Source organism: Dreissena polymorpha, chromosome 2 (genome assembly GCF_020536995.1).
Source record: "Dreissena polymorpha isolate Duluth1 chromosome 2, UMN_Dpol_1.0, whole genome shotgun sequence".
Taxonomy (NCBI): Eukaryota; Metazoa; Mollusca; class Bivalvia; order Myida; family Dreissenidae; genus Dreissena; species Dreissena polymorpha.
Window position 1 is genome coordinate 57,118,602 of NC_068356.1, and position 144,179 is coordinate 57,262,780.

General features: G+C 36.8%; 6 protein-coding genes and 3 long non-coding RNA genes across 27 annotated transcripts in view; 2 read left to right on the plus strand and 7 right to left on the minus strand.

The window, feature by feature from the left end:
• Nucleotides 1-408: 408 nt before the first annotated feature.
• Nucleotides 409-23,944, minus strand: LOC127867147 (zinc finger protein 675-like). Of its 6 annotated transcripts, none has more exons than XM_052408195.1 (4): nucleotides 9,165-9,259; nucleotides 7,036-7,145; nucleotides 1,537-4,380; nucleotides 409-752 (listed from the first exon to the last, which is right to left on the minus strand). In XM_052408195.1, the coding sequence occupies exons 2-3, from the start codon at nucleotides 7,114-7,116 to the stop codon at nucleotides 3,511-3,513; spliced, it is 951 nt and encodes a 316-aa protein (XP_052264155.1). In that variant the 5' UTR covers nucleotides 7,117-7,145; nucleotides 9,165-9,259; the 3' UTR covers nucleotides 409-752; nucleotides 1,537-3,510. The 6 variants fall into 6 exon arrangements, 4 of the variants coding, with proteins under 4 accessions (XP_052264155.1, XP_052264154.1, XP_052264151.1 ...); XM_052408194.1 differs by having other exon boundaries at nucleotides 1,455-4,380; XM_052408191.1 differs by having other exon boundaries at nucleotides 409-794; nucleotides 1,455-4,380.
• Nucleotides 409-24,034, minus strand: LOC127867154 (uncharacterized). Its single transcript, XR_008043333.1, has 2 exons — nucleotides 23,944-24,034; nucleotides 409-1,164 (listed from the first exon to the last, which is right to left on the minus strand). It is a non-coding gene; the product is annotated as an uncharacterized LOC127867154 (long non-coding RNA).
• A 2,788-nt stretch (nucleotides 24,035-26,822) lies between these two features.
• On the minus strand, nucleotides 26,823-53,322 carry LOC127867160 (uncharacterized). Its single transcript, XR_008043340.1, has 2 exons — nucleotides 52,614-53,322; nucleotides 26,823-29,955 (listed from the first exon to the last, which is right to left on the minus strand). It is a non-coding gene; the product is annotated as an uncharacterized LOC127867160 (long non-coding RNA).
• On the minus strand, nucleotides 33,936-55,238 carry LOC127867145 (zinc finger protein 93-like). 4 transcript variants are annotated; one of them, XM_052408190.1, is made up of 4 exons: nucleotides 54,898-55,238; nucleotides 42,441-42,622; nucleotides 34,910-35,119; nucleotides 33,936-34,657 (listed from the first exon to the last, which is right to left on the minus strand). In XM_052408190.1, the coding sequence occupies exons 2-4, from the start codon at nucleotides 42,513-42,515 to the stop codon at nucleotides 33,995-33,997; spliced, it is 948 nt and encodes a 315-aa protein (XP_052264150.1). In that variant the 5' UTR covers nucleotides 42,516-42,622; nucleotides 54,898-55,238; the 3' UTR covers nucleotides 33,936-33,994. The 4 variants fall into 4 exon arrangements, 3 of the variants coding, with proteins under 3 accessions (XP_052264150.1, XP_052264149.1, XP_052264148.1); XM_052408189.1 differs by having other exon boundaries at nucleotides 33,936-35,119; nucleotides 42,479-42,622; XM_052408188.1 differs by having other exon boundaries at nucleotides 33,936-35,119; nucleotides 54,898-55,237.
• On the minus strand, nucleotides 37,194-42,431 carry LOC127867141 (E3 SUMO-protein ligase KIAA1586-like). The gene is given in 6 exon segments (XM_052408183.1): nucleotides 37,194-37,661; nucleotides 38,432-38,577; nucleotides 38,799-38,935; nucleotides 39,110-39,507; nucleotides 39,699-39,984; nucleotides 40,219-42,431. Coding segments are annotated over 6 exon segments (2,526 nt in total). The 5' UTR covers nucleotides 41,471-42,431; the 3' UTR covers nucleotides 37,194-37,354.
• A 6,261-nt stretch (nucleotides 55,239-61,499) lies between the features above and the next one.
• Nucleotides 61,500-63,606, minus strand: LOC127870286 (uncharacterized). The gene is made up of 2 exons (XR_008044739.1): nucleotides 63,141-63,606; nucleotides 61,500-62,194 (listed from the first exon to the last, which is right to left on the minus strand). It is a non-coding gene; the product is annotated as an uncharacterized LOC127870286 (long non-coding RNA).
• Nucleotides 63,607-64,758: 1,152 nt separating this feature from the next.
• On the plus strand, nucleotides 64,759-93,116 carry LOC127867165 (meiosis-specific nuclear structural protein 1-like). 3 transcript variants are annotated; one of them, XM_052408207.1, is made up of 10 exons: nucleotides 64,759-64,905; nucleotides 75,107-75,331; nucleotides 76,869-76,996; nucleotides 79,754-79,856; nucleotides 81,579-81,808; nucleotides 85,039-85,255; nucleotides 87,429-87,536; nucleotides 87,906-88,028; nucleotides 89,642-89,902; nucleotides 90,983-93,116. In XM_052408207.1, exons 1-10 carry the CDS (start codon nucleotides 64,774-64,776, stop codon nucleotides 91,091-91,093), a joined length of 1,638 nt encoding a protein of 545 aa, XP_052264167.1. In that variant the 5' UTR covers nucleotides 64,759-64,773; the 3' UTR covers nucleotides 91,094-93,116. The 3 variants fall into 3 exon arrangements, with proteins under 3 accessions (XP_052264167.1, XP_052264169.1, XP_052264168.1); XM_052408209.1 differs by lacking the exon at nucleotides 64,759-64,905 and adding an exon at nucleotides 68,936-69,091; XM_052408208.1 differs by lacking the exon at nucleotides 64,759-64,905 and adding an exon at nucleotides 72,257-72,334.
• Nucleotides 93,117-97,585: 4,469 nt separating this feature from the next.
• Nucleotides 97,586-110,415, minus strand: LOC127867185 (protein NATD1-like). 5 transcript variants are annotated; one of them, XR_008043345.1, is made up of 5 exons: nucleotides 106,497-106,521; nucleotides 100,498-100,686; nucleotides 99,681-99,805; nucleotides 98,229-98,896; nucleotides 97,586-98,150 (listed from the first exon to the last, which is right to left on the minus strand). XR_008043345.1 is itself a non-coding variant. In XM_052408239.1 (4 exons), the coding sequence occupies exons 2-4, from the start codon at nucleotides 100,661-100,663 to the stop codon at nucleotides 98,780-98,782; spliced, it is 408 nt and encodes a 135-aa protein (XP_052264199.1). In that variant the 5' UTR covers nucleotides 100,664-100,686; nucleotides 110,343-110,415; the 3' UTR covers nucleotides 97,586-98,779. The 5 variants fall into 5 exon arrangements, 4 of the variants coding, with proteins under 4 accessions (XP_052264199.1, XP_052264197.1, XP_052264196.1 ...); XM_052408239.1 differs by lacking the exon at nucleotides 106,497-106,521 and adding an exon at nucleotides 110,343-110,415 and having other exon boundaries at nucleotides 97,586-98,896; XM_052408237.1 differs by lacking the exon at nucleotides 106,497-106,521 and adding an exon at nucleotides 110,255-110,399 and having other exon boundaries at nucleotides 97,586-98,896.
• Nucleotides 110,416-111,525: 1,110 nt separating this feature from the next.
• The window catches only part of LOC127867166 (uncharacterized), a 68,376-nt gene continuing 35,722 nt past the window's right edge, over nucleotides 111,526-144,179 (plus strand). For 2 of the 5 annotated variants that reach the window (XM_052408212.1, XM_052408213.1), the window contains exons 1-2: nucleotides 111,526-111,672; nucleotides 141,713-141,936. In XM_052408212.1, coding sequence (XP_052264172.1) covers nucleotides 111,643-111,672; nucleotides 141,713-141,936 — 254 coding nt within the window. In that variant the 5' untranslated portion in view covers nucleotides 111,526-111,642. Of the gene's footprint in view, nucleotides 111,673-119,425; nucleotides 119,532-137,283; nucleotides 137,623-137,941; nucleotides 139,303-141,712; nucleotides 141,937-144,179 lie in introns of those variants that run through there. The other 3 variants (XM_052408214.1, XM_052408211.1, XM_052408210.1) reach the window with 3 other exon arrangements.

Here is a 144,179-nt window from a genome sequence, read left to right on the forward strand (position 1 = left end):
CTCAAGCGCCGTATATATTTGACGAGCATGGCGAGCTAGTTCGTCTACTTATTATGATTACAAAATTCTCTCGTAAGTTAAAATTGCCGTACGATCGTTTATGAAACGACCCCCTGATAATTAAGATTCATGAAAATTAGGCAATAACTCTGTGATCTAAGAGTGGTCACATCCGTTTTCTTTAGTTTGACCTTGTCTTTGAACCCATAATAATCAGTTTCCAATTTGTCACAGATATGATTCCGACAAAAGATGAAAATTCGGAACAATATGTGGCGTCTTCAGTGTTCACACGGCAAATGTTGATGATGAATAATGGCTGATAAATAAAACACGATTACAAAGGCAAACCATGCGTTGTTGTGCTTAATAGCAAAAATAATACAACAATGTAAGTAAACAATGAAATGGTTTTACTAAGCTTTTATTAAGCTTTAAGAACATTTTTCATTTTAGGAACAAACAACAATAACATAGGAAAAAATAAAATAACAAACATTATACCAATACTAAAACATTTTACCTAGTTCAAGATGATAACATTTCTTACTAACAGTCAGAACTTGAACATTTTTAAAACACTCCTAACACACGTGCAACACTAAAAGCACCTAGTAGATTACATTTACAGCTAATTGAACGCATTTTCTAAATAAAATGAACGGCGTCATGGGAAAACGGGTCTTAAGCTAAATGTGGTCAGCGTAGCTCCAGACAAGCCTTCTCATATGCCCAGTTTAGTCAGGAGCTACCTTGACAAGCCTTCTCACAGGCCCAGTTTAGTCAGGAGCTACCTTGACAATCCTTCTCACAGGCCCAGTTTAGTCAGGAGCTACCCTGTCAGCTAAAGTTAAGCTATATGTGGCCAGCGTAGCTCCAGACAAGCCTTCTCATAGGCCCAGTTTAGTCAGGAACTACCCTGTCAGCTAAAGTTAAGCTTTGTGAGGCCAGTGTAGCTCCAGACAAGCCTTCTCATAGGCCCAGTTTAGTCAGAAGCTACACTGTCAGCTAAAGTTAAGCTATGTGTGGCCAGTGTAGCTCCAGACAAGCCTTCTCATAGGCCCAGTTTAGTCAGGAGCTACCCTGTCAGCTAAAGTTAAGCTATATGTGGCCAGCGTAGCTCCAGACAAGCCTTCTCATAGGCCCAGTTAAGTCAGGAGCTACCTTGACAAGCCTTCTCATAGGCCCAGTTTAGTCAGGAACTACCCTGTTAGCTAAAGTTAAGCTATGTGTGGCTAGCGTAGCTCCAGACAAGCCTTCTCACACGCCCAGTTTAGTCAGGAGCTACCATGTCAGCTAAAGTTAAGCTATGTGTGGCCAGCATAGCTTCAGACAAGCCTTCTCACAGGCCCAGTTTAGTCATGAGCTACCATGACAAGCCTTCTCACAGGCCCAGTTTAGTCAGGAGCTACCATGACAAGCCTTCTCATAGGCCCAGTTGAGTCAGGAGCTACCCTGTCAGCTAAAGTTAAGCTATATGTGGCCAGCGTAGCTCCAGACAAGCCTTCTCACAGGCCCAGTTTAGTCAGTAGCTACCCTGTCAGCTAAAGTTAAGCTATATGTGGCCAGCGTAGCTCCAGACAAGCCTTCTCATAGGCCCAGTTTAGTCAGTAGCTACCATGACAAGCCTTCTCACAGGCCCAGTTTAGTCAGGAGCTACCCTTCAGCTAAAGTTAAGCTATATGTGGCCAGCGTAGCTCCAGACAAGCCTTCTCATAGGCCCAGTTTAGTCAGTAGCTACCATGACAAGCCTTCTCACAGGCCCAGTTTAGTCAGGAGCTACCCTTCAGCTAAAGTTAAGCTATATGTGGCCAGCGTAGCTCCAGACAAGCCTTCTCATAGGCCCAGTTTAGTCAGTAGTGACCCTGTCATTAAAGAGACCACGATACCTTGCCTGACTGGGTAGATCCTGGTCTGGAGCCACATGTATGCTGGTGGAAAATGGCATTAGACCCATTTTCGCATGACAATGCTCAATTTATTAGGTAAACATTGTTTGGTTCCTCTATAAAATTGGAGAAAATGGAGCTTAAATACAATACAACATTTTGATGCATAATAAGCAATACATGAAATTTATGAAACACCCATTGATGAAATCACTTTATATATATATATATATATATATGTTTTCCTTATATACAAACATAACACTTATTTTAAACAAGAGGGCCATAGGCACTTAGGTGATCAACTGAGATGCAAATGACCTTAACTATTTTGAGGTGGAGTTAAAAAAGTACGTTATGAATCCAGTATTTTTTATTTTGTGAATAAGCTACATTTTGATAAAAAATTGGAAATGGAGTTGGAATTGATTGTGTTTTTAAGAAAACAAGAGTTTGTAATTATAAACATTATTTACGAGATGGTTGAACTCATAATTAAAGCTGGATATTGGGATAAACTGAATGTTTCAATTAAAAATAATTTTGAAACCTTCAAATTGAAATTCAAGGCAGTTATTTGGGGAAATTGTATACTTTTTACGGTCTGGAAGGGGTCATATTGCAGCCCCCAAATTTGACTGAAACAACACTGGAAATATAAATATTTAATCTATAGGCACAATATTATATTTGAACTCAGCTGATATATAATTAAAACAAATGCTTTAAATAAGTTTCAGGAAGACTGTACAAAACAATTGACCTCTATAGGTTAAACAAGATTTTTTTTTTAATTTGACTAAGTGAACTTGTTTTTAATCTACATGACACAGGCTCTAACTCAGCCGAAACTCGGAAAGTTAATTGGGACAAATGTTCTAACAAAGTTTCATGAAGATTGGACAGTCCTTTTCCAGCCATATCTACTCGTCCGTCTCATTCTCCTTTTCAACACATCTGAACTATTTTCGAACTTAGCTGAGATATCATTCGAAAACACATTCAAATTAAGTTTCATAAACTTAGAATATTTGACTTAAAATGTGAGTTTTTCTACAGTAATATAAGGAAAACTGCTCTGCCCCTTGGCGGCCATGTTTTTTTAAATGAATAGGAACCATTTTGGGACTCAGATATGATGACTTGACTATAAATGTGACTTCTAGAGTGTGAACATAAACAAGCTTTTTCTTTAATTTGACCTGGTGACTTTTGTTTTTGACCCCAAACGTGACCCAGTTACAAACTCCACCACGATATCATTGAAACTAATCAGCGGCGCAAGTTTCAAGACATTTGGAAAACAAATGTAGCCTGTAGAGTGTTAACAAGGTAAATTTTAACGACAGACGTGAAACAACTTCAGAAAACAGCGATCTTAAAAGCTCACCATGAGAATTGTGTGATATAACAGAGTTTTAATTCACATTAGCTTAAATTTATACTTAAACATACTGATTAAACAATTTACCATGAAGTGCCACTCCGGTTAAATGCTTTACCACATTACTATAATACACGTCACACTTGTACAGTCTTTATTCTGTGTCACACTAGTGTGTTTCTTCATGTGACCAATCCAGTTACATGCATAAACACACACCTCACCTTGTACAGTCTTTTACAGTCTCTCTCCTGTATGTATCCTCATGTGTGTCTTCAAGTTACCACTATGGTTAAATGCATAATCACACACCTCACACTTGTACGGTCTCTCTCCATTATGAATCTTCATGTGTTTCTTCAAGGTGCCACTCTCAATACATGCATAACCACACACCTCACACTTGTACGGTCTTTCTCCTGTATGTATCATAATGTGTCTCTTCAAGTTACTATTCTGGTTGCAGACAAAACTACACATCTCACACTTGAAATGTCTCTCTCCTGTATGTATCCTCATGTGTGTCTTCAAGGTACCACTATTTTTAAATGCATAACCACACACCTCACACTTGTACGGTCTCTCTCCTGTATGTATCCTTATGTGTTGTTTCAAGTTACGACTTTCGTTACATGCATAACCACACACCTCACACTTGTACGGTCTTTCTCCTGTATGTATCCTCATGTGTGTCTTCAAAGAACCACTCTGGTTACATGCATAACCACACACCTCACACTTGTATGGTCTCTCTCCTGTATGTATCCTCAGGTGTATCGTAAATATACTGCTATGGTAACATGCATAACCACACTCCTCACACTTGTATGGTCTCTCTCTTGTATGTATCATCATGTGTGTCTTCAAGTCACTACTACGGATACATGCATAACCACACACATCACATATGTTCAGTTTCTCGTTATGTATCTTCATGTGCTTCTTCAAATAACCAATCTTGTAAAATGCTTTACCACACGCCTCACACTTGTACGGTCTTTCTCCTGTATGTATCAGCATGTGTTTCTTCAAGGAACTATTCTCGTTACATGCATAACCACACACCTCACAATTGTACTGTCTTGCAGAACAATCATTAGAACATTTCTGAAAAAGAAAATTATTAACATGCTATTCAAGACACATTTTAACATACACATAATAATACTAACAAGGGCTGTTTGTAAAACATGCATGCCTCGCCATATGGGCTGTCAGTTGTAGTGGCAGCCATTGAGTGAATACGTTTTTTGTCACTATGACCTTGACCTTTGACCTAGTGACCTGAAAATCTGTAGGGTTCATCTGCCAGTCATGATCAATGTACCTATGAAGTTGTATGATCCTAGGTGTAAGCATTCTTGAATTATCATCCGAAAAGCATTTTACTGTTTAGATATGAAGTTTCATAATACTAGGCGTAAGCATTCTTGAGTTATCATCCTGAAACCATTTAACTGTTACGAGTCACTGTGACCTTGACCTTTGACCTAGTGACCTTACAATCAATAGGGGTCATCTGCCAGTCATGGTCAATTTTCCTTTGAAGTTTCATGATCCTAGGAATAGGCATTCTTGAGTTATCATCCGGAAACCATTTTACTGTTTCGAGTCACTGTGACCTTGACCTTTGACCTAGTGACCTGAAAATCAATAGGGGTCATCTGCCAGTCATGTTCAATGTACCTATGAAGTTTCATGATCCTAGGCATAAGCATTCTTGAGTTATCATCCGGAAACCATTATACTGTATTGAGTCACTGTGACCTTGACCTTTGACCTAGTGACCTGAAAATCAATAGGTGTCATTTGCCAGTCACGATCAATGTACCTATGAAGTTTCATGATCCTAGGCGTAAGCATTCTTGAGTTATCATCCGGAAACCATTTTACTATTTCGAGTCACTGTGACCTTGACCTTTAACATAGTGACCTGAAAATCAATAGGAGTCATCTGCCAGTCATGATTAATGTACCTATGAAATTTCATGATCCTAGGCCTAAGCATTCTTGAGTTATCATCCGGAAACCAATTTACTATTTTGAGTTACTGTGACCTTGACCTTTGACATAGTGACCTGAAAATCAATAGGGGGCATCTGCTAGTAATGATCAATGTACCTATGAAGTTTCATGATCCAAGGCCTAAGCATTTTTGAGTTATCATCGGAAACCATTTTACTATTTTGAGTCACTGTGACCTTGACCTTTGACCTAGTGACCTGAAAATCAATAGGGGTCATCTGCCAGTCATGATCAATGTACCTATGAATTTTCATGATCCTAGGCCTAAGCGTTCTTGAGTAATCATCAGGAAACCGTCTGGTGGATGGACCGACCCACGGACGGACCAACCGACATGTGAAAAACAATATACCCCCACTTCTTCAAAGGGGGGCATAAAAATCATTATGTATGAAATTTGAACCCCTTATTTAGTTTTTGTATCTATTCACAATATAAAACTTATGATCATCTGAAAGGGGCTTGTTCACAGATATTTGTATTTTTTTAAATGTCATAGAACATGTTTACTAACAAATCTAGAATGTAATTAATAGTCTAAACTAAATATAATAGCCTTAAACAAGAAAAAAAGTAAAATAACAAACATTCCTTCCCTGGGAATATACCCCAGGACATCTGAAAGCGAAAGCAAACTCGCTACAAATGAGCCAAACAGCCTTTCGTAATTGTGAGCCAAAGAAAACTAAATTTGCCATGCTTTGTGAAAAGGGGGTTTAATGCATGTGTGTAAAGTGCCGTCACAGATTAGCCTGTGTAGTTCACACAGGCTTATCAGGGACAACACTTTCCGCTTGTATGATATTTTTTGTTTAAAGGAAGTCTCTTCTTAGTGAAACTCAAATTTTTGCAGAAAGTGTCTTTTCTGATTAGCCTGTGCGGACAGCAATGCTTATCTGGGACGACACTTTACGCACATGCATTTAATCCCTTTTTCACAGAGCATGGCTCATTAATTTTGCTTGTCTTACAGGATGCAGGATCACGTGAATAAGTTGGGTTCCAAATTCAACATTAATGGATGTAAGCACACCAGTAAGTGGTGCTTTTTTTTCAAATAACTTTTTAAACAATTTTTCTTAAGAATTTCAACTAATGCATAACAGACTTATTTTTATGCTGCTTATGGCATTGTGAAATATATCAGAATTACTTTATATAATAAGCCTGTGTTCTTATTAAAAAATTGTCGTGTACTGCATGGTTATGCTGCACGCAACGTTAAATTTTGTCACAGATTTCAGACCTTTTCAAGGATTTATTCCTGAAGACATTGGCATAAACTGCAAGAAATACTGTCTTATATGCATGAAAGATTTTTGAAAATGTATTTCAATAACATGAGATATTTAAAAAATAAAGTTTTTAGCAGTTTGTTTTCATTCTGTCAAGCCTGTGTGTAACCACCTGTTAATTCTGCATCCTGTTAAACACATGCATACATTCTTTTTTGAATATATGACAGTTATTTTTAAAATTGTGAACAAGTCCCTTAAAAACACTTGACTGAAAGAACCCAACACAGAAAAGAAGATTTTCGTTCACTTAAAACAGATTTACAACGTAGATAACCTGGACAAATTGAAAGACAAGATGCTTATAACAAATATGTGAACACCACTTATAATGATTAATATGAGCAATAAACAAAAATGAAGAACAACAAAACGTGTCCCTTTAAAGAGCGAGCTATCATTTGTTTAACGTCATGATAACCAGTCAAAACAGACAACAGACCTTCTCCATTGATATATTTAGGTCTGAAGAGCAAGTTTTTGTCTCTGACAAGGCGAAGTTCTCTGGCGTAGTCATCTCCATACCAGACTTGCAGTTCCTCTGCTGTAGCTCTGGGAATATGTACAAGTTATTTATAATAAATGAGCAAATGTTCAACTTTTTTTAAGTAACATGAAACTAGACCTTTGTCACAAATTTAACTAAAACCTTAGAGTTATTTCTAAACAAATATGCATATGTGTTATTAACTTAATTTTGTTACTTAGACTTATTAGCAAGTCTTTATTTTTCTTCTTATTATCCCCACGCTTTTTGAAAAAAAGGTGGGGATATTGTGGTTATCTCCGCCGTCCGTCCGTCCGTCTGTCTGTCTGTCCGTCCTGGCCACTATCTCCTCCTACACTAAAAGCACTAGAACCTTGAAACTTACACACATGGTAGCTATGAGCATATGTGCGACCCTGCACTATTTGGAATTTTGATCTGACCCCTGGGTCAAAAGTTATAGCGGTTGGGGTGGGGCCGCGTCAGAAATTATCACTCATTTTTTTAGGTTATTTTACATTTACTTCTTTATTTCTACACCGATTCACTTCAAATTGATACTGGACCTCTCTTATGACAATACGGTCAATCTCAACCATGCATGGCCCCATTCCCAACCCTGGGGCGCCCCGCCCACATAGGCCACACCCACCAAAAATTTCCATTTACTATAATTTTTTCATTTCTACACGGATTCACTTCAAATTGATACTGAACTTTTGTTATGACATTAGGGTCAATCTCAACTATGCATGGCCCCAATCCCAACCCTGGGGCGCCCGCCCACATAGGCCACACCCACCAAAAAATTCCATTTACTTTAACTTTTTCATTTCTACACGGATTCACTTCAAATTGATACTGAACTTCTCTTATGACATTAGGGTCAATCTCAACTATGCATGGCCCCATAACTAACCCTGGGGCCCCGCCCACATAGACCACACCCACCCAAAATTGCCTTTACTATAATTTCTTCATTTCTACACCGATTCACTTCAAATTGATATTGAACTTCTCTTATGACAATACAGTCAATCTCAACTATGCATGGCCCCATTACCAACCCTGGGGCGCCCCGCCCACATAGACCACACCCACCCAAAATTGCCTTTTACTATAATTTCTTCATTTCTACACCGATTCACTTCAAATTGATACTGAACCTCTCTTATGACAATACGGTCAATCTCAACTATGCATGGCCCCATTACCAACCCTGGGGCCCCGCCCACATAGACCACACCCGCCCAAAATGGCCTTTTACTATAATTTCTTCATTTCTACACCGATTCACTTCAAATTGATACTGAACTTCTCTTATGACAATACGGTCAATCTCAACTATGCATGGCACAATTACCAACCCTGGGGCGCCCTGCCCACATGTCACACCCACCCAAAATTGCCTTTTACTATAACTTCTTCATTTCTACACCAATTCACTTCTAATTGATGATGAACTTCTCTTATGACAATATGGTCAATCTCAGCTATGCATGGCCCCATTACCAACCCTGGGGCACACCTAGGTCAAACATTCGGCGTGGGGATACGCGTCGGCCTCTGCCGCGCCATTTCTAGTTATCTATGTTTTGATTTTAAAACTGAAACCTAGAATATGTTTTAAATGCCTTAAAAGTTTGCAGTCAATATGTTGTTAAAGACAAGCTCCATTCAGAAATTGGCCATGTGATTGTCAACGCGTTCAATCCATAACACAACTTCTATGCGTTAGATGGGTAAATTCTCTTTACTTGGCAAAACAATCAATCACAATGTCTTACAATCTACATGATTGAGAATACTATTTTACTGCAATCTATAAACAATATAGAGAAGTGAAACTCCAGTACTGTTTTCGGTATCTAGTCAAACCGCATACTGACATAGAAGAATAAAGCTGAAGTCACCGCCTTAGAACGGTCAATTCCAAGAATTGGGGGTTTAACCCGGTTTTTGAGCGCCCAGCCTCACACTTGACCCAGCATTATTCATGATACATATAAAATTTAACCTCATAACATTGCAACTCAAATTAAACAATAATAAAATAGAAAAGTTTTACACACAAGTTTTATTACCGTCTCGTATCAGCGGAGATTGGTTCCCCGATTAAACATGGTATCTAAATTTCAGGGCCAAGCTTTTTCGGCCCCGTCCTAAAATTCAGGTCGATTCGGTCCCAATCATATTCGGCCCCGGTATGACTAGATACCACAAACAGAACTGTTTTCGCAAAAACAGTAAAATTTAACCGAAAACAGTGTTAATATATATGAAAACATAGAATATGAAGACCAAATCATCGCTTTATCCTATGTTTGGTTCTGGATCTGGATATACGTTGCAGGACCTTTCGACGTAGGCGCAACGGGAGAGAGGGTGGTTAGTCCCACTGTAGGACAGTTGACCTGAACGTGTCAACTGTGTCTGCGCGAACAACACTTTTATCAAGATTGTTCCATTCAATTAATGTCTTAGGGAAAAATGAGTTTCTATATAGTTGAGTTTTGCACTGGATTGGTGTGAAACACTTAAAGAGTTTTTAACTGAGTATTGTTCAACGATATTGTTTGCTTTGAAGTCTTTGAAATGTTTAGGGGTAATTCTACGCTTGGATTGCCGGACTGGGGTTAGGAAATCTTGGCTAGGCATTGCTGGCACCAGCCCCTCAACCACCTTGAAGAAGAAGATCAATCTGTTTGCCTTCCTTCTTTCCTGGAGAGGTGGGATTTTCATACTCTTCAGCATATCTGTCACGCAGCCTGGTGTTTTGGTAGTCGCCAGTTATGAACCTCGCCGATTGTTTTTGGATCTTTTCAATTTTATCAATGTCTTTTTGAAGGAGTGGATCCCAGAAAATGGAGCTATATTCTAGAGTAGTTCTAATTAAGGCAAAGTATGCTGTTTTACGGCAGAAATCGGGGCAGTGTTTCAGGTAGCGTCTTAGGAAGCCAAGTGTAGAATTTGCTTTTTTGGTGATCTTATTTATGTGTGAGCTCCAAGTTAGGTCTTCTGATATTGTCACTCCGAGGTATGGGTTTTCTGGGACTTGTTGAAGGATGTGGTTTTCGAGTTGGTAAAATTTTGAGGTTTTCAGGTTTATGGTCAGGATGTAGCATTTTTTGGCGTTGAATCGCATGCCCCATGTGTTGGCCCAGGTTTCAAGTTTGTTCAGATCTTGTTGTAAAATTTCATGGTCATGGCGACCTCTGATGGGTCGGTAAAGTAAACAGTCATCTGCAAATAGGCGGACCGAGGACTTAACTGAATCGGGTAGGTCATTAATGTGGCAGAGGAATAGCAGAGGGCCAAGGACTGTGCCCTGTGGAACGCCGGAGTCGACTGTTACCGGGTTTGATTCTCTCCCTGCACAACAACATTCATGCTCCTGTCTGTAAGGAAGTCCTCGAGCCAGTGGTTTATGCTACCAGTGACGTCATACTGCTTCAGTGTATGCAGGAGCTTTTTATGCGGGACCGTATCGAAGGCCATGCTGAAATCCAGGATAGCCATATCTATCTGCGTGCCAGAGTCATAGTTGGAGAGAAGGTCATGGGCAGTGGTCAGTAGTTGTGTTTCACATGAGAATCCGGTTCGGAAACAATGGTTAAGTTTAGTTAAGATGTTGTTATTTTCCAGATGGTTTAGGATATGTTTGCAAATGATATGTTCTAGAAGCTTGCATGTTACACAGGTTAGGGAGACGGGTCTATAATTTTCGGCTAAGTGGGCGTCGCCTTTCTTGAAAACAGGTGAAACGAAAGCGTCTTTCCAATCTCGAGGGAGTTTACCAGAGTCTATGGATATTTGGAATATTTTTGATAAAGCAGGTGCTAACTGGCAAGCGCAGGTCTTCAATACTGGTATCATGTCTGGTCCTTGAGCTTTGGCAGGGTTGATGTTACGGAGGAGCTTCTCAACGCCTATTGTGGTGATACTGAGTGGGGGTATTTGTGAACGACATCTCTTTGTTGTGTCTGGAAGATGTGCATCCCCTGTATCCTTGGTGAACGCAGATTTAAACTGGTCAATTAGCAGCTGGGCTTTCTTCTTACTGTCGCTCACAAGTCCATCCATCTTTCAGGGGAGCAACGCCGGAGCCATCTTGTCTGCGGGATTTTACGTAACTCCAGAAGGGTTTGGTGTTCTTTACATTGAGGCCTTTTTGTATTGTGTTGTTGATGTGGTCGATTTCGGCCTTCTTAAATGCCTTTTTACATTCTTTTTGGAAGGAATTGAAGGTGTTCCATTGTTTACTCTTTTTAGCGTGTTTGTAGAGTCTTGATTTATGTCTGATCATCCTTTTCAGGTTTTTGTTAAGCCATTGTAGAGACTTATGCTTCTTGCTCATTTTAGATGGTACGTGTTTATTGACTTTTCAATGCCTGCTTTTAGAGTGCCCCATAGTGACTGAATGGTTGAATCTTGGCTTTCTGCTTCAGTAACGACTGTGGCTGAGAGATGTTTCGTGTCCTCGTTGATTCTACCCCAGTTTGCTTTGGAGAAGATAAAAATCTTTCTAGGCTTTTGTTTAATCTTCTGGGGGATGATATCTATGTCAGTAACCACCATGGCATGGTCGCTTATACCTGGGACTGATGATGATGTTTTAACTAGAGATGATTTATTAGTGAATACGAGGTCGAGAATGTTGTTGTTCCTAGTAGGTTGGTCGTGGACTTGGGTGAGGCGATGTTCTTTGGATAGGTCTACCAAGGCTTGTTGGATATTTCTATCAAAGGCTCCTTTTTTACAATCAGGTTGGGCCAGTCAATATCTGGTCAGTTAAAGTCGTCGGCTAAGATGATGTACTTTTCTTTAGCAGTTGATGTTAGTTGGCGGATAGATTCGTCTAGTTTATGGATGATGTTGATTTGCGACGAGGCATGGAGAAGGAACATAAGTATTAGTCCTTTCCCTTCCAGGTTTGTACTTTGGACCAGACTATTTCACAATCAGTGGTGAGATATGGTTGGGCGTCCATCATGATGTTGGCACTCGCAGCAGTAAATACTCCTCCTCCCACGGTTGATGTTCTGTCGTTCTGGTGTACAGTCAGGTTTGGCGGGAACACTTCGCTCGACAGGATAGCATTTTTATCCGGATCAGCACCTGGTTTTACTCCGCGCAGTCAGGACTATGTGCCACATATTAGGTCTGGCTTGATAAAGGCTAGTGCTGCTATGAATTATGATCTGTTGGTACGTAGTCCGCAACAATGAACGGTCAGTAAACGTAGGTTTGTCTTGTTACGATCAGTTGCATGTTTGGTGGTATGCTGTTGGCTGGAGTAACCATGTGACCTGTTTGTGAACGAGGTTCTGTTTTTTGAAAAACTTTTTTCCTGTTGTGTGTGGATGAGGGCGGCTGGAGTGTAATGTACTGAAGCAGGATGACGTAACTAAGACAAAGGAGGTATCTGTATCGAGTAAGGGTGTAAAGACGTTAGAGGTATAAAGTTTAAAGCTATTGAAGGTGAAACTATCGATGTTGATGCTGTTGCATCTGTAAACAATTGCATACAACACTAGATTTGTTTAGGTGGGACATGTTTCCCGATGGTATCTCTTCGCAGGATTTGTGAAACCATACGCCGCAGTTATCGCAGCAAACGCCTAATTGTGACCAGGTGACAGGGTAATCGCAGAGACCACATGGGCAGATTGATGCTTTCCTGGGCCAGGGTTACTTTCAACATCACCAGCGAGGAGCAGCAGTAGGATGAATAGACATCTACCTTGCCTGAAGTGCCATATCCGGTCTCGTCTCGACGGTAAATTTCGGCGTTCGGCAAAGGTAAAACCTTTCACATGTGAGATATTAAGTGAGGCTGCCGTCATGGAGGTGAAGCACTCAATTAGTGGTTGTTTCGCTGATAATGTAAATATAAGAAGTTCGAGGAAAAATGTGTTTCCGGTTTTCGTCATGGTGGCTGCCATCTTGGATGACACGTCGACAATGAGGTGGGGTATGAAGAAAGTGGTGGTTGAGGGCGGTAACCAGCTTTGGGGCCGTTTAGTCAAACATATTGTAACGTAATTACACGTTGTTCGTTGATAACACACAGTAACAACTAAAGTTCATTTCTGTTTTCATCGAGATTTATTTCTGTTGAATATTTTCTAACACAACGCTTACTAATGTTTATGAAATGCAATTTTACAGCGCGGCGGCCAACATGGCCACCACGTCAAGAAGACGTGACAAATCTCTAACCGCCGACTCCCCGAATGGTCTCCACTCTGCATATTTTGACGAGGTATTTATACCAAATTCGTTACGTACTCGCCTAATTCGTGACCCACGCCTGTCATCAAGTAATGGGCGTCAAACGTGTGCATCTTGGCGTTCATGGACAGATGACATATCGTCCCACCGGACTTTACGCTTCTGTACTCGCGGGTCTCCATTTAATTTGACATCTCCAATTTGTATTCACACCTGGAAAACGCATCGGAATGTCGCTTCTTCCCGCTTAATGTACCTACTAATTGTTTATATGCATTTTGCGAGTCACGATTCTTATATTTTTCTGTTTGTTACATATTACTGAAATATACCTATTATCCTTTCATAAAATAAACTCATAATAATAAAATACATTGCATATACATTTTACGGAAATATCCCCATTATAACCCGTAACATTACAATATTTAGTGCAATGTGCATAGAGAAGTAACCCAATACCAATCCTTTATTAAATTAAAAGCTTATTGAGTTATCATCCGAAAATCATTTTACTATTTCGGGTCACTGTGACCTTGACCTTTGACCTTGTGACCTCAAAATCAATAGGGGTCATCTGCAAGTCCTGATCAATCTACCTATAAAGTTTCATGATCCTAGGAATAAGCGTTCTTCATTTATCATCCTGAAACCATTTTACTATTTCGAGTCACCGTGAACTTGACCTTTTACCTAGTGACCTCAAAATCAATAGGGGTCATCTGCGAGTCATGATCAATCTACCCATGAAGTTTCATGATCCTAGGCGTATGCGTTCTTGAGTTATCATCCGGAAACCATTTTACTATTTCGAGTCACCGTGACCTTGACCTTTGACATAGTGACCTCAAAATCAATAGGGGTCATCTGCAAGTAATGATCAATCTATCCATGAAGTTTCATGATCCTAGGCGTATGCGTTCTTGAGTTATCATTAAAAAACATTTTACTATTTCTGGTCACCGTGACCTTGACATTTGACCTAGTGACCTCAAAATCGATAGGGGTCATCAGCGAGTCATGATCAATGTACCTATGAAGTTTCATGATCCTAGGCCCAAGCGTTCTTGAGTTATCGTCTGACAACCACCTGGTGGACGGACCGACATGTGCAAAGCAATATACCCCCTCTTCTTCAAAGGGGGGCATAACAAGAGATGTGTTCGTCAGAAACACAATGCTCCCTACTGCGCCGGTTTGAAATAAAATTTCTATTCATAATTTGGTAGGTATATAAATCATCTCCCTTTAAAGCTTATAACTTCCCTTGGATTTTGTCCAATCCAACCGGGGGGGGGGGGGTCTGTACAGTCAAAAATAACCAAGTCAAACATCACTGACAACCAAGGCCTGTGGTTTATCAAAGAGATCATAGCCAGAGTTCATCATGTATATATGGACATAAGTACACAGGTATGTAATGAACCCTACCATTCACAAATTAGTTCAGGAAACAAATGATAAATATATCATTTAAAAAAAAACTTTGAAAAATCAATCAGTTGAGTTATAAATAATTAAAAAAAAATATGTACAGTAACTGTGAAAAGAACTTAAATTCTTGGTAAGGAAATATATAATCTGAGATTTATAATTACATAAATTACATCCCTTGAAAATAATTATCTCTAACAAATCTCTATTTTGATTAGCAAATATTTAAAAGCCACTACCTTGACTGTAGATTCACCACTCAAAATGTGCATCACCATGATATACACGTGCATGCCAAATATCAAGTTGCTATGTTCAATATTGAATAATTATCTCCCTTTAAAGCCTATTACTTCCTTTGGATTTGTATTTTTGACCTTAGACCTTAAAAGATGACCTTGACCTTTTACCACATGTGTTTGTCAGAAACACAATGCCGCCTACTGCGCCGCTTTGATTTATTTAATAAAAATATATAATTAGGCAGGTGAGATAATTATGTCCATTTATAGCTTATTACTTCCCTTGGATTTGTTTTTTCGACCCCGTGACCTAGTTTTTGACCCGACATAAATCATATTCGAACTTGACCTAGATATTGTCTAGATACAACTTCTGAACAAGTTTCGTAAAGATCGGATGAAAACTATTTGAATTAGAGAGCGGACACGTAAAGTGTGACAGTAAAAAGTACACCCGAAAACAGTGAACAAATAAACGAAAGCAGTGTGTATTCAATATATTAGTAAAATATAGATATCGATAATACATAACCAATTTTAAGTGTTGTACTCGAAAAGACATAAATAACAATAATATAAAACTGTAATAAACAATATCCCCTAGTCATGAATATCGACCAAATGTTTGCACCGATCTATTCAAATTAAAAATGGGGCCGAAAAAGTCTGGGATTGGGGCCGAATGAGCCAGATTTAACCATCCGAAAATTCCTAGAGGAATACTTCTTAGGTTCTTCCATCATTCAGTGTGATCGCCAAGATTGATTAATGTCGAGAGAAATAGCTGGCACCAGGCTTTTGTTGCTTTTTTTTTCGATTTTGTGTGCGATGAATCGTTTTTAAACAGCAAGCCGATAAGCTCAGCGCGCATGTGCTTACTTCATTCTTGTATATGACTTGGGATTCCGCCCATACTGAATACTCGTAGCAATAACGGTCAGATAAGAGGAACCCAATGTGTCCATACCGGAAAGGTGGGGATTCCTCCGTGTTCTCTTCCCCCCACCCTAAAAAAAAACAACAACAAATCAACAACGCAAGACCACACCAAAATTGAAAATCTTTCAGTGACGACGAAAAATATTGAAATTGCAGCTATAATTTAAAATTTGTTCCAACTTTGGTAAGTAGCTAAATTTTTTAGGAGTGCTGGGACACGCCCCAGATCCATACATAATGCAGACTCTAACGCAGATACACCTTATAAAGTAGAAATACACACACGCAGACGTTGGTGTAGGCTAAACTTTTTTAATTAGGGGCACCACACACGTTTTAATACAGCACCGACCTCTATAGATACCCTCCTCAGATAAAGATATAGATACCCCGGTCTCCTTTAGAACGATCCCAGTCCAGAAGCGGACGATGAAAGGCCGTCCGTACCTAAGGCAGAGGAGGCAGTGCGCAGTCGAAAGGCAGACAAATCTTCTGGAGCTGACAATGTTCCTTTTATGCTGATCAAGCACGGAGGAAAGGCAATGAATGTAGTTTATCAGAAGATCTAGGAGTAGAAGAATCGCACAAGGAGTGGACCCAGTCTCTGGTCACCCCCATACCAAAAAACGGGAAACATAAACCCATGCGATAATTACCGCACAATCCCTCTCATTAGCCATACCAGCAAAATCATGCTTCTTATCATCCTCAACCGATCGGAAAGTAGGAGTTTGAGGAACTTATGGCAGAAGAACAGGCATTTCAAAGCTTGGAGGGCACAGTGGAACATATCTTCAATTTCCGAGTCATCACTAAGAAACACCTGCACCATCAAAGCTTTTCCACAACTTCATTGCCTTCAGGAAAGTTTTCGACTTCTTTCCATTCCATTCTGAGAGAATTTAACCGTGACGAAGGGCTGGTTCAAGTCACACACGAACTCTTCGGAAACGCCAGCAAAGCAGTACTTCTCAATAGACAGAAGGATATTTTTTAAGTTCATCAGTTGGCCTAAGTCAGGTATGTCGGCTTTCTCTCGTCGTGTTTAATCTTTTCAACGAGTATGCAAGATACCCCTCATGATCACCACAGCTCTATCTGCATTGGTGGCTGAATGTTCTCCCATTGAGTATGCAGTATACCCCTCATGACCACCACAGCTCTATCTGCATTGGTGGCAGAACGATCTCCCATTTGACATTCGCTGATGACATTTACACATATTTGGCACCATCAGTGAACTCCAAGACCTCACCAACAAACTCTATGAAAGAGCATAAAAATACGGGATGAAGATCAGCACATAGATCGAAAAACATCGTGACCAGCACAAACAACACCAGTGAAGACATCATCATGAAAAGCGATAAGCTGGAAGAGGTGAACAGCTTCAACTTCATTCAAGTACTTTGGAGCAACCCTGTCCACGGATGTTACCAGTATCGTTTAGGTCCATCAGCTTCCCCACCAAGTATAGGCTCTACAAGTCACTCGTGGTTTCCATTTTACTCTACGACTGCAAGACTTGGACGCTTCATGCGGACACAAGTGTCTCCGAAGACTGCTCCGCATCTCCTTCACGGAGCACAAGACCATCAAGCGTCTGAAACGTGACAGCAACTCTAGTTACCCACATAAGCCCCTACTGGCGACCGTCAAACGACGAAAGGTGCCAATGTTTGAACACTTTACCAGACACGAGTCTTTGTGCAACATTGTTCTCTACGGTACGCTCGAGGTAGGTAGCCGTCGAGGCCGTCAGAAGAATAGCAGAATGGACAATTTGAAAGAGTGACCGTCCCTACCCGTGGATGAATTACTCTCTTCAGCCCACAACAGAATTGAGTACCAGATGATGAAATGTGCAATCCTTACTAGTAATTTGTGCGTTACATTTTCTTGTCATCGATGTTCGGTGGCCACCGAAAAGGATTCATTAGTTAAATTGTTTCATGTAAAGACGAACCAAAACCACGGCCGTTAATCACCTCGTTTTTGAGATGCACACATAAATAAGCCAATCCAACTTTCGAGGAGGCGTTCAGGCCCGTATGTATTGAACTTTAATGGACAATTTACAGGGTAAGTAGGTTTTACATCAAAACATCCGGGCCTGAGCGCAACCTCGGAAGTATAATTGGCTCAAAAAGTATCTCAAAAAAGAGGTGGCGCCCGTAATTAACGGCCATGCAAAAGTATTCAAGGCAACAAAAAATATTCAAGCTTGCAAAAAGACTGAGGCTTGAACACATTCATGCACGTATTAGCCTCGCTCTGTGAAAAGGAGGATTAATGCATTTGCGTCAAGTGTCGTGTCAGATTGGCCTGTGCAGTCCGGTGACCACAGCGTTTTGTATTGTGCTGTTTTGTACTGTTTAGGCAATCGGTACCTTGCCTTAAATAAAGGACCAACTAATTGTATATACTGTGAAACCATTATTAATCGTCAGGCATTAATTTTCATAAATTTCGTCAGTTGACCGATCGGCGAATTTAAGATCCTAACGAACAATTATGCTCTATGTTTGAACAAAAACAAACACTAAGTTGAACAATATTTTAAAACTTTACCGTAGACATGAGGCATTAAATTCCAACATAATCCATGCACACATTCACTGCTGTTTCGTAATCAAGATTAATCCGGTTTTGACACAAAGGGATGTTGATTACACAAGGTACTTAACTGACACGTTACACTTCTTAAAACGCGTGTGCAGTACAGCTGTATCGAATGCGTTGACTTCGTTTATGTTGAATGGTAATGAATTAGCGCTAATTGTTTATAACTTTATTACCCATTAGGTGCATTGTGTTTTTCAGGGGTGTTGCATATGGGCCATTAGCAGCTGGAGTTTCACTTCTTTATATTTATTGCTTATATTTTTATAGTTATTATTTTAGAAAATGACCTCAGCAGTGCATCATTTTGTTTTTTTCACCTTAAATAACAGATGCGGATTAAACTTGTATCATATAATGCCTCAATCCTATGAAAACTTTCTTCAGAATCATTAAGTTTTCATGTAAATAAAACATTACAAAAGCTTTTTCATTTCAACATCAGCTACTTAAGCGAGATTTCCTCCCAAAATCAATAGGCCAGGGCATATTCCCAAAGAGAAGAGAAACCTCTTTGTGATTGGATTTAATATATTAACTGTTTCTGGATGTTTCTGGAAATGTATCTGCTTCACACACTTTTCCTCATCATAAACTGGCCAGTTTGTACAGCATTTACAGCTTTTACATGATGAAAATCCAATAACAATAAAATCATAAAATCATATTAAAAAATATCTAGCAAAAAGTAGAAATATTTCGAGGTTTAATAGCAAAAATAGAATAAAGTATGAAGGAAATAAATAGGTAGGAAATGTAGAAAAAGTAGGGATAAAAAAGGAACAATTGAAGGCCAAAAGTAGCGTGTCCTCGTGTGTGTCTGAAAAGTATACGTAAACAAGATATGTGTTTGTCAGAAACACGATGTCCCCCTTTGCGCCGCTTTGAAGCTATATATTTGACTTTTGACATTGAAGGATGACCTTGACCTTTCACCACTCAAAATGTGCAGCTCCAGGAGATACACATGCATGCCAAATATCAAGTTGCTATCTTCAATATTGCAAAAGTTATTGCAAATGTTAAAGTTGGGGCAAACAAACAAACAAACGCACAAAGCAACAAACCAACAGACAGGACAAAAACAATATGTCCCCCACTATAGTGGTGGGGGACATAAAAATAAGATCCCATTTAACCGCATTTCAGTCAAAGGGAAACGACTCAAAAAAGTCATTGAGTATCTGACTGATTTTGAAACGCTGAGTTGAATTTGAGGGTTTACAGGCATTTAGGTGAGGTAAGTTGGAACCTACATCTAAAATGGAGTCGTTTTAGTGTTTTTCATGAAGGAGTAGAGAATATTTTCACTCGGTAGGCTACTTTATATTTATGTTTCTTTTTAATGAATACGCCCTTTCGGTTCTACAGTGTTTCCGCTTCCCTCTGAATTTTGTTTCAAGATCGTAGACGTCGGAGTAAAAAAGTTATTGAAGGAACACCTTCTACAAATCTTGTGTCTACTTGTGATGTTCGAAGAAATGGATATACAAATATCATGTCAGTCCCAAAAAGGGTGGTTAAACTTTTTTGCAATTAGTTATCAGATTTCAAACGGTGTTTGGAAAATGAAATAATCATTATTTAAGTTATATTTTACTGAACACATGCGTAAAAACTGTGCATTATAACAGAAAATGATATGCGTACATCCAATTTTTCGAACGCCTCATTAGAAGGCACCATATTTGTTTAAGGTTTTCCTTCAATAACTCGTCTACAATCTTGAAACAAGAGGGCCTGAAAGGCTCAAAGTCGCTTACCTAAGATAACAAGATATTATTGGGACAAATCTTCAGACCAAGTTTCATGAAGATCGGAAAATAAATGTGGCCTTTAGAGTGTAAACAAAGTCTTACTATAGCCATATAAGGAAAAATGCCCCACACCCAGGCAGCCATGTTTTTCAACCTACAGGCATCATTTTATAACTCGTCCAAGATATTATCAGGATGAATCTTCGGACCAAATTTCATGAAGATCGGACAGTAAATGTGGCCTCAAGAGTGTTAACAGGATTTTACTATAGCCATATTCGGAAAAATGCCCCGCCCCTTGGAAGCCATTTTATTCAAGCAAACATAATTATTTTCGAACTCATCCAAGATATCATTAAGACAAATCTTCTGACCATATTTCATGAAGATTGGACAGTTAATGTGGCCTCTAGAGTGTTAACAAGATTTTACTATAGCCATATAAGGAAAAATGCCCCGCCCTATGGCGGCCATGTTTTTCAAGCAAACGTAACCATTTTCGAACTGATCCAAGATATCATTAAGACAAATCTTCTGACCATATTTCATCAAGATTGGACAATAAATGTGGCCTCTAGAGTGTTAGCAAGGTTTGACTATATTCATAAAAGGACAAGATGTGTTTGTGAAACACGATGTCCCCCTATATGACGTTTCACCTTGAAGGATGACCTTGACCCTTCACCACTCAAAATGTGCAGCTCCTTGAGATACACACGCATTTCAAATATAAAATTGCTAGCTTCAATATTGCAGAAGTGACATTACATGAGCAATTTTGACCCATTTATTTGACCTTGAAGGATGACCTTGACCTTTCACCACTCAAAATGTGCAGCTCCATGAGATACACATGCATGCCAAATATCAAGTTGCTATCTTCAATATTGCAAAAGTATTAATAAAATAAGCGATTTGGGCCACATATATTTGACCTCTGACCTTGACCTTTCACCACTCAAAATGTGCAGCTCCATGAGATACACATGCATGCCAAATATCAAGTTGCTATCTTCAATATTGCAAAAGTATTAATAAAATAAGCGATTTGGGCCACATATATTTGACCTCTGACCTTGACCTTTCACCACTCAAAATGTGCAGCTCCATGAGATACACATGCATGCCAAATATCAAGTTGCTATCTTCAATATTGCAAAAGTTTTCATACAATAAGCGATTTGGGACACATATATTTGACCTCTGACCTTGAAGGATGACCTTGACCTTTCACCACTCAAAATGTGCAGCTTCATGAGATACACATGCATGCCAAATATGAAGTTGCTATCTTCAATATAGCAAAAGTTATTGCAAAATGTTAAAGTTGGCGCAAACCAACCAACCAAACAGACCAACCAACAGACAGGGCAAAAACAATATGTCCCCCACTACTATAGTGGGGGACATAAAAATGCACTGCCCCCTGTCGGCCATGTTTTTCAACCAATTGGCATCATTTCCGAACTCGTCCAAGATATTATTGGGATGAATCTTCTGACCAAGTTCATGAAGATTGGACAATAAATGTGGCCTCTAGTGTTAACAAGATTTTACTATAGCCATATATAGCCATAAAAGGGAAAATGCCCCGCCCCTTGGCAGCCTATTTTTTCAAGCAAAGGTTACCATTTTTGAACTCATCCAAGATATCAGTGGGACAAATATTCTGAGCAAGTTTTATGAAGATCAGAAAATAGGCCGTTGCCTCTAGAGTGTTAACCAGGTTTTACTATAGCCATATAAGGAAAAATGCCCCGCCCCCTGGCGGCAATGTTTTTCAACAAAACGGAATCATTTTCGAACTCGTCCAAGATATTGGGATGAATCTTCTGACCAAGTTTTATGAAGATCAGACAATAATTGTGGCCTCTAGAGTGTTAACATGATTTTACTATAGCCATATAAGGAAAAATGCCCAGCCCCTTGGCAGCCATGTTTTTCAAGCAAACGTAACCATTTTCGAACTCATCCAAGATATCATTGAAACCAAAATTCTGACCAAATTTCATGAAGATTGGAAATAAATGTGGCCTCTAGAGAGTTAACAAGGCAAATGTTGACAACGCACAACGGACAAAAAGCGATAACAAAAGCTCATCATGAGCCCGTTGTGCTCAGGTGAGCTAACAAAAAACGAGTACTTAAAGACCATACTAAGTTGTGTGGTCGAGCCAGGGACTGTGTGATGCTTGGCTTAACCCCTTAAACTAAATTGTTCTGTTTCAAACTCGGCTGAGTCACTGAGAGACTGAGATATCATTAGGACTTACGCTTTGAGAGTGTGTCAATAAAATTGGGCAATAAATGTGGCATCAAGTGTTCACACACATTTTAATCCATTTTAATTACTGACCTAGTTTTTTGATACCACGTGACACAAATTTGAACACTAACAAGAAGGCTCCCACAAATGTTCAGATAATTGAGATTCATGAAAATTGGGCAATAACGTTGTGCTCTAAGAGTGGCAACACCCGTTTTCTTAAGTTTTACCTTGTCTTTGAACCCATAATAACCAGTTTCCAATTTGTCACATTGATGATTCCGACAAAAGTTGAAGATTAGGAACAATATGTGGTGTGTTCAGTGTTCACAAGGCAAATGTTGACCATTAATAATGGTTGATGGATAAAACACCATTACAAAAGCACACCATGAGGTGTTGTGCTGAATAGCAAAAAAACAACAACAATGTAAATAAACCAATTAATGGTTTTACTAAGCTTTTATTAAGCTTTAAAAACGTATTTCATTTCAGGAATATACAGCATATGAAAAAAACAACATTTATCAACATAATTCTAATAATAAAACATTTACCTAGTTCAAGATGATATCATTTCTTACAAACAGTCAGAACTTGAACAATTTTAAAACACTTAAAACACATGTGCAACACTAAAAGCACGTAGTAGATTACATTTACAGCTAATTGAGCGCATTTTCTAAATCAAATGAACGGCGTCATGAGAAAACAGGTCTTAAGCTAAATGTTGCAAGCGTAGCTCCAAACAAGCCTTCTCATAGGCCCAGTTAAGTGAGGAGCTACCTTGACAAGCCTTCTCACAGGCCCATTAATCAGGAGCTACCATGACAAGCCTTCTCACAGGCCCAGTTTAGTCAGGAGCTACCATGACAAGTCTTCTCACAGGCCCAGTTTAGTCAGGAGCTACCATGACAAGCCTTCTCACAGGCCCAGTTTAGTCAGGAGCTACCATGACAAGCCTTCTCACAGGCCCAGTTTAGTCAGGAGCTACCCTGACAAGCCTTCTCACAAGCCCAGTTTAGTCAGTAGCTACCCTGTCAGCTAAAGTTAAGCTATGTGTGGCCAGCCTAGCTCCAGACAAGCCTTCTCACAGGCCCAGTTTATTCAGGAGCTACGGTACCCTGTCAGCTAAAGTTAAGCTATGTGTGGCCAGCGTAGCTCCAGACAAGCCTTCTCATAGGCCCAGTATAGTCAGGAACTACCCTGTCAGCTAAAGTTAAGCTATGTGTGGCCAGCGTAGCTCCAGACAAGCCTTCTCATAGGCACAGTTTAGTCAGTAGCTACCCTGTCAGCTAAAGTTAAGCTATGTGTGGCCAGCGTAGCTCCAGACAAGCCTTCTCACAGGCCCAGTTTAGTTAGGAGCTACCCTGTCAGCTAAAGTTAAGCTATGTGTGGCCAGTGTAGCTCCAGACAAGCCTTCTCATAGGCCCAGTTTAGTCAGGAGCTACCATGACAAGCCTTCTCATAGGCCCAGTTTAGTTAGGAGCTACCCTGTCAGCTAAAGTAGAGCTATGTGTGGCCAGCGTAGCTCCAGACAAGCCTTCTCATAGGCCCAGTTTAGTCAGGAACTACCCTGTCAGCTAAAGTTAAGCTATGTGTGGCGAGCGAAGCTCCAGACAAGCCTTCTCATAGGCCCAGTTTAGTCAAGAGCTACCCTGTCAGCCATGATACCTTGCCTGACTTGGTAGATCCTGGTCTGGAGCTACATGTATGCTGGACGACAATGACATTAGACCCATTATCGCATGAAAAGGCTCAATTTCAAAGTACATGAGCTGTTATTTAATGCGATCTTCATTGTAATTCTAAATACATGCAGTGAAATATTAAAATTAACCCCCTAAACGCTTGTTTTTATAAGCTCCTAGGTAATATGTTAACGATTTATAATTGCTGATTGAGAAAAGGTAATCACAAAAGCCAACCAAGACCATGTCCTTCTAAAGCCATCTCATAAGTGCAATCCAGTCATGAGCTACCCTGTCAGCTAATGAGACCATAGAACCTTGCTTGACTTGAAAGTGGACAGGGTAGATCCTGGTCTGGAGCCATACTGGCCAATAATGGCATAAGACCTATTTTTGCATGACAAGGCTCAATTTTTAAGTACCATTATTAAGCATTCTAAATTGTAATTCAAGTAAATGTAGTGAAATACTAAATGACACAAATAAACACCAGTTTCTATAAGCTCCTAGTTATCATTTAAGGTTTATGCTTCGTGTACCTCTTTAAAATTGGAAAAAATGAGAGCTTAAATACTATAAAATATTTGATGCATAATAAGCAATACAAGAATTTTATGAAACACCCACTTACTTGATGAAAGCACTTAGAGACATACATACGATTTCCTTTTATACACATGTACAAACATAACACTTATTTTAAACAAGATATTAAGAAACATCTGTATTAATATATCTGTTTTCCAATTAACATCTCCTGTACTCGTTCATTTAAAATTATAAATTTCATTTCCAGCTAGATATTTTGCTTTTTGCTTGAAAGCAAATTTTGAATAAGGATCCCTTGGACTGTATTTTTTTAACTTTTGACCTTGAAGGATGACCTTGACTTTCACCACTCAAAATGTGCAGCTCCATGAGATACATGTGCATGCCAAATATCAAGTTGCTATCTTCAATATTGCAAAAGTTATGGCCAATGTTAAAGTTTTCGGACAGACTGATGGATGGACAGACAGACAGACAGTTCAAATGCTATATGCCATAAAAACACTGAAGTTTTGGACTAAACCAGACACTTTTTAATAAAAGACAAGGGCTGTTTGTAAAACATGCATGCCCCCAATATGGGCTGTCAGTTGTAGTGGAAGCCATTGTGTGAATACGTTTTGTCACTATGACCTTGACCTTTGACCTAATGTAAGATATCATCCGGAAACCATTGTACTCTTTCGAGTCACTGTGACCTTGACCTTTGACCTAGTGACCTGAAAATCAATAGGAGTCATCTGCCAGTCATGATCAATGTACCTATGAAGTTTCATGATCCTAGGCGTAAGCATTCTCGAGTTATCCGGAAACCATTTCGAGTCACTGTGACCTTGACCTTTGATCTTGCGACCTAACAAGCGCTGTCAGAGAACAGCCCGCACGACTATTTGAGTGCTTGACAGTATAACATAATCCATCATGGGGAAATTGTTCATATTCAATAATTTATTAGACGATCTTTCAAAAATAAAAAAAGGAAAAAAAAAATATAATTGGGGGGAGGGGGGGGTAGGGGGTGAGAGGGGGGTATAATGTGGGGTGTGGTAATTTATTTATTGTTTAAAAAAAATGGGGGGGGGAGTGGGGGGGTAGGGGGGGAGTGAGAGAGAGGTATAATGTGGGGTGTGGTAATTAATAAGATGTTTAAAAAAAAAATGGGGGGGGGAAAGGGGGGGGGGGGAGTGAGAGGGGGTTATAATGTGGGGTGTTGGTAATTCATTAGATGTTTGAAAAAAAAATTGAGGGGTGGGGGGTTAGGGGGTTGAGAGGGGGGTATAACTGTGGGGTGTGGTAATTTATTAGATGTTTTAAAAAACTTGTTTTTTTTTTTTTTTGGGGGGGGGGGGGTTAGGGGGGAGTGAGGGGGTTTAATGTGGGTGGGGTAATTTATTAGATGTTTTAAAAAAAATTGGGGGGGGGGGTAGGGGGGACTGAGAGGGGGGAGTATAATGTGGGGGTGGTAATTTATTAGATGTTTAAAAAATTATGGGGGGGTGGGGGGATAGGGTGGTGAGAGGGGGTATAATGTGGGGTGTGGTAATTTATTAGATGTTAGAAAAAAAAATTGGGGGGGGGGCGGTGGTAGGGGGGTAGGGGGGAGTGAGAGGGGTGTAATGTGGGGTGTGTGGTAATTTATTGGATGTTAAAAAAATTATTTGGGGGGGGGGTAGGGGGGGTGGGGGGTGAGAGGGGGTTATAATGTGGGGTGTGGTAATTTATTAGATGTTTTAAAATAAAAATTTGGGGGGGGGGGGGTGAGGTTTGGGGGGAATATAGGGGTTGGGGGTGATGTTGGTAAACAAGTATGCAAAATATAAAAGCAATATGTCAAGGGACAATGAAAAAAATAACAAATGATCACACAATGACATGAACAAATATCCTCTATTTATTAAACATGAAGTTTAAACTTATTGCATCCGTTTCCCCTTTATATAAGAAAGATATAATAGTGTTTTACCTCCCCTGTCCTGCTTATATTTATATTAATCAACAAAATTAAACATTAACACAATATTTAATATACAAAATATACAAAAAAATCTCATATTCTGATAATATTTTTACTGATCCACTTTATTTTACTCAAATGATGATGTTTCATTGATCTGATAATTATAGATTTCAGATTACAGACCAGTTGCTTCAGTTATATTGTTCAGAGTTCGCCCTGTTGGCAGCATATGCGTGCAGTTCTTAAGTAATTATCCAAACACTCAGGGTTTTTTTTCCACTTTTTGGGAAGATAGCCCATGACTTTGGAATTGGGAATTTTATCGGCATTTTCATGAAATTGGGAAAATAAATTAATTAGCCTTTTTTTCCACACGAAAAGTCCACTGATTAGGGAAATACTAAATTTGATATAACTTTTTATAATCATTCAAATTAAAAGAACAAAATCATATAATACTTTGTCAGATGTAATTGAATTAAAATTGAGATAAAATACACATTAGACTTCTTTCTAAAAAAAAAATAAAAATAAAAAATAATAATTTTTTTTGAAATTGGGAATTTTTTGCCACATTTTGGGAAAAAAGTATACTTTTTTTGGGATTGGGAACATAGCCGAATTTCGGCTATAAAATTGGGCCAAAAAAAACCCTGACACCATTTTACTATTTCGGGTCACCGTGACCTTGACCTTTGACCTAGTGACCTCAAAATCAATAGGGGCATCTGCGAGTCATGATCAATGTACCTATGAAGTTTCATGATCCTAGGCCCAAGCGTTCTTGAGTTATCATCCAGAAACCACCTGGTGGACGGACTGACCGACAGACCGACATGTGCAAAGCAATATACCCCCTCTTCTTTGAAGGGGGGCATACAAATTGAGCATCTACCCAAATTCATACTTCGTACTGAGTTCGCTTGTAATATTTCCAGACCAGTTTTAGTTAAAATCACAAACTTGATTCCAGATATAGATTTTTGCATTACCTTTAAAGACGAGATTTAAAAAAAACAAACAGATATTCATAACAAAATGTTACGAAAAAAAGATATGTAAAGGTATGTACAATTCATGAATATAGTCTGAATCTTATAAAATCTTATTGAATCTTATTACAAATTTAATGTGCATCTCCATAATAAGTTTTTATACAAAAAATTTACACAAAGGCAGACATCTGATGTTCAATTATACAAATGTATTGTGTAACTCAGAAATAAGTCTTTCAAAGATTCGCTAAATAATATCCCCAAAACTATTTACGCTAAAAATCACAAAGTTTACTTCAGAATTTAGTTACTGATATAACCTTTAAAATAATAGTTGAATATAGAGAATAATAGGTTAGTGTTGATTATAGATCAGGTTTATCATGCGAGGCTTAGAAAACAAAAAGCACGAGCCTTATTCTATTTATCCCACTTTTTATTTTGTAAACCTTTTTGTCTAAACAAAATTAGTTTGACTGGATAATTTCGCTGGATTTATGACGTCATTTCGTCCAAATATTGACGTCATTTCCTGCTATTGATTATAGATATAAATATACAAAAAAATCTCATATTCTGATAATATTTTTACTGATCCACTTTATTTTACTGAAATGATGATGTTTAATTGGACTGATAATTATAGATTTCAGATTACAGACCAGTTGCTTCAGTTATATTGTTCAGAGTTCGCCCTGTTGGCAGCATATGCGTGCAGTTCTTAAGTTATCATCCACACACTAGGTTTTTTTTCCACTTTTTGGGAAGATAGCCCATGGCTTTGGAATTGGGAATTTTATCGGCATTTTCATGAAATTGGGAAAATAAATTAATTAGCCTTTTTTCCACACGAAAAGTCCACTGATTAGGGAAATACTAAATTTGATATAACTTTTTATATTCATTCAAATTAAAAGAACAAAATCATATAATACTTTGTCAGATGTAATTGAATTAAAATTGAGATAAAATACACATAAGACTTCTTTCTAAAAAAAAAAAAAAAAAAAAATTTTTTTTTTTTGAAATTGGGAATTTTTTGCCACATTTTGGGAAAAAAGTATACTTTTTGGGATTGGGAACATAGCCGAATTTCGGCTATAAAATTGGGCCAAAAAAAAACCTGAACACCATTTTACTATTTCAGGTCACCATGACCTTGACCTTTGACCTAGTGACCTCAAAATCAATAGGGGTCATCTGCGAGTCATGATCAATGTACCTATGAAGTTTCATGATCCTAGGCCCAAGCGTTCTTGAGTAATCATCCGGAAACCACCTGGTGGACGGACTGACCGACATGTGCAAAGCAATATACCACCTCTTTTTCGAAGGGGGGCATACAAATTGAGCATCTACCCAAATTCATACTTCCTACTGAGTTCGCTTGTAATATTTCAAGACCAATTTTATTTAAAATCACAAACTTGATTCCAGATATAGATTTTTGCATTACCTTTAAAGACAAGATTAAAAACAAGAGTTCCGCGGTCGGAGATGACCGCATTGAAGCCGGATTTTTGATTTAAATGACAGGAAAGTACCTTTCGTGTTTTTGTCAATGCAATACTTAAATTACTGAAATATTGTTCAAAGGTCAAAATGAAATGTAAGTACTTTTCAAGGCATGAGCAAAGTTTGAGATTCTAGGTCCAAGCATACCAAAGTTACAACAATTTTAACATTTTAACATTTAAGTTCACAGTGACCTTGACCTTCAAATGAATGACATTGAAATGAATGACCTTGAAATGACCAGTGGTCATCTAAGTGTGCTTGCAAACCTGTACGTCAAGTTTGAGATTCTAGGTCCAAGCATACCAAAGTTATAACAATTTTAACATTTTAACATTGAAGGTCACAGTGACCTTGACCTTCAAATGAATGACATTGAAATGACCAGTGGTCATCTTCTAGTACTGGCCAATCTTTATTTCAAGTTTGAAGACTCTAGGTACAAGCATACCAAAGTTATAACATGAAATAAGAACTTTAACATTTTTACATTCAAGGTCACAGTGACCTTGACCTTCAAATGAATGACCTTGAAATGTCCAGTGGTTACTTACTAGTTCTGGCCAACCTTCATGTCAAGTTTCAAGACTCTAGGTCCAAGCATACCAAAGTTATAACAACTTTAACATTTTTACATTCAAGGTCACAGTGACCTTGACCTTAAAATGAATGACCTTGAAATGTCCAGTGGTTACTTACTAGTTCTGGCCAACCTTCATGTCAAGTTTCAAGACTCTAGGTCCAAGCATACCAAAGTTATAACAACTTTAACATTTTTATATTGAAGGTCACAGTGACCTTCACCTTCAAATGAATGACCTTGAAATGACCAGTGGTCATCTGTTAATCCTGGCCAACCTTCATGTCAAGTTTGAAGACTCTAGGTCCAAGCATACCAAAGTTATACCATGAAATAAGAACTTTAACATTTTTACATTCAAGGTCACAGTGACCTTGACCTTCAAATGAATGACCTTGAAATGACCAGTGGTTACTAACTAGTTATGGCCAACCTTCATGTCAAGTTTCAAGACTCTAGGTCCAAGCATACCAAAGTTATAAGAACTTTAACATTTTTTATATTGAAGGTCACAGTGACCTTGACCTTCAAATGAATGACCTTGAAATGACCAGTGGTCATCTGTTAATCCTGGCCAACCTTCATGTCAAGTTTGAAGACTCTAGGTCCAAGCATACCAAAGTTATACCATGAAATAAGAACTTTAACATTTTCGAGCACGCCGCCACCCCGCCCGCCCGCCCGCCCGACAACATCAATCTATAAGCCGAGATTTTTTCGAAAAAAATCCGGCTAAAAAAACCCAGATATTCATAACAAAATGTTACGAAAAAAAGATATGTAAAGGTATGTACAATTCATGAAAATAGTCTGAATCTTATAAAATCTTATTGAATCTTATTACAAATTTAATGTGCATCTCCATAATAAGTTTTTATACAAAAAAATTACACAAAGGCAGACATCTGATGTTCAATTACATTGTGTAACTCAGAAATAAGTCTTTCAAAGATTCACTAAATAATATCCCCAGAACTATTTACGCTAAAAATCACAAAGTTTACTTCAGAATTTAGTTACTGATATAACCTTTAAAATAATAGTTGAATATAGAGAATAATAGGTTAGTGTTGATTATAGATCAGGTTTATCTATAATCAACACTAATCTATTATTCTATTTATCCCACTTTTTATTTTGTAAACCTTTTTGTTTAAACAAAATTAGTTTGACTGGATAATTTCGCGGATTTATGACGTCATTTCGTCCAAATATTGACGTCATTTTCTGCTGTTGATTATAGATGATATTTAATCAACGGGGCTTTAATCAACCGAATTCGCTGTAAAAGTGGGATAAAATTGTATTCATAACTGAAAGGTCAGGAGTACTTAAAAACCCAGTGTATCTGCCTGAAACATATTGTCACTTAATATTGTTGTAGAGACACAAGATATCATTGGAACTAATGACCAAGTTACAAACTCCGCCAAGATATCATTGGAACTAATGACCCAGTTACAAACTCCGCCCAAAAGATCATGAGAACTAATGACCCAGTTACAAACACTGCCAAGATATTAGAACTAATGAACCAGTTAAAAACACCGCCAAGGTATCATTGGAACCAATGAAATCATTGTAATTAATAACCAAGTTACAAACTCCGCCAAGACATAATTCAAACTAATGACCCAGTTACAAACTCTGCCACGGTATCATTGGAACCAATGGTCCAGTTACAAACTCTGCCAATATATCATTGGAACTAATGACCCAGTTACAAACACAGCAAAGATATCATTGGAACTAATGACCCAGCTACAAACACCGCCATGAAATCATTGTAACTAATGACCAAGTTACAAACTCCGCCAATATATCATTCAAACTAATGACCCAGTTACAAACTCTGCCAAGGTATCATTGGAACCAATGGTCCAGTTACAAACTCTGCCAATATATCATTGGAACTAATGACCCAGTTACAAACACAGCAAAGATATCATTGGAACTAATGACCTAGCTACAAACACCGCCATGAAATCATTGTAATTAATGACCAAGTTACAAACTCCGCCAAGACATCATTCAAACTAATGACCCAGTTACAAACTCTGCCATGGTATCATTGGAACCAATGGTCCAGTTACAAACTCTGCCAATATATCATTGGAATGAATGACCCAGCTACAAACTCCACCGAGATATCATTGGAACTAATGATCCAGTTACAAACTCTGCCAAGATGTCATTGGAACTTATGACACAGTTACAATCTCCTTTAAGATATCATTTGAACTTATGACCCAGTTACAATCTTCTTCAAGATAGTATTTGAACTAATGACCCAGTTACAAACTCCACCAAAATATCATTAGAACTACTAAGTAATGACCCAGTTATAAACACCACAAAGATAGCATTAGAACTAATGACCCAGTTACAAACTCTTCTATGATATCATTGTAACTAATCATCAGAGCAAGTTTCAAGACTTTCGGAAAACAAATGTGACTTTGAAGAGTGTTAACAAGGTAAATATATACGACGGACGTAGACAACAAACTACAGAAAACAGCACAAAAGCTCATCATGTGCATTTCGAGATATAAAATATTTTAAATTCAAATGAGCTTAACTTAATATTGAGCTTTAACTAGAGCTTTGTCACAGACGTGACGAATACCCCCACATGCCGCATTGACACATAATATTTTGCATGTCGTCTTCACAAAAAACAGCGGACACCATGCTCAATTTTTAAAATGCACTTAGTGAACCCTTGACCTAGTTTTTGACACAGAAAGGCCCAGGTTCTAACTTGGCCTTAAGATCAACTCCATAAAACTTCTGACCAATTTTGGTGAAGATCGGATGTAAACTACTTGTATTTGAGAGCGGACACCATGCTGAATGCTAAAAAACGCACTAAGTGACCCCGTAACCTAGTTTTAGGCCCGGAATGGTCCAAGTTCAAACTTGTCCTAGAGATCATATAGATAAAACTTGTGACCAAGTTGGGGGAGGATTGGATGAAAACTACTTGAATTAGAGAGTGGACAACATGGTAAGGTTTAAAACGCACTAAGATACCCTGTGACCTAGTTTTTGACCCGGCATGACCCAGATTCAAACTTGACCTAGACATCATCTCGATACATGAACAACGTCTGACCAAGTTTGGTGAAGATTGGATAAAAACTACTTGAATTAGAGAGCTGACAACATGGTGAGGTTTAAAACTCGCTAAGTGACCCGTGACCTAGTTTTTGACCCGGAATGGCCGATGTTCGAACTTGACCTACACATCATCTAGTTACAACTTCTGACCAAGTGTGGTGAAGATCAGATTTAAACTACTTGAATTAGAGAGCAGACACCATGCTCAATGTGTAAAACGAACTAAGTGACCCTGTGACCTAGTTTTTGATCTGGCATGGCCCATGTTCAAACTTGGCCTTCAGATCATCTAGATAAAACTTCTGACCAAGTTTGGTGAAGATCGGATGAAAACTACTTGAATAAGAGAGAGGACACCATGCTGAATGTTAAAAAAACGCACTAAGTGATCCCATGACCTAGTTTTTGACCCGGCAAGGCCCATGTTCAAATGTGGCCTTAAGATCATTTAGATACAACTTCTGACCAAGTTTGGTGAAGATCGGATGAAAACTACTTGAATTAGAGAGCGGACATCATGCTGAATGTTTAAAACGCACTAAGTGACCCCGTGACCTAGTTTTTGACCCGGCAAGGCCCATATTGGAACTTGGCCTAGACATCATGTAGATACAACTTCTGACCAAGTTTGGTGAAGATCCGATGACAACTACTTGAATTAGAGAGCGGGCAACATGCTGAATGTTTAAAACGCACTAAGTGACCGTGTGACCTAGTTTTTGACCTAGCAAGGCCGTGTTCCAACTTGGCCTAGACATCATGTAGATACAACTTGTGACCAAGTTTGGTGAAGATTGGATGAAAACTACTTGAATTAGAGAGCGGACACTTAATACGGACCGACAGACAGACAGACCGACAAACAAGTTCACTCCTATATACTCCCCTAAACCTCGTTTGTGGGGGTATAATTAATACTAAAAAAAATAACTGATTGAACAATTTACCACGATGAGCCACTCTAGTTTAATGCTTTACCACATTTACACACATCAGACTTATACAGTCTTTTACAGTCTCTCTCCTGTATGTATCTTCATGTGTTTCTTTAAAGAACCACTTTGGCTACATGCATAACCACACACCTCACACTTGTATGGTCTCTCTCCTGTATGTATCCTCATGTGTATCTTAAATAGACTGCTATGGTCACATGCATAACTACACACCTCACACTTGAAATGTCTCTCTCCTGTATGTATCTTCATGTGTGTCTTCAAGTTACCACTACGGTTAAATGCATAACCACACACCTCACACTTATACAGTTTCTCTCCAGAATGTATCATAATGTGTCTCTTCCAGTCACTACTCTGGTTGCAGACAAAACTACACATATCACACTTATAATGTCTCTCTCCTGTATGTATCTTCATGTGATTCTTCAAAGAACCACTCTGGTGCCATGCCTTACCACACACCTCACACTTATATGGTTTCTCTCCAGTATGTATCCTCATGTGTACCTTCAAGTCACTACTCTGGATGCAGACATAACTACACATCTCACACTTGAAATGTCTCTCTCCTGTATGTATCTTCATGTGTCTCTTCAAGCCACCACTATAATTAGATGCGTACCCACACACCTCACACGTGTTCTGTTTCTCTCCATTATGAATCTTCATGTGTTGTTTCAAGGTACCACTCTCAATACATGCATAACCACACACCTCACATGTGTACCGTCTTTCTCCAGTATGTATCATATTGTGGATTTTCAAGGTACTACTCTGGTTGCAGACATAACTACACACCTCACACTTGTAAGGTTTTTCTCCTGTATGTATCCTCATGTGTTGTTTCAAGGTACTATTCTGGTTACATGCATAACCACACACCTCACACTTGTATGGTTTCTCTCCTGTATGTATCCTCATGTGTATTTTCAAGGTACCACTCGCCTTACATGCATAACCACACACCTCACACTTGTATGGTCTTTCTCCTGTGTGTATCAGCATGTGTTTCTTCAAGGAACTATTCTCGTTACATGCATAACCACACACCTCACACTTGTATGGGTTCTCTCCTGTATGTATCCTCATGTGTATCCTGAAGTCACTACTACGGATACATGCATAACCACACACCTCACAATTGTACTGTCTTGCAGAACTATCATTGGAAAATTTCTGAAAAAAAAATTATTAACATGATATTCAGGACACATTTTAACATACAAATAATAATACTAAAAATCAGTATGTATGAAATGTGAACCCCTTATTTATGTTTTGTTACTATTCACAATATAAAACTTGTGATCTTAAAGGGGCTTGTTCACAGATTTTTGTATTTGTCTTTAATGTCATTGAACATGTTTACTAACATATCTAGAATGTAATTAAAAGTCTAAACTAAGTATTATAGCAAGAAAAAAGGTAAAATAAAAAATATACCCCAGGACATCTCACAGGAGAGATTCCTGTATTATTATTATTTTTTAAATATATGCTATAAATGTAATAGAAATGCATGTGCGTAAAGTGTCGTCCCATATAAGCCTTGCAGTCCACACAGGCTAATCAAGGCCAACACTTTTGGCTTGTATCATGTTTTTTGTTTAAAGAAAGTCTCTTCTTAGCATAACTCAAGTTTTTGCGGCAATTGTCTTCCCTGATTAGCCTGTGAGGACTACAAGGCTATTCTGGGACGACACTTTACGCACATGCATTTAACCCCCTTTTCACAGAAAGTGGCTCATTTATTTTGCTTGTCTTACAGGATGCAGGATTGTGTGACTATGTTGGATTCCAAATTCAACGTTAATGCATGTACATGTAAGCACACCAGTAAGTGGTGCTGTTTTTTCAAAATAACTTTTTAAACAATTTTTCTTCAGAATTTCAACTAATGCATAAAAGACTGATTTGTATGCTGCTTATGGAATTGTGAAATATATCAGAATTACTTTAAACAAGAGATTGACAAGCAATATGATCCCCTACTAGTGAAACTCCATCATTTTCAGATTATTTTTTTTATTATCATAGAATTGCCATAGCAACCAGAATTCTTGACGTGCATAATCTCAATATTGCCATCTGTCCATTTTCAAGTTTCATGAAAAAATATCAAGAACTTTTTAAGTTATCTCAGGATCCAAAAAAGTGTGACAGACAGACTGACTGATGCACAGAGCGCAAACCACAAGTCCGCTCTGGAGACAATAATAAGCCTGTGGTCTTATTACAAAATTTGTTCTGTACTGCATGGTTATGCTGCACGCAACGTGAAATTTTGTCACAGATTTCAGACATATTCAAGAATTTATACCTATACCTTAAGATATTGGCCTAAACTGCAAGAAATACTGTCTTTAATGCACAAAAGATTTTTGAAAATCTATTTCAATAACTTGATATATTTAAAAAATAAAGTTTTAGCAGTGTGTTTTCAGTCTGTCAAGCCCATGTGTAACCCCATAACAACCCTGTTGATTCTGCATCCTGTTTAACATAATGCATAACCCGTACATTCTTTTTTGAAAATGGTGAACAAGTCTCTTTAAAACACTTGACTGAATGTACCCAACACAGAAGCGAAGATTTTCATATCACTTAAAACGTACAGATTTACAATGTAGATAACATGTTATACTTTGCATTATAAATGAATATTCATGATAATATGCGAATAAATAAGATACATTGAAAGACAAGATGAGCAAATAAGTGAACACCACTTATAATGTATAATGATTTATATAAGCAAAAAACAACAAGGGCTGTTTGTAAAACATGCATGCCCCCCTATATGGGCTATAAGTTGTAGTAGCAGCCATTGTGTGAATACGTTTTTTGTCACTGTGAATGGTGGTGGTGGTGGTGGTGGTGGTAGTGGTGGTAGTGGTAGTAGTAGAAGTAGTAGTAGTAGTAGTAGTAGTAGTAGTCAGTGATTTTTTTTGTTACAGCCTGTGCCTTTTGAATTGGGAAAAAAAGCGCGATAAAACTTAAAATTGGGAAAAAAGCGCGATAAACCTTAAAATTGGGAAAAATACATATTTCAATACTATTATAGGAATGTATATTCTTTATTTGCTGATATGTTAACAGTTTACAGAGAAATTGGAAATAATTATTTCTGCATAATGTTTAATTAAACTTGAACATGTTAATGTCAAAGAGCACCATTCTTTTAACACTTAGTGTATAATATGATTACACAAGTAATATCACTGTGGAATTGGTCTTGATTATTATTCATTATAAAAATAATGTTTATAATGCATACACATAGTCATTAATTAGTTTTCTAAATTATTTTGTTAACAATTTCCATTATTTTTATAGATTAATTATTTTTTATTATGTGTTCTCATTATCATAACCTATAAATTTGACCTTGGTAATCTTTAAGTATGATTTTTACTTAAAGGCACATTTTTCTCTTCTTTTGAAAATGTCAACAATGTCTTCAAGATCCTGGTCAGAAAGTTCTTTTTTCTGATGAGTAATCCTTATCAGTGCATCCAGTTGTTGCTGTGAAAGACGATTCCTCTTCTTGGTAACAACATTTGACATAAGGGAAAAGCTTCTTTCCACTGGTGCTGTGGAGGGAGGAATTATCAAGCAGAGTTGGACAAGACGCTTAGTACAAGGAAAGCACTCCCCAAGAACTGGATCCCTGTGAAACTCAGCGTGGATTTCCTCAACTGTCGTCTTACCATTGCGTCTGAAAAATATTTTAGTTTATGCAAACCCAATTGACTGATTGATGATTTTATTACCAAGACATGTTATAGAAAAATTAATTATTTTACTTTATGCTCTCTTACCAAATAGTGTCAAATAGGATCTGATAGGATAGGAAATAGTAAATTACAAACAAAGTTATAAATATAATCTAAAATTATTCAGATTATATAATTATCAAATTAATTTATTAGTATGTTATATTTTTATTACTTGCAGATTCTGATAATAAAATTTAAAATATAGTCATTTGTCACACCTGTTTTCTATTTAGTGTCCGTTTGTTTTTACATTAAAATTAGTCTTAGAGATTACATGCATAGCTACATTGTAAATTACAGTAGAGTACCACTTGATACACTTAATAATCAAGTACTGATAATTTAATTCATTTAAGAAGGACTTACTGAATATTAAAGAAAAAAATAAGGAACAATTTCTTCATACTGCTCCTGGGCTGTCATCACAAAGATTTTGTTCAACTTCTGAAATCCAAATGAACATTTTAACTTAACTGAACATAAGGTTTAAAACTAGAACAGACTCACATAGGAACAAGTTAACAAAGTAACAACTGGAACAAGAAACAAGTTTAAAAAAAAGGCAACAACTGGAACAATCTTCAGTTGAGTAAGCTAGATGCATATGATAACTTTCTGGGAAAAAGCTACAACATGCAATGAACAGGATCACTCCATGCATAAACATCGTAATTGTAACATAATTATCACTCCGAAAGCTGCTTTATACCGAAGCATGTAAAGCTGAGGTTTGACAGTCTTCAACTCGCTCTCCAATATCAAAGGATCAAAGATGGCTGGCATCTCGGTTACATGGCCTTCAAAGACATCCCTTCTTGGTGTTGTGTAGAAATCAACTAGCTTCCTGATTGATTCCTTAAATAAACATAACATGTAAAATAATCAAAATTAGGAATTTAGCTTTGTAAAACTTAATATTATGTAAATATTATGTTTATGTAAATACAAATGTATGCTCAAAAATTGTAAAGATCATTGGATAATGTAAAATTAATCAATGATAACTCTTGTAAATAAATAATTTGCAAAACACTTGGAATTAACAAACTCAGGACAACAGAGATAAAGCCATATACCTGTCCATACTGCGGTAAATCTGCAACACTTTCTGGGAGATTCATTGGATTGAAGAACCCAAATGCCGTCAGGACTGGGTCCCCAGTAGAAAAAGCATCCTCGATCTCTTTGATTAGGTCATGTATCAGTGGGATTCCTAAAATGTACAAGGCAATTGTGGTTTACATGTACTTTATGGCTAGTAGCTTAACTTAAACCATGCTGAAATGGGTGTACTGTTTAAAATTATCGTATCATTATCAAATATTGTGTACAATAACTTAAAGAGCAGTTTCTGTTTAAAAGCAGTTTATTCAGATTTCTAGCCTACCAGTTTCTGTCAAGAATGTGTCTGGGGTGATATGTGGCATAGCCCCTCTCCGCATTCTCCTTTGGAGGTCTGTTCGTTCATCTATTTCAAAGAAGAGATGTTCACTCTTCGCAAACTCTGTGTCACTATTCTCCAGGTTTCCTGCAAATGTCGTGTACAGCTCGATGAGTGATGAGAGATGACCGGTTGTGTTACTGACATGGGCAGGTAGCTCAGAGAAGTTGACAGTTGCTTCTTGAAGATACAAGGAGAGCATGTTGACTGGCTTCAGGATGTCACAGAGCAGAAGAATCGTTGCTACAGTTCTCTTCTCTGTGATACAGGCTCTGATACCCTGTATTTCTGGGTCCCGCTTCTCTGCAAACAGTGAATCAAGGGTGTCCAAAATGCAGACATACCTGAAAATATAAGTGGTAAACTATGTAAATAGAATGAAGATTGCATTCTCATGCATAGCCAGAACAAGGAAATCTTCAATTAAAAAACACATCAGTGAATAATTATCAATAAATATATAGATTTTTCATAAGCAATTAATGCATTATTCTCAAATGTTTGTATTAAATATCACAAGTACTGATGAACCAACCTTGACACAAAGCGTGCTGCTGCCTGAAGATGACTTAACCATCTTGTTGTGGCAGCCCGTGTGAGTGTCAAGGGCACCTCCCCATACACTTGTTGAATGTGTTTGAAAACCGCCATTTTTTGCGGAGAAAATTCAAACACCTTCCATAATGCAAGCAGAGCTCCATCAACATCTTGCAATACAGGGTAGCGCTTTATTAGATGACACAAACATAGAGCTAGCCTGTGATTGCGACAGTTTAGATACACAGCAAAAGGGTTTATGTGCTTCAGTCATCTCTACACTCCTGAAATTCAAAAACACTAACATCAAAATATTATAAGTAAAAGAATAATTGGATGTCTTGAAATGCAATGTAATGTCACTTTTATTAAGTCTTAATTATTAAATTATATATCACACCAGACCAGCAAAACTGTACTCAAACCAGTTATCAAGTAACTAATATGAATGACTGACTTATCATGAGTTATTGATAGATTAAGCAGTTTATTAATTTGCACTACTAAGGCAAACACACCTGTTTGTACACCACTCATGGTGTTACAACCATCAAAGCCCATAAACATCATCCTTGCAGTGTCGATATGCTTGGCGATCAAGAATGAATGTAAAGCGCCGGCAATGCACTCAGCTGTTCCTTTTTGCAGATGGACGAAACCAAGAAATTCTGTTTTAACTGTTGGTCCATCACTAAATCTGACCATCACGCTCATCTGACTCCTGTTGGCTATATCAGTACTTTCGTCTGCAAGTATTTCTATGTCACTTTTTCTGACTTTGTCTAGAATCTGACGCTCTAGATAGTCTGACAAACAAAGAACCATGTGTGAAGACGACAAGTACGAAATCTGCTCAGTAGACAGAAAGGCTTTCAACTCTTCTACTCCCAGATCAGCAACAAATCTGACAAATTTTTCAACATTTTCAGTTAATGCCCACTGTTGTTTTATCATGAAATCAATGACCATGAAAACTTTCTTCAGTGCTGACCTATTTTTTTGCTTATTTGTTTCGAGATGACTTGTAAGTTGTCGCATGACATTTACATTGGACTTTGCTTTTGAATATCGTTCAACCGAAAATTTATGGTACTGACTGTTTTCATGAATACGCAATTTTCTTGTGGGATGTGTTCCAAGTTTTACACCACTTTGAACAAACGGTGGGTTAGCATGAGTTGTGGTACCAAAAAGTTCACATACTTTACATATGTAACCCTCCTTTACTACACTGAAGTACAGCCAATGAAAGTCTTTTTCATATTTCAATGGCGCAAAATGCCTGTTGTCAGGAACCATCCTGACCTCAACACAAGTGTCTTTCACAAAGTTTGGACTAGATTTTTTGGACTGTGCAGCTGCTAAGCCACTAATTTCATGACAAATTTCACTTGAACATACCATGTCAAAGGCTTGGTGAGATTGCAACGTACCGGACACTGGTTGACAAGTGACTTGGTTGGTTTGGGGAGCTTGGCCCAGATCTGACAGTTGTTGAGATGGAACTTGGTTGATTTGGGAAGCTTGGTCCATATCTGACGCGGATTTAGGGGGGACCTGGTTGATTTCGGGAGCTTGGCCCGGATTTGCCGTGGGTTTATTTTTATCTCCATCCTGTTTGTTACTTTCAGCGGAAGATGTCGAAGCAGTTATGACATTAATGTCCTCGCTGTGTCTTGGCAAAACTCGTAAAAACGACGTAATTTTGCGGTCGTTTGCGGTTTTTGTTCCAGTTAGTTTTTTTAAGTAATATTTACTATTGTGAGACATTTGTCTTTTTCACATTTTGTTGATCGGTAACAGCTTGGCGAATGCAAACATCGTAAAGAATTCTTTACCTAGCGTTCGTATTGTCGTAAAAAATTGATGTCGCAAAATTAGTGCGCGCGAAAACCGAAATTACGTTACGAACATGATCAATTTCGGCTTCAAAATTGTCAAACGGGATATCGGTGTTTACTCCCACTAAGCATGGAACCTGTTTGTTGCGATCGAAAAAGATCGAAATAATTGTTTGTTATTTCTTTTTTTTGGGAAAAAAGACTTGTATTTTGGGAAAAATTACATGAATTTTGGGAAAAAATGATCATTTTCGGCAATTGGGAAGCAGCCGAATATCGGCTGTAATTTCTACCAAAAAAAATCACTGGTAGTAGTAGTAGTAGTAGTAGTAGTAGTAGTAGTAGTAGTAGTAGTAGAAGTAGTAGTAGTAGAAGTAGCAGTAGCAGCAGCATTTCAATACCAATACTTAAGAATGATCAAATGGGAAAAGGTAACCTAGCACTGGCAGTAAATATGGGGCTCATTTACAGGTCAGATTTGGAATCTCTGCTGTAAAATGAGATTTTAAATGAATTAAAGGGAGGCAAATGATGTAATAAAAAGGACATGCATAAACGGTAGTTGTTTCCCTTGTTTGAACCATGCTATATCCTTATAATGCCTATTTCCAGTAACTGTGACCTTCACCTGTGACCTTGACCTTTGACCTCAAAATCAATAGGGGTCTTCTGCGAGTCATGATAAATGTACCTGTGAAGTTTCATGATCCTAGCCCCAAGCGTTCTTGAGTTATCATCCGGAAACCACCTGGTGGACGGACCGACCGACATGAGCAAAGCAATATACCCCCTCTTCTTCGAAGGGGGGCATAAAAATTAAGATCAACAAACATGTCCGTTTAAAGAGCGAACAATAATTTGTAATACGTCATGATAACCTGTCAAAACAGACAACAGACCTTCTCCATTGATATATTTAGGTCAGAAGAGCAAGTACTTGTCTCTGACGAGACCAAGTTCTCTGGTGTCATCATCTCGATAACAGACCAGCAATCCCTCCTCTGTAGCTGTAGGAATAACAGACCAGCAACCCCTCCTCTGTAGCTGTAGGAATAACAGACCAGCAGTTTCTCCTCTGTAGCTGTAGGAATATTTTTAAGTTATTGATTCTATATGTGCGAATGTTCAACTTTTTTTAAGTATCACACAACTAGACCTTTGTTACAAATTTAACTAATACCTTAGAGTCATTTCTATTCTAAAACAAGAGCACCGCATAACGAGTGCCACGCTCGGCTGCGTTTGCAGTTTTGAACAAGGGCTGTTTGTAAAACATGCATGCCCCCATATGGGCTCTCCGTTGTAGTGACAGCCATTGTGTGAATATGTTTTTTGTCACTGTGACCATGACTTTTGACCTAGTGACCTGAAAATCATCTGCCAGTCATGATCAATGTACCTATGAAGTTTCATGATCCTAGCCATAAGCGTTCTTGAGTTATCATCCGGAAACCATTTTACTATTTTGGGCCACCGTGACCTTGACCTTTGACCTGAAAATCAATAGGGGTCATCTGCGATTCATGATCAATCTACCTGTCAAGTTTCATGATCCTAGGAATAAGCGTTCTTCAGTTATCATCCGGAAACCATTTTACTATTTTGAGTCACCGTGAACTTGACCTTTGACCTAGTGATCTCAAAATCGATAGGGGTCATCTGCGAGTCATGATCAATGTACCTTTGAAGTTTCATGATCCTAGGCATAAGCGCTCTTGAGTTATCATCCGGACACAATTTTAATATTTCAGGTCACCATGACCTTGACCTTTGACCTAGTGACCTCAAAATCAATAGGGGTCATCTGCAAGTCATGATCAATGTACCTATGAAGTTTCATGATCGTAGCCATAAGCGTTCTTGAGTTATCATCCGGAAACCATTTTACTATTTCAGGTCACCGTGACCTTGACCTTTGATATAGTGATCTGAAAATCAAAAGGGGTCAACTGCTAGTCATGATCAATCTACCTATCAAGTTTCATGATCCTAGGCATAAGCGTTCTTGAGTTATCATCCGGAAACCATTTTACTATTTCAAGTCACCGTGATGTTGACCTTTGACCTAGTGACCTGAAAATCAATAGGGGTCATCTGCGAGTCATGATCAATGTACCTATAAAGTTTCATGATCCTAGGCATAAGCATTCTTGAGTTATCATCCGGAAACAATTTTACTATTTCGGGTCACCGTGATCTTGACCTTTGACCTAGTGACCTGAAAATCAATAGGGGTCATCTGCTAGTCATGATCAATCTACCTATCAAGTTTCATGATCCTAGGCATAAGCGTTCTTGAATTATCATCCGGAAACCATTTTACTATTTAGGGTCACCATGACCTTGACCTTTGACCTAGTGACCTGAAAATCAATAGGGGTCATCTGCTAGTCATGATCAATCTACCTATCAAGTTTAATGATCCTACAGGCTTTTTCCGCTCCATTTTGGGAAAACGCCACACTGGAATTTTGGGAATTTCCCGTCGTGAAAACCTCCATTTTGGGAAAAAATTAATCGCAAAATTGGCTCAATTGGGAAAAATTATCGCATGTAAATTATTTAAAACAGTGTTTCTTATATTTCAAAGAAGCCGTTAACTGGTAAATAACGACTATTTTGATAACTTATTATAAAAATTTTACAAAATATTAGGAACATGTGTTTAGTGCAGGTTTTTTAATCTGAATTTGGGGAAAAGGCTTGGCCTTTTTGAGGTGAAAAAAATCGCGGGAAGCGCCGGATTTTGAGGAAAAAAAGTAAAGTCTTAAATAATCATTAACATATTTTACAGTTCTTAAAACAAATTCAAGGCAACAGATAATTTAATTATGCAATACTTTCTATTTTCTACACCAGATCAGGTCAACTTATATATTTAAAGGGTAAAAAAAAAAAAAAAAAATTTTTTTTTTTTTTTTTTTTTAATTGGGAATTTTTTTTTCAATTGGGAAAAAAACAACCAGATTTGCATTGGGAATGGGGCCGAATTTCGGACCCGTGGCATAGGGCGGAAAAAGCCTGTCCTAGGCATAAGCGTTCTTGAATTATCATCCGGAAACCATTTTACTATTTCAGGTCAGTGACCTTGACCTTTGACCTAGTGACCTGAAAATCAATAGGGGTCATCTGCGAGTCATGATCAATGTACCTATGAAGTTTCATGATCCTAGGCCTAAGCGTTCTTGAGTTATCGTCTGACATCCACCTGGTGGACGGACCGACAGACCGACATGAGCAAAGCAATATACCCCCTCTTCTTCGAAGGGGGGCATAAAAAGCTATAGTAATACAGTCATGGATAACAACATTTATTTCATTGCAGAACACTTTTTATCAGGCGTAACAAAAATAACTGTTCGTTTCCGGTGGCCCGACCCTACCTATTTTTTTGCCGCCGGTCCTAATCTTTTTTTAGCCCAAAATTCGAAAAAATGGGACCGCGTATTTTTCGGCAACGCTCAATAAACTTGTCTACATTATCCGCATATCATTTTTATTGTTATTGAAGTGCACATGGTAGCTTGCCAATCAGCAATGAGTTTGCTCACACATAATATTGGGTCATTCATGACAGACACTGTACACTTGGAATACACAGTCAGTTGATCTTGTCGTCTGCCAACAATATAGCGGCCGATGGCAAACGTCCTATTTAAAGATTAACAAATCAAAAGAAGCGTACCAATAAATAAATTATTTCTAAGCTGATTACTTAACACCTTCCTCCCGACTATCGATCTGAACTAAAGGATGATAATTAAATAATAAGTTCTATTTCTACGATGTTACACCTTTTTGCTGATTATCGTTTGAAATTAAAAGTTGATAATTAAGTTGTTTTGTACCCACAAAAATGCTATTGAAAAGCAATATGTCAACCAAATTGTATATTTGCTAGGTTTTGCAATGTCTGCAGTCAAACGATATGCACATTTTATTTAATGTGGCAAACGCGTACAATTTTTCGGACTGTCATTTTCGGATACATTATTTTTCGTCGATTATAATTTATTTTCGAAGTTCTTTATAGAAGAAATAGAATGACGAATGCACATGCGGTGATACGGACGGTGTGGTTTATAATATTTTAAATTGTATTCCCCCGAAAATACAATTGGAAAGACTCTAAAAAAGAACAATTAGTAAGGGCTCTGGATGGGGTGGGGGATCTGCCCTTTATTCCTGTTGATTCCTGCGGCTGCGGTTCCAAGACCCCCGGCCTAATTTTCAGGATTTCAAATTTGGATCAATCGACACCCCTATTAAATGTACTCAATAAAATAACTTATGTTTGTACTTTGACAAGTACCATACAAATTATTTCTATATTGAAAAATGTATGTTACATTATGATATGTGATATGCCTTTGTTGTCATTAAAAGAAATATAAACAAGTTGATAGTAAATGTATATATAATTATTTCAAAACCAGTTTTCGCGCATCGAAAAACAAAAACCTGGTTGGCACAAAGAAATTTTGGGACAGCGCTAACCCTGGTAGATAGACCCCACAACACCAGTACATAATATAATTTGAAAATGTGGTCCTTTGGAAGCATAAACTGCATCCAAAAAATATAATAGCACACCCAGTTCAGAGCTCCAGATAAGGTTTTGTGAAATTCTTAAATTACTACCAGATTTTCAAAAAGAATTCTTAACACTGAAATTTTATTCTTAACGTTACAACTAAGTTTTTGAAAATAATTCTTATTTTTTATAAATGACCTAAAAATAAATAATAATGGTTATTTTCATGCAAAAAAATCAAAATAAATATACTAGCAACTTTATTTATACGAGTTCAACAGTGTCTTTTCAGTATTATACAATTTTATTTTTCAAATACCTTCATATGCCCAAACTGTGCTTAGATTGCATGCCTTAGATGAATTTTTACATATTTCACAATAAAAACGGGTCTCCCCTTCAATCTTTTCAACGATTAGCCACGGGACTTGTCCCTTCCACTCGTTCAATGTTTTTTGTGTGTTTAAGTTTGGACCCGTCGTGTCGCGTTTTTGTTTAGCTTTTCCGACTGTTTCGGAAACTGAACATACAACATCTTATAAGATCATTTCTATAATGTCTTTCTAAACATTTAACTTCAGCTCACTTTGCGTACAATATGTTAAAAGCGTGTTTTTGGACGCTTTGCAGCTTTTTAGGACGCTCTCTGGGCGCCGCCATTGTTTTTTTAACAGATAGACGGTATAAGCTGCTTTTATTGGAAAAAATGCGCTTTGTTAAACAAACCCGATAACCATTCTATATAAGCACCGCAAAGATCTTTAATACGCGAAAAGAACTCAATAAAAATCGATAAGAACCCATGTTAAAATAATATTCCTAACTTGATTTTGTAATTCTTTATGGTACGACAAGATTTTAAAATAATTCGTAATTACGAAAATACGACCCTTATCTGGAGCTCTGCAGTTTGATTGGGTCTTTTCATGGTGATAATGTTACATGCAACACCACTCGCGTCCCCCTAGCATGGCTTTTGGGCTATTTAATATATAATAAATTATAAATAATATAGTATATACTCCATGATCCCAAAGGAACAGAAAGTATAACAACACTGAATCCCTATAGACACTGAGGGTCAAGCTTACTGCGACTTTAGTTATGCCTTTTATTGGTCATAAAATGGACTACTGTGAAATCATTTATTTTCGCCAGCATGAAATTTATTACCAACCAATTGACGAATTCAAGATCCTAACGAACAATTATGTCCCATATTTGAACAAATTAAGACTGATTACCAAAGGCACGAGGCACTAAAATCCAACGTAATCCACGCAAAATGTGCAGCTTCATGAGATACACATGCATGCCAAATATCAAGTTGCTATCTTCAATATTGGAAAAGTTATGGCCAATGTTAAAGTTTTCGGACGGACAGACGCCATATATTTTACATTTGACTACAGTATTAAAGCCGTTGCCAGAAGTCAACAATAAACTCGGAAATAAGGAAAGCAACAAATGCAAAATTAATGAACAGCAAGCTTTTATTTCATTAAAGCATTTAAATGAAGCCATATAGCATTACATTCATCATCAAATTTATTGTACATACAGTTGTACAAGAAAAAATGAGAAGAAGATGCACCATGTATGACATTTTCTAAAACAAAAATATTTTTAAAAATAAAATTATTTGCCTACCTACCTACCCTAATTATTTAATTTAGGCCATGTCAGTGGAAACAAACATATTTTTTTGTTAGGCCTCACGCATAGATACCCATAAACCCAACTGGATCGATTCCCCAATGCATCCGTATCAGCCAATCTCGTATCAATTACCGCATACTTACTTCATTTCGTGTCGCTTTTCATTGCCAGATTATCACATATATTGCATTTTTAATAGTCAACTCAAGAATTTTATAAACATTCGCCTGTTTTCTTAAGTACATGTAGCAAATGAATTTTGGCATATGTGACTATTAAAAGATGTGATTTCATCAAAACAAAAAGTGACACAAGAAAGCCTTTTTCTATTTTCAATGTATGTTGCCTATGTTATGACACTGACACAAAAAGGCTTTCTTGTGTCAATTTCTGTTTTGATGAAATGGATTTGACCGTTTGAGGCCTTTTGGAAATCGAAAATTTGGTCAAAAATATATCCCCTGCCCCTCTTCAGCTACGACAAGCAGGCTTTTTCCACCACTCCATTTTGGGAAAACGCAACACTGGAATTTTGGGAATTTCACGTCGTGAAAACCCCCATTTTGGGAAAAAAAATAATCGCAAAATTGGCTAAATTGGGAAAAATTATCGCATGTAAAAAGTGTTTCTTATATTTCAAAGAAGCCGTTAACTGGTAAATAACGACTATTTTGATAACTTATTATTAAAATTTTACAAAATATTATGAACATGTGTAATAAGTGCAGGTTTTTTAATCTGAATTTGGGGAAAAGGCCTGACCTTTTTTGAGGTGAAAAAAATCGCGCGAAGCGCCAGATTTTGAGGAAAATAAGGAAAGTCTTAAATAATCATTAACATATTTTACAGTTTTTAAAACAAATTCAAGGCAACAAATAATTTAATTATGCAATACTTTCTATTTCTACACTGGATCAGGTTAACTCTTATATTTTAAGGTTAAAAAAAAAAAAAAAAAAAAAATTTTTTCAATTGGGAATATTTTTTTTCAATTGGGAAAAAAACAACCAGATTTGCATTGGGAATGGGGCCGAATTTCGGACCCGTGGCATAGGGCGGAAAAAGCCTGACAAGGCTGGCTTCTTCACTTGTGAATCTACTGCCCTTGATTTCCCCCCCACACCTCATTTTTAACAGGGACCTATACAAACAAAGGGATTAGCAACCTCGCGATATCCCGTTACAGCACGCAAAATAAATCGAGATTTGATAATCTCGATCGATTGGTCCCTGTGTAGCGATAATAAACCCGTGCGCGAGATTTGATAATCTCGATTGATTGGTCCCTGTGTAGCGATAATGCGGCTACACGATATCGATTGCGAGGGATTTCTCCTTATTGAGCGTGTTACGTTTTTTCTGATTCAAATTATATTATGTTAAATACACAAGTACCTATTCGTTCAATTGTTGCGTTGTTTATCTCAAAGTCAATCATTATTAAGTCTAATTATTACGCAGTATGTCGAACGGGGACCCAATTATCGGACCCTTTGATGAATATTAATTGCCGGTTGTTTCGCCAGGGTTAAATTGCCGTTGTTTATCGCACGTATGTGCATGTACAAAAGACCGGTCTTTTAATAGAATTAAAATGTTACAATGTTTTGTTTTAAATAGCAACATAATCAAGACATGTTAAGTGCAAACAACTCAAAATGTATAACTGTTCTTTTAACCTCCGACGCAGCAAAGTTTCGCATGCCATTTTAATATTCACCAACAGAGTCGCTCAGAACCTGTGCAGCCAGACTGACCTTCATGTAGTTGAAGGAAAGCAGATTCATTCGATTGCGAGCGATTTCGCTCATTTATGGTGATAGTTGTTTCGCAATATTCGACTTTCGATGTTTAATAATAAAATTAATATTCGTTCAATTTTGCCTTGTTTGTCTTGTAAATAAATAATTAGTAATATTAACACGCAGTATGCTACACGGAACCCAATTACCGGATGCGTTGACGAGTAACAATACCATTTGTTTCACAGGGTTTCAATTGCCATTGTATATCGCACATATGTGCATGTAGCAAAGACCGGTCTTTTAATTAATTAAAAATGTTACTCTGCTGTGTGAAAAATATCAACATTATTAACGCCTGCCAATTGCTTACAATTTAAAATGTGAAATTGTTCTTTATCATCCGAGACAATGAAGGTTCGCATGCCATTATATTATTCTGTTGGACTCCTTTTGAACATGATATCCATAGTAGTACTGAAAGTCTTTTCGTGATTTCGTGTTCAAGTATTGAACAAAAATCAACAGAATTTGAAGGCAAGGCAATTCATAAAAGTCGTTTATGTTTTATTTCTCAGTATAAATCAGTTAATCACTGAAACATACACATTAGTTCATGCATGATAGGATCTTGGAATTATTTAAGTTTAAGAGTATGTGTAACAATACATTCATGTTACTAAGTGTAATGAGCATTCAGTTAAAGAAAATATTTTAAAAACTCAATAGCATGTAAAAAAAATCACATGTTTGTAAAAGATTTTGCACAAGTAACCATTTGCAATGTGAAATAGAACAACAAAAATTTAATAATAATACTAACAATTTTCTATTTATTATTTCAACAACAAAAGATTGAGATTCCTCCTGACATGGTAATGCAGAAGATTTATTCGAAGCCTACAGCAATACAAAAAGCTTACTAAAATTAAATACCAAATTATCTTGTTTAAACAAGTTTGCAAATTTTATATTTATAATGAGTTTTGGGAACACATTTTTGATTAACATGATCAAAGATCTAACAGTCAATTTTGAGTTAAGCAGAGATATTCACTGCTGGAATGTGTTCATTTATGAAAAAATGCAACAGTTTAATTTAATCAATTGAATATTTAAAACTAATTCATACTGAATTTTATTTTGTCTTCGGCAAGTTTGAAGGTTTGTGAAGTTTGTTGTCGCCACTGCTTTATATAGTAGACATGAATATAGTAACATCATCATAGTGCTGGGATGGTCAAGGTACGTCTCAGGAAAAGAAAGGAATCCAATTTCCCAGTTGAATCAGACAGTATCAGTATCCTTGGCATAGCTGTGAACACACATGTATGTCAGCACTATTTAAAGTCCACAATGTTTTTCAACCATTAAAAGTTCTCAATGTGGAAATGACCTGGGTTTGTACGCCCAAGTTTCGCTGGCGTCATGACATTTGCGGGGTCAAACTTTTCGTCTAAAGAGCAAGAGACCCTCTTGCTTCTTTTCAGCACACTGAAAATATAAAACAATATGAATTTAAACCAACAAGATTAATAAAGGGCTAGTATTGACTGAGCCTTTCCAAGAATGCTGCGACATATGTTGATCAAATAAATAGTGGTTATAAAATTTAAAAAAAATGACTAAAATTGTATTGTTTTTGAGCTTATACAAAATTATGATTTTTCAAATAATGCATATGAAATTTGCACCACACAATTGATTGAGATGCAACGTTTGTAAAGATGCCGTCATGATTATTATAGGGCTAGTATTGACTGAGCCTTTAGAAAAGAGCCACGACATATGTTGATCAAACTGAAATTGTAAAAAAAAATAAAAAATGACTAAAATTGTATTGCTTTTGTGCTCATTCAAAATCATGAATTTGCAAATAATACAAATAAAATTAGCATCACACAATGCGTTGAAATGTAATGTTTGTAAAGATACTCATAAGATTAATATAGGGCTAGTATTGACTGAGCCTTTCGAAAAGAGCCACGACATATGTTGATCAAACTGAGAGTGATTACAAAATAAAAAAATGACTAAAATTGTATAATCTTTGAGCTTATACAAAATTATGCCTCTGCAAATAATGCAAATTAAAGTTGCATCACACAATGCATTGAAATGGAACATTTGTAAAGATACCAACATGATATATATAGGGCAAGTATTGACTGAGCCTTTCAAAAAGAGCCACGACATATGTTGATGAAACTGATCGTGGTAAAAAAATAAAAAAATGACTAAAATTGTATTGCTTTTGTGCTCATTCAAAATCATGAATTTGCAAATAATACAAACAAAATTAGCATCACACAATGCGTTGAAAAGTAATGTTTGTAAAGATACCCATAAGATTAATATAGGGCTAGTATTGACTGAGCCTTTCGAAAAGAGCCACGACATATGTTGATCAAACTGATAGTGATTACAAAATAAAACAAGAGTTCCGCGGTCGGAGATGACCGCATTGAAGCCGGATTTTTGATTTAAATGACAGGAAAGTACCTTTCGTGTTTTTGTCAATGCAATACTTAAATTACTGAAATATTGTTCAATGGTCAAAATGAAAGACTCTAGGTCTAAGCATACCAAAGTATTAACAACTTTAACATATTTACATCCAAGGTCACAGTGACCTCGACCTTCAAATGAATGACCTTGAAATGACCAGTGGTCATCTAAGTGTGCTTGCAAACCTTTACGTCAAGTTTGAGATTCTAGGTCCAAGCATACCAAAGTTACAACAATTTTAACATTTTAACATTTAAGTTCACAGTGACCTTGACCTTCAAATGAATGACATTGAAATGAATGACCTTGAAATGACCAGTGGTCATCTAAGTGTGCTTGCAAACCTTTACGTCAAGTTTGAGATTCTAGGTCCAAGCATACCAAAGTTATAACAATTTTAACATTGAAGGTCACAGTGACCTTGACCTTCAAATGAATGACATTGAAATGAGCAGTGGTGATCTTCTAGTACTGGCCAACCTTTATGTCAAGTTTGAAGACTCTAGGTACAAGCATACCAAAGTTATAACATGGAATAAGAACTTTAACATTTTTACCTACCAAAGTTATAAGAACTTTAACATTTTTACATTCAAGGTCACAGTGACCTTGACCTTCAAATTAATGACCTTGAAATGTCCAGTGGTTACTTACTAGTTCTGGCCAACCTTCATGTCAAGTTTCAAGACTCTAGGTCCAAGCATACCAAAGTTATAACAACTTTAACATTTTTACATTCAAGGTCACAGTGACCTTGACCTTCAAATGAATGACCTTGAAATGTCCAGTGGTTACTTACTAGTTCTGGCCAACCTTCATGTCAAGTTTCAAGACTCTAGGTCCAAGCATACCAAAGTTATAACAACTTTAACATTTTTATATTGAAGGTCACAGTGACCTTCACCTTCAAATGAATGACCTTGAAATGACCAGTGGTCATCTGTTAATCCTGGCCAACCTTCATGTCAAGTTTGAAGACTCTAGGTCCAAGCATACCAAAGTTATACCATCAAATAAGAACTTTAACATTTTTACATTCAAGGTCACAGTGACCTTGACCTTCAAATGAATGACCTTGAAATGACCAGTGGTTACTAACTAGTTATGGCCAACCTTCATGTCAAGTTTCAAGACTCTAGGTCCAAGCATACCAAAGTTATAAGAACTTTAACATTTTTTATATTGAAGGTCACAGTGACCTTGACCTTCAAATGAATGACCTTGAAATGACCAGTGGTCATCTGTTAATCCTGGCCAACCTTCATGTCAAGTTTGAAGACTCTAGGTCCAAGCATACCAAAGTTATACCATGAAATAAGAACTTTAACATTTTCGAGCACGCCGCCACCCCGCCCGCCCGCCCGCCCCCCCCGACAACATCAATCTATAAGCCGAGATTTTTTCGAAAAAAATCCGGCTAAAAATGACTAAAATTGTATAATCTTTGAGCTAATACAAAATTATACCTTTGCAAATAATGCAAATTAAATTTGCACCACACAATGCATTGAAATGTAACGTTTGTAAAGATACCAACATTATATATATAGGGCTAGTATTGACTGAGCCTTTCAAAAAGAGCCACGGCATATGTTGATGAAACTGAAAGTGGTAAAATATAAAAAAAATGACTAAAATTGTATTGCCTTTGTGCTCATTCAAAATCATGAATTTGCTAATAATACAAATAAAATTAGCATCACACAATGCGTTAAATGTAATGTTTGTAAGAATACCAACATGAATAGTATAGAGCTTTATTTGACCAAGCCTTTTGAAAAAAACCACGACACACGTTTCTCGGATTATGGAAGTGTAAACAATGATACGCATGATTTGGTGAAAATCACCCACCGTTGTTTTATAAGTAAATACAAAGCATAGTCGAAAACAAATGAAACAATAAGATGTATCAAACTCAACAAACCTTTGCAATGAATACTTCTGTGTTGGCAACACTTGGTTAATTTGTTATCTTATTCTGTCTCGATTGCTCTGTCACGGTCTCGCTTTGTCAAAATGGCGGCTGTGAAAATTTGCCTTGTTGCGCGAAGTCTCGCTGGGTCGCAAGTCTCGTTTCCCTTTTGCGTAACAAGGCGTTAGCTTGTTCTTCGGTTCAGTGAGTTTCTCATCCCTTTTTTTGTATAGGTCCCTGTTTTTAATGAAAAATTTAGCAATTTTACCCATTTTATAGCATGCACATTACATTCAAACAGAATGCAATCCTAGTTTTGGCTACTGTACCCATTAATTTCATCCCTGTTCTGGGTTTATTTACCTAGAAAAGTGTCTCCCATACGTTTAGATTTTTCACAATTTACCCGGGACCCTACCCCCCTTTCTCGCTACATGTCTGTGTTTTGCTGTCATATTTTGTCGATCGAATGCTGGGTTCTAAAACGCCATATCATTGGCCAACACAATGAGAACAACCAACCAGATGACTCGTTATAAAATTAAAATGGTGTACATGTGTAGATGAAACACCGAGTGACATATAGCGAGAAAGTCAAATTTAATTGAATATTAAAGTTATTAACCAAGCACTGAAAAGTCTGAAGCAGGAGATTGGTTAGTTGTGTTATCACGTTGCTTTAACTGTTTTTTAACGAATCCAGTTGCATTTTGTCGGCAACTGCATGGGAACATGTGTGTTTTCAATAAAAAAGGTCACGTCCAGTGTTACACAATCTTTCAGCAATAGGCATATAGTGCGTTTCATACCTTGTGTATATATAATACCAATACGAGGGTTATTTTTTCAAACTATGAATTTTTGTCAGTATTCGTTGTTGAAAAGTCAAACCATACGCAATAGGTGTACATTTAACAATCTGGAACCCCTGGGGTAAGCTCGGGGGGGAAGGTTTCCGGGGGGGGGCAAATTTATGATACTGCTGCCTGTGAATTTACCTTCAAAGTTCGGTTCTGTTTCTGCAGCGTGAAATATTGACTGCCACCCAAACAATCTCCACGCAGAGTTATCGTTCCTTGCTCTCACATACACGTGATGCTGGTTCCCGTCAAATCACTGCGCGGAGGTTGCCGCCCAAAGTGAAAACTTCCCACTCTGGATCAGCAGACGATTTATTTCATCACTCTGGATCAGCAGACGATTTATTTCATAAATCAATCTCTGGGTTAATGGTCGCCATCTTTCGAACTACTTTCAAAAGTACAACAACAACAATAACAGTAGAAGACAATTTTAATTGCGAAAAGTTGAAAAATTGAGTACATGTGTCACGGTTGTTGAGTGAAATAGTGTTATTTTCAACTGTGTATGAAAGATGTGAACTGGTAGTGGAATAACCGAATTGTTGGTGGAAATGGAATTTAGAAATATATCTAATAATTCATCATCGTGTAGAATAATCATCAGCAGCATTTCTGTGGAACATTGCAATATTAAAAAAACAAGTGTTTCATAGATATGGTGCTTTTGACATAGTTCACTAACCATCAAGACTGAAATGATTCATGCACACAGGTAAAGTAAATAATTGAATTTGTGCAGAATGTTTATTTTTTACAAATTATTATTTAATTTGACCAATTTATTTTAGATTGATTGCACTGAAACTCAAAGTCTAAAGCTTAGTAAGACACTTAAGCCAGTTTTCTGAGAAGAAACAATACTTGTTCAGAGTATAGCAGGCTCATGCGGCCTCTGGTTTATAAATTTGGCCTCGGCCTTTAACCTGGGTCGCTTTGATTTCAGGTGTTTAGCCCCCATATCAACAAGGCTCTCGACCCTATATGTAGTTATTCATATTGTTTAAAGATTTTGAGAACCCTCACTCGGTGCCAGTGGGGATAAAACAGGGACCTTCTTATAGCTACATGAATGCATCAAATATGCCAGCAACACTTTATAATCAATAACTTTATAATTGATGATTCTGTTCTTTTAACTACATTACTAATTTACCAAAACAATGTGAAACACATTTTTATGCCCCCAAAGGAGGGCATATAGTGATCGCACTGTCCGTCTGTCTATCCGTCACACTTTGCATTTAGGTTTCAAAAAATGCTCATAACTTCTATGTCGCTTCAGATGTAACATTCATATTTGGTATGCATGTGTATATGGACAAGGCCTTCCCATACACACACAAATTTTTACCCCTTTGACCTTGAACTTAGGGTCGGCTTTTAGGTTTTGAAAAATGCTCATAACTTCTATTAAAGCCTTTATCGGGGGCGTATGTCATCCTACGGAGACAGCTCTTGTTAACTGTCCTCTGCACAAACCATGATATATCTGCATATATGCATCCAACCAAATCAGTAAAACTATTTGTCACTTAATTACATATATATACATATATATATAATTATATATAACAGATCTTGAAAAAAACTCACATCAAACTTCAAATTGTTTTAGTAAATTATAGGCTTTAATTGGTATTGTGACATTGACACCACTCATGCATGCGACTATACAATTATACAACTATGGAGCACATTATTTATGAGAAATTCCCATACATCAACATATCGTCTCAGATTTAAGGCAGATAATCTAGTGCTTTTTTGCTGCCATTTTTACTATTACACATTTTTTCATTTTATGTTATGATGCATTGATCTTGTTTCTAAATTAACCAAGCAATCATGTTAAACTTTTGAAGAAAGATGTTGTCTGATAAATATAGAAAATATTATCACTACAAAGTGAACAAAATTCAGTTGAATACTGTGACCAACAAAGATTTGCCAAAGAGCAATTCAGATCATGATTTAAATTAAATACAAGTAATATGAAAGTCTGCCTATTGGATCCCAGTTAAGACTTATTTGTCAAATCTGCACATTAATTTTGCCTTAGCCATGTAGAATTGGGGATTAAATACCATCAAGTCATGTAAAAAGGAGCAGGGTATAGCACGCTGCTATTGATTTCTTGAGCTTTCACATGAATTTTACGGGTAATTTTCATACAACAAATGATATTATGTAGTGTAATGATAAAGCATTATGAGCACAAATTATATCTCTTACTAGTGGTGCAAAAATCATTTAAGTGTCACATTTCAAAAGAAAATTTATATAAAAAGGTATTATTAATTGTTAAAACGTTATAAAAGGTTATTTCAATACACTAAAGCATTTAATTACAAGAACAAGTGCATTTTATGTCCATTACAATACATGTAACAGTATTGGCATTGTATTTATCTGCATTTGATGTGCATTTAATACACTTAAAAATGCAGACAAGACACACTTCTAACAGACACAAATGTATTTTTTTCTGCATTTTTCCAGCATTAATACTCTTCAAGTGTATTTTTTATCATCCCAAATACACTTTACCAGGAAAAAGGTATGTTAAAATGCATTTTTAGTTTGTTTTAAGTATATTTTCAAATGCATTTAGACACTCTTTTCTTTTGCAAAAAATGTTGAACAAAAACTTGAAAATATTTAATATACTAAAGTGTAGTAATAATTAAAGTTTTGTATGAGCATCAAAAACAGTGTCAAATTCATACCAGTGCCTATTTAGTAGCAGTAGGCCTTATATGGTCTACTTGTGGTAGAAATAATGCATTTTGTATAATACAACATACATAAATTAAAAAATATAGCTGCCCATACAGTTCAATACAATGTTCAATTAACTACACTATGCAAAGTTGAAATATGACATCAAGCTTGGAATAATCTTTTCAATAATGAATAATATGCTGTTTTAATTTATAAGTGAAATAGACACTTGCATATAAAAACTGATTTTAAATCAAAACTAAATGTTTAATTTGATTTTTAGCTCCACTGGCCAAAGGTCCTGTGTCCATCGTGCATCCATGCATAAACTTTTCCTTTAAACATCTTCTCCTAAACTACTGGTCCAATTCTGATGAAATTTCTTAGGAATGTTCCTGGGGTGTACCTCTTTCAAATTTGTTCAAATTATGCCCCTGGGGTCAAATTTGACTCTGCCTTGGGGGTCACAAAATTGAAAATTTGCTTAAATAAGGCCTATTTTGTGAAAACTTTCAAAATCTCCTGTCCATAACCATTGGGCCTAGGGCTATCAAATTTGGTATGTAGAGACATCTAATAGTCCTCTACCGAATTTGTTCAAATTATACCACTGGGGTCAAATTTGACCCTGCCCCGGGGGTCACAAAATTGAACATATGCTTATATAGAGTATATTTTGTGAAAACTTTACAAATCTTCTCGTCCATAACCATTGGGCCTAGGGCTACCAAATTTGGTATGTAGTGGCATCTTATAGTCCTCTACCAAATTTGTTCAAATTATGCCCCTGGGGTCAAGTTTGACCCTGCCCCGAGGGTCACAAAATTGAACATATGCTTATATAAGGCCTATTTTGTGAAAACTTCAAAAAAATTCTTGTCAATAACAATCCGGCCTAGGGCTATCAAATTTGGTATATAGTGACATCTAATAGTCCTCTACCAAATTTGTTCAAATTTAATCCCTAGGGTCAAATTTGACCCTGCCCCGGGGGTCACAAAATGGAACATATGCTTATATAATGCCTATTTTGTGATAACTTAAAAAAAAATCTTGTCCATAACAATTAGGCCTAGGGCTACACAATTTGGTATGTAGTGACATTGTATAGTCCTCTACTTAGTTTGTTCAAATTATGCCCCAGGGGTCAAATTTGACCCTGCCCTGGGGGCCACAAAATCAATTATATGCTTATATAGTGCCTATTTTGTGAAAATTTTAAAACTCTTCTTGTCCTTAACCATAAGGCATAGGGCTACCAAATTTGGTATGTAGTGACATGTTATAGTTCTCTACCAAGTTTGTTCAAATTATGCCCCTTGGGTCAAATTTGACCCTGCCCGGGGTCACAAAACTGAACATACGCTTATATGGGGCCTATTTTGTGAAAACTTTAAAAATCTTGTTGTCCATAACCATTGGGCCTAGGGCTACCAAATTTGGTATGTAGTGACATCTAATAAACCTCTACCAAATTTGTTCAAATAATGCCTCTGGGGTCAACTTTGACCCTGCCCCGGGGGGTCACAAAATTGAATAAACGCTTTTAAAGCGCCTATTTTGTGAAATCTTTAAAAATCTTCTTGTCGAAAACCATTTGGACTATGGCTACCAAATTTGGTATGCAGTAACATCTTATAGTCCTCTACCAAGTTTGTTCAAATTATGCCCTTTGGGTCAAATTTGATCCTGACCCGCATGTCACAAAATTGAACATTATATACGCTTATATCTTTCTTATTTTGTGAAAACTTTAAAAATATTCTTGTCCTTAACTCTAGGACCTAGGGCTACCACATTTTGTATGTAGTGAGATATAGTAGTCCTCTACAAAGTTTTCTCAAATTATGCCCCTGGGGTTAAATTTGACCCAGCCCAGAAGGTCACAAAAGTGTACATGTGCTTAAATAGGGCCTATATTTAAGTATTTGCACATGCAGAGAAATTTGTTTCAGCCTTTTTTTCAGCAGTGGAGTGATACAGGGCCATCATGGCCCTCTTGTTTAAATACTCAAAAAATGAAACCGTGTTCATGCTTGCATGAACACAGTTTATAAATGCTGTCAGAATTATAAAATATGCAATTACTATAAATACAAATGCCAAGGAAAAGTGCTTTTTGTACTAAAAAATTCGAATAAATATTACAATAATAAATTTTGAATACTTTAGTATGTAATTAACAGTTTTTGTCTGAGAAAATCACTAAATTTTATATATTTATTCAAATTCACATAAATCATATCTCAAAAACACATCATTACTTCAAATCCTTTCACACAATAATGAAAAAAAAGCACAGTTTCTGATTGTTATTGATTCTTTATTAATTAATACATGTACCATTTTTAGCTCATCTATTTTTTGAAAAAAATGTATGAGCTATTGTCATCACCTTGGCGTCGGCGTTGGCGTTGGCGTCCGGTTAAGTTTTGCGTTTAGGTCCACTTTTCTCAGAAAGTATCAATGCTATTGCATTCAAACTTGGTACACTTACTTACTATCATGAGGGGACTGGGCAGGCAAAGTTAGATAACTCTGGCGTGCATTTTGACAGAATTATGTGCCCTTTTTATACTTAGAAAATTGAAAATTTTGGTTAAGTTTTACGTTTAGGTCCACTTTTCTCAGTAAGTATCAATGCTATTGCATTCAAACTTGGTACACTTACTTACTATCATGAGGGGACTGGGCAGGCAAAGTTAGATAACTCTGGCGTGCATTTTGACAGAATTATGTGCCCTTTTTATACTTAGAAAATTGAAAATTTTGGTTAAGTTTTGTGTTTAGGTCCATTTTATTCCTTAAGCATCAAAGCTATTGCTTTCATACTTGCAACACTTACTAACTATCATAAGGGGACTGTGCAGGCAAAGTAATGTAACTCTGACTGGCATTTTGACAGAATTATGTGCCCTTTTTATACTTATAAAATTGAAAATTTGATTAAGTTTTGTGTTTAGGTCCACTTTATTCCTACAGTATCAAAGCTATTGCTTTCATACTTGCAACACTTATGAACTATCATAAGGGGACCGTGCAGGCAAAGTTATGTAATTCTGACTGGCATTTGGACAGAATTATGGGCCCTTTATACTTAAAAAATTGAAAATTTGGTTAAGATTTATGTTTTGGTCAACTCTACCCCTAAAGTATCATAGATATTGCTTTCATACTTGGAACACTCACAAACTAAGGGTACAGTAAAAGGACAAGTTGCATAACTCTGGTTGTTATTGTTACGGAATTATGGCCCTTTTTTGACTTAGTAACTTTTAATATATGGTTAAATTTTGTGTTTCGATCCACTTTACTTCTTAAGTATCAAGGCTATTGCTTTCAAACTTCAAATACTTTCATGCTATCATGAGGTTAGTGTACCTGGCAAGTTGAATTTTACCTTGACCTTTGAATGACCTTGACTCTCAAGGTCAAATTATTAAATTTTGCTAAAATTGCCATAACTTCTTTATTTATGATTAGATTTGATTGATACTTTGACGAAACTACTCTTACCTGACATACCACAATAGACTCCACCCAAACCATCCCCCGTGCCCTCCCCCCCTCCGCCCTCCCCCCCCCTAATATTTTTTTTTTTTTTTTTTTTAAGATCATCTCACAAATGACCACCACACCCTCACACTTTACCCCCACACCACCCCCCACCCCACCCCACCCCCCCAATTTTTTTTATTATTTTTTTTTATTTTTTTTTTTTAATCTCATCTCACAAATTACCACCACCCCCATCACAAAATAACCCCCCACCCATTTTTTTGTTAAAACGGTTATGTTTGAAATACCGTCCAACCATCGCACCCAAAAAAATACCCCCCCCCATCGCCCCCCCCCCCCCTCCCCCGCCCCCTATTTTTTTTTTTTTTTTTTTTCGCTTTTTTGGAAGATAATGTAATAAATGTCCACAACCCCACACTATAAACCCCTCATCACTCCACCCCTCCCTTCTTTGTGATTGAAAATGAGAGTCCCTTCACCTTTGAAAAGAAAATAGATGAGCGGTCTGCACCCGCAAGTTGGTGCTCTTGTTTAATCTTGATGCATCCTCAATTGTATAATGCACATCTTAATCTGTTTTAACAATTATAATATAAAGATTAAGGCTGACTCAGTAAAATAATAATCCATGATTTCTGCAGTACTTGCAGACAAAATAGAAATACTGCTGTGATATTATCTATCTATCTAATGGGATATTAATTTGGCTTCAATAGAAAAAAATCAAAGCATACACATGTATAAAATGTGTATGTATATATTAGTTAAACTTAAATTGATTGACCATCGATAAAAGATATTATAATATATGTATGTATATATATATCCTTGTGAAACTAAAAATTAAATATGTATGTTTCTATTACATCATAAAGGACTTTTATTTTCAGACAAAGTACAGTGAAGCTTAAAACAAATCCAATTGTAACAGTCAATTTTGGGAAAATCAACCTTATAATTATTTTCTGTGTTGGCCAATGTCATAATTGGTATAAAATGTATATTGAACTGGAAGTTCTCTTTATTTTAAATGATAACATTTGCTTGGTCAGCCATAATTGTCACAATCAAGTGGTCTTTTTACACTGTAGTTTTCTCACTGACTATGGGTTTGTTCTGAGAATGAGCCACACAAAGTATCGTTGGGGAGATGAGTTGTCAATGTTTATCAGTCTTTCATAATCCAGTATACCTGTAAAAAGGGAATTTGTAACTAATAATCACACAATATACACAATTAAAATTGTATGCATTTAGATTTATTTAGTACTGCACATTAATCATTTTCCAAAAATATGTAGCAACATTACATTATATAATGCTGCAATACTAAAGTAATTTACTAATTAAAGGTCGCTGATGTGTAATGGATGTGGTGTCCACCTAATGATCTGGAGGTCACTGGTTTGATCCCCAGTGTGGGAGCATTCTTAAGAAATCTCCAAGAGACACCCAAGTACTGGTTCTAGGCCCAGGAAACGAACTCAAGAGCATTTCACATACATGTACGTAGTTAGTACTTTAAATTTAATCGAACTAAAAAAGGGTTAAAACTAACAACTGAAACCCTTATTAATTCATTTTATTTTGAATCAAGCAAATGTGGAAATTCATTAAAAATAATGAGTAAAATTTAAAAATTCTACTTTAAAGTAATCATGATAATTTAGATCATTTTCAGAATATTTAATGATGATAATGATACAATTATATATTCCCTAAATGATAAAAATAAAACATGTAATGTTAATTTATGAAAAAAAAACGTTTTAATTTTATCAATATCATGGTAATTACAACTAGATACAGGCAATTAGATCAGAAACGTGCATTAATTATATTAACCCATTCATGCCTAGCGTCCTGAAAAAAAGGACATTGCAAACAGCGTAGACCCAGATGAGACGCCGCCTAATGCGGCGTCTCATCATGGTCTGCGCTGTTTGCTTAAAGAAATTTCTGTAAGAAATATTCTAAATATAGAAATAAATATACCAGACACCCCTACTTTTGGAAATAAATTGATCCAATTTAGAAGGATGGGTGAGTCCACTAGGCATAAATGGGTTAATGAACAACCCAGACATTTGTAGTGATTTATGGTCACTATTTCATTTGATTAACGTTCTATACATGACCTGTCATAAAAGGTATTTTTTAGCCAGTACTACAATCGGCAATGATGGTCTGTATTGCATACATATTCCAACGTCTATTATCGATTCGCTTCCTCAAACTGAACAAATATTTAATGTTTACATCGCGAAACGTAATGCATCCAGTTTCACTTTCGGTTTGGTTGGTTTTGTAAACACCGTAATTTCATCTTAAAAATTGGATGATAGGGTGATTAAATAATAATGGAAAAGTAAATCACTTGGATAATAGGTCAAAATGCAACACAAATGAACGTTAATAGTGCTCTTAATATCAAAGTTTCGGTAAAAAGTTTGGCGCTAGTTCAACGCGCATCGTATACAGCCTCATAACAATAGACTGACAACCTTTTGGGTAGTAAAGTAGTAATACAAGGCAATATGGCGACCGTTAGCCACGAGGCCTATCTTACGGAGGAATCCGAGATAGCCGATGTATCACGATTGTTATTTCATAAATATCTATCTTACGGAGGAATCCGAGATAGCCGATGTATCACGATTGAAAACTTCCTTGCTAGGTTACAATATACTAAATCTTTTTGGAGTGAAATACTCTCTAAAAACATGAACATCATTTATATGTAGAAACAATTCTCTGTAGAGGAACTTGCAATGACTTTATTTTAGAATGTTTCTTTGTGCATGTGGTAGGGAAAACATTGATGTTTAACATAAATTCACTCTTTTGCTTGAAGGTTGGAGACTACATGAGACTTTGACAGATGGCGGGAAACCCTCAGCCACTAGTGCGAAGCCGGTAAATAGATGCCGTAAAACAGTGACCGTTGATTCGCGTCGAGTTCTTTCTTGCCTAATGCATGCTATCTTTTTTATTGTTTAATCCATTGCGGCTTGGAATGCTCTTTAAGAAAAGGTATGGTTATGGGGTCTCTATGCGCAAAAGCTTGACTTTATTTTTTGTTAAAGTTATTGCTTTTACATTGAATTTGTGTAGGAAATCTTTTAGTATATTGTGACCTAAATGCTAGGGAGCTGTCGCTAGATTCAATGTTTTTTCCCAAAAGTTTGAGACATTCTTTCTGAAACATATGATGCTATCGTGTCCAACTAAAAATTGTCTTACAAATTATCCTGGTGTCATCAGTTTTCTCCGATGTTAGAAACAATCTGTTTCTGTACAATAACGAATATATTTATCACTTACGACATTGGCATAGAATGGGTGTATTCCACATCGACGGAAAGCGGACTGAATGTTCACGGGTGAAAGCGTGGCTGTGTGCACAACATATATCATTTTTGGTTTCAAAATAACCCCAAGTAACTCTAATGTGGTGATAGCATGCCGCATTCATTGCATTTTTAAAAGGAACGAAACACGAGACGTCCATGAGTTGAATTATATGTGGCTACAATTGGGCTGAAGAACAAATAGAATTATATTATTTGATTTTGCCCATTCAATTAAACCAATTGAGACATGGCTTTTATGACCGTCATACAAGATCAGGATGGGTTTGTTAGCATCACGCGTTGGTAGTAAAGGTTCAATACGGTATTTTATTTAATGAGAAAATATGTCGGTATTGGACCAGCCGGAAACAGACACTGTCCCATACATTCCTGGTGTTGATCCTTCAAGTAGGCTTGCATGCATTCGGGCACCAGGAAATATAAAATAAAACATGGAGGAATTTGTTGCCCTGAAGCGTTACCTCCACCAATAAGGGTCACCGTCTGGAACTTGCCAGCTGTCACTGCCCGTGCTTTGTATGCCTTGCTGGTAACAATTTTAGGCGGTTTGTGATTTGTACTTAGACCTTTTTCGTCAATATTGTAGATTCTGGATGGCTTGTCTGTCAAATGATATTTGGTACATTGTTCTATTCTTATAAAAAGTTTTCAATTGTCGTTTTAGTGGCACTCCTGGTCCTTGCTATTTCTAGTGACTGAGGTTTTTTTACCTTTAACTCCGGCCATCTACTTAAAAACCCATACAACAATTTCAAACTTTATAACCTTTCCCCTTGTTGTTTTATTCCCAAATGAATAGCATAATCAGAGGCTAGATTAATCATTTCTTGCCGAGAACAACCCATGCCAATTTCATATATAGTTTTAATATGCTCACAGAGCAATGTTTCCTGTTTGATATCAAAGGAAGGGGAAGGGCCAGATTTTATAGTGTCTATGTCAATTTTTCCACGAACTCTGTCCTTAAAAGTGTATATCGGAATACTGAACTTTTTAGCAACCCTCTCAACAGGAAGCCCTTGTTCAATACACATATTGAACGCATGTGTCAGGTCATCATGTGAATAACTGGCCCTGTAGCTGCCTCTTTCCGAAAGAGGAGCCTGAAAATAGACTTTGTAAATCATGAGGTGTGATGAGGAGATATATCATGTTCGAGAAGACTATTTTACTGCAATAATTTTACACTGAAGCAGAACGTATTGCATTATTATTATATACAAGTTGTTGGTCCTTTATTTAAGGCAAGTGACCAATTGCCAAAACAGTACGAAAAATAACAATACGAAACTACATACACACATAGAAGAATAAAGCTGAGGTCACCGCCTTGAAACGGTCAATGCAAAGCATTGGGGGTTTAAACCGGTGAGTGCCCAGCCTCACACTTTGCCCAGCAATATTCATGAAAACATATACAATTTAACCTCATAGCATTGCAACTCAAATAAAACAATAATAAAAGGGAAAAGTTGTATACAAAAGTTTTAATAACGTCTTGTATCAGCAGAGATTAGTTCCCCGATTGAATATGGTATCAAGCTCTTTAGATCAGCGCCAAGCTTTTTCTATGGCAAGCGAAGTGCACATTATTGTCTTAAACCACGGTTTAACAGTGAACTATATATATATAGTTAAAAGACTTTGAGCCCAGGTTCAAAGTGCCATTTGCACATAAATTCCTTAAACCCGGGTTCAAAACTTTGAACCGCGGTTCAAAGTCTCTTACCTCTACCAATGAAGCGACCAATGAAATCGTGACATTTGCCTTCTAATTGTGGTTTAAGCTCCGCTGATTGGTTGTCTCTTAACTATGTAGATAAGATAATTTTTTCCGACTTTGAACCGCGGTCAAAGTCTTTAACCCGGGTTTAAGGAATTAAGGTGAAAACGGCACTTTGAACCCGGGTTCAAAGTCTCTTAACTATATAGTCAACTGTTAAACCGTGGTTTTAGACATTCATGTTATATGGCAAGCGTATGGCAAGCGAAGTGCACATTATTGTCTTAAACCACGGTTTAATAGTTAATTATATAGACTTGGGTTCAAAGTGCCGTTTGTACATTAAGTCCTTAAACCCGGGTCAAGACTTTGAACCGCGGTTCAAAGTCGCTTAACTCTATAGTTAAGAAACGACCAATGAATCGCGATATTTGCCTTCTTATTGGGGTTTTAGCTCCGCTGATTGGTTTACTGGATTATGTAGATAAGAGATTTGTATCTATTTTAGAAACACATTGAACCACAGTTAAAACTCTTGAACTCAGGTTTAAGGAATAAATGTGCACACGGCACTTTGAACTCGAGTTCAAAGTCTCTTAACCCTTTAGTTAACTGTTAAATAATAAATGTGCATTCCGCGTGTCTATACCCCAGTTAAAGGCTTTGAACGGTATTTTAAGACTTTCAACCGCAGTTTAAGACTTTGATATGGCAATCGAAGTGCACATTATTGTCTTAAACTATGGTTTAACTGTTAACTTTATAGTTAAGACTTTGAACCCGGGTTCAAAGTGCCGTTTGCCCATAAATTCCTTAAACCCGGGTTCAAGACTTTGAACCACGGTTCAAAGTCTCTTAACTCTATAGTTAAGAAACGACCAATTAAATCGTGACATTTGCCTTCTAATTGTGGTTTAAGCTCCGCTGATTGGTTGTCTCTGGATTATGTAGATAAGAGATTTGTATCTATTTTTAGACACACTTAATAATTTGAACCGCGGTTCAAACTCTATAACACGGGTTTAAGGAATAAATGTGCAAAAGGCACTTTGAACTCGGGTTCAAAGTCTATTTTATAATTAGTGTGCATAATGTTCGTCTTAACCCCAGTTTAAGACTTTGAACCGCAGTTTAAGACTTTGAACCGCAGTTTAAGACTTTAAACCGCAGTTTAAGACTTTAAACCGCAGTTCAAAGTCTCTTAACCCTATAGTTAAGAGAGGACCAATAAGGAATAAATGTGCAAACGGCACTGTGAACTCGGGTTCAAAGTTTCTTAACTATATAATTAGCTGTTAAATAATAAATGTGCATTCCGCTGCAAAGTCTCTTAACCCTATAGTTAAGAGATGACCAATGAAATCGCGGCATTTACTTTCTAATTGTGGTTAAAGCTCCGCTGATTGTTGTCTCAGATAACAGATTTGTATCTTTTTTAGACACACTTTGAACCGCGTTAGTCAAATTTACTGAAAACAGTGTTTTAATATATGAAAATATTGAATATGAAGACGAAAATATCGCTTTTTCCTATGTCTGGTTTAAAAAAGAAAAGTAGCTTAAAGATATTTCAATATATATGTTATAACTTTTTAATAAAATTTATATATAAAAATAATAATCGGCAGTTTCTGAGAGGATTTAACCTTGACGAAGGGCTGGTTCAAGTCATCCAAGAACTCTCCAGAAACGCCAGCAACGCAGTACTTCTCAATAGACAGAAGGATGATTTCTTTAGTTCATCAGTTGGCATCATTCTGGTATGTCGGCTCTCGGCCGTCGAATTTAACCTTTTCCTTGAGAAGATTATGCATGATACCATTCATGACCACCAGATCTCTATCTACATTGGTGGCAGAACGATCTCCCACTTAAGATTCACTGATAACATTTACAAATAGGTGGAACCATCAGTGAAGTACACGACCTCACCAACAGACTCTATGAAAGAGCATTAGAATACGGGATAAACTTCGTTGAAGATCAGCACAGAGAAGTCGATAAACATCGTGACCAGCACGTACAACACCAGTGCAGATATCACCATGAACAGCGATAGGCTGAAAGAGGTGAACAGCTTCAAGTACTTTGGAGCAACCCTGTCAAAGGATGTTGGACGCGTCACGCAATCACAGAATGCAGGGTGCAGACATTTCTTCACAAGTGTCCCGAAGACTGATTCGCATCTCCTTCACGGAGCACAAGACCATCGAGTACTTCTGAAACGTGACAGCAACTCTGGTTGACCCACACGAGCCCCTACTGACATGTTTGGAAACGTCACCAAACATGACTCTATGTGCGAAATTGTTCTCCAGGGCACGCTAAAGGTAGGTAGCTGTCGGGCCGTCGGAGGAAGAATGTGAAAGAGTGAACGTCCTTAACCATGGATGAATCATTCCCATCAGCCTACAATGAGTACCCTAGAACTGAGTACTGGAGGATCTCTGTGTCGTCATCCCTAATTCCTCCCTCCTCCCCCAAACAGGGATGATTAAGGCTTGTACAGGAGCGTACAGAATCGTAATTTTCACGAATGTGCTATGCTAACTGGTTATTTATGATTTACATTTCTTTTAATCAATGTTCCTACTAGATATGTTTTGTGATCGAATTAAAATGATGTCGTTATAAATAAATTCTAGACGTAGCTCTCTAACTAGTGGCTTGTAGCCTGATAGGTTCGGTATAGTAATATGGACTATACCATTATTGTTTTAAATCGAACTCTGAATAAATGTTGATATTTCATGTTAATTTTCATTTAAACATTTATTCACTATGTTTTATTGATTTTAAAATATAATCTTATTATTTGTCTAAAAGCACGTTAAGTTTAAAATGAAAACATAAATATGTAACCCCTAACAACGAAAGTCGACTCGACGATTTACATTAGCGGCCATATTTTTCTTAAAAACAAACATTGTAAAATATAAGAAAAATTAATATAGCAAAAATACAACATCTCTACAACAATTTTATAGAAATGGTAAGTGCAGATGTGTTGAAAAGCATCATTATGTTTTACAATTCTTATTTAGCAGTGCATACTCGGTGTTGTACTCGAAATATTCAAGATTAAAATTTGAATTCGTGGCATTAAAATAAAAATTAAAAAAAATCAATTTTCATAATTGATTATTTGAATATCAATCAAAATTTGATTTTGTGTTGACCCGTGGATACATGTAATGGTTAAAGAAAACTGTTTTTGTTTTCCATTTGCATGGCTGTGTATCCTGGACAAACCATAGGGACCGTTAAGTAAAAATATTCTGTTATACTACATATATATACAAGGGATACAACTGTGAAAATTCCTGCACACAACCATGGTGTCAACAATAGCGAAAAATTTGCTTCCAAACGCAATAAATACACCAATTAAACTGTATTACAACAGCCAAGACATTTATCTTGCGGATCGCGGTGGTGTAGTGGATGAGGTGTCTGCCTAGCGATCAGGAGTTCGTGGGTTCGCTCCCCACTCGGGGAGCGTTCTCGTTATCTCCTCCATAGACACCTAGTACTGGCTCTTCCCAGGAAACGGACTCAATAATGTCCCTCTGCCTATAATGCTCTAAAGGGCGCTTGGCAGTATATATAGATAGATAGATCTTTCAGAAAATAATACACTTGGCAATAAAGTACAAGCTTTTCATTGAACTAAGAGAGAAAGTTTCATTCAAAATGCTCAAAAATCCTTACTTGGACACAGGTGTGCACAGCTGAAAACTGAGAATTCTAGAAGTAATTTTCGTATTCCTTTGTTATAAAGCTCTTTTGCTGGTACTTATGCCTTGTATAGTTTTTTTTTCATAGTAAAATAGAACATAATTACTATTTAGTGCGCATATTTTGCTAGAAATTCACATCAATCTGCTTCAATTTTACAATGACAATGTTTTACTTTCATTTTGGATAGTTCACATGTATTTCTAACATGCGATTTGATTGGTTGAAATTCCACTGCAGTAATAAATCCAGCCATTCACATTCCACGTAACATTACCTGACAAATTGCATACAAATCCTTGAAGATAGTAGAAATGTAAACAAATTTAATATTTACGGTGTTTTGCATATATGCAGTTACATGCAATTATGGAAGGTGTCTACTTTGATTAATAAAGTGTCTATGGATAATAAAACAAGGTAAAAATTGCTAAACTTCTCTGTAATTATTAAATTATGAAACAAAATGTGTCAAAGTGGGTGTGCACACCTGTGTCGCATTTCAAAAATTTTACCGTTTTTCATGAAACTTTCGTTTCAACCACAACTATGAACACTTTTACTGCTATAAACATAGTTATTTTCTGATAGATAAATGTCTGAGCTGTTGTTATACAGTTTTTTTGGTGTAATTATTGCTTTTGGAAGCGATTTTTTTGCTATTGTTCAGACCATGATGTTGTGCAGGAAATTTGACAGTTGTATCCCTTGTATATATGTATATAGTATAATAGAGTATTTTTTAACTAACGATCACTGTGGGACAAACGATCTTTCGAACCTCTTAATTTTTGACACGGCAAATATTAAGATTAAAAATAGTGAAACATATTAATAGGAACTCTTTTTGATAAATAACTTGTTTCTACGTGGCTGGCAACTTTAATTGTTATGTTAATACTCTTTTGATAACAGATTTTTTGCAAGTTTCCAGCACCACCATACAGTGCCCCAGATAATTATTCGGGAAATAGCGTTTTCACTCATTGATTTTGAAAAATAGGGTGATTAAATTCTTGAAATAGGGTGAAATGAGATATAAAAATGCATATCGTAAAATCATTGCCGCTTTACTTCTGTTGAAGCTGCACACTTGTATTGATTCAATAAAACTATAAGCTATCATCATTAACTTTAATTAACTGAATGTTTCATAACACATTCAATCCTTGAAACTGTCCATAATATAAATTATTAAACTAAAAAAATGATAACACGAATTAGTCGGCACTTATTGGCTTTTTCTTTCTTGATTCGAAAATATTTGCGATTGATTGATATTTTGGCGCAACAATCGCGGACGTCTTTCGACCTCTTCTAGACTTTTTATTACGCATCGTAATAGAAGCTGAAAGTACAGACGCTTTACAAAGACATACACAATGAACGACGGATTAAGTCAGATTTAAAACGCATGTATGTCGTCGTAAATAATTTGGTCAGACGCTTTCTTTAACAATGAAATCTAGTCCGCAGAGCGTTTGGATAACTGACTGTTTTCCTGCTCCATCATCCAGACGCTTGCTGAATGAAAGCGTTGCCGCTTTACGATAATAATTCCAAAGAGAAAATACCTAAAAGGAGCAAAGCATTTTCTATCATAGCTAGCATTTTCGAGCAAAGCTATTGTATCGTACGCATCAAATGTGACGAATTTGCGTAAAAGTCAAATCTTTTGCGCTTTCAATACGCATGATATTGTATTTCGTTGCGTTTTTAAACATTTTAATAGGGTGAAAGACGCAGATATGCAGCTTATCTGGGGCACTGACCATATCATGTAAAACTTTCAATGCGGCCCAAACAACGAGTACCTGCTTTCGAACTCTTCCGTGTACACCATTAAAAATTAATTCGCCCCATGATTTGACCATGGTCACGTGACTTATTACAGCAGCCGATTTGTGTAAATTGTCAAGCAAAGTTGAGAACGAAAATAAGACCATGTATTTTTTTTTTTTTAATGAAAATCATTACATATGTAAAAAGCATTAAGGAATACCATGATTTTTAGTTGTTTTATGATTAATCTACTTATTCTACAGGTTTTTGACGTATTTTCCTTGATTTGTCTCTAAGTTGGCTTAAACAAATTACTTATAAACAAAAAACGGTGACAAAGTGCGTGTGCGCGCATGCGTATGAAATGTAAAGAAATGAAGGGTTCGAAAAGAGGTGAGGTTCGAGAAGAGGTACTTTAATGATAGTGTTTTCATATGTTTTGTCATGTGATGTGTGTAGTCGGAACAGGAAAAACAAAGCTTATGGGGTAAGCACCCATGACTGAATATCAGGCAGGTGCTCCTATGGAGCGGGTACACATTGACTTTTTAGGTTAGGACAAAAACCTTATAAAATAAAATTTGTTTTCAAATGTCCATGGTCAAAATAGAAACATGTGTGTCAAGTCCGACAAAAATTAGACAAACAGGAAATGCCCACTAACCTGGTGTTTTGTGTGCCCAGCTGTGCTCTTGAGGGACAAGACCTTCCTCAGGTACATGCTTTCAGGCATCACATTCCAGGAATTTTTGATGACCATTTGCCATGTAATGATGCATCAGTGGCAGGGATAATTTAGGTCCGCACCCTGCATCCTGGATGCATAGAAATTGCATGGGAAGCAAACATATCTGTCCCGCGGACACACAATCCTAAAAGTGTATAAATTATGATACTGGAAAATATTTCGCGAATGGTCAAAGACAGTTTTTCAGAAGCAGTTAAGTTCTGGAAAGTACTGAAATATAGAAGGTTGTATTCCCTGAAGAAGCCTGCTCTGTAAAGACATTTTGTCCATTTTGAAATTTGCACCATTTGAAACCATTACTCCACATAAATTTAATATTGCTCTCCTGAGCTTTCAATATGGACTAGTCTTAAATTACTATATACATGATGTATGGATAATGGAGTGATCTAGTCATAAAACTGTTGAGTATCCTTTTAAAGTTTCCTGTTTAATTGTCTGTTTAAGTCTTGAAAATAATCTAGTCATAAATTATAAAACTGTTGAGTTGACTTTTTAAGTTTCCTGTTTAATTGCGACTAGATAGCCATGTGATGTCATTAAAATTTTGAAATAACCTGATCCACTATGGGACCCATACTTTTTCTCTGGGACCCATAGATTTAAAAGCTATGATTCTCTGGGACTTAACTTTTGATTTCTAAAATTATCACTGCAGTGGTTAAGGGTCGAGTAATGGCACTTACACAGGTTGTGACATGGTTACTCTGCCGTCCTTGCATCTTGTCAGAGCTGTCAGATAACGACAATAACAGAACTCTCCAAATTATTAAATAGTTTCACGTTGCAATGCTTTATAATTTTCTGTTTTTAAATCGTCAAAAGATGCATATAATGGCTATTTTAGAGCATGGTAAATGTTCAGTATAACTGTTTCCTCACAAATATCATAACTAAAACAAAAATTTGCGAATCTGAAACAACAAATTTTGTAAATTTACCAAAACGTGAAAAGGCCCCTTTGAGAACACTCAGGATGAGTCACATTTTTTCCCCCAATCACATGAACCTTGCTCAGAACCTTAGGTCTTATGACGTTGTGACCAAAGTTGAAAATGGTATCGAGTCCATTTAAAATCATGGCTGCAAGTGTCGGGGCAGTTTTCCTTATTTTTATAGTGGAAGACTAAGTCATATTGCCTGATAATCATGAAACTTGCTAATGCATTTGTTTTAATGATATCTTAGTTTGTTAATGGTTCCGGTCCCATGAAAAACATGGCTGCCAAAGGTGCTATTGTTAAATCTTGTGAAGACTCTAAAGCCACATATTTTCCAATTTATCATGAAACTTGCTCAGAATATGTGTTTTATTAATGTCATGGCCTAGTTAAAAAGATGTTCCGGTGTTTTGAAAAACATGACTGCAAGGCCAAAGGGAGTGGGACAGGTTTCCTTGTTAAGCTTTAGTAAAACCTTGTAAACACGTGTAAAGTGACACTTTTGCCAATCATCATGAAACATGCTCAGAACAGTTGTTCTAATAATTTGATGGCTGAATTAAAAAAAAGTTTTTTTACGTTGAAAGGCATTAACAGAAAGAGGCTATAGTAAAACTGTGTGAACACTCAAAATATTGTTTCCAATCATTATGAAACTTGCTTAGAACATTCTAATAATATCTTGACCAAGTTTTAAAAATTATTCTATGATTTCACTTAAAATGCTTTAGCTCCTTACAAAGTCTTGCATGTGTCTTAGGGGTTTTGGCCTTCTTGAAGTAAAAGGGCTCTGCTTTATTTCACCCAAATAGTGGAGAAAACACTGAAATATCAAGTCGCGTTCTAAGAAAACTGGGCATAATGCATGTGCGTAAAGTGTTGTCCCAGATTAGCCTGTGCAGTCTGCACAGGCTTATCAGAGAAGACACTTTACGCTTTTATGGTATTTTTATGTCCCCCACTATAGTAGTGGGGGACATATTGTTTTTGCCCCGTCTGTTGGTTGGTTGGTCTGTTGGTTGGTTGGTCTGTTGGTTGGTTTGCGCCAACTTTAACATTTTGCAATAACTTTTGCTATATTGAAGATAGCAACTTCATATTTGGCATGCATGTGTATCTCATGAAGCTGCACATTTTGAATGGTGAAAGGTCAAGGTCATCCTTCAAGGTCAGAGGTCAAATATATGTGGCCAAAATCGCTCATTTTATTAATTCTTTTGCAATATCCAAGATAGCAACTTCATATTTGGCATGCATGTGTATCTCATGGAGCTGCACATTTTGAGTGGTGAAAGGTCAAGGTCATCCTTCAAGTTCAGAGGTCAAATATATGTGGCCCAAATCGCTTATTTTATGAATACTTGTGCAATATTGAAGATAGCAACTTGATATTTGGCATGCATGTGTATCTCATGGAGCTGCACATTTTGAGTGGTGAAAGGTCAAGGTCATCCTTCAAGGTCAAATATATGGGTCAAAATTGCTCATGTAATGTCACTTCTGCAGTATTGAAGCTAGCAATTTATATTTGAAATGCGTGTGTATCTCAAGGAGCTGCACATTTTGAGTGGTGAAGGGTCAAGGTCAAGACCATCCTTCAAGGTCAAACGTCATATAGGAGGACATTGTGTTTCACAAACACATCTTGTTAGTTTCTAGGAAGTCCCTCCTTACTGAAAATAAAGTTTAGGCGGAAATTGTTGTCCCTGATTAGCCTGTGCAGTCCGCTGTCTGGGACGACACTTTACGCACATGCATTAAGCCCAGTTTTCTCAGAATATGACTCAATCATTTTCAGGCCACGGTACGACGAGCGCCCCAGCAGACAGTCGCTCAACGGGAAAGACAGCTGGAAAACTCTCGACACCAGGAGATGGTGCGGGAAGAAACGCTGCGCACTCTTGCTCGCGAAAAAATGCTGGAGTCCAACATGAACCGAGGGGAGCGCCTCGACAGCAAACGATTCATTCGCCAGACCATGCAGGAAACGAAGGAGAGAGAGATGGAGGAAACCATACTCAAGGTAATATGGAGGCGTCTGTGCTGAGATTGAGTAATGATAACCTGTCTTGTAGTTGAATTGCAAAATACTTGCAAACTGAATATTGATATTGTTTGCATTTATTCATCATAGCTTTTCCAGAGAAAGTTTGATTGGGAAAGTAATCCACATTTACTGTGTATGTATATTTCAAAGCAGATTTTTATGTCCCCCACCACTATAGTGGGGGACATATTGTTTTTGCCCTGTCTGTTGGTCTGTACGTTGGTCTGTTGGTTTGGTCAAACTTTAACATTTGCCATAACTTTTGCAATATTGAAGATAGCAACTTCATATTTGGCATGCATGTGTATCTCATGGAGCTGCACATTTTGAGTGGTGGAAGGTCAAGGTCATTCTTCAAGGTCAAAGGTAAAAAAAAGTCAAAGCAGCGCAGAAGGGGACTAAGTGTTTCTGACAAACACATTTCTTGTTTAAAACTTAACATTTAAATTTGTATTAAATATTTTTAAATAATAATAATAATAATAAATAAAAAAATTATTAAATAAAAAAAATTACAGAGTTAAATCTGCAAAATATAAACATTTATGAAACAAAGTACTGTTAAAGATTGTTGTCTGACGAAAAAAAACCAAAAAAACTTTAAGATGTAAAAACTATCATGCAGGTCAGAAAATCAAAAACTGTCTGAAAAATGTCCAACCTTATCAGACAATGTGTCTGACAGATCATTCAAAGGTTTGTCTGACAGATCATTCAAAGGTTTGTCTGACAGATCATTCAAAGGTTTGTCTGACAGATCATTCAAAGGTTTCTCAAAGTTTTAATCAATTAACAAAAGCAGAGCAAAGTGGTTGTAACATAGGGACATCAAATGAAATTTTCACTTGTCAAAATATGGAAGAAGAGTATTTCTTAAGTGTTTTAATAATGCAAATGTTGTTTTGAATACATTTAAGTTAAATACGGTGCAAAAAATGCCTTGAGTATTACACACAATAAAATAGGTTCTTTCTTGATAACATTTATACGCAGGAAAGAGACTCAAGTTGTCTCAATGAACCTCCAGTTTTAAATGCCATTGGCTAAAATATATAGGTTCAAAAATAAAACGCTGGACTCTATCAATTTTAATCTCAGCAGTAAACAAATGAGTTTTGGAAAACGTGGGCTTACTGCATGTGCATAAAGTGTTGTCCCATATTAGCCTGTGCAGTTGGCACAGGCTAATCAGAAATGCAACATAGACTAGATTTTCGTTAAGAAAAGAATTCCTTCAAACGAAAAATTCCATAAAAGTGAAAATTGCCGTCTCATATAAGCCTGTGCAGGCAGCACATGCGTAACTATCTGGGGCACACTTTAGGCATCTGGGGCACACTTTAGGCACATGCAATTCATACCCATTTTCCCCAGAGTGCAACTAAATTGTCTCCCCTTGTTAAGGCCCAGAGGAACGCCTCCAGACAGAAAGTGTAGTACCAGATTGGCATGTGCAGACTGCACAGGCTTATCTGAGACGACACTTAATGCACCATTATCTGCCCCTGTTTAGGCCCAGAGGGACCGCCTCCAGCGCGAGGAGCAGATGGCACAGGAGGAGAGACTTGCAGCGGAGCTGGAACGCAGGAAACTAGACGGCATCAGGGACGAGAAAATGAGACAACAGATCCGGGAATCTAGGTATCCAAAATTGACCTAATATACCTTGTCTACGCTCGAACTCAAAGAGTTTTTATTGTGTCATCATCAATCTTTGTGACAATGTTCAATAAATTCAATAACCACCAGGTTGCCCAGTATGGTATTTACTATAAGTTTTCCTGCCTCTAAATTTTCGGACAAACATATTTTTTTTCCATAATTTAAGACTAAATTTTCGGACACTCAATTTTACAGAGCTGTTTTACCAGATTATGCCCATTTTTCAAAACGGGACGTATTATAGTTTCACCCTTTGCGGGCGGGTGAGCAGTGGGTGGCGTTCACAGCTGTTTTCGCTCTGTAATTCAAATAGTTTTCATCCGATCTTCACCAAACTTGGTCAGAAGTTGTATCTAGACGATATCTAGGTCAAGTCCGAATATGGGTCATGCCAGGTCAAAAACTATTTCATGGGGTCACCTAGTGCATTTCAAGGCATTAAGCATGGTGTCCGCTCTCTAATTGAAGTAGTTTTCAGCCGATCTTCAACAAATTTGTGTCTAAATAATATCTAGGTCAAGTTCAAATATGGGTCATGCCGGGTCAAAAACAAGGTCACTAGGTAACTTAGTGCATTTCAAGCTTTTAACATGGTGTCCGCTCTCTAATTGAAGTAGTTTTCACCTGATCTTCACCAAGTTTTGTCAGAAGTTGTATCTAGACAATATCTAGGTTAAGGTTGAATATGGGTCATGCCGGGTAAAAAAACTAGGTTGCGGGGTCATGTAGTGCATTTCAATTATTTAGCATGGTATCCACTCTCTTATTGAAGAAGTTTTCATCCCATCTTCACCAAATTTGGTCAGAAGTTGTGTTGAAATGATATCTAGGTAGAGTTCAAATATGGGTCATGACGGGTCAAAAACTAGGTCACAAGGTCACTTAGTGCATTTCAAGAATTAGGCATGGTGTCCACTCTCTAATTGAAGTAGTTTTCATCCGATACAACCAAATTTGGTCAGAAGTTGTATGTAGACAATATCTAGATATCATAGGTCATGCAGGGTCAAAAACTGGGTGAAGGGGTCACTTACTGCATTTCAAGTATTTAGCATGATGTCTGCTCTCTAACTGAAGTAGTTTTCATCTGATATTCACCAAATTTGGTCAGAAGTTGTGTCTAAATAATATCTAATATCTAGGATAAGTTAAAAAATGGGTCATGCCGGGTCAAAAACTAGGTCACGGAGTCACTTAGTGCATTTCAAGCATTTAGCATTGTTTCCAAAATCTTCAAACGGGCGTTTCTTGTGACAGTTTGGCACTCTTGTTCCCATATCAGGTGACCCTTCGATCATGTGTTTTTACAATGGGATTAAAGTCATTAAAGCTGGCAGATGAATGTCTGAAGGCGAATGGACCATTACATTTGTGTTTTTGGTAACTGGTTATAAACAATCGTTTCTACCAACAGCATTCAAAATTATATCATAATTAGAAAGCAATAAGTTAAATGTTTTTATTTTTTATGTATAATTTCAGGTAAGTGATTGCAAAGTTGTGATGTTGTATTTTTTTTCAAAGCAGGAAAAGAAGAGTACAACGCAATACAATTATTGCACATTGATTTAGTGTTTTTATTTCGATATCATTATTGACAAACAAACATAACATGCAATCATGCATTTCTCTATGTTATCGACACCTTTTAAAAAAAAAATATTTAGTGATCTAAATTTTTTTAATTCAGGGCAGAAATATGGCCCCTTTTTCCCTGGTAAAAAGTTTTTATGTTTTCAAAACGACTTGCTGAAATTCCCAGCTGAAACCTAAAAAATTTTTTGGTTATGAATGAAAATATCAGTTTATGTCAATGAGTTGTAATCAAGCTTAAGCAATTATCAAAACACTATATTATTCTGAATTGTATTGTTAATGGAAGAAACATGCAACCAATCTACGTTCCCTAATTTAAGGTGGCATTGAGATTTTTTTCAGTACCAAATTGTTAAAAAAAACATCTTGATAAGTTTTATGTTAAATTTGGGGTGAAAATTTCCCCCATTCCCAATCTTAAAAAGTATATGAGTCATGCTGTGTGAAAAAGTGTTGTCCCAGATGAGCCTGTGCAGTCCGTTGAGTGTTGTCCCAGATGAGCCTGTGCAGTCCGTTGAGTGTTGTCCCAGATGAGCCTGTGCAGTCCGTTGAGGCTTATCAGGGACGACAATTTCTGCCTTAACTGGATTTTTTGCTAAGAAGAGACTTTCTGCATAAAAGCGGAAAGTGTGGTCCCTGCGGACTGCACAGACTAATCTAGGACAACACTTTACGTACATGCAATCAGACTGCACAGGCTAATCTGGGATGACACTTTACGCACATGCAATCAGACTGCACAGGCTAATCTAGGACGACACTTTACGCACATGCAATCAGACTGCACAGGCTAATCTGGGACAACACTTTACGCACATGCAATCAGACTGCACAGGCTAATCTAGGACGACACTTTCTCAGAGCATGGCTCATATGTGTTTTACAAGTAACTGCCTTAAATTCTCAATTGAAGGTTTCCTTAAAAAAATGTAGGTTTGATTCATTTCCCTCGCCAGCTCTGTAAGTTGCACCTAAGTATATGTAATATATAGTTAACATTGTTAAAGTATTTGTTAACAAAGAAACAGCAACACCAATTTCTCAATTTTCGTTCAAGAGATTTTTTTCCCCAGCTCAATTGGCCCTGGTCCCAGTCCCAGTCTGGAAAAGTACCCAACTGATTTTGCCTCCTTGTTTCAGTCTGGAACTGAGAGAGTTAGAGGCCAAACTGAAGTCTGCGTACATGAACAAGGAGCGTATGGCCCAGATGGCTGAGAAGGAAGCAATCAAGTTTGACATCATGGTACGCATGTGTAATTTGCCTATATGAGTCTGGAGAAAATTGGGCTAAATGCATGCGCATAAAGTGTCGTTCTAGATACACAGGCTCAGGAGATACACTTTTAACCTTGACTGGAGTTTCGTTTAGAAGAGACTAACTTTAAACAAACAATTCCTTTACCAGGGCGACACTTTCCACCTGAACTAGATTTTCCTTTAAAGGAGACTAGCTTTAAACGATAATCATTTAAAAGTGTTGTGGGTTGTCCCTGATAAACTAGTGTGTTCTGTCCCTGATAAACTAGTGTGTTCTGTCCCTGATAAACTAGTGTGTTCTGCACAGGCTATTCTGGGATGACTCTTTAAGAACATGCATTAAGCTTGGTTTTCCCCGAGCAAGGCTGAAATGTTTAAGCTTAATTTCATGGACAGCTTATTTGGACATGCTGGTGTCAGATTCCTGTGAAGAACCAGTAGGTGCACTTTATTTGTAATAAAAAGAGACATTCATTTTACTTATTTCAGAAATATTTCAATGAGCATTTGCAAATGTAGTTTGTTATGACTTTATTTACTATGTTTATGTGTTAAGCATAGGGACTTTGAAATCTAACCTAAAACAAGGGACAAAATTGTCACAAAACCAGGTTTTCAATTTGAAAAAAAAGTCTGATACAAGGAGACAACTCAAACTGAACTGATTGTTCAAAGTTACCCCCTTGTTTCAAAATAAATCTATTTTTAGTCGTGGCGACCGTGACCTTGGAGATATTGACATAATTCTTTCGTGCGACACCCCGTCCAATGATGGTGAACAAATGTGCCAAATGATTTTAAAATCTCACAATGAATGACATATTTATGGCCTGGACAAGCTCATTTATGGCCATTTTTATGTCCCCCACTATAGTAGTGGGGGACATATTGTTTTTGCCCTGTCTGTTGGTTGGTCTGTTGGTTGGTTGATTGGTTTGCGCCAACTTTAACATTTTGCAATAACTTTTGCTATTTTGAAGATAGCAACTTCATATTTGGCATGCATGTGTATCTCATGAAGCTGCACATTTTGAGTGGTGAAAGGTTAAGGTCAAGGTCATCCTTCAAGGTCAGAGGTCAAATATACGTGGCCAAAATCGCTCATTTTATGAATACTCAAAGTGTGACCTTGACCTTGGAGATATCGACGTAATTCTTTCGCACAACACACCGTCTAATGATGGTGAACAAATGTACCAAATGATTTTAAAATCTCACAATGAACGACAAAGTTATGGCCCCGGACAAGCTTGTTCCTGCACACCCAGCTGCCAGCCGACATTCGCCAATCTAATAACCAGTTGTTTCCTTTGGTTAAAAATGCCAGGGGGCTGAAAAAGGGCAGGGTTAATAGTTGTATTAATAATCATTGGATGGTAAACTTTGTACATTAGGTTGTGGGGATTGGGAGATGGAGGCCACCTAAATTGAGGACATTGCAGTACCCAGCTGTTTTACTCTAGATATTTTGCTATGTTACAAGTATTGGCTATAATTAGATTGGTGCTAAGGAATCTGAATGAGTAGCCACAAATCATGTTATTTAGAATGTTCGCTCTGACAGAATGTTTGGAAATCTGTATCGTTCCAAATTTATATTGATAACTTTAAGTAGCCATTTAAGAAATTTGTAGCCAATATGAGATTTCAGTAGCCATTGGCTATTTAGGCTAAAAAAAAAGCTAACAAAGCCATGTTCTTACTTCAGAAACGTGATGCAGAGATTTCACGGGAGATGATGGAGGAGCACAAGCGAGCGGAGGAGGCTGAGAAACAGCGCGAGATGGAGCGCTACAAGGAGAGCATCCGGTACCAGCAGGAGCTGGAGAGGCAGCTGGAGGAGCAGGAGGAGCGCAAACAGCAGGCATACGAGGAGTTCCTCAAGGAGAAACTCATGATTGACGAGATAGTGAGGAAGATATACGAGGAGGATCAGAGGTGAGTAGACAAAGTAGTGAGGATCAGAGATAAGTAGATGAGATAGTGAGGAAGATATAAATTGAGGATCAGAGGTGAGAAGACAAGATAGTGTGGAAGATATACAAGGAGGATCAGAGCTGAGTAGACAAGATAGTTAGGAATATATAACAGGAGGATCAGAGGTGAGTAGAGGAGATAGTCTTGTTTGAGGTAATTTGACAAGATAGTGAGGGAGCTTTACGTGAGGAGGATCAAAGATGAGTAGATGAGATAGTGTGAACCATATACAAGGAATATCAGAGATAAGTAGACCAGATAGGGAGGAAGATATATGAGAAGAATCAGAGGTGAGTAGACAAGATAGTGAGGAAGATATACGAGAAGGATCAGAGGTGAGTAAATGAAGTAGTGATGAGATAAGTATACAAAATAGTGAGGATCAGAGATGAGTAGATTAGATAGTGAGAAAAAAATACGAGGAAGATTAGAGGTGAGAAGACGAGATAGTGTGGAAGATATACACAAGGCGGATCAGAGGTAAGTAGACGAGATAGTGAGAATCTTTATATGAAGAGGATCAAAGATGAGATACATGGTTCGCATAGGCCCTTGGAAGTCCTTGAATTTGGTGCTTAGTCCTGGAAAAGTCCTTGAATTTTGCTGCCCAGAGTTAACTTATAAAAGGTAACCGTACTTGAATTAAAAAAAAAAAAGTCCTTGATTTTATAATAAAATGGAGGAAATAACTTTTTGGACATTGAATGAAGAATAAAAAAAATGAAAATTGCATCAAAAGAGCGAGAAAATTAAATAAAATAAAAACTGCAAAAAAACCCACCCTAATTCAACGAGGAACGCAACGATTTACACGGTTAGTACGGGTTTTATCCATTACCGAACAGCGATTGTCACAACCTGTATTTTTTCTGCGAAAGGTGATTCACCTTTTGAGATAAGTAATACAAACAAATGCACGTTTGCCAATAAATGGCTTACAGACGCTAACTATTCGTCGTGGTAAAGAACATTTAAAGGAGACCATCATAAGTGTATTTGCTCCCTGTGTGACAAGATCATCGATGTCGAGAATATGGGTGAGAGTGCTCTGAAGTCGCACGCAAAAAGCGAAAAACACAAGAAAATATATACGTCACCAAGGCAAATGAATATATATTTTCTTTCTTTAAAGGCATTAGTGCAACGGGTGTGACATCGAAAACTGAAAATGAAATATCTCGTAAGATTTAAATAATTATAAAACCTTTTCAATTCCTTCCCCACCCACTCAACGTTACAGGAGACCATGTCAGACTTTAGACAGGTATGTTTTGTATAATGAAAGATAATGTGTTTAGAGCGGAAATAATGTGGACACTCAAACTTGTTACACGACTCACCAATCATACAAGTCATCAGACAATTCAGATTAGCTTTTTAAAGTTGACAGTAATACATGGAAACTAGGAAGGAAACTTCTTGTTAAAGGTAAAATTATACAAATTTAGCTGGTTTTTACTATGTTATCTACATGTATATTATCTCGAAGATTATACATGAAACGTAGGAACATCGGCCTCCACCGCGATCCAACGCGAACACCGTGAATCGCGGTGAATCACCGCCGAGATCATTTTGATAACATTCGCGATGATCAAGCCCGATTGCAGGTGACACTGGGTGATAATCTGTGGAAATTGGGGTGAATTTTCACCAAAAATAAATAATGTCCACTGCATGTCGGTGATTTAGGCAAAAATCGCGGGATGCGTAGTGTATATATTGTATTATGAATGGTTAATATGGCCATTAATTTTGTATTTGAGTGATTTGAAAAAGTCCTTGAAAAAACAAAAAAGTCCTGGAAAAGTCCTTGAAAAGTCCTGGAATTTTATTGACCATTACCTGTATGAACCATGAGATAGTGTGGAAGATATGCAAGGAGGATCAGAGGGGAGTAGACAAGATAGTCTTGATCTAAGGTTATTAGTCAAGATAGCGAGGAAGCTTTATATGAGAGTGATCAAAGATGAGTAGACGAGATAGTGAGGAAGATATATGAGGAGGATCAGAGGTGAGTAGACGAGAAAGTGAGGAAGATGTATGTGCAGGATCAGGGGTGAGTAGACGGGATAGTGAGGAAGATATACAAGGAGGATCAGATGTGAGAAGACGAGATAGTGTGGATCATAGATGAGATAGTGAGGAAGATATACAAGGAGGATCAGAGGTGAGAAGACGAGATAGTGAGGAAGATATACAAGGAGGATCAGGGGTAATATGACGAGATAGTGAGGAAGCTTTATATGAGGAGGATCAAAGATAAGTAGACGAGATAGTGAGGAAGAAATACAAGGAGGATCAGAGGTAAGTAGACGAGATAGTGAGGAATATATGCAAGCAGGATCAGAGGTGAGTAGACAAGATAGTGAGGAAGATATACGAGGAGGATCAGAGGTGAGTAGACAAAGTAGTGAGGATCATAGATGAGAAGTCGAGATAGTGAGGAAGATCTTCAAGGACGATCAGAGGTAAGTAGACGAGATAGTGAGGAAGCTTTATGAGTAGGATCAAAGATGAGTAGACAAGATAGAGCGGAAGATATACAAAAAGGATCAGAGGTTTTTTAGGGATTCGTTTAGGTAGTTAAGTGGATGTTAGTAATACTAAAGACTTTATACATGAACCAGTATTATTATCAGTAAAAGTTTGCTGTTCCCCTGTCTTTATTGTCAAAAAAAAATTCACACACAAAACTAGGAATACATTGATTTCTTGAAAATTTATTCTTTCAAAACATATGCAGTTTCAGGTCCAATTATTCCAAAAAATATTGCAGAAGCTAAGCTAATTTTATGCAGCGCATTTAATTGCAAAAACAATACAGGATTTAAGCAGATAAAATCACTCCCCTATGGTAAATTATTAATACCTGTAAAACGGCAGACCTTGGACTTAACCTTGCCCATGTATTTTGTTTGAGTTGGTCCTAGAAAATAATAAAACCACCCTGAACTTTCAGGTTTTTTTTCCATCTTTGTGAAGAGACGAAACTTTCCGCTTGTATGGTATTTTTTGTAAACAGAATGTCTCTTCTTCGCAAAAATCCAGTTTAAGCGGACTGCACGGGCTAATCTGGGATGACACTTTACGCACATGCATTAAACCCCCTTTTCACAGAGCGCGGCCCATATTGAATAAACCTTACACGAAGCCCCGTTTTCACAGAGCGTTGCTCAAATGTATTGCAGAGAGCGAGAGCTGGCCCTTCAGAAACAGAAGGCGACCCAGGAGTTCATACGTGACTTCAAGGAGGCGCGGGAGCAGTGGAAGCAGCTGGAGAGGCAGAGAATGGAGGCGGAGAACGAGAGGATCAAGGAGTTCGCGGCCCTGCAGAAACTGAGAGAGGGGGAGAGGCAGGCACAGAAGAAGGCCAAAGAGGACTCAATGGCCCGCGTGCAGCAGGCGGTAGGTTAAACTGCACCTGGTGACCTGTTGGTGAAATTGTGCTTATTAGGCAGAGTTTGAATTTGTTCAAGTTATATTTAAAGGAGTTTATGCCGCTAATGCAGTGGATTGCATGTTATACTGCACCTGGTCACCATGTGTTGGTTAAGATGTGATTGTCAATGTAGGGTGTTTATTTGTCAAGGTTAAAGTTAGGAAAGCGTAAAGTTATATTGATGTTGTGTAGGTTACATTATGCTTAATATTATGTAGTTTTCATTTGTCAATGATTAAGTAATATTTATCTTGTTACAATGTTCTGCAGAGTTTTAATTTGTCAACGGTTGGGTCATATGTTTATGTAGTTTTGTTTATAAAAACATTGTCAAGTCAGAGATTTCAAAAGATTTTAAAAACCAGGAGTCAATGACCCCTGGACTGAAATTTTGAGGAGTCATATTGAAAAATGCTGGGGTCATTTTGAAGCGTGTTAATTGTGTTTTTGTCTGTATTATTCATTTTTTTAGATAAAAATATGCTCTAAGAGAAACACAATATCTTAAAAAGTTATACTGCTTTATTAGATAAAAATACCATGATACATAACACAACATATTTTAATGAATTGGCACACACAGATAAGGACAAAATATTAATAATTTGTGCGAACAATATCGACTATTAAGTTTTTCAAAAACAAAACATGTTTATTTTACAACTTTTATTATTTCTTTCACTATACTACATGTGTGTTTATTTGTAAAAACGATATATGCTCATTAAAATCTACTCCATCATAACACATTATAGTCGTTTAAGACATTTAAGTAAATTAAGATATGTACCGGTAGCACCTTTTCATCACATATTTATCCTCATTATATTATCATCATCCCTATGATAGCTTTTATACAAAATGTTTATCCAAATACTATACATGTCTGAAATATATACACTTAAGAATGCCTTACCAGTAGTAGTTTAACTTTAATAATCCAAATTTTCCTTGTTGTTATCTGGTTTAACAAACCTTATCAAATGTTTGTTAAATCCAGTTCATGCTGTCTCCATTATTGAATCAACATTTTTTTAATTGAACGTGGGTTGAATGTTCATTTACAATACGTCCGCGATTTACAATATAAGGAACGCGGGTTGAATGTTCATTTACAATACGTCCGCGATTTACAATATAAGGTCATGACGTAGCAATTAAATTCTACTCGGATAATTTATATCTTATTGAGGAAATGTGTTTTCTTCATGTTCATGTTTAGTATTATGACTTGTAAGTATAAAAAAATGAACTGAGATTCCAGTTTATATAAGATGGGTGTTACTCGTAATTATCGGTGTATTAACAAACTGACAAAACTTGCTGGACTTATTAGTTGATCTACGTAATTAATAGATCAATTTTGTTTTTTCTTAAATTATTTTTGCCGACTTTCTTTAACCGTGCCGTCTGCAAAGTCTGCAAAAAAACCTGCAATTATCGGATGGTTAATCAATCATCACGTAATCACTGCTGCTACCCAGTTAGTGCCCACGCACTATTTAGACGGTGACATGTGTATTGGAAGAGATGAGATAAGATACACAATGCCCGGGGTATTCCCTCGATTATAGACCAAGTTTTAAAAACTGAAACATTAATTTCAATTTAATAGGAGCACAGCAGGATTTATTACCATGTAACTCGAGATGTTAACTGACTGAAGCACGGGTCAATTTTTCGATGCGTCAACGGCAGAAAAAAGGGTTGCGTCAAAAACAAGTCATTTTTAATTTGCTCGTGTCAAAATGCAGGATTCTGCGTCTATTGAAATCCCTGTCAAATATTTTGATTTCTCACCAATATTTTCTTGCAGCCTACATGGAATTTTTAATTTTTACAATAATTGAATTACTGGTGAACTTTCTTCACCTGAAGTTTTCTGCTTTATTTATAATGGAATTTTTGTATAATTGAATTTTTTACTTTTCCTTTCCTTTCAATAAAAATATGTTATTTTTATGCAAAATATGAAAATTAAATCATTATTTCAAACTTTCTCTTTTGTACCAACAGTTTGCATAGTTTATATTCTACAAATATTTACTGGAAACTAACACATAAATCACTAAAATATACCGTGTTCTAAAACTAAAAAATATTTCCCTATAATAATCTCTGTATTTCTCTGATTGCCAGCTTGCAGAGGAGATATCTCGTGCAGATGAAGAGAGAGAAGAGATGGAGAGGGTCAGAATGGAGCTGCACCTGGAGGAGCAGGAGGAACGGGAGAGGCAGAAGGAGAGGGTATGTATACAGGATGGAAAAACGGGGCTTAATGCATGTGCTTTAAGTGTTGTTCCAGATTAGCCTGTGCAGTACACTTGGGCTAATCAGGGATGACACTTTTGACCCAGACTGGGGTTTTGCAGAGAAGAGACTTTGTTTATACCAAAAATACAATAAAAGTGGAAAGTGTTGTGTCCCTGATAAGCCTGTGCTAATATAATTACTACCCTAAAATTGTACCTTTGCAATTTAAATGTCCTTTAAAAATTTTACCAATTCAAAGATTATTAAACCAAATGAAGTGACAATACAGGGAATGTATATCAATAAACATGGGCACTATAACCAAAGTACCTTTAAGTGAACCCTTGACCTTCGTCTGTTCAGGACCTGATGGCTCGGCGTATCCGGCAGCGTCTGGAGCTGCAGGAGCAACACGCCCAGCAGATCCACTTCAAGCAGCTCAGGAAGGAGGCGGAGGACAAGGAGGAGGAGGCATTCAGACAACAGGTTTGGCATGGGGGTTGTTTTTTTGTGGATCCATGGATTTCCACCAATTTAATTGAGCCAGAGTTTATTTCTTCAGATGAAGTGTTAACACGTACACAAATTTGGGTGGTGGATAAGACTGATTCTGTTGAATATTTCATGAGAGGCCTTACGAATGTGACTTTGAACTCTTTTTGCTGGAAGCTATATCCACTTGCATAAGAACATTATTTATAAAAAATGATGTCATTGGCTGTCGATTCCCAATAGTCCAAACAAAAAAAGCCTTTTAAAATGTTTTTGTAATTTGTTTGCTGATTATCTACCAGTTTCACCGGAGGGGACTTATGGTTTGCGCTCTGTGTGTCCGTCACACTTTTCTGGATCCTGCGAAAATTTCTAAATATTTTTTCATGAAACTTGAAACATGGATAGACGGCAATATGGACATTATGCACAACATTTAATTTTGTTCCTACGTCAAAAATTCTGGTTGCTATGGCAACAAATAGACTACAAATACTGCTGAAAATGGTGTTTGTTTCTGGATCCTGCGATTACTTTAAAAGTTCTTATTATTTTTTCATGAAACTTAAAACATTGATAGATGGCAGTATGGACATTATGTACGTCACTTCATTTTGTTCCTACATCAAAAATTATGGTTGCTATGGCAACAAATAGACTCGAAATACTGCTGAAAATGGTGTGTTATTTCTGGATCCTGCGAAAACTTTAAAAGTTCTTCATATTTTTTCATGAAACTTGAAACATGGATAGATGGCAATATGGACATTATGCATGTCATTTCATTTTCTTCCTACGTCAAAAATTCTGGTTGCTATGGCAACAAACATAAAAAAATCAAAAAAATCTGACAATGGTGGAATTTCTGACAATGGTGGAGCCGTTAGAGGACATATATTGCTTGGCAATAGTCTTGTTGTAAATGGCATTGTTCTCAAGTTTGTTGAAAGAACGAAGGTCTTTCACAAAGTTTTGGTGATTGACAAATATGTGAACTGGGAATGACTTCAAACAACCATGGATATAAATCAGAAAGACATTCCAGTTTTGTATGTTTAAAGCACGTTCACTGTCATGAAAAAGGCTAGTTAATAAAAAAGTTAAAAAATCGTGAACTACATATTTTATTGTTGTGGTGACAATGGATGTTCATTAAAACACACTGTTACTGTTCTGACCATATTGCAAAAGTGAAATCATTGAGCTGAAAAATGAAAGATTGCCAGCAACCTTTCACTGAGATTGGGAAACAAATGAACACCATTAGTGACATCAACCCAATTAATACTGTTACTGCTATGTATCTTCATTCAACAACTTGCTATATAATAAATAAATGTCTACTTTTTCCCACACTCAGCAATTTATCTTACTCATATATGTCTATATTTCTCTACTTATCCCAGTACAATTTAATAAATGTCAACTATATCCACCACTGTTGCTATGCTTTAGAGTAAATCCCAGTTTCTGACTGCGTATGTTCTTTTTTGAGCCACCTGTTTGTTGTTTTGTTGTCAATCCAATTTTCTTTTAAATGTTGATTTTTTTCATAACTGTTCCATGATTTTAGTACCATTTTGAACGCCTGATACTCTACACTCCAGATGCTGGCCAAGTTTGCGGAGGATGACAAGATAGAGCAGCTCAACGCCCAGAAGAGGCGTATGAAGCAGCTGCAGCACAAGCGCGCAGTCGAGGACCTCATTGAGGACAGGCGTGTGCAGTTTGCTGCTGACCGGGAGCGCGAGTTGGAGGGCAGACGGGAGGAAGAGAGGATGGAGGCTTTCAGGAGGAATATCATCGAGGAGGAGAGGCAGAAACTGCTGAGAGAGCACGCCATGCGTCTCCTGGGATACCTGCCCAAGGTAAGCAACTGTGTATGCAAGAGGAGTCTGTTCAGTTGTTAATTAGGATTTCAAAACAGATCATGAAGGTGAACTATCCAACTATCCAATAGTAATATGTAAAAGTACAAAAAAGTTATTAATGTTATTAATGTTGTAGTCATTTTGCTACTTGCGCCTCAGGGATTTTTGCAAGTGGGTAAAGTGTCGTCCAAGAAGGGCCTGTGCAAACCACACAGACTTATTAGATATGACATTTTCTGCTGTTATTAAACTTTTCTTTTAAAGGAAGTCTCTATTTAGTACAAATCCAGTCAAGACCTGTAGTGTTGTTCCTGATTAGCCTGTGGGGACTGCTTAGGCTAATCTGGGATGAGACTTAACACACAATCATTCAACCTTATATCTACAGAGTGGCGATCACTTACAATCAGAATGAACATTGCACCATTACATTACAGTGACTGTAACAGTCATGAACATTGCACCATTACATTACAGTGACTGTAACAGTCATGAACATTGCACCATTACATTACAGTGACTGTAACAGTCATGAACATTGCACCATTACATTACAGTGACTGTAACAGTCATGAACATTGCACCATTACATTACAGTGACTGTAACAGTCATGAACATTGCACCATTACATTACAGTGACTGTAACAGTCATGAACATTGCACCATTACATTACAGTGACTGTAACAGTCATGAACATTGCACCATTACATTACAGTGACTGTAACAGTCATGAACATTGCACCATTACATTACAGTGACTGTAACAGTCATGAACATTGCACCATTACATTACAGTGACTGTAACAGTCATGAACATTGCACCATTACATTACAGTGACTGTAACAGTCATTTCATAGATATTCTGTCTAGGCAAAAAGTTTCATCCCTAATAAGCCTATGCAGTCCCTAAAGGGACAGCACTTTCTGCCTTAAATGGATTTTTGCTTTGAAGTAACCTTTTTTAATCGAAAAATACGATTAAAGCAGAAAGCCTGGTCCCTGATTAGCCCGTGAAAACTTCACAGGCTAATCTGGGATGACACTTTACGCACATGAATTGTTTTCCCTGTACAGGGAGTTATACGTGATGAGGGTGACCTACAGAGGCTGGGCCCAGAGTTCCAGGAGGCGTATCAGCGGAGACAAATCGACCCCTTTGACGACGGGGCCTGGGAGCCACGATAGTACCTCGCCTGACTGCTGTATCAGTGGACTATATAGGGGGACTGGTTGTTATGTGACATAAATCCTATTCAGTTGTTCATATGCATATTTTAGATTAAATTATTTAATTATATATATTTTTGGGTTTGTTTAGAAAAATGCTGTTTCATCTAAAAAAAATTATTGAAAGCTGTTTTTGTTTTAAACTGGATTATATAATGAACTGGTTGAAATTTGGCATGGGTCTTAATTTGTTGTTCATATGCATATTTTGTGTATGTATTTATGTGATTAAATGATTGAATTTTATAATAAAAAATTGTTTGGGTTAGATAAAAATAAAATAAAAGAAATAAAATATTCTATCTTATAGCAAGATGTTTAGTTTGCTTTTCAAGCATGTGTCAGCCAATCTTGTTTCATTTAAAACAAATCTATTTAAAGCAGTTTTGTTATGATTGTTTAACAAAGAAAAGTGTTGATCCTAAAGTTTCAACAAAATGTACTGCACATGTGCACGTCAATTATTATAGCATACACTTGCAGTGTTTTTAACCAGGTTTTCCGAAGGAAAAAACTGGTTATTAGATTGGCGAATGCGGGCGGGCTGGCTGGCTGGCGGGCTGGCGGAATAAGCTTGTCCGGGCCATAACTATGTCGTTCATTGTCAGATTTTAAAATCATTTGGCACATTTGTTCACCATCATTGGACGGTGTGTCGCGCGAAATAATTACGTCGATATCTCCAAGGTCAAGGTCACACTTTGAGTTCAAAGGTCAAAAATGGCCATAAATGAGCTTGTCCGAGCCATAACTATGTCGTTCATCGTCAGATTTTAAAATCATTTGGCACATTTGTTCACCATCATTGGACGGTGTGTCGCGCGAAATAATTACGTCGATATCTCCAAGGTCAAGGTCACACTTTGAGTTCAAAGGTCAAAAATGGCCATAAATGAGCTTGTCCTGGCCATAACTATGTCATTCATTGTGAGATTTTAAAATCATTTGGCACATTTGTTCACCATCATGGGACGGTGTGTCCCACGAAAGAATCACGTCAATATCTCCAATGTCAAGGTCGCCACGACTAAAAATAGATTCAAGAAAAAAAAAAAAACTTACAAAGGGGTTTAATTTTTTTTGGTCATTTCAAAAGTTCAGTTTGAGTTTTCTCCCTTTATCAGATTTTTTTTTCACAATGAAAACCTGGTTTTGTGACAATTTTGTCCCTTGTTCTAATTGTATAATGATTATTGATTGCACTCATTTATTGTGTTAGCTTCTAACTTCTCTTTTTGATACAAAATTGAATATTCCTCTCTCTACGAAAGAGTTAGTAAGAAGCTAACTGCATATATAGACCATGCTCTGTGAAAAGGGGGTATAACACATGTGCGCAAAGTGACGTCCCAGACATTATCGTCCGAATAATCAGGAACGACTCTTTCTTTTTTTATTAGCAAAAATATAGTTTAGGCTGAAAGTGTAGTACCTGATTATCCTGTGCGGACTGCACAGGCTTATCTGGGACGAAACTTTACACTCATGCATTAAACCCCCTTTTCACAGAGCATGGCTCATATAGATGAACAGAGTATGTTATACTTTCCAAAGGGGTTTTGTATGTGCTTAATTTATTGAATATTATAAATGTTTTAAGGATTCAGTTAGAAACTCTTGTGACAGCTTATAATTTTTCTTTTAAATGAAGACTTACAATTTATAATCGTTTTAAAGACATCCCTGTGAATGAAAGATACATTGAGTGACTCTAAGTCTGCGGCGGACTGAATATCAATATAGGGAATATTGTTCTGTGATACGATATTTCATTGTGTATGTATGTGTGCATTAACTAATAAATTCTATTTGATTGTTTAAAGAGTTGCTAGGGTATTGCACCCGGATTCCTTGTATCTAAATACTGTCTCTTCTGATTGCTGTCGCTTCAGTAAAACCAGAAGACCTGATTGAAAATAAGTGCTTGCACTTTCATGGGTTATCCTTGACTGCAAGGTCAAAATAAATACTACTTCTACTACTGCTGTCTGTGTTTTATTGAGATAGGATGCACATGACTGTGTGAAGCAGTTTTGTTTGGACACTTCAAGAGACCAAAGGGTTGATAAACTCTGTGTTGTGGCTGAACTAAAATGAAAAGCCAGCTGTGAGAACAATAAGTGTAAATCCAAGAAACTTCTTTTTTGTCAGAACTGTTGCTGGATTAATCTTTTGTGATGAGAGAATAGTCATTTATGTTTGCCGACCAGTTTGTCTTAAATCATCAAGGCCAACCGGAGTACTAGTATGAGGTGTGAAATTCATTAGCAACTCTGAAACTCAATGTCAATTGCATCCTGATTTTGTATGTGCTTTTGTATCATGGTAATTTCAGAAGAAGTACCAAGATATTTTATTATTTTATATGTGAGAAGTTAATTACAGATTGGTAATGATAAATCTGGGTCTGCCCTGTGTTTTCAAAGTTCTAACAACAAAGTTAAGAAATGCGTGCATTTTTAGCACAAAACAAATCTGACATTAAAGAACATTGTGTTCCGAAAATGAAGAACATATAACCGTAATAGTAAAATTACAACTATAATATCAAATAAATATTTATTATAAAAATGATTGTTGGTGCTGAGCTGATGTACTTCTTAAAAAAAGTATATTAATTAATTGTTCTGTTTTTAGCTGGACTATTATAAATAAAATATATAATGTGGAGCTATCCTACTCCCGTCGGCGTCTGCATTAGCGTGCAAATGTTAAAGTTTTTGTACTACCCCAAATATTTTCTTTGTCCCTTGACATATTGCTTTCATTCTTTGAATACTTGTTTACCAACATGACCCCAACCTATCAACAAGAGCAGACAACTCTATCAAGCATTTTGTCATAATTATGGCCCCTTTTCCACTAATATATGCAGCAAATGTTAAAGTTTTCGTACTACCCCATTTATTTTCATTGTCCCTTGACATATTGCTTTCATATTTTGCATACTTGTTTACCAACATCATCCCAACCTATAAACAAGAGCAGACAACTCTATCAAGCATTTTGTCATAATTATTGCCCCTTTTATACTTAGAATATGCATATTATTGATAAATCTATGTTAAAGTTTGCGTACTACCCCAAATATTTCTTATATCCTTTGACATATTGCTTTTATATTTTGCATACTTGTTTACCAACATGACCCCAACCTATTAATAAGAGCAGACCACTGTATCAAGCAGTTTTACATAATTATGGCCCCTTTTACACTTAGATAATTGTACATTTCTTAAATTGCCATAACTTCTTTATTTATGATCACATTTTATTATTACTTTGACAAAACAACACTTACCTGAATACCACAATGGATTCCACCCAAACAATACCCCATGCCCCTACCCAGAATCCCTCCCCCCCCCCAAAAAAAAAATAAATATTTTTTTAAACATCATCTAATAAATTACCCCACCCCACATTATACCCCCTTCTCACCCCCTACCCCCATTTTTTTTTATAAAACATCTAATAAAGGTGCACACCCCACATTATACTCCCCTCTCACCCCCCCCAAAAAAAAAACAAAAAAAACATTTCCTTTGTTATTTTTTAAAGATTGTCTAATAAATTATTGAATATGAACAGTTTCCCCATGATGGCTTACGTTATAATGTCAAGCACTCGAATAGTCGAGCGCGCTGTCCTCTGACAGCTCTTGTTAGCTCACCTGAGCACAACGTGCTCATGGTGAGCTTTTGTGATCGCCTTTTGTCCGTCGTCCAGTGTGGGGCGTCAACATTTGCCTTGTTAACTCTCTAGAGGGCTCATTTATTGTCCAATCTTCATTTGGTCAGAAGATTGGCTCAATGATATCTTGGATGAGTTCGAAAATGGTTAGTTTGCTTGAAAAATATGGCTGCCAAGGGGCGGGGCACTTTTCCTTATACAGCTATTGTAAAATCTTGTTAACACTCTAGAGGCCACATTTATTGTCTGATCTTCATGAAACTTGGTCAGAAGATTCATCCGAATAAAATTGGACGAGTTTGAATAGGATGCTGGTTGGTTGAAAAACATGGCCGCCAGGGGCGGGGCATTTTTCCTAATATGGCTATAGTAAAACCTTGTTAACACGAGGCCACATTTATCTTCTGATCTTCATGAAACTTGCTCAGAAGATTTGTCCTAATGATATCTTGGATGAGTTAAAAATTGGTAACCTTTGCTTGAAAAACATGGCTGCCAAGGGGCGGGGCATTTTTCCTTACATGGCTATAGTAAAATCTTGTTAACACTCTAGAGGCCACATTTATTGTCTGATCTTCATGAAACTTGGTCAGAAGATTCATCCCAATAATATCTTGGATGAGTTCGAAAATGATGCCGGTTGGTTGAAAAACATGGCCGCCAGGGGACGGGGCATTTTTCCTTATATGGCTATAGTAAAACTTGTTAACACTCTAGAGGCCACATTTATCTTCCGATCTTCATGAAACTTGTTCAGAAGATTTGTCCTAATAATATCTTGGATGAGTTCAAAAATGATAACCTGCGCTTGAAAAACATTGCTGCCAAGGGGCGGGGCATTTTTCCTGATATGGCTATATAAGGCTATAATAAAATATTGTTAACACTCTATAGGCCACATTTATTGTCTGATCTTCATGAAACTTGGTCAGAAGATTCATCCCAATAATATCTTGGACGAGTTTGAAAATGATGCCGGTTGGTTGAAAAACATGGCCACCAGGGGGCGGGGCATTTTTCCTTATATGGCTATAGTAAAACCTGTTAACACTCTTGAGGCCACATTTATTGTCCAATCTTCATGAAATTTGGTCAGAAGATTTGTCTTATTGATATCTTGAATGAGTTAGAAAATGGTTACGTTTGTTTGAAAAACATGGCTGCCAAGGGGCCGGGCATTTTTCCTTATATGGCTAAAGTAAAATCTTGTTAACACTCTAGAGGCCACATTTATAGTCCGATCTTCATGAAACTCAGTCAGAAGATTCATCCCAGTAATATCTTGGAAGGGTTATAAAATGATGCTGGTTGGTTGAAAAACATGGCCACCACGGGGGCGGGCATTTTTCCTTATATGGCGATAGTAAAACCTTGTTAACACTCTAGAGGTAACTTTTATTTTCCGATCATCGTGAAACTTTGTCAGAAAATTTGTCCCAATGATATCTTGGATGAGATCGAAAATGGTTTTGGTTGCTTTAAAAACATGGCCATCAGGGGGCGGGGCATTTTTCCTTATATTGCTACATGTATATATGGCTATAGTAAAACCTTGTTAAAACTCTAGAGGCCACATTTATTGTCCAATTTTCATGAAATTTGATCAGAAGATTGGTCTCAATGATATCTTGGACGAGTTTGAAAATAATTATGTTTGCTTGAAAACATGGCTTCCAAGGGGTGGGGCATTTTTCCTTATATTTATGGTAAAATCTTGTTAACACTCTAGAGGCCACATTTACTGTCCGATGTTCATGAAACTTGGTCAAAATATTAATCCCCATAATATTTTGGACGAGTTCAAAAATGATGCCTGTTGGTTTAAAAACATGGCTGCCAGGGGGTGGGGCATTTTTCCTTATATGGCTAAAGTAAAAACTTGTTAACACTCTAGAGGCCACATTTATTTTCCGATCTTCATGAAACTTTGTAAGAAGATTTGTCCCAATAATATCTTGTTATCTCAGGTGAGCGACTTTGGGCCTTTCAGGCCCTCTTGTTTAAAAGATCAGTCTCATAATTGCAAGTTCAGCATTATTTGTTTTTTCTGATCAGTAGCCATAGTATCCAAAAAATCATAGTGTACAAAAGGTATGCTCAATTTCTTAGCAATGGTTTGCCTGTCATAGTATTTTAGTATGGGCTTTGTCTTTTAAAATTTGTATTGACTTGATTTCTTCATATTTTCTTTTGTATTAACTTAAATTGATGCTCTACGTGAAGTTATCTTTACATTTGATTTCTGTTTTGTGAGGATAAAAAAACATTCATTTTGTAACTGGATTTAATTTGTTACTACATAATGCGATTGCATTTCTGTAACACTTGTTGAATGCTGTTTTGTGTTTTATAATAGATTACTTTGTCATGAACTTCGGAATGTTCAGATATAAAATAAAATAATTGTCCATATTTTGGACTTATATTTAATTACTCTGTTAGTTGTTTATTCTTAAATTTATTTTGAAACTTCATGCTTAGATAACAATATAAGTGGATTTTTCTTAGTAAACACATGTTAGTAAAGAATTGTGGGTTGTTAAAATTTTCCAAAAACTGATATTCAGTTTTACAAAGACTGAATTATTCTATCATGTGATGCATGATTTTGCAAACTTGTAATCAAGTCCCTTTAAGTGTTCACAATTCTGCAAATCTTGTTGTCAGGTAGACAAAGTTTAACAGACACAAATATCAACCAACTGAAAAGTGGTTTTGTAGTTGTTAAATATGAATATATAACAAATAACAAGACAATTTAATGCTACAATAAACAATTTTATCAATAAAAAAAGAAGTTATACATTTAAGGAATTACAAGAGCACCCCATAACGGGTGCCACGCTTGGCTGCGAAAGCTTGTCAGATTATTTTTTTTTAGAGGTCACAGAGACCTTGACCTTTGACCTAGTGACCCAAAAATGGGTGCGGCGTGTAGAACTCATCAAGGTGCATGTACATATGAAGTTTCAAAGTTGTAGGTGGAAGCACTTTGACTTTAGAGCCTATGTTAAAGTTTTATATTAGAGGTCACAGTGACCTTTGACCTAGTGACCCAAAAATGGGTGTGGCGTGTAAAACTCATCAAGGTGCATCTACATATGAAGTTTCAAAGTTGTAGGTGGAAGCACTCTGATTTTAGAGCCAATGTTAAGGTTTTAGCACGACGCCTACGGCTGACGGCGAACTGGCTATGACAATACCTAGGGTTTTCTCCGAAAACAGCCGAGCTAAAAATGAAGAAATAAATTTAAAGTATAACTGAATTTTGCCATATGTGCCCAGCCTAGCTCCAGACCAGCCTGCGCAGTCTGATCAGGACCTACCCTGTCGCCTAATGAGACCATGTAACTATGTGTGACTTAATAACTTACAGGTTAGCTCCTGACTATAATGGGACCTACCCTGTCCGCTAATGAGACCATGTAACTATGTGTGACTTAATAACTTACAGGTTAGCCCCTGACTATAATGTGCAATGGCCGAGTCTGTTCTAGAACTACTCTGGCCACACATGGCATAAGACACAATTTCATCATACTGGCAAGTCCAATACAGTATACACCAGCTAAAGCTTAAATTATCAACCCGATACTCATGATCTATGATAGCATACATAAAGTGCTTAGGGTTTTCGAATATTTTTTCAACCAAGTCCTAAAAATTGTGTCTTGAAATTATTTCTAAGGCAATTTTCCCTCTGTGATTAGCACAGCAGTTGTCAGTTACTGACAAAATTATGAGCACTTTATATTGTATTCAAATACATCCACATGATCGTAGTGTAATTCTGCTACATATATCAAGAGGAATATACAGGTGGTGTCATGTCAAGTTTATATTGCCTGCAGTGCGAGGATATCAATTTTCAAAACAATAAATCCTCATAAGCAAAATCCTTTCATGTTGGTACGATAGTTGTTATTTGATAAATGTAAACCACTCAGCCAATCATAGTCTCACTTTGGCCTGATACTCGGGTAGTGGATTATCGTTGTAAAACTTCTGAAGGTAACTGCAGGTAGGTCTTATGGACATCCCCTTGGATACAAAATGGTCAAACACCGTCTGAAATATGCAGTCAAATAATACCACAATAAAAAATATCAACACTAATTTCTATACAATGTTTTTCTAGGCCATCAATTACAATACTTCATTTAATTGACAAATATCATTTTGTTATGATAGTACGTGGCCCAATGATAGTACGTGGCCCAAAGATAGTACGTGGCCCAATGATAGTACGTGGCCCAATGATAGTACGTGGCCCAATGATAGTACGTTGCCCAATGATAGTACGTGGCCCAATGATAGTACGTGGCCCAATGATTGTACATGGCCCAATGATTGTACGTGGCCCAATGATAGTACGTGGCCCAATGATAGTACGTGGCCCAATGATAGTACGTGGCCCAATGAAAGTAAGCCTTGAATTTAGGATTAATGCATGTGCGTCAAGATTGGTCCCAGATTAGCCTGTGCTGAAAGCACATTTTAATCTGGGACATCACTTTAAGTTTATGCACATGCATTTATATGCTGTTCCCAAAACGAGGCCCATATTCCATGTCTAGTGGGAAGTCTTGATGGTCATGGTGGCGTAGTGGATTTTGTTCTCACCTAATGAACAGAAAGTCGGTTTTTATCTCCACTCTTGGATTGTTCTCAAGAAATTACCCAAAGTATTGGTTCTGCCCAGGAAACATACAAAAAAAGCATCTCAATAAGCATTGAGCTTTTGATGCAAGCAAGATTAAATATAAAATGTATGCAAAACTTTCCAAACATTTAACATCACTTGCTAAAACTTACACTACAAAACCAACATGTCTAAAGACTGACTATTTACCTGAGCTAGAACCTTAGCAATTCCCCTGTTTTGGAACTCTGCTGGGACCACTGTGTGTTGCAGATCTACATAATCAGGCTTGATGAAACTGTACTGCAGATATGCCTTTCCTTCTATGCCCCCTTCTAAAAGAGAAATGATCTCAACCATGTCAACTCATTAAAAAATCTATGTGCTGTATATGTAATAAGTATGTTTTTAAACATATAATCTGTGATAAAGGGCTAGATAGCTTTGAATCCTTAGGCATTTGCCAGGCCCCTGGTCAAATAGCTGTTGCTAGTGAGGTAACAAAGCTTTGTTCTCAGAAATTTTGGCTTAATGAATGCGTACGAAGTGTTGTCCCAGATGAGCCTGTGCAGTCTGCACAGGCTAAGCAGGGACAACGCGTTCCACCTAAACGGGATTTTTGCTAAGAAATACTTCTTTTAAACAAAGAATACTATTAAAGCAGAAATTAACATCCCTGTGTGGACTGCCGAGGCTAATCTTTACGCATGACAGTACTTCTCTCATGAGGATTTATAGCATAGCAAACCATTTGAACCTTGTTCTAGGAAATCTGGGCTTAATGCCTGTGCGTTTAGTGTCCGCCCAGATAAACCTGTGCAGTCTAATCAGAACGACACTTTCTGCCTTAAATAGATTTTTGCTTAAAAGCATAACATACCACAAAAGCAGAAAGTGTGCAGACTTTTGAAGACTATTTCATTAAAAAGCCAGTACTACTAAACACTGGTATTATAAAAAAAATCTATTAAAAATAACTCAATATTAAGTTAATGATGGCTTATTGTGAATTCCATTTAGTATTTACCATTAAGCTGTATATAAAACTCGTTGTTTTCTGTATCATGTACAACATCTTTTGCACTGACGCCAGGTTTTCTGGACATGGTAGTACATGGGCAGGTCTCAGAATGCAGTAATCCTGATCTAGGTACAACAGACTGGGCAACCCGAATAAAACGCCTCAAAATCATAGGCAGATGGAAGCTGACAAGTTCTGAAAAAACAACAACAACTACAGCTATTCAGATTGTCACAATCATTTGAATCAAGCCATGTTCATAAAAACCGTAGCTATTTGGCAAAGGTTCTAACTTCTAACAGGTTCCTCTGTGACCAATCCCGGTTCCTGAAAAAAAAAATTAATTTTCAAAACGATTGAGCCTCTGGAATGGCTGGATTTATTGCCTGTCTGATAAGTGTTGTCCCATATAGCCTATGCACTCTGCATGTCTGTTAAGTGTTGTCCCATATAGCCTATGCACTCTGCATGTCTGTTAAGTGTTGTCCCACATAGCCTATGCACTCTGCATGTCTGTTAAGTGTTGTCCCACATAGCCTATGCACTCTGCATGTCTGTAAAGTGTTGTCCCACATAGCCTTTGCACTCTGCATGTCTGTTAAGTGTTGTCCCATATAGCCTATGCACTCTGCATGTCTGTTAAGTGTTGTCCCACATAGCCTATGCACTCTGCATGTCTGTTAAGTGTTGTCCCATATAGCCTATGCACTCTGCATGTCTGTTAAGTGTTGTCCCACATAGCCTATGCACTCTGCATGTCTGTTAAGTGTTGTCCCATATAGCCTATGCACTCTGCATGTCTGTTCAGTGTTGTCCCATATAGCCTATGCACTCTGCATGTCTGTTAAGTGTTGTCCCACATAGCCTATGCACTCTGCATGTCTGTTTAGTGTTGTCTCATATAGCCTATGCACTTTGCATGTCTGTTAAGTGTTGTCCCATATAGCCTATGCACTCTGCATGTCTGTTAAGTGTTGTCCCATATAGCCTATGCACTCTGCATGTCTGTTAAGTGTTGTCCCATATAGCCTATGCACTCTGCATGTCTGTTAAATGTTGTCCCATATAGCCTATGCACTCTGCATGTCTGTTAAATGTTGTCCCATATAGCCTATGCACTCTGCATGTCTGTTAAATGTTGTCCCATATAGCCTATGCACTCTGCATGTCTGTTAAATGTTGTCCCATATAGCCTATGCACTCTGCATGTCTGTTAAATGTTGTCCCATATAGCCTATGCACTCTGCATGTCTGTTAAGTGTTGTCCCATATAGCCTATGCACTCTGCATGTCTGTTAAATGTTGTCCCATATAGCCTATGCACTCTGCATGTCTGTTAAATGTTGTCCCATATAGCCTATGCACTCTGCATGTCTGTTAAGTGTTGTCCCATATAGCCTATGCACTCTGCACAGGCTCATCAGGGCTACACTTTCCGCTATGATGGAATTTTGAGTTTAAAGGAAGTCTCTTCTTGGCGAAGATCCACTTCACGCAAATTGTCATCCCTGATTAGCCTAAGCAGACAGCAAGGCGGAAATTGTAGTCCCTTATTAGCTTTTGCAAGTTTCAAGGCTTCATTTACTTTATTGGCAATTGCTACTTATGACTACCCTGCTTTTGTTGTGTCTGGAACCAGCAAACTGGTTTGCTCAGATAATAAAATTAATGTTGTGCTGATGTTCAGGCAGTCATGGCAATGAGCTTCTAAAGTCAAAGAAGTTTATTTCATAAATAAATCATACTAAACATAGTTAGTACTCCGCTATTAATTATTTTACGTTCTTCTTCAATGCTTTGAGCTTTTATTTGTATCCAGCGGGTCAAAAGCTGAAAGTTGGAGTTTTGCAATTTGTACTGGTGCAGTTGAAGTTTCAGTTTGTGTGTTTTTAAGTTTCCAGTTTAATTTCTTTAAACATGTATGTTCTTCATCTAGGTGTCCCTAATAACACAGGCAGCAGTATCATAAAAAAAAGAAAAAAATTGTCCCCCCCCCCCGGACCATACCCCCCCCCCCCCCCCGAGCTTACCCCAGGGGTTCCAGATTGTTAAATGTACACCTATTGTGTATGGTTTAACTTTCCAACAACGAATATTGACAAAAAATAACAGTTTAAAAAAAACCTCTTATAGGTATTATATATACACAAGGTATGAAACGCACTATATGCCTATTGCTGAAAGATTGTGTAACACTGGACGTGCCCTTTTTCATCGAAAACACACATGTTCCCATGCAGTTGCCGACAAAATGCAACTTGATTCGTTAAAAGACAGTAAATAAAACGAGATTACACTACTAACCGATCTCCTGCTCGGCTAATAACTTTAATATTCAATTAAATTTGACTTTCTCGCTATATGTCACTCGATGTTTCATCTACACATGTACACCATTTTAATTTTATAACACGTCATCTGGTTGGTTGTTCTCATTGTGTTGGCCAATGATATGGCGTTTTAGAACCGAGTATTCGATTGACAAAATATGACAGCAAAACACAGACATGTAGCGAGAAAGTCGAATTTAATTGAATATTAAAGTTATAAGCCGAGCAGGAGATCGGTTAGTAGTGTAATCTCGTTTCTTTTACTGTCTTTTAACGTATCCACTTGGACTTTGTCGGCAACTGCATGGGAACATGTGTGTTTTCGATGAAAAAGGTCGCGTCCAGTGTTCCACAATCTTTCAGCAATAGGCATATAGTGCGTTTCATACCTTGTGTATATATAATACCTATAAGAGGGGTATTTTTTTTAAACTGTTATTTTTTGTCAATATTCGTTGTTGGAAAGTTAAACCATACACAATAGGTGTACATTTAACAATCTGGAACCCCTGGGGTAAGCTCGGGGGTGGGGGGGGGGGTATGGTCCGGGGGGGGGGGGGGGAATTTTTTTTTTTTTATGATACTGCTGCCTGTGCCTAATAAAATGTGAAATGCCAGATACATTTGAGGTCAAAATCTAGGACGCGGTAAATAATATTTTAGTTATACTTATGGCAAAAAATATTAATCAAAGCGCTGAAGGCACTGAAGATGTTCGCTATTGCATAATTTAACACGCAATTCATTTTTGAAAATCAATCGCAAGTTTGAAATGAACACACGCCATTCAACTTTATAAAGTGTGTGTCATAGCGCACGGGTCGAGTTTTGTGTGCACTTTTTATCATCCTTATTATTTCATAGAAATAACTTAGACAAAATAAAAACAACATGCTTTTTGGAAGTTCTGAAAGCATAGAAAGTATGATGAAAATGGTAATGATAACTTAATATAAAGAAAATTTGCAGTCACCATCATATTAAAGGAATATTTTTTTCTAATATCAAATGACTATCACACCAAGAATATAAATTCATAATGAAAGTTCCGTGTACAAAACTTTTGATTTTTGACACCATATACAAATTCAAAATATACAACAATCTACGTATCTTGTATATGGAGGAATAAAAGTATATAAACATTGCTGTTTATGCTTTACTTATTACCCGAGCAGTTCACACGGTGTCAACAACGCTAACATAAACATAGGTATAGAGCACTAATGCGCTTTTAGGCGTAGCTGTTTCAGTTTTCATCTTAGTGACTTTTACATAACGCCAACAGACACGCATGAATATTTTCGAATATTTAATAAGCTGATTCGAGATACAACCTCTGAATTTTTGCTACATCACTGCGTATGTGCTCAATTCAAAGGATGTAGCACTGTTCAGTGTAAGGAATTCCGGACTACTCTCTGTATGCTCAAACGACACAAATTGTGGCCCTGTTACAACTACGCGTTACAATCCATCTCGCAGAATTTCACTTTCGCCTCCAAGATGAGAAAACAATCATTAGCGAAATAGTATAGTGTCACGATAAGAGAAAATCGTTTAATTATCATACCACAATGTTTGCCGTTCTTGGTCAGCACGTCTGGAAATCATTCCTTAATGTGTGGATAGGCTGCCATTATTAATAAGTTTGCTATTTTCAATTCAATTTTGTATCAAAAAGCATTGTTCTTAAATGTGGCATTTTCAATTCGCAATGAGATTTGTAATGACCCTCGTCATGCGAAAATGGGTCTTATTCCATATGCGTCCATCATATAAATAGCCCACTCAGCTATCCCTCCTTCTGGTAAGGAGAAACATAACATATTGAGTGATTTTAAAGCGAACAGCATCCCCTATGGCCTGACTGCGCAAAAGCACATGTTGGGTTTAACAAACGCTTGCCGAAACGCATAAGACCCGTTTTCGCATGACGGCGCTATTGACGTGTGATTTAAATGTGTCGAAAGAAAACTGCGTTTAAATAAAATATAAACATACGATATATTTCGATAGTGAAGAAAGATACTCATAACAAGGCATATGAGGACACATATGAAGTGCTCTCCCGTAGTATATTTTTTATTTACTCACACTAATGTGTGGTTTGACAATGCTAACACACATTTCATGCGGTGAATATGCAGCTTACAAGTGAAAAACACAACACAATAGTTTAACTTTTGTTTAATTGTATTTAATTATTTAGAAAAGTAAATTGCTTACTTTATTTCAAAGTCAGCGTATACGCCGACTACATTTTTAAGACATTTATTGCTATAAATATATTTAATATAATATATTAAGTTGTTTTCGGTTTTAGCGATTAAAAAGCATTTTCGAGGTTGCCTATAGTATGCCTGTAGTAATTGATGAACTCATATCCAACTGTCTATGTATTGAAAACTGTGAATATAAACAAGCTTAACCTTCTACTAACCTTCTACTATTGCATTCGTATTATTATTATAAATTGTTTGTTATATTCGGGTTTAGCAATTATGAAACTTTTTTTTGTCTATCGTATCGCTGAAGTTATATTTGAACTTATGTTCAACGTTTTATAAATTGAGAATATAAATAAGCGTCAACTTTTTCCCGAATCTCTCAATTTACGACCTGTACTACGTCATTGAGTTGTATGCGAGAGCGTAACCTATTGCGTTGTTATAACCCGTAAACTTTCCTTTGTTTATCGACAGGCGCATCTATTAATAGCCTCATATCATGAATGCCAAAACAACCAGGAAAAAGAACCACGTGACCAAATAGGACGCAAAACGCAAATACCATGCGACTACGACTTTTATTATGTAAGAACGCTCCGCAAATCCTTTGAAGTCGGAGCCTTGTGATTGCTATTACGTAAATAATTGACCTCTAACTGAAGTAAGCAAAGGAAACGCAGCATCTAATTGACCCATTCCTTCTATGTGCGAAGGCAGATTGAATTTTACTAATGTATGGTTTGCCTATTATAACACACATTATAATGCGGTAAATATGCGACTAACAAGTAAAAAACTATAATTTAACTTTTGTTTTGAATTAAGTTATTTAAAAAACAAAATTTCAAACCTTATTTCAAAACAGCAAGACTACATTTTTTAGAGAATATTATTGTTATATTTAAATGTTTTTTTAACAGTTTCAGCGATAATGAAACATTTTTGTATGTTGTCTATCGTATCCCTGTAATAATTGTTGAACTCGTGGTCAACGTATTATTAATTGAGACCTGTGAATATAAACAAGCGTAACCTTATACTACTGCGTTATTCTCACACGGACTCCCCTTTGTTTATCGCCAGCCCCAGATTTATGAATGAGCTGAGCGAAAATACTACGTCACGCACACGCAGCAGAAAGTGAACTATTTTAATCATTCATAAACAATCTCCCCCGCGACACGTACAATACGATCATTGTTTATTGATTTTTTTCTATTAAACACCGTTCGAAAATATTGAAAGTAACACGATATTAATATAATGTTTCCATTTGTGAATACACATAATTGGAGAACTCAAAACTCTTGCATAAATTATACAACTCTTTCTTGCGCGAATACGCAAGCTGGTATTGGGTTAATCATACCTAGGCCGTATCGACCTGAATTTTACACTAAGCACTTTAGACGGGCGCTAAAGCGCCCATCTAAAAATCACACACTTGCGATCATTGGGTCATTGTCGGCCTGAAATGGGCCACAAGTCACCCGGGGTGACTAGAAGCCGATTCATGTCACCCTGGGTGACTTCAAGCCGATTCTAGTTACCCTGGGTAACTAGAAATTGCTTCATGGCTTCACCCCAGATAGAGATAAGATAGATAGATAGGTGACACGAATCGGCTTCTTATCACCCGTGTATTTTTTTTTTCAAACGGCTACGCATCCAGGTATCTAATAAAATAGTTTTTTTTAAACATTTAGCTCTAATTTAGTTTTTATAGTATTTGAACACAAAGTCCCTCGCACATGAACGACCAAATAATGTCCGGTATTTTTTGTTGAAAAAGTAAAATTGTTGCCGAATGTGACTTTATGTTGATTTCGAGGGTGACTAGAATCGGCTTGAAGTCAACCTCGGGTGACAAGAATCGGCTTCATGTCACCCCCGGGTGACTACAATCGGCTTCATGTCAACCTGGGGTGACAAGCGTCGGCTTGAAGTCACCCTAGGGTGACAAGAATTGGCTTAATTCTAGTCACCGACCCCAGGTGACTTGTGGGCCATTTCAGGTCGACAATGACCCATTGAGCCACACTTGCACGTGGTCGATTGCTCAACGATTTGGGCTTTCAAATCGCCATCTCTTTTAGTAACGCACACATGCGGCACATAGGTTGCGCTTTTGAGCGCGTGTCTAGTCTCCCGTATTGGTTTAGAGCATTCCTTGTGCTACACAAATTACACGGTATGCCATGATGCACTGATAACCCATGATCCAGTACACCGTCCATAATCGATTTCACCCCTGGTACCACTAGTCTACGTGAATTAAGTGTTTCTTTTTATTTGACAAAAACTTTCGACCATGCCCATATGCATAGTTCTGCACATCTTGTCAAGGCACCGCCGAACTTAATTGATCAGAAAATCGTTTATTACACTTATTCCTCACACATTGCCGTCGTTTTATAAGCACACAAATCTATCCCATAAAGCGCGTAAGCTTCGCTCTTGAAACACAGGACTTTCATGCATGTGCGTAAAGTGTCGTCCCAGATTAGACTGCACAGTCTTCACAGGCTCATCAGAGACGACATTTTCCGCGTTTATGGTAATTTTCATTTAACGAAATACTCTTCTAGCTTAGGGACAATCCAGTGAAGTGTCGTTCCTGATTAGCCTTATTGTTACGGTAATCTGTCTAATTAACGCTCGATTGGTGATTGTCGGTTCAGGTACCACTTAAAAGTTCCCCGGGGACTCTAAAGTCACGGAGTGTATATTGAAATGTAATCTAGAGTCCGTGTCTAAAGTATACTTAAAAAGTACTCCGAAGGATGGCAATCGCCTTTAAGCGTATGTTCCGTACCCGAGGTTAATTTTAGTATACCGGTACCCGGGGTTCTTTTAAGTGGTACCTGCTCAAATGATGACCATTGGGGCTTAATTAACACCGCCGTGCCATACGCATCCAAAGAATCCCCGTTTGAAGTGCACCAAATCTCAGAGGACCGAGTTACGGTAGTTGAAGGGTTTGTCCATGGAGTTATATGGTGTACGAACTGGTCCAAAACTATTCTAAACTGTCCGGGACAGTTTAGAAACCGTCCGGGACGATTTGTAAACTGTCCGGGACAGTATTGGGATTGGGAATTAACATGGTTAAATGTTCACGGACATGTGTATGAGTTTAAAGTATTTTAACTTGCTCACTGCTATTACAGCGATATCGGGAATAATCTTAAATGAGTTAAAGAAAAACAACATCACGTTCGCCAAGATTCAAGCAAATGTCCTTTAACCCATTTAAGCCTAGCGTCTAAAAAAAGACTTAGCAAACAGCGTAGACCCAGATAAGACGCCGCATGATGCGGAGTCTCATCAGGGTCTGCGCTGTTTGCTTAAAGGAATTTCTGTAAGAAATATTCTAAATATAGAAATAAATATACTTGACATCCCTAATTTTGGAAATAAACTGATCCAATTAAGAAGGATGGGAGAGTTCATTAGGCATAAATGGGTTAAAAACAATGCTTTAAACATGATACCACTCCATCACGCAGACTTGATATGTTTTGTCAACGTTTTATCTTGTATGCTATTATATGTGATGTTCGTATTTTCCAAGTCTGCGGTTTGATTATCGATATATAAAGGAGACACAGCACATTGAAATATAAACACAAACGGATAGTTTTCATATAGTTTAGATTAATTATACGTGCATTAATTATATGCTCAGTAATATAAAATTGATATCGATACAGTATATAGTTTGGATTAATTATACGTGCATTATACTCAGAAATATAAAATTGATATCGATAAAGACCAATATTCAAATACCATTTTAATAATAAATAAGCAAATATATCACATTCAACTAATAATCTACAAGACAATACGAACAACAACAATGTTCAAGCAATTCAATAGTATTGCCATCGGACAAACGAGAAATTCAATGACACACACAGGAGAGATAACCCTACGTTGTTCTGCATATTCAACAGTCGTGTCCCTTGGTAAAAAAACTTCAAATCTCGCAAAAACTGTCTTTCCCACATTGAGTTGCAAAGGTTTATTAGCCGACGGAGCATATGGCTTTTTAAACTGACGCGCACACTGCGGAATGAACATATATTGCTTTGCCCAATGTTTTTATAACAGTTTAAGGTTATGATCGACGGGAACACGTGAATGCAATTCACAGAATGGTTGACAGCGCCAAAGACCTATAGATAACATCTGTTATCTATAGGTGTTTGACAGCGCATTAGTGTCACTACTCACGAGTCCCGTCACGCGTATTGACTTATGACTCTTCTTTTCTAATGAATCTCTCTTTTTTTTCTTTACGCTGGCCGATTTGCAGGACCTCAATCGGTATTTTTCGATTGAACAATTTACACAATTGGCAACCGGACACGTAAGAACGACCCCCGGACTCACACCTACAACCTCCGGCACCCGCTCTGCACGAAATGGACGTCAATGACTGGGAGTGGTCACAATGGCGATTCCTATAATTTGGTACACCCACAATGTTTTATTACAAAACGTCGAGAACAACTTAATTAAAATAAAAGTTCTGCATTAATTAAAAGGAAAACATCAGGCAAGCAGTAAATAAATAATTAGTTCACGCGTCTTACAAATGAATTGGTGAAATCATATCATATCACTGCATCATGTAAACAATACTCAAATGAAATGTTACATATGTTGTGATTTTTTTCTATAAAAAAATCCAATGCTGGTTGCGAAGTGCATTTGAAGTTTTACATTTGCTATTTCTGTATAATTTATAAATCACGCGCTTAATTACCGTGATGTGTGTTACGTTTGGTTTTGTTGGCGCACACATTTTCAATATCGATTCAGGCATAATAAAATAACTTAAAATAACTTAAATTAACAAGATGCTAATAAGCTCTTGATTTTTATCATAATTTCCCAATCTGTTAGGTTGATTCTGTTAGAAATCCATAACAAATAAAGTCCGTTTGGTAATCGTTCACGTTTGCGTTGTTGTAGTAATTTGTAAGTAATACGTACCAGATCAAACACATATCGATCATCATGCATATCGATATGGTCTGGGTGTTCAGATCCCATAAGATTAATTAAAAATAACATCAAGTGTTTCAGTTTAACGATGGATATATTGCACTTGCTATCCAAACGCAGATACTAACGTTAAAATGTGCATATTGATTAAAGCGTATAAATAACTAAATAAGGCATTCAACTTGCTTTTAAGATTTTTTTACTCCAGAAGAACAGCGATACAAGCCGCTTTGTAGTGATTCGATCCATAGTAAAATTCTACAAACAGCCTTACCGAAAAAATAATTGCTTCAAGTTTGCATTTTTCATACTGACGTTATGAAGATCGCGCACTGATTAAAGCTGTGACGATTGTACTGAAACTTACGAAATACTGTGCATTAACGGGCGTAGCTAAACTAATATCGGTATTTTGAAAAAAGTCAAACAATATTTTATTTATGAACTGTCTACACGTCGGACTGTATTATGTTTCCACTTAAATACAAGTCAATGCATTCTTTGGTATTTCATCGCTTACAGTATTTCTTTGGTAAATACTCCCCACTCAAGTTTTGGCAAACTCAAAGATATCAAAGAAGCAAACTCCGAGATATCAAAGAAGCAAACTTCCAGATATCAAAGTAGCAAATTTCAAGATATCAAAGTAGCAAACTTCAAGATAACAAAGTAGCAAACTTCAAGATATCAAAGAAGTAAACTTCAAAATATCAAAGTAGCAAACTTCAAGATATCAAAATAGCAAACTCCAAGATAACAAAGTAGCATACTTCAAGCTATCAAAGTAGCAAACAAGATATTAACATTTACAACTCGCGGACACACCAAACACTCCTTTTAAATCTGGTTGTTTTTTGGATGTAACGGTTCTGCATTTTTAGGGTATTGTAGACCGTACAAAATATAACTTGTGCGAATTCCTCTTATGTCCGGATACAGTGTAGCTGATAACTTTGGAAACAGAAATGTGTTTTGAAATTATTTTTTTTAAATACAAATGTTAACAACTGCAACGCAGTTATATTTGTAAAGTTTTTGTTGAAGGTACATTTACAGCATAATTAAGGCCTAACACTCACCTCTTTTGATACGTGTTATAGCTAATAGTTTTCTGAATAAGTTATCAGCGGCATCTACAAAGTAACGCTCGATTGATCAATGTCGGTCCTTATACTCTTAAATATACTCAAAATTAATGTACCACAGGCACGGCAAAACTATACTTAAACGTTTACGGTACTCGGCAAATATTAGAATGTATCCGAGTTTTACAACCGCAAAAATATCAGATGTCGTAAAACGCGCTACCGAATACGAACTAAATTCTCTTTGAGCAAAACCTGACTGCGATGTACGATGTAGGCCTAGCTACGCCACTGGGATACTTACACACACCACAGTAAACATGTTTTGGTTGTAGCATAGCGCAAATACACGTGGTGTACGTCGACCAATCACCGATGAGTGACGTAAATTAACTCCTCCTATTCTTGTAATGGCTGTCTAAACGTAAAAATGGTGAACTATTGGATATTTATAATGTTTTCGTTGTTAATTTCAAATTATAGGAACAGATGACGACGAAATTTCCATCTTCGTCGCAGGTTCGGTATATTTTCTGCTCTCAGTGCTATCAATTGCAGTGTAAATGTGTATCCATTACGCGAATTTGTTATCTTGAATGTTGATGTTGCACATTTTGATTCTACGTAAGATAGTTGATATGTGAATTCGCGAGATAACAGTTCTAAATGTTGATCCTTGCACGATGTTTTCATTGACGTAACTTGTCGCGTCGATTCACTTTGAAGTTGGTTGCATGTTCGATACCTGATTGAAACAGAATGCTAAGTACATCTGCTGATTGACAGTTGCGTCACTAAATACTTTGCCCTGGATTATGGCAAGATCTAGTTCCTGGATTATGTATTCTTAGAATTAAATACACACTACTGCTTAATTGACTCATATAAATTGAGTTGATAAATACTGTTTACAGACATCTGTTTTTAAGCCATGGCATGGACAAAAATATCAATATGTTGCTATACACTATTTAGTGCACTGATTTATTTTCTACATTACAGTGTACTGACAGGTTTGTGAGTATTTCCTGAAAAAATCATTTATGTTAGGATGGTTTCAAGACCCATTCCCAGAAGCATGTGAGTTTGTTTGGTAACCATATTATGGTAACCATATTGGACTGGTGAGGTTTTTTACGGAGTATTCTGGCTTTCCTCCACACAGAACAAGACCACAACAAAATACAAAATCAGTGTCTACGAGAAATAGCTGGAAATTGCAGCTATAATCCAAAAATGTTCCCAACTTTATTTGTCTTGTAAGGTAATTATGTAGAAGTGTTGGGGCATACTTCGGATCTATACATAAAGTTAAACCAGGGCAAAGGAGAACATGACTTTGTGAGGGCAGGGTTCGACACTAAGGCACGTCCGACAGACATTGTCTAGTAAGATCGGTGGTCGGGCTAGTAAAACTGCGGGCTAGCTTGTCCCACTGGTCGTACATAAAAAATCTATACTGATTCATATAACTATAACTAACTTGCGTGAAAACCTTTATATTTAACGTGTAAAATTGCTCTCGTATCCGTTATTTACATTAAAACAAAACTAGTGTATTTAAATAAACGCGGAGCATCCACATGATTCATCGCTATTTATAGACGCAAAGGAGAGCTTCCTGCAGAAATTGCTTGTTTCCATTGGTAAAGTAGTCATGAATATATATGATTTTCTGAAGTGTCGTAAAATTGTAGAGCATGATTTTACGACTTCTATCGAAAATCGGTATTGTCAATGTAAACATTTGTTCGTAGCAGACAAGAGAATGTAATTTAAAGAATGGCTTTGTTCAAGTTTGGATTTTCGTCCGACAAATCAGTTAATAAAAAAGAATCCAAAGCTTAAACTGACACGAAACGTAAATATGAAGAAACACGAAAACGTCAATTTTATCCTAGATGGAAAATCGATTCAGTTCCCATGGATTGAATTTGACGGAGAAAAGCAAAAAAAAGTTTTATTTTATTGTTTTACTCTAGGCATCAAAAAAAATCTGGTGTTCACTGATTATTTACTGATAAATCCTGATTAAACAGTTACATGACACAATTGTGTTCATTTGCTATGTCATTTGTGGTCTAGTAGACATCAGGTTCGGGCTAGTACATTTTAAGAGGAGCTGGTCCGACGGTCTTGCTGTAAAAAAAGTTAATGTCGAACCCTGGAGGGTCATCATATTCTTGGCCAAAAGTTAAATAGTTACAGCATTCAAGTACACGGTTATGTATATATCGTTTTCTCTACCTGTTGAAATTTTTGCACCAATTTGTTCAGAGATATTGAAGGATTCATTCTTAAATCTTAAGGTGGGCACAAACTTCAAGCAAACTGTCTTTTATGCACACAAGATTTTTGCAACTGTATTTCAATAACTTAAGATATTTGCAAATTGGAGTTCTTACCGTTGTGTTAACATTCTGTCCAGCCCATGTGTAAACCCTTGTGAACCCTGTTGATCCTGCAACATGATAATGCAGCCTTATGTGCAGAAGGACCTTATAAATATCCCTATACACAAACGTCAACAGCGAAACTTTACGTTAGACTATTAAGCATCCTGGGTTGTTTGCCTGTTTTTTGAATGTAAACTAATCAAATATTATGTCTGCCAAGCTCAACATTTGAAGCCCAAATTGAGATTTTGTTGCGCATTGACACTTAATTTTATTTCTGCATACAAAAGTCACATAATATGTAAACTTATCATAATAAAAATTATTTTGTTTACAAACAAGTTAAAGCTCTTTTTGACGACCAATAAAACTGGCTTAATAATGCAATCATTTATTATGCCCCCCTTCGAAGAAGAGGGGGTATATTGTTTGCTCATGTCGGTCGGTCGGTCTGTCGGTCGGTCGGTCTGTCCATCAGGTGGTTGTCAGACGATAACTTAAGAACGCTTGGGCCTAGGATCATGAAACTTCATAGGTACATTGATAATGATCGCAGATGACCCCTATTGATTTTGAGGTCACTAGGTCAAAGGTCAAGGTCACGGTGACCAGAAATAGTAAAATGGTTTTTGAATGATAACGCAAGAACGCATATGCCTAGGATCATGAAACTTCATGGGTAGATTGATCATGACTTGCAGATGATCCCTAAAGATTTTGAGGTCACTAGGTCAAAGGTCAAGGTCACGGTGACCCGAAATAGTAAAATGGTTTCCGGATGATAACTCAAGAACGCATACGCCTAGGATCATGAAACTTCATAGGTAGATTGATCATGACTTGCAGATGACACTTATTGATTTTGAGGTCACAAGGTCAAAGGTCAAGGTCACGGTGACCCGAAATAGTAAAATGATTTTCGGATGATAACTCAAGAACGCTTTTGCGTAGGAACATAAAACTTCATAGGTACATTGATTGTGACCCGCAGATGACCCCTATTGATTTTCAGGTCACTAGGTCAAAGGTCAAGGTCACAGTGACAAAAATCGTATTCACACAATGGCTGCCACTACAACGGAAAGCCCATATGGGGGGCATGCATGTTTTACAAACAGCCCTTGTTTCAATAAAATAACAAAATTTGAAAAAAGATTAAGAAATACTTTAACTGCATGGTATTATAAAAAATTAATAACCTGTCATTGCCAACCAGTTTATGTTTTTTATTTAACAGTGTAGGGTCGTGATAGCCGCTAGGCTTGGTAACTATGTGACCTCAAAAAGATTCATTAAGTTGACAGTACATTGAAACATTTAAATATTGCCATGTATATGATTTGGTTATTATAATTAGCAATATTAAAAATGACAGATGTAACAGTAGTAACATGTTGTGAAAGATATTAACATAGTAAGCAGGGCTTTCCTTTGACCCGAGCTCCCGGGTTTTGACGCTTGAAAATTACAGAATACCCTAGTTTGACTCTTGAGAAAATTACGTCATGCGTCACATTTGACCCGGGGGAATGTACCGACTTGCGTCAAAGAGATCAAAAGTTATTAAGAGTAATCGATAATTGGCTTGGGGCGGAGTATCTTTTGGTAGACGCTAACCGTGATCGCCCGTTTCCAATCATTGAAGCACAAGTCCGCCCAGTAGGCGGAGTTTTGCCCAATGAGAAATCTAATAATGACCAATTAAAACACTGCTGGTTCGATGACGCGTGTATCAACGTTCCATTATTTATCTGAGCGTTTGTTATCAGCTGTTTTCAGAAACGACATGTATTCAACCCACCAAAACAGAATGGACTCACCCGCGTCAGTTTAATAATATCCAATATATAATTATAACATCCCTATCCACAATATTTTGAGAAATACTTCCACAATATGTCAGAATGTATTTCCAATGCTGAATACAGTGTACCCAACCCTGTTTTATTCCATGTTTGCTCCGTTCAAAGACGCGCGAAAGTTATGCTGGCATATGTACTGTCTACAAAGTAAATTTACATGCTTTGCATCAGAGTTGCTAATAATAACCATAGAACTGGTATAACTGACCGTGTGGCAAAGTGACAAATTTGGATGCTGCATCTGCTAATTGATTACAACATAGGTGTAATAATTGACCATTTGAGACGGCATAGAAAATCGGCGTGTTTGTCGCACGTCCTCGGTAAAGATGGCACATGAAATAATTAAATCCGGATTTGAGCTGTCCAGGGTCGATTTTGAGATGATAGGAAATCCAATTAGTTAGTTTAAGGAGGTATTTTGATGGTAAACGGCTGGCACTGACATGAGAAGTAACTGACGAAACATCTTTTTGTTTTGTTTTAAAACATCTTCGCTACTTTCCCAAAACCTTACCATTCTACGAACGTTGCTATAGTTGTCCGCCAACTATAAATTATCTATTAGCAAAGTAAAGCACTGCAATATCATACTTAAAACAATATGTCAACCGAATTATATATTAATTGCGTATTTGCTAGGTTACTTATTACTGGCTTTCATTTTCTGCAGACAAACAAAACACATATTTTATTTCATTTGCAAACGACGTATCTCTACCCGTTTTCGGATACGGTATGGTTCGTCAATTTTAATTTATTTCCAACGGTCTTTATAACATTTTTTATAGAATGACAAATACACATGCGGTGTTACGGATGGTCTGATTGATAAAATTTTGCATTGTACTCGCAAGAAATTGCGCAAAGAAAGAAAATAAAGAATAACAATAAGCAAGGGCTGGAGGGGCTTTGCCCTCTATTCCCTTTATCCTACGGTCTCTGAATCTCTGCTTAATTTTCCGTATTTCGAATTTGGGACAATTGACACCCCTGATATATATTACATGTATGTCACTACAAGTGCGAGTGTATTTTTCACAATGTTGGTCACAATGTATGTTTGCATTATCTCTTTTATTGACTGGAATATATTAAGAAATAAATGTTTAGATATTTGTAAATTTTTTGCTTTATATATATACATGTATATATATATATATATATATATATCTCAGTAATTCGCTTTAAGGTAGCGCACCTCTAATGATTTCCCGCGATTTCTTCGAAGGTTGAAGAGCCTACTATTAGGTACCGTAGCCTAGTGGTTAAGGCGATAGACTAGAAATCTTTTGGGATATTCCGGCGCAGGTTAGAATCCTCCCGACGACGTATACTTTTTTGCGACGCGTTTTATTTATTTTCTAACGTAATTTGATTTAATATGGCATATAAGCTATATTTATTGTTAAATATGTTGCAATTTTTATGCACATTCTTCAATTATTAAAATTAAAACAACGTTATGGCGAAATTAGGTGATTTACTGTTGAAAATACGAACCATGCATGTTGCATTTTTATTTCAAAAAGTAAACGGTAAATCTGTCTAGTTCTTGGTATTTTTGCTGTATATAGTGTTTCTATAAAAATTAAGTTTAAAATATGACTTAAATGATACTATTTTGAATTTTATGACACTTTGTTTTTAACCGACCCAATTTTTACTTGGCTGAAATCACTTACATTTCATGGCGCTCTTCCATAGATAAAAAATTGTAAAAAATAAATGTCTGTAAAATAATACTTATTTCATCTTGTTTAAACTTTAAACACCTTTACAGCATCTGTACACACCAACTGCATGCCCATATTTGGAAATTTGAATGAATTATGGAACTTTTATATACCCCAGGGGTGAAAATAAACTGGACAAAAGCTGAGCGTGGGGTGGTTTTGAAAAAATCGGTATATTTTTTAAAAAAGCATGGAAAGCTTACCTACAAATTTGCATGTAGTTCAGTGAAATGATGCTGATTAAGAAAATAATTAATTAGATTATATTTGGATATGTGCCCATTAGAGGTGCGCTACCTTAAGTACAAAAGATCATTGACTCTCCTGCGTTATTATTATGACTCATACAAATTTGATTTTGACTCTTGAAAATTTGGTCCCAAGAGTCATTGACTCTTGAGATTGGAGGTCTAAGGAAAGCCCTGGTAAGTTACTGTCGCAACAGTTTGTTGGTGATGTTCATACTTTTGAAAAAAAACTTGAGCATTTTTGTTGTGTAAATAAAATTATTTGATCATATGTTGATCCTTTTCGCTGTGTAGATAGGCAGTGTTTCCATTCATTGAAATGTCATTGAAAACAAAATAAATTAATACAATTAATTATCTTTAATGGTTGTACTTGGTACTGAAGTACATTGTAGTTTAGAAAAAGGGAGTATTCAAAAGACATCTCTTATTACTAGTGACTTAACACTTTTTTTTATATTAATTAAATTAATTGCACAGAAAACATTTTTTTAACTAAAAACATTGCTTCCAGTGTAAAAATAGTTTCATTTTTATCAAGTAAACACGATACGTATCTTGTCTTATCAGTTTGAACGCACATGTCGCCCTGATCCATTATTGAAGTACTGGTCACATTCTGCCATGTTTGGTTTGTACAGTGTATTATTTTTTAGGACAATTTTAATCCAGAAATACAGGATGCACTGGTAATTGAGGTAGGCAGGAGAAGTTTAGAACTGATTAACCGGTACTCTGAAGTCGCAATTACCTGGAAACTTTAGGTCACAATATACTAAAAGATTTCCTTAACAAAATCAATGTAAAACCAACAACTTCGACGAAAATAAAGTCAAACTTTTGCGCGTAGACACCCTCATAACCATACCTTGTCTTAAAGAGCATTCCAAGCCGAATTGATTTTAACAATAAAAAAATATAGGTCATTTGATATGTAAGAAAGAACTTGACGCGAATCAGCGATCACTGTTTTAAGGCCATCTTTTTACCGGCTTATCTCCAGTTGATGATGGTTTCCCGCCATCTGTCAAAATCTCATGAAGTCTCCAACCTAAAAGCAAAACACTGAATTTGTAGTATACAACAATGTTTTCCCTACCACATGCACACAGAAATATTCAAAAATAATGTCATTGCAAGTGCCCACAAAGAGAAATGTGTTTTCAAATAAATGATGTTCCATTTTTTAGAGGATATAGCATTGAACACCAAAAGTATTTAGTTTACTGTAACCATCAGTGCTACAGCAGAACCCTAGGACCTCCATCATGCCCCTTTTTGATCTTCCCTTCTTCCCAAATTATTGTCATTACCTGATTAAAGGATTAACTAGTAATAAGGCTTAAGGAAAAGTTGTGACTTATGTACTGGATACCTGTAGGATAAGCTTAATATCTACATGTGTTTGTATTGGAGATTTTCATAATATTAACATGCAGTATACATGATTGATGAAGAACATAAATTAAATGGTAATTGTATTTGTGCTCCAACTTTTGACACACTCTGTATAATGACACAGTTTTGTGACTTAGGCCCTGGCATCTGAATGATACTGGGGTGCACTTGCATGACCCTGTACTTAAATTATGTGATAATTTTGTTACACTGATTGGTCGTTAGAATGAAATAATGACCAGAGCTTGTGCTCTGTTAGATAAAATGGTGATTTGTGTCCTTACACTGATAACCAATATAAGAACAGTATACTTGAACAGTGTTTTGAGAAAACTGGACTTAATGCATGTGCATAGAATGTCGTCCCAGATTAGCCTGTGCAGTCCGCACAGGCTATTCAGGGACGACACTTTCCGCCTTAACTTGATTTTTGATAAGAAGGGACTTCCTTGAAACTAAAACTACCTTAAAAGCAGAAAGTGTCATCCCTGATTAGCCTGTGCAAACTGCACAGGCTAATCTGGGTTGACACTTTACGCACATGCATTAAGCCCAGTTTCCTCAGAACACAGCTCATTTTTTGTGAGTCTCCATCTGTGTGCAATGATTTTTTTTTCTTTTATTTGTTACAGCCTGTGCCAATTGGGTTGGGAAAAATAGCGCGATAAACCAAGAAATTGGGAAAAATAGCGCGATAAACCATGAAATTGCAAAAAATCAAGCATTACAAATATGATTGTAAGTAACAGAATTAAAAATTTCAAGTGCATGTTTGACAGCATTTTTGTATTATACAGTGTTGCTTTAATTTCTTCTTACAAATTGAAGACAATGTTTAGTTATAATATAATATCCCTTCTCATGCATATTAAACTTTCAATAATCTATAGATTCTTAAATACACCATTTAACCATAACCTCTTTAAGTAATGTATATTTTAAAATCAAATATATTTGAAAAACATTTACAAATATTCTCAAACAAATTTAGTGCTCTTGTTATGCTAATGATGTACATGTATTAAACGGAGTTAAATTAATATATTTAATTTGTTTATCTTTCAATATCTAATTATCTTGCATTTGACATCCTCAGTTCAATGCTATTTCAGTAAACTGTACAGCATGACAGACATAATAAAGCAGGATATGCATATGAATCTGATTATACACAGATCTACAGTAACATATAAAATGAAATTATGTTTGTCTCTCAGACATTGAAATTCAGATATAAATCTACAATCAAGTCGGGCTAGTAATTTGGGAATTTGTACTAGCCCGAGTCAGATTTTACTAGCCAAACATTTTTGTTAAAAATGCAGATAAACATAACATAAAACATCAAAAGAAGCATTCATTTATTCAATTTTTAGAATACAATACAACTCTCTTATTAATTTCATCCTCGTTCAAGTCAGCTTCCTCGTTACTGAGCCAGCCTCTTTTGGATCCTGAAATAAGAAGAAATTAATTTTACACACGGATTTCAATCTAATCACAATTATAAATATTTACGGTACATAAAGTTTAGGTAAAAAATCACAGAGAAAAGTCTCGATTTTTTTCTACTATATACTATATATACTAACAACAGTAACAAGGGATACAACTAGTTTTTTTCAACTTTCCAATTAAAGCAATTTAAGTAACAAAAACCATTCATTTTCTTTGTTAATGTTAGCTCATTATCACCGAAAAAATTCGAACTGTAACGTAATATTTGATGTTTTTTCATAAAAAGACTGACATTTTGCAAAAAAGGCAAAAGCTATCAAAATAGACATGGGTTTGCAACACAAGGTAAACATGTAATGCCCCTGTAAAACATCAATAGGCGGCTATTTTGTATCATTTATACCATATGCACTTATAAAAGTACAATGTAGCAACCTTGTGAACAGATCGTGTAATTCATGACTTATTGATTTAAACTATATATTTTTGTTAATTTACCATCAACTTCAGTAAACTTTTCTTTTTTATGTTTGTCAATGTTCTTGTAAATACAGACACAACCGATGTGTTTTAACCCTCAATTCCCACTCAGAAGCAAAGTGAAAATGGCTATGTGCAAACTGCATAAAACCTGAACAGCCTGTGAGTTACTCTTAGTCTGTTAATGTTTTATGCTGTTTGCTGCTCATCAGTATCTTAGGGCTGGAAATGAAGCCTCTTAAACATAATTCTAGTAAGAAAGGTCTGCAATAAAAATAAACTTTCAAAGCGACTACAAATGCGTTAAAATACATATCTAAGTGGTAAAGGGTTAATTGGCTATTTACAATTTTATAGAGTTCCATACAGCATTCCTTCATACTGAATGGATGACTGAATGTCAGCACGTACATGTAGATGGAAACAGCATAATCATGTCACTTTGAATGTACAAAACAAGAGAGAGGATTTGTTACATATTAATGGCATCAAGATTATTGAAGACACTTAAAAAGGAACATAATTCATGTTGTCTTTATTTAAGAAGCTGCTGATATATTTACAATCATGTTAAACAGCTTATTTTATTGACTTACCCATGGGATCAATAATGGTCAATCAAATTGACTGTACACCAATTGTGGGTCTATATAATGTCAAGGTAAACAAAAACGCATTGCTACATTTTCCAATCAATTAACTGTAAACCCTTTAACAAACTAAAGACTGTTTGCTGGCCCTGGCTAGAAATCTGTCAACTTGTTAATGGCATGAAAGCTTTCATTTAATATAAATTATAATCTTCAAGGAGTAAATTTTACTGTAAATTTATGAAGCCTGGCTTTTATGTTACAACAGATTTTTTATGCAAATACTGTGAATAGAACTTTTCCACATGTTTAAACTAAGCGGAGAGGAACTCATGAATTTTGCAATAAGTTATTGAGCAATCGGTAATTTGAGACTATTGAGAAAGAATTCGTATTGATATTTATCTTTGATACGTCATTACATGTTTGAACATTCAACTCAGTGGAGTATAAATGTTGATGATTCAAAGCACAGCACACGCGTAGTGGGGGAGCTAGTAGTAAATTTAAGGAAGTGTTTTATTATGTAAGGTCTTTCAGTAAAGATGGGAATCTTTAATATGGCAGGCATTGACATTTCAACTGATTAGCTGGAATTTCAACTGATAAGCTGGAATTTACAACAGACGTTAAATGCATTTAATTTAGTACAGATTAATGTTGTGTATAAGTCCAATATCTATTAACAGCTGCCATTAATTAATGAGACGATTCTTTGGTAATAGGGTATCAAGGTGTCTGGTGTGTGAAGTGCCAGTTTGCATATTGCCGAAATGCACTTATGCCCCCTTTTAGTAAAAAAAAAATGGTGCATGATTTTATCATCTTTTTATAGTTATGAAAAATGGTTAAATAATAATGTTCAAATGTGTATGGACAAAATTTAGAGAACTTAATTATTATATTAGTCCCCCATTTGTCTTTGAATGTTTGAAGAATCTCTCCAATTGATTTTGTGTGCAACATAAATTATAACTTCAACAGATTGTGTGCAGTATTTGTAATATATATGTGATAATATATCAATTATTAAGCTGGAATACTGCAACTGGCTTTGCGTCCAAAACAAAATCACTTTCAAAAATGGTAAGCGAAGTCCATAGTTCAAAACTGTAATAGAGCCCGTTATTAAAATAATGCGTAACTCATTTTTTCAGTCTGGCTTTTGTCTTTGTTGATTGTGGCAAATTGCAGTAGTATTGTCTTTATGCAGTAGTATTGTCTTTATGCAGGAGTATTGTATTTATGCAGTAGTATTGTCTTTATGCAGGAGTATTGCATTTATGCAGTAGTATTGTCTTTATGCAGTAGTGTTGTCTTTATGCAGTAGTGTTGTCTTTACAGTCAGATAGCATGCCAGTAGTGGGGACAAGTGAAATAACCAACTACTATTACCCTGGTACATTTGAACTTAATTTTATGTAATAATTGTTATTATTATTATTATACTTGTTCTAAAAAATTTTTGGGCGACTGGAAATTTGGTGGTCCACTGCTCAATGTAGAAGACTGAATATATTAAGTGAAATCACAGCTCCAGATAAGGGTCGTATTTTCGTAATTAAGAATTATTTTCAAGTCCGTTACATATTTATGCCCCCCTTCGAAGAAGAGGGGGTATATTGCTTTGCTCATGTCGGCCGGTAGGTCGGTCGGTCCGTCCACCAGATGGTTGTCAGACGATAACTCAAGAACCCTTGGGCCTAGGATCATGAAACTTCATAGGAACATTGATCATGAGTCGCATATGACCCCTATTGATTTTGAGGTCACTAGGTCAAAGGTCAAGGTCACGGTGACCCGAAATAGTAAAATGGTTTCCGGATGATAACTCAAGAACGCATACGCCTAGGATCATGAAACTTCATGGGTAGATTGATCATGACTCGCAGATGACCCCTATTGAATTTGAGGTCACTAGGTCAAAGGTCAAGGTCACGGTGATTCGAAATAGTAAAATGGTTTCCGAATGATAACTCAAGAACGCATACGCCTAGGATCATGAAACTTCATGTGTAGATTGATAATGACTCGCAGATGATCCCTATTGATTTTCAGGTCACTAGGTCAAAGGTCAAGGTCACGGTGACCGGAAATAGTAAAATGGTTTTCGGATGATAACTCAAGAACGCATACGCCTAGGATCATGAAACTTCATGGGTAGATTGATCATGACTCGCAGATGACCCCTATTGATTTTCAGGTCACTAGGTCAAGGTCACGTTGACCCGAATATAGTAAAATGGTTTCCGGATTATAACTCAATTACGCATACGCCTAGGATCATGAAACTTCATGGGTAGATTGATCATGACTCGCAGATGACCCCTATAGATTTTCAGGTCACTAGGTTAAAGGTCAAGGTCACGGTGACCTGAAATAGTAAAATGGTTTCCGGATGATAACTCAGAAACGCAAACGCCTAGGATCATGAAACTTCATGGGTAGATTGATCATGACTCGCAGATGACCCCTATTGATTTTCAGGTCACTTTGTCAAAGGTCAAGGTCATGGTGACCTGAAGTAGTAAAATGATTTTCGGATGATAATTCAAGAATGCCTATGCCTAGGATCATGAAACTTCATAGGTAGATTGATCATGACTCGCAGATGACCCCTTCATATTTGGCTTACTGGGGGGCATTGTGTTTCTCAAAGAAATCTTGTTATTTTAAAATCTGGTCGTACCATTAAGAATTACAAAATCAAGTTACGAATATTGTTTTTACATCGTTGGAATAGATTTTTATTGAGTTATTTTTGCATATTAAAGATCTTTCGGTACATATAGAATGGTTATCGGGTTTGTTTAACAAAGCGCATTTCTTCCAATAAAAGCACATGTAAAGCCTATCTGTCAAAAAATGGCTGCGCTCAAAGGAAGCTCAAAAAATTGCAAAGCATGCAAAAAACACGCTTTTAACAAATTGTACGGAAAGTGAGCCGAAGTTGAATGTTAAGAAAGGCATTATAGAAAAGATCTTAAACGATTACACCCATTATTATTTATTTTCTGGTCATTTAGAAAAGTTAAGAATTATTTTCCAAAACTGAGTAGTAACGTTAAGAATACAATTTCAGAGTTAAGAATTTTTTTTTAGCTCATCTATTTTTTGAAAAAAAATTATGAGCTATTGTCATCACCTTGGCGTCGGCATCGGCGTCGGCGTCCGGTTAAGTTTTGCGTTTAGGTCCACTTTTCTCATAAAGTATCAATGCTATTGCATTCAAACTTGGTACACTTACTTACTATCATAAGGGGACTGGGCAGGCAAAGTTAGATAACTCTGGCTTGCATTTTGACAGAATTATGTGCCCTTTTTATACTTAGTAAATTGAACATTTTGGTTAAGTTTTGTGTTAAGGCAATAAATGACCACACCCCCACACTATGCACCCCTCTCCACTCCACCCCTCCCTCCATTGTGATTGAAATTGAGATAGGTCCCTACACCTTTAAAAAGAAAAATAGATGAGCGGTCTGCACCCGCAAGGCGGTGCTCTTATTTAAATATGGTAGGATTCTTAATAATTTCACAATACCTTATCTGGAGCTCTGTGAAATAGAAGGGTGCTGTGCCCTGCTCCTGTTGGGTTCTCATCCCTGCCCCTCACACACAACAAAATGTTAAAATTTTCAATCGTTTTAACATAATTTAGCAGCAAATGTTTAAATGTTGCTTTAATATCTTATTTATAAGTTTAAAAGTAAGGAATTCCCTAGCTTTATTATGCCCCCCTTCGAAGAAGAGGGGGTATATTGCTTTGCTCATGTCGGTCGGTCTGTCGGTATGTCGGTCTGTCGGTCCGTCCACCAGGTGGTTGTCAGACGATGACTCAAGAACGCTTGGGCCTAGGATCATGAAACTTCATAGGTACATTGATCATGACTCGCAGATGACCCCTATTGATTTTGAGGTCACTAGGTCAAAGGTCAAGGTCACGGTGACCCGAAATAGTAAAATGGTTTTTGAATGATAACTCAAGAACGCATACGCCTAGGATCATGAAACTTCATGGGTAGATTGATCATGACTCACAGATGACCCCTATTGATTTTGAGGTCACTAGGTCAAAGGTCAAGGTCATGGTGACCCGAAATAGTAAAATGGTTTCCGGATGATAACTCAAGAATTCATATGCCTAGGATCATGAAACTTCATGGGTAGATTGATCATGACTCGCAGATGACCCCTATTGATTTTGAGGTCACTAGGTCAAAGGTCAAGGTCAAGGTGACCCGAAATAGTAAAATGGTTTTCGGATGATAACTCAAGAACGCATATGCCTAGGATCATGAAACTTCATAGGTACATTGATCGTGACTCACAGATGACCCCTAAAGATTTTCAGGTCACTAGGTCAAAGGTCAAGGTCACAGTGACAAAAAACGTATTCACAAAATGGCTGCCACTACAACGGACAGCCCATATGGGGGGCATGCATGTTTTACAAACAGCCCTTGTTAAATTTTTAGATATAATATCATTTAAGTTTCTTATCCACCGCTGAGCCTGGACCTGTTGTGATCCTAGATCTAACCTATTGAAGAAGCCACGTTCTGAGAAAACTGGGCTTAATGCATATGCGTTAAGTGTTATCCAAGATTAGCCTGTGCAATCCGCTTTTATGACATTTTTTGTTTAAATGAAGTCTCTTTTTAAAAAAAAGTCAAATTTAGGCGGAAAGTGTCGTCCCTGATTAGCCTGTGCAGTCTGCAAAGGCAAAATCAGGGGCAACACTTTCCTTCTAAACTGGATTTTAATTTAGAAGTATAAATTTACAGGCATTAAGACGTGTTTCTTAGCTCAAATAGATAAGATAATGACCACAGCTGCTATGTTTAATCAAATCTTACAATTTTGCCCATGCATATGAAAGTCGTTGCATCTTTCAAGTTTCAATAACTTGTTTGCACAGGTCCTTGCTGTGAAGTCAATAATATACATGTTGAAATGGTTAATGATTAATTTTATGTGCTGACAGGATAGACTCCATGCAGTTTGTACTAAAATGCCTACGGCTTTTTATTGTTTGAAATCGTGTTGATATTCAACATTTTCTTGTACCAATTAACACCTTTGTTGATATGTACATGTATATATGATTCGCATTGTGAGAAAACAGGGCTTAAAGCATGTGCATTAAGTATCATCTTAGATAAGATTGCTGTCCGCACAGGCTAATGTGCATTAAGTATCATCTTAGATTAGATTGCTGTCCACACAGGCTAATGTTCATTAAGTATCATCTTAGATAAGATTGCTGTCTGCACAGGCTAATGTGCATTAAGTATCATCTTAGATTAGATTGCTGTCTGCACAGGCTAATGTGCATTAAGTATCATCTTAGATAAGATTGCTGTCCGCACAGGCTAATGTGCATTAAGTATCATCTTAGATTAGATTGCTGTCCGCACAGGCTAATGTGCATTAAGTATCATCTTAGATTAGATTGCTGTCCGCACAGGCTAATGTGCATTAAGTATCATCTTAGATAAGATTGCTGTCTGCACAGGCTAATGTGCATTAAGTATCATCTTAGATTAGATTGCTGTCTGCACAGGCTAATGTGCATTAAGTATCATCTTAGATTAGATTGCTGTCTGCACAGGCTAATGTGCATTAAGTATCATCTTAGATAAGATTGCTGTCTGCACAGGCTTATGTGCATTAAGTATCATCTTAGATAAGATTGCTGTCTGCACAGGCTAATGTGCATTAAGTATCATCTTAGATAAGATTGCTGTCTGCACAGGCTAATGTGCATTAAGTATCATCTTAGATAAGATTGCTGTCTGCACAGGCTAATGTGCATTAAGTATCATCTTAGATTAGATTGCTGTCCGCACCGGCTAATGTGCATTAAGTATCATCTTAGATAAGATTGCTGTCCGCACAGGCTAATGTGCATTAAGTATCATCTTAGATTAGATTGCTGTCTGCACAGGCTAATCATTAATCACAGTTTTTGCTTTTATGGTATTTTTATAACCCCCACCACTAGTGGGGGACATATTGTTTTTGCCCTGTCGGTTGGTTGGTTGGTCTGTTGGTTGGTTTGCGCCAACGTTAACATTTGCAAAAACTTTTGCAATATTGAAGATAGCAACTTGATATTTGGCATGCATATGTATCTCATGGAGCTGCACATTTTGAGTGGTGAAAGGTAAAGGTCAACGTCATCCTTCAATGTCAAAGGTCAGATATATGGGGACATAGTGTTTCACAAACACATTGCTTGTTTTGGTTTAAAGTTAATCTTCTCTTAGCAAAAATCCAGTTTAGTCCTAAAGTGTCCCTGATAAGCCTGTGCAGCCTGCACAGGCTAGTCTGAGATTACAGTTTCCTAATGTGCAGCCTGCGCAGGCTAATCTGAGATGACAGTTTCCTAATGTGCATTAAGCCTGGTTTTCACTGAAAAAGGCTTACATGATATTTGCATGTTAATATAAATGTTAATTCAAATGTTACTTCCTTGTTTGCATATTTTATTACCGGAGACAATGGGCTTTGTGACCCTGATTTTGTTTGTACCAATTAACACCTATATTGACATGTATGAATATAATATTTAAACGAAAAGTAACTTCCCTTTTTGGAATATGACCAGAGACAATGGGCTTACAGATCTATATAGCGATATTTTTATAATGATTTTTGTGAATGATACAGCTCATTTTTTGTAAGTAAAACAATATATTCTTCCCGAATGGGACCTACAAACAATTCCCGATTGAAGTTTTTTTTCTCTTTAAGTTAAATCTTAATAATGAAATATTGAAACACTTTAAATTTCAATTTTGAAGCATTTGTTAGCAAAACAACAACACTAATTCCCCAATTTTAGTAAAAACTCCAAACATTTTCTCTATCCATAGGGACTGGGCCCCATTCCCCAAATGGTGAAAACAATCACTACAGGCTGGGATACCACTTAACCCTTTGCATGCTGGGAAATTTGTCGTCTGCTATAATGTTGTCTGATGAATTTTTAAAATTAGCATTTTCTTCGATTTTTTTAAAGAATACTATCAGAATAGCAAACAGTTTGGATCCTGATGAGACACCACGTTCTGTGGCGTCTCATCTGGATCCAGACTTTTTGCAAAGACCTTCAAAATTCGGTTCCAGCACTGAAAGAGTTAATACGATGATTGCTCTTATTATTTATAGACACTTAAGATATGAATTTCATAACGGTTATTTTAACCCTTTCCCCCTCAGAAGCAAAGTTAGAATGGCTTTTGCAACCAGCATAAAACCAGAACAGCTTGCTAGTTACTCACAGTCGGTTCAGGTTTTTTGATGTTTGCTGCTCATAAGTTTCTTAAAGTTGAAATGAAGCCTTTAAACTTTATTATTGTAAAGAATATTTTTAATTAAGGTAGATTTTCTAAGCGACTACAAACCCATCAAAGTGTGTTTATATAGGGTAAAGGGTTTTAAAAAGCATGATTGAAAACATTATGATCATTAAAAAGTGTTCAGTCTAAAATTCAATAATAGCCGTCAATGTGTATTTATTCTGCTATTTTTATATCTTCCTTAGTTGAAAAATGTTAAGTGGAGTTTATCTATTGGCAGTGTTGATTGATGTACATGTATATATCAAATTGCATTTTAATTTTTGTGGCAATAACCTGTAGTGAATCAAGTTACAAGGTACATGTACCGAGTATTCATAGAGTCCCACAAGATTTTTTGACGATAGTACACAATCAAAAGTAATATTGTTTCTAGCTAATAATGCAAAAATTTATAGATCAAAGGTTTGGAGAGGTGTTAAAAATTTCACAGTTTCATGTTTTGTACATTAAGGTTATTTTAAACATACATTATTAGCTCGGCTGTTTTCGGAGAAAACCCGAGGTATTGTCATAGCCAGCTCGTTGTGTCGTCCACTTTGTGCTAAAACCTTTACATTTTGTCAAGGTTTTGAACATTGGCTCTAAAATCAAAGTGCTTCAACCTACAACTTTAAAACTTGGTATGTAGCTGCACCTTGATTAGTTCTACATGCCACACCCATTTTTGGGTCACTAGGTCAAAGGTCAAGGTCACTGTGACCTCTAAAAAAAAAATAATATTCTGACAAGCTTTCAATTATTCACAACTGCACCCGCAGCCGAGCGTGGCAGCCGCTATGCGGTGCTCTTGTTTTATACAATATTCATAGTTTTCATCACACTCCATGTTTTCAGTGGTCACTAAGGGGTCGTTGTCTTAAAATATTTAAATGAATTTCATAAAATGGAATTGTTAAAGTCAAAGTAATGTTTGAATATATAATAACAGTTAATCAACAGGGCCCCTCAATCTATCAAATCGGCGGCCGAATTTCGGCTGCAGTCCCCCACCTGAAAAGTACCATTTTTTCCCCTTTTTGGTGGGAAAAATTTACCCTGATTTATTTAATTTTTTTTTTTTTATATAGAAAGATGTGTCTCATGATTATTATATCTCAATTCTATTTCAATTTGATCTTGTCAAACATGCTAAATTATGAAAAAAGAAATGAATTTAGTATAAACATGTACAAATGTAATAATGAGAGAGAGTACGTAAAAGAATACCCCCAAACCGGAAACACCGCGAAAATTCCCCCTCATAAGGGTAGCGACCCGCTTCCCCTAAAATGGATTGAGGGCCCTGATCAAACCTGTGTAAGGCTGTCAAATTGCCCCATACAATTTAACGCAGTGTTATTATTTAGACCTGGCTATTTTGACATACTACTACAATACTTAACAAGTTTGAAGTAATAATAGACCTAACATTGTATCCTCTCTGTATTTTTTCTGTGTTCAATCTGTAATAAAACCCCTGGTATCCCTCTACCAAAGATGAGGATATGTGGACATAATTGTAAACAGAAATATCACTAAATAATGTAAGCTCTCATGACAGCATTTCTGTTAGTGGCAGTCGTACGTCCAATATGCAAATAGTGGAAGTCCCTTGAACGTCCGATAATCCGCAGGTACGCTATCTTCTAATACACAACATGTACATATGTCAACAGTAAATCGGGTTATTAAGACCCTTAACTCTGCCTAAGAGCAACTGTTATCAATTAATTTCGCGGCGAGTGGCCAATATTGATTTTTCCAGCTGTCAATCAAATTCTTCTTGATAAGCGCATCAGCCAATCAGCGCTCAGGCAGCCGAATACACGCCGACCCATGTGAAGCTGTATACAATAATATTAGCGACCTCTGCGCTACAAAGTTTTAATTCAGCAATCAATTATTTAAATTCACGCTTTCCCCGAGGAAGAATGATGTGATGTTGTACATGAAGTTTTAATTTTTGCATGATTTTATCTGTACACGCAATAAACGAGAAATGTTTATTTGTTGGTAAAATTTTCTTAACTTTCCGTGAATAATAAAATCTGGAAATGATTTCGGATAACACGTTTAATTATACGCATTTAAAAATACTAAAATTTAAAATGTGTTTTGTTATATCAACGGCCATAACAAATAAAGCAATAAGTAGTTAAATATCGTGTTTTGAGATTGCCAAACTATGCATACATATTGGTCTACATGCATGAATGACCTGAAAAGTTATATCGCAATTCGTAATGAAGTGTACTGGGTAAAATTTAAAGAAAGACGCATTTTTATACTCCAAAATTCGCTTTCACCTATGCAAACTTTTCTGAAGGGAGGTACCTGTAACATTTTAAATTCAGTCGTTGATTTGTCGTAATTACTAAATATGACCAGTGCTCTATGCTCTCAAATCGCGTCACGTGATTAACGCATGTTCAATGGGAGTTCCCCCATCCCACAATTCAATTTGTATATGCACTTGCGTAAAATGGCAGACATTTGCAGACGTTAATATTGGCCGTACTTTTGTTTTGAAGATAGCAATCGTTATAATACTGGATTATCGGGTAATGGATAGAGTTGGATTATGTACGTATATTAAAATTCTGAAATAAAAGTGGGACTTCAAAATGTAGGTCTGGGACATCCAAAATTTTAGGATTGGAAGTCAGGACTTCAAACTTTTAAAAGCTAACGGAAGCCCTTGGATCTTATGCCATCTGCAGCCACCAACCACCTGAGCTACCCTGTCCCCCTTTAAGTCCCACTAGATTTAGTGGTCTCATAAGTAGACATGGTGACTCCTGAAAAGACTGCAAAGTGCGCAGGCTGGTCTTGTTCTAGTTGCACATGGCATTTGATCCGTGACTCTCTCAATTAATGTGTCCAATTTAATCCTTTCCCACTCAGAAGCAAAGTGAAAATGGCTATGTGCAAACAGCATAAAACCAGAACAGCCTGCGAGTAACTTGCAGTCTTTCAGGTTTTATGCTGTTTGCTACTCATCAGTATCTTAGGGTTGGAAATGAAGTCTATAAAACTTGAATCTAGTAAGAAAGATCTTGAGTTAAATGTAACTTTCTAAGGGACTACAATTTAAATATGCATCAAAATACGTATCTAAGTTGGAAAGGGTTAAAGTTCTAATTTCAGCTCTGTTTAGACCCAAACAATACAAGTCTGATTTAGCGTAGTTGTCTTTGAGTTTGACCATGTGGTTCACAATGTGTGTAGTGTAGCATAAAGGTAAACTCTGCAGGTTTGACAGATATTGAAAATAACTGAACTGAAAATAACTGTCCACGCTTTGACAGTTTTGAGCCTAATCAGGCATTGTTTATATTTATGAGCATATAATTATGAGCATATAATTGTCTTCATATAAATATATATATATATATATATATATATATATATATATATATAAATGTCTTCAGCACTCAGCTAAAAAATGCTAAGATTAACTTTAAAAAATAAGTAACTATTGAATTTTTAGCAGTAAGTCTCTTTTGTAGCACTTAATAATGACAATAATTATAAGTCACAGTTTCCATTTAGTTTTAGACACTTGGAAGTTTTAATATCTTGATTGTGCATGTTATTTGTTCATAAATTAGTCATGCAACAAAAGCTGATACAGCAATTACTTCATAACAACAGAACTTTATTAACAGGAATGCTCTGCAAAACTTAACAGATTGTCTATTTTTTTTCCAAATAACCCTTTACAACTTAGATATGCATTTTGATGTGTTTGTGGTCGCTTACAAAATCAAAGTACAGTACAGGCACCGTGTACTTAAACAAACGCCACTAGCAGCGGTGTTCATCTCACTGTGTTTGCTTACCAATATGAACCTCGCGATGGGTGTTCAGATCAAATGTTGCGGGGACCGTTTGCAATAAGGCGAACACAGCGGACCCATAATATCTACTGCGGTGTTCATCGTGTTTGCTTAAAATAAAATAATTGAAAATAATAAACATATTGTATTGATCCCTCTCATTTAAAAGTGTAATGAATAATGTATTTCACACCCATGCACATGACAGTTTTTTCTGTCTTTTTAAACGCCGCGTATAAAAGAAAAACACGTTCGCACCTAGCTGTAGGATGCCGCACCATGAGGAGTGTTAATTGAGTGTTTGATTATTCAATTAACAGTTTAAAGCCATGGAGAACTCAAAACAGATTGTAGTAATCGTATTATCGTATTATCCCGAGTCTCTGGATTCCCCGATACATACATGCCAACTGTCTCTGTGGCATACATGCAACTTTTCCCATCTGTATCCATAACTGGATAATCCCATATATGCCCGATTTATATTTATGCCCCCCTTCAAAGAAGAGGGGGTATATTGTTTTGCACATGTCGGTCCGTCCGTCCGTATGGCCGTCCGTCCGTATGTCAGTCCATCCACCAGATGGTTTCCAGATGATAACTCAAGAACGCTTAGGCCTAGGATCATGAAACTTCATAGGTACATTGATCATGACTGGCAGATGAGCCCAATTGATTTTGAGGTCACTAGGTTAAAGGTCAAGGTCATGGTGACCTGAAATTGTAAAATGGTTTCCGGATGATAACCCAAGAAAGCTTATGCCTAAAATCATGAAACTTCATAGGTACATTGATCATGACTCAAAGATGACCCCTATTGATTTTCAGGTCACTAGGTCAAAGGTCAAGGTCACAGTGACTCAACTTAGAAAAAAGGTTTCCGGATGATTACTCAAGAACACTTACGCCTAGGATCATGAAACTTCATAGGTACATTGATCAGGACTCGCAGATCACCCCTATTGACTTTCAGGTCACTAGGTCAAAGGTCAAGGTCACGGTGACTTGACACAGTAAAATGGTTTCTGGATGATAACTCAAGAAAGCTTACGCCTAGGATCATTAAAATTCATAAGTACATTGATCATGACTCCTAGATGACCCCTATTGATTTTCAGGTCACTAGGTCAAAGGTTAAGGTCACAGTGCCAAAAAACGTATTCACACAATGGCTGCCACTACAACTGACAGCCCATATGGGGGGCATGCATGTTTTACAAACAGCCCTTGTTTTAAAACCAAATTATGGGTTGGTAATATAGAAGATAAGGGTCATAAACACAAACGTTTGAAATTTTTGAAAGTCTCAAATGAATTTCTTCAAATGATTCTATTTAAAGATATGATGAAATTAGCTCCCAATCAGGACCGTTGTATTGCAACATATGTAAATCACCTGACACTGCACGCGTCACGTACAGCTATTTTAGGTTACCAATTCTTCATGAAATAAATGAATTTCTTTGTCCAGATAAAAAGCGTGCGAAAATTGGCGTGGCTGTTTTTATTTGTAAATAAAATTTAATTTAATTTCCATTAAAAGTTTTGTTGTGAATTTCAACTACAGTACCGGGGTATCTGGCGAATTATTTGGCATTGACATTTCCTCTTAATAAAATATAATTTAAACACGCTGTATCGTTACCGTTACGCTGTATCAGTGCCTTCATTATTGAAACAATTATTGTATTGTATACTGACTGCACACATTAGTGTCGTAACATACGGTTGCAATACGTAAATTCGGACAGTACTTAAAGTTGGACACAAGTAATTAAATGATTTAATACTCTCTTGATTTCTTTGAAACTCGGTATTTGTTGTTAAAAAGGGTAATTGCATTGATTGACAACATAAGAGTCAATAGTATTGATCAACTAAACGCTTTATTTACGTTTCCGACTTTACGTACGTTCCGAATTTAAGTACGCATACATGTGCACATACATATAATATCTACATGTAGTATATGATTTTCTCTTTAACATTTATATTTAAAACGCGTGAATGACTCTCGCAGACAGGTATTTACGGTGGCTGCGCAGCATCGCGGTGATCACGGGTGTTCCCGTTAACGATAGCGTGCAATTGTGGGGATTTCGGGTGTTGGCCGAACACCGCGGTCAGTAGAGTGTCTGCCCCCGCGAAATGTCACCCATCGGGAAAAGTTACCACTGCGGACAGGCGTTTTTGTTTAATTACACGGTGCCTGTACTGTACATGATAGACCTTTCTTACTTGATTCAAGTTTCAAACGCTTTATTTCCAATGAGTGATGTGATGAGCAGCAAGTAGCAGAAAACCTGAACAGCCTGCGAGTTACTTGCTGGCTGGTTTGATAATGTCATTTTCCTTTTTTTGAGTGGAAAGGGGGTTAACTTCATTATGTGTCAAAACTTCTTTGGTATACTGGACTCTTTGAATTGCAGATTATTAACTGAACAACTGTAATTAAATGTAGTACATTTCTTCGTTGTTTCAGTGTACAAATTCAATTCTGTAAACTTAACAGTGTGAAAATCTATAATCAATTATAAATCAATTTCCTCAGCCCAGGGAGCTTTTACATCATATGCGATAAATTGGGTCAACATGTCACCACTAAATTTGGACTCTTGAGCAAGTATACATTTACATCCAGTGGGTATTTCATATGAAGTAGTTGTTAACAACTAATCCAGCAATTGGACTGTTTTGTTGTTACTTTGTATTCCCTCCGGATCAAATGATAGGGGGCATATTGTTTTTGGCCTGTCTGTCTGTCCGTCTGTCCGTCCGTCATTTTGACTCATAATCTGTCATTCTGTCCCAAAACTTTAACCTTGGTTAACTTATGCAATATTGAAGATAGCAACTTGATATTTGGCATGCATGTGTATCTCATGAAGCTGCACATTTTGAGTGGTGAAAGGTCAAGGTCAAAAGTAAAAAAATACAATCCAGGGGAAGAAATGAGCTTTAAAAGGGAGATAATTTCTAAACCTGCCAAATGATATATTGAAATATTATTTCAAAGCAGCGCAATAGGGGGCAATGTGTTTCTGACAAACACATCTCTTGTTTAACTTTAGATTTACCATAATTTAATGTTCTTTTTGAATAAGACCACATAAAACTGTGTACAATCATGTAAATGTTTTCCTTTGTTTCACAAATAGGATGAAGTACAGTACAGCCAAAGCGGAACAAACATATTTTGCGATCCGCAGAGTCAAGGCGCAGCGAGTAGATGCTGAAGACTCGGCAGTATGCGGAGACACGTTGCATTTTGCAGCGAGGCTTCGCTTCTGTTCGCTGAGGCAAGCCGCAATCCGCGATATGATGCTGAGTCGATGGGCATCATAAAATAGAAATATTTTTAAAATAATAAGTTTGTTAATAAATTTTAAAAGAACAATTATTATAATAATTAAAATCATAATTAATTTAATGTATCTATTACTGCATACTTACTATTTTTCCCGACGCTACTCATTACCTGAATAACCCGTATATTCCAGTTAAAGCAAATTGTGGTAAAATTTACGATAAAAGTTCTCAGGAAATGTAAGAAATACAAACATTCGCCATTTTTCTGAAGTGTCGAATAAATTTTGGCATTTGTTTCTATATAAAGATGTGATGAAATAACGTCCAATCGCGGCGTTCTTTTTTTTCCACTGAACACGCGTAAATCGCCTGATGTGATGTTCATGTTTTTATACAACACAAAATACACCCACACTTTCCATGCCACGTTCTTCATGTTTTCATAATTTTCGCGCGCTTTTTATTGGGACAAAGGATATAGCAATGTTTATTTGACACTAGTATTTAATTGTTAATGTCACGTTAGCATTAAAATTCAGAAGCGTGTTTCAGATTACAAGTTGAATAATGCTCATTTAAGAATCGAATGAAACATTTGCAGTTGTGCGTAATTAATTCAATGATAATTTGTTAAGGTGCATTACGTGTTGAATATATTTGAGGATGTGATATTATATAAATAGTCTATAAAAGCATCATATAAAATCATATCCGCTTATTAAAATGTGAAAATAATAACTATGAAAGTAGCTTAAATCTAGGTTTCGACGCTACACAAATGGTCATGTATATCTTTGCACTCAATCCACCATATACGTAGGCGCCGGATTTATGCGCAAAAGAACGCGAGGTTAATACAGACTCGGCATCATTGCGCGGATCCATGCGGCGTGCCTCTGCGATGCACCGCGTGAACACTTGACTAGGCCGCCGAGTACTAACGTTCTGGCCATGGCGTGACCGAGGATTATGTGTGTTCCGCGTTGGCTGTACTATATGTTTAAATTATGTTTGTGGTTTATCAAATGTTAAATAGTTTACGATACATTAAAAATATGTAAAGAATCACATTATTTCTGTGTTAAAATACCAAATCAAAATGAATCTGAAAAATATAAATACATATGCTTTTCTGTATTATCCTCAAACCCTCAGTAAACTGGAACTTTTGATAACCGTACATCTTGTCCAATCCTGTAGGTGTTCTGCATAGAGGGATTCACTGTAATACACGTATGTAACTCCTGAACATCCCTTGAAGGCAAGCCCTGTTGAAAAAGAAAAGCTTCTTCTCTTATATAAATGAACAGAAGTGAGAGCTAGGCTACATTAATAAAAAGTTTCAACAACAATAACAAAACAACAAGAACAAGAGCACAAATTACAATCACAAGTTAGTGATTTGCGGATTTTGCTAATGTTAATGTGGTTGCACAGAACTTTAAGAAAATAAGCTTTTTAATAGACCGTTTGCAGGTGTCTGTTCGAATATCCGGCGGCCATATTGGAGGGACACGCTCGATTAACCATTACGCATCATTGACAGCTATTTACAATTCGCCGCTTAATTTCTCTTTACATGTCAAAATGGTCAATTATTGCCGAGTTATCGGCTGTCATAACAATTCTACAAGGGAGAAGGACAGACATTTTTATAGATTACCTGAGATAATTACTAATCAGTGCAAGAAAACCAGTGAGTTGTCAACAGAGAGGCGGCGATTATGGTTAGCAAGGCTACAACAAGACTTCAGTGGAAAGAATTTGAAGAATATTCGAGTGTGTTCTGACCATTTTGTATCTAGTAAGTTAATGTGCAAATATTTATGAATACATAACTTGAATGTAGTGATCATAATTTTATACCATGTACATGTACAAGTTGAACAGTCTACGGTACTGGTACACAATTTTAAGCATTGATCAAGTCTACATCCACATAAAGAATACACTTTGATATTGAAAAGAATCAAATTATGAAATTCTTTGTCTATTCACCAGAAGATCATAGCTGGAGCTCAGACTAAACATTGGTGGTTTGAGTCTCATAGTTAAGACCAGGAAAGTGGAAAGAAAATTGTTATACCACACAAGTCATACTTTATGTCACTTTATATTTTCAGAGCAAAAGGCAGAACTTTTTGACCGAGACAGTCCTGATTGGGCGCCATCAGTGAACATGGGATGTCAATCTCCGAGTACGCCTGCCCCTAAAGTTGCTGCTGAGCGCTTTGAGAGACGGAAGAAACGTGCTGAGACTGCAAGATCATTGGTCCAAGATCTTTCAGACAGCAACACTCCAGAGTTACCACCTGATGTAAATTTAGATAGTGCAAAGAATGTTCAGACTGATATGCTTACTTCAGATGTAGAATCATTGGAACAGGAAAATAAACGTTTGAAACTAGAAAATGAAAATCTAAAAACATCTATCCGGAATGCGTCTATGTTTTCTCAGGAGACTCTTAAAGACAATGATGAAAGAGTGAGGTACTTTACAGGACTTTCTTGTTTTGCTATACTGATGTCATTGTACAAGTATCTATATCCTTATTTAACAAGCAAACATAGTGTAACACTTGGAAAGTTTGAGTGCCTTGTGATGACTTTAAGTAGACTTCGCCTAAATTTGACTGTCAATCACCTTGCCTACCAAATGAATGTTTCATGTGCAACCATTTCTCGAACTTTTGTGAATACTATTGACATCATGTATGTAAGACTAAAACCAATTGTCCGATGGCCTGACAGAGCCTCATTGAGAGCAACAATGCCAGTACAGTTCCAAAGACAGTTTGGTAATAAGTGTGCAGTAATCATTGATTGCTTCGAGATCTTTATAGAGCGTCCATCAAATCTTATAGCGAGGGCAGAGACATGGTCGTCATACAAACATCACAACACTGTGAAGTTCCTTATTGGAATCACACCACAGGGAGTAGTGTCGTTTATTTCCAAAGGTTGGGGCGGTCGTGCAAGTGACAAATATGTCACTGAACATTGCAATTTTTTAGATAACATTTTGCCGGGGGATTTAGTGTTGGCAGATAGAGGATTTGACATTGCGGATAGTGTTGGTTCTGTTTGTGGGTCATTGAAAATTCCAGCTTTCACCAAAGGTAAAGACCAACTCTCTCCATTGGATGTAGAAACAACAAGAAAAATAGCCAATGTACGGATACATGTTGAGAGAGTTATTGGGCTTGTGCGCCAAAAGTACACATTCTTAAATGGGACACTACCATTGGACCTAGTGATTACCAAAGATGAAGATGGCTTTACTACAATTGACAAAATAGCTCATGTGTGTTGTGCGCTGGTTAACTTATGTGAATCAGTGGTCGACTTTGATAAATAGACTGTCTATTGTATTGTCTTATCCGTGCTCTCTGTGTTTAGTATATATAGATAAGTATATAGCATTATATAGTTTCATAATTCACTCTGTAAATCATATTTTATTGATTAAATTTAACTCTCTAAATGATGTTACTTCTCAAATACTATGATTAAAGAGCTGTTGATAAAGGATTAATATTTGAACAAAAAGTCCTAAAAAAAATAATTCAACTTGTATTATGAATTTAGTACACATAGTTAAAAAAAATATTCTGTGAATTGATTTTCCATTTAAATACTTCAATATTTACTTAAGTGTGATAAACAGTTGAATTACTTTGTTAAAGGACTTTTTGTCATTCGACTCCTTGACTTGGACCAATATGTAAGAAATAAAGTTAAGCAAAACAGTACACATGGAATTGCATTATCATTATGACGTCTTTATTCAATTCTCAATTTTGCAAAATCAAGAAGATTTCCTATAAAAACAAAAATACCAATCTTTTACTCAGAAGACTTAACAAATAAGACATTTTTATGACCAAATTAAGTCGCGTTCTGAGAAAAATGGGCATAATGCATATGTATAAAGTGTCATCCCAGATTAGCCTGGGCAGTCTGCACAGGCTAATCAGGGACGACACCGCTTTTTTGACATTTGTTTAAATGAAGTCTCTTCTTAGCAATAATCCAATTTAGGCGGAAAGTGTTGTCCCTGATTAGCCTGTCCGGACTGCACAGGCCAATCTGGCATGACACTGTACGCACATGCATTAAGCCCAGTTTTCTAAGAACCAAGGCTCAAATGATCAAGCAACACAACTCCATTAACCATATTAGTCACATAATTAGCCAAAATGCATCACTCATTCAAAACAAATATCTTTCAATATGAAAATGGTACAATATTTTCTCAGGAGAAAAATTATTAATTAAACAGATACACATTTCTCTGAAATTGTTGCCATCAAGTTGTCACTTTCATTTCAAATAAGTTAACAATTACATATCACAATCAGGACAATACCATTTAAGCATCTTGACATATGAAACACATAAAAAAAGTCAGCATAAAAGCTAAAAAATACCTAAGTTGTAAGCATGTCGCATATGCTGTTTGAAGTGAAACCAAAATCTAAAATAATTGTTTCCAACCATGCGTTTTGTCGTTAAGAACATCATAACTGGATCTTATAAATCCGATATCATAGGTCAGCATAGGTAAAATTCAGTTCAATTCTTGATATACATGAGAATAACATTGTACTTAGTAGTGTATATTATGTGTTACTGGCTGAAACATACAGTAACACGCCTCGACTGGGAATCAAACCCAGGACCTCTCGAGCCATACACAGACATTCTACCACGTCTGGCAAAAGTACTTGCTAAAAAAAGCTAGCTTCGAGGGGTGGTAGTACAAATGCCGTTTACCTCGATACATATATACCAGTACAAATCTGTGAACAGGGCTGATGTAGTAATGAGAGAAAATAAAAAAAAAAAGCTTAATATCCAGAACAATGAATTTCAAGAAAAAAACAATAACTTACCCTTCCTTTCACCAACAGTCTGTTACTCAACACAGCAGAAGTCACGCCAGAAACCCAGCCACACTCAACTTGATTCACTGCTTCTAAGCTTTTGAAGTTTTTCAGATCTTCCATCGAGTAAATACTAGGTGTAAACAACAAATAATTAACGATGTCAGGGTAGGTCAACGATGGCAGTTGATTCACATCATCACAAAGCTTTTTCAAATCATATGGGTCAATACCACCAATCAATGCAAGTTTTTCAATGTATCTTGCTTTTGTTGCAGGCTCCAGTCTATCTTTGTACGGCCCTTTTTGGTTCAGTGATTTAGACGCCATGAGTCACAGTTTTACGCTCTCTTAATTTTGATCGATGTTTACGCTTCGCTGGTATACCTCCAATATGGCGGCCGAACCGGTGCGTACGTAAAAATCTCCTATTATTGCAAACGGTCTATTAAACAGATCATTTTGTGAAAAGATGACAATCTTGACCTGACAAGCAAGTCAGGGGGTAATCTAATAAACAATTTAGAACACAGGTGCCCTAAGCGATGTTCTTTCTATACTTCTTATATAGCATTTTATATGAAAATCTAGGGTCACACCACATGTTTTAGGGCAAAGGGTTTGGTGCTATAGTTTAATTGTTTTTTTTTTTCCACCATGTTGAAAATTGTGGCAGAGTCCCTTTAGTTAAGGAAAAATTGTGTTGTTTTGACTAAAACTGGGATATTCGTCTTGTTGATTGGTGCTGACAAATACTTTAAAATTGAGAATAAAAGTGTTTTAAATATTATATTAACTAAGGTTCAATTTGTAGAGCTGGATGGCGGATCAACTAAATGTTGAGATTTATTTTGTTTTAATTTTCTTTGTATAATTTTTATGTTACCTTAAATTGTTGATTTTAAGGTTTGGTAAATGGGAAAGGGCGCATTATAAAGACCGAAAAGCTAAAAAAAACCTGTATATCCATACTGTTCTTAAATCAAATCCCTCTGTTCTATTTTACAGAACTCTGCAGGTGGACTTAACATCCTTTCTCCAGAAGCAAAAGAGTTTGTTCCACGCCAGCTCTCGGACCCGAGCCCGGCATTTGGAGGCCCAGCGCCCTTTGACCCCGCAGTTGCTGCGGGTGATGGGCTGCTAGGTCCCGGGCCCCTTTGCTCACAATCCGTGGATGTGATCCCTAGATACATGACCACCTGTTACCCGTTTGTGGCCACCAGTGATGCAAGGTAAGGGTTGACAATTGTCAGTGGGCTTAGGTTTTATAGAGATATATGATTCAATACTATTGTAACACTCAAAGATAGTTGGTGAAACAGCGTGTAAAGCAGATATTACTTAGCGAAAAAACTAGTAAGGACAATATTAAAGTATATGTTAGGAGGTTGTTTTTTTTTCAGAGATTCATTCTATGTGCTGCATTCTGGGAAAATGGGGTTTAATGCATGCGCCTTAAGTGTAGTCCCAGATAAGCGTGTGCAGTCTGCACAGGCTAATCATGGACGACACTTTCCACCTAGACTATCTTAAAAGTGGACAATGTCTTCCTTGATAAGACTGCATAGGCACATCTGGTAGGACACTTAACACATATCAGTTAAGGCCCATTTTCCCAGAATGCACCTCATATTAGATGCCATACTTTTGTTACACTCTTAAAGATATATGGTGAAACTGTAGGGTATGGTAGTTATAAGCGTATCTCTGCAAGGAAGTTGAGAGTCGCTCTGGGAAAATTGGGCTGAATGACTGTATGTTCATAAAATGTCATCTCAGTCTAGTTTAAGCAGTCCACACAGGCTAATCAGGGAGGGCTGAATGACTGTATGTTCATAAAATGTCATCTCAGTCTAGTTAGTGCAGTCCACACAGGCTAATCAGGGACATCACTTTCTTCTAAAACTGCATTTTGGTTGAGATACTTCCTTTATATAAAAAATGCCATTGTTTTCATGGACTGAACAGGCTAATATGGGACAAAACTTTATGAACATGCATTAAGCCCAGTTTTCTCATAGCTAGACTCATCCTTTTTGTAGTGGTATGCTTAGACAGGAAAAAGAAGGGCAGGCATTATACCTAGTATCTTTAGTTATCATGATGGTAACAAGTTTCTAGAATCTGGTTTGAATTAAAGCAAATTGAATTCACTTTCTAGACTGGGTCAAGCTGCTACAGAGCTTTTATCACAAAGTGTGTGCTGTAATGTGTTCTTGTGTTTGGTAAATATATAATAGTTTTGCGCTTTCCTCCGAAGCAAATATGGTGGTTTTATGTATGGAAAATAATTATGTTAGAAAACAACCTATCGCAAGGTTCAATATTCAAACTCGCAGGCATCTTTCTGTATTACATGGAAATACACCTTTGCAATTATTATCATCTTTTGTTAAAATTTAACAATGCCCTTTTTACCTGAGACATTGCTACATATTACAACATTCCCTGTTATGTGGGGGGGGGGGGGGAGGAGTAGGTGTTGGGGTATTCTTTGTAACTTTTGACTAAATCTAATTCAGTTTTATTTTTGTATGTAAGTCCTATTTGTCTTTAGACTCTTTACATTAAAATCATTTACAGTAGGATACTCATTTCACATGATACATTCGCGTGATACATCTGTTGCGCTGAGCACAGGTACAGTACACTCCACGCGTTTTCCCCAATTTCCCTCCATACTCCGCGGGTTTCGACCTGGAGGGAGATTGAGAAAATCCCGCTATACGCGGCGTTTGCATGATTTTGGACGCGGTGGTTAACGATCGGCAAAACTGATAGGCCGACGCGGCGGTCCTCGGTGTTGGCAACGCAGGGGAAACTCCGCGTTTTACGGGATAACGATCAAATTAATTTTGTTTGACTTCCTGATTTTCAAATAAAATTACATTTATTACAAGTACAAACATGTACATGTAGTATAATATTTACAATTAAAAAAACAACCAAGATAGATCGATCCTGATGTGGTTGTAGAAGTAGTTGTTGTTGTATAGAAAACTCGTTGATTTACGACACACAAAACGTCGTCTTTTAACTAATACTTACCAATTGATATAAACACAGTTTGCAACATTGTTTTTATTTTGATAATTTAATCCAAAGTTTTCATGTAGCCAGGTGATTTTCTATACTGAACATGTATACAAATGACCAAGGACCCTAAAAATCTCGCAAATCTGTGTGAATTGACAGTTTGACGTAATCAAAGAAAAGCCGCTTCCTGTCTAAAGGCATAACTTACTCAAGTAAACACGTTCAACGAATGCATAAGGAATGGTTTTAATTGTCGGAACAAAGTCAATTCTCTGCTCGCTAATGCATTGATTTTCTCTTTGTTTGTAGGTTATTCCATTGATTGCTAAAAGGTGGTAACTATTGAGTTGATAATTGCATTTAATATTCACAGTTGTATTCTTGTTGCGTCGACATTCTAAACAATGTTTACCAGTAATTATGGACCAATCGGCAGAGT

Bases quoted from the DNA above. Each gene is read 5' to 3' on its own strand.
- LOC127867185 (XM_052408236.1), bottom strand. The intron at 99,806-100,497 runs GTAAATACTAAA...TTTCTCTTTTAG, and splicing joins GTTTTATATACAGCTTAATG to AAGGGGGCATAGAAGGAAAG. The intron at 98,897-99,680 runs GTAAATAGTCAG...TGCATATTTCAG, and splicing joins TTGCTAAGGTTCTAGCTCAG to ACGGTGTTTGACCATTTTGT.
- LOC127867147 (XM_052408195.1), bottom strand. From the start codon at position 7,116: ATGGAGATGACTACGCCAGAGAACTTCGCCTTGTCAGAGACAAAAACT. The intron at 4,381-7,035 runs GTCTGTTGTCTG...TTTCTTTTTCAG, and splicing joins TAAATATATCAATGGAGAAG to AAATGTTCTAATGATTGTTC.
- LOC127867165 (XM_052408207.1), top strand. From the start codon at position 64,774: ATGCATTCGGGCACCAGGAAATATAAAATAAAACATGGAGGAATTTGT. The intron at 79,857-81,578 runs GTACGCATGTGT...TTCTTACTTCAG, and splicing joins CAATCAAGTTTGACATCATG to AAACGTGATGCAGAGATTTC. The intron at 88,029-89,641 runs GTTTGGCATGGG...TCTACACTCCAG, and splicing joins AGGAGGCATTCAGACAACAG to ATGCTGGCCAAGTTTGCGGA.
- LOC127867145 (XM_052408188.1), bottom strand. From the start codon at position 42,515: ATGATGACACCAGAGAACTTGGTCTCGTCAGAGACAAGTACTTGCTCT. The intron at 35,120-42,440 runs GTCTGTTGTCTG...TTTTTTTTTCAG, and splicing joins TAAATATATCAATGGAGAAG to AAATTTTCCAATGATAGTTC.